The sequence below is a fragment of the Diabrotica undecimpunctata genome, chromosome 4 (genome assembly GCF_040954645.1).
Source record: "Diabrotica undecimpunctata isolate CICGRU chromosome 4, icDiaUnde3, whole genome shotgun sequence".
Taxonomy (NCBI): domain Eukaryota; kingdom Metazoa; phylum Arthropoda; class Insecta; order Coleoptera; family Chrysomelidae; genus Diabrotica; species Diabrotica undecimpunctata.
The window spans coordinates 102,066,980-102,190,303 of NC_092806.1; the positions used below are offsets into that span (position 1 = coordinate 102,066,980).

The 123,324-nt window shown below is 31.4% G+C and overlaps 1 protein-coding gene and 1 long non-coding RNA gene across 2 annotated transcripts; both read right to left on the minus strand.

Annotated features, from left to right (window-relative positions):
* Nucleotides 1-7,054: 7,054 nt before the first annotated feature.
* Nucleotides 7,055-75,122, minus strand: LOC140438334 (uncharacterized). Its single transcript, XM_072528014.1, has 6 exons — nucleotides 74,997-75,122; nucleotides 57,968-58,009; nucleotides 57,117-57,245; nucleotides 19,429-19,645; nucleotides 13,222-13,354; nucleotides 7,055-7,224 (listed from the first exon to the last, which is right to left on the minus strand). The coding sequence occupies exons 3-6, from the start codon at nucleotides 57,144-57,146 to the stop codon at nucleotides 7,101-7,103; spliced, it is 504 nt and encodes a 167-aa protein (XP_072384115.1). The 5' UTR covers nucleotides 57,147-57,245; nucleotides 57,968-58,009; nucleotides 74,997-75,122; the 3' UTR covers nucleotides 7,055-7,100.
* LOC140438335 (uncharacterized) lies at nucleotides 45,421-46,204 on the minus strand. The gene is made up of 3 exons (XR_011950503.1): nucleotides 45,905-46,204; nucleotides 45,788-45,826; nucleotides 45,421-45,734 (listed from the first exon to the last, which is right to left on the minus strand). It is a non-coding gene; the product is annotated as an uncharacterized lncRNA (long non-coding RNA).
* Nucleotides 75,123-123,324: the final 48,202 nt, after the last annotated feature.

Genomic DNA, 123,324 nt, shown 5'->3' on the forward strand with positions numbered 1-123,324 from the left:
AAACATGCAAAGAAGAATGGGAATGAAGTTACTGTCTTGTAAGGGGTTTTTTATTTGTTTTGTATGATGAGAGATCATGATGATGATTTGTATATATCTGGCTCAAGTTGTCGATGTCAGTTCTCTTATTTCAGGCATTCATTCAGGCTTATTTAGGGACGATGGACGTTGTAGAATTTGACACATTTCAAAAATGGCTTGCTTATGATAAATTTTTGTTTGCACAGTATTTTGGTGTTCGTGAAGTTGATACTGTGTTTGGTTGAAATGGCATGCTCTGCAAGGGCACAAGATGATTTAGAAATCCTATTGTCGCATTTGTGGGACGTTAGTCAACCTTGTAGAGAGCGGCTGGTCTGGCCAATGTAGCAGGAGTTGCAATGTACACAGGGTACATGATAGACGATATTAGTTTGTTCTAGAGGGGCCAATGGAGCTTTTGTCTTATAAAATAACTTTCCTAAGGTTCTGGTATTTTTAAGGCTATTTTGACAGGTAAGTTTTTAAAAAGTTTGTTAAGTTTGTTAGTGATTTGTGGGAAGTACGGGAGCGAAGCATATTTTGTCGTTTGTTCAGGAGTGAGAGGGGACTTATTCATCTGTATTTTGTTGGATATGGACGCTAATGTTAGCTGGTTGGGTGTTTCAGTATTGGACTGCCCATAGCTTTTGGAATAGAAATTTATTGTTGATGGATGCCGGATAGGAGTTATCTATAAAAATGGACTTCAGTAGATTGAGAGATTCTTCTTTGTAAAGCGGGTGTTTCAACATGTGTACTCTAAGGCTGAGGGCTTGTAACAGGTTAAGTTTATATCTGATTAGGTGTATTGAATGGTAATTTAAGAAATGGTTATTAGCCATTTCTTTTCTGTACCAGGTAGTGACTAATCTTTTATCCGGTGTGCGAATAATTTGCATATCGGGATACGGGATACTTTTATCAACCTCAAATTCACATGTAAATTGTAGGTGAGGATCAAAGCAGTTAAAATTTGATAAGGTGTCCACCACCTTATCCGACGGGGTTGCTAAAATCAGATCGTCGACATACCGTTTTACAAAGGGAACCTAGAAATCTAACTTCTTGATACTCTCATTAATAAGATCATCTAATACAAAGTTGACTAGAATAGGAGAATCTTCATCTAGAAAGGCAAATATAGTGACCTCCCTACTTCCATTTCTTTAAACAACGGGTAGTATTAAAAAGGGTGTTGCTTGTTGTGCATTTCTTTTCTCATATGCAGATAAGATCAAATATTTTTGATCAAAATCAGATCAAATCAGATCAGATTTTGATCAAAATCTGAAGATCAAATATTTTTGGAAGCAATGGATAACTTAATAACAGATGATAAGGTAATTGATATTAACATATTCAAATATATAATTAGACAAAAAGATACCCTAATTAAAGAGCTATACGGAAAAATTGACCTTATGAGTCAACATATTGATTTACTAAAACAATTAAATTCGCAAAAAAATGTTGTCGAACATCAAGAACAACTTATACATCAAAATAAGGTAATAAACAAAGACACACTTATGGATTCAGTCGAAACAAAATCAGTTCGTCAACCCATCAACGCGAACAAAGATCGCACTGTTGCCAGTTCTTCCCAGAAATGTGAAGTTACAAAGAAAGATGTTTCAGAAGCAATATTACAAGTAACTACAGAACAAAAGTTAAATGAGTACATATACGTAGGTGAAAGTAACCAGGAAAAATCTGAATGGACAGAAGTAGATAGAAGGAAAAAAAGAAAGCATTTAGTTGTGGGAAAAAACACTGAAATGATATTAAATGGAAAAGAAATCAAGGGAGTACATAAGTTGATAGACCTACATGTATACAGGGTCGATCCCGATATGACTGCGGAAAATATGAGGGAACTTATGAAGACTACATTTCCCGAAGTAGAGGTAGAATCCCTAAAATCAAAGCATCCTGATATTTACAGTTCATTTAAAGTTACAATTTTTAATAACAATTTTAAAGAAGCTATGTCTCCTAAAATATGGCCATGTGGAGCTCACGTACAACGTTTTTTTCACGTAACACCCAGAAAGCCGCAAGAGATGTAGATAAAAGTGTACGAATAGAATCAGCGGTAGTGCAAAAGAATATAGGAAACACCTGTTTTTGTGAAAGTGATATGATAAGTTCTGATAAACAAAAGTTGGTAGTAAATCCTGACCAAACCAGTTTGGTAAGCATTTTTCATATAAATACACAAAGTTTATTAAATAAAATTGATCAACTTAACATTTTTTTAAAAGATAAAACTTACAATATTTTGTGCTTTTCTGAACATTGGCTTAGAGAATCTGAATTAACAACAGTGATAATTGACAGATACTTTTTATCAACTTGTTACTGTAGAAAAAGTAGAGAACATGGGGGTGTTGCTATTTTCTGCGATGGCAAAATATCTACACGTCCAGTTTCTTTAAATGATATATCTTGTGAATATGAAGGTGAATTTTGTGCTTTGGAAATTATAGATATAAAAACTATTCTAGTATCAGTGTATAGAACAGGTAACGCAGATTTCCAAATTTTCTTAGGCCTATTTGAAAAATTATTAATATTCTGTTCTAATAATTATGTTCAAACAATTATAATTGGGGATTTCAATATTGATTTCAAAGGCACTTCAAATGAATTAAAATATTTTTCCGATCTAATTTCTTCTTTTGGTTTAACTATGAGGATTGATGAATTTACAAGAATCACTGCTACATCAGCAAGTTGTTTAGATAATATTTTAACAAATATAGATAATGAAATAGTTGGGTGTGGTGTTGTAGACCCATGCCTTGCTGATCATTGTGCTCAATTCCTGAATTTAAAAATAAAATCTGATCAAATTGACAATGATAGGATATTCAGAAGACACATAACATGTAAAGGCACCCAAATGTTAAAACAATCACTAAAATCTGTGGATTGGTCGTTAATAAACAATTCAATAACAGCAACGGAATTAGCTGAGTTCATAATTGACACATATGTAAAATTAACTGAAGTTTGCTTTCCAGTAAAAAAGTCAAGAATTCATTTTGAGGCACCTGTTTCTTGGTTTGACGATGAACTAAGGAAAATGCGAGTAAACCTTTCGAAGATAAAAATTACTGCTAACCTTACTAGTGATTACACTCTGTATAATCAATTCAAAAAACACTATCAATTAACAATATCAATAAAGAAAAAACTGGCATATGAGCAGTTTTTCTTAAAATCTGATAATATATCTCGAGATTCTTGGAAAGTCATCAATTATCATAGGAATAAAACTCAAAATAAAAAAGTAACTTCATGTAATATTTCATCAAATGAGTTTAATAATTACTTTACTTCGGTAGCGGGAAATATATTGAACTCGTTAGATGAGACAGATGAAAATGATGCCATGAATTTTTTGGAGGGAATATACTCCCCTTGCCACTCGTTGTTTTTAACACCTGTCAGTGATACTGAAGTTAGGAATACATTATACAGCTTGAAAAACTCAAAATGCACTGATTTTTACTTCTTAAACAAACAATTAGTGATAGAAACTCTGGATATTATTATTGATAAACTGGTCATACTTTATAATCTTTGCCTTATCGAAGGAATCTTTTCCGATGTATTAAAAGTAACAAAAGTGTTACCGCTACTCAAAAAAGGATCTCCAGAAGAAATTGAAAATTATCGCCCTATTTCTATTATTCCCATTCTTGGTAAAATTTTTGAAAGTATTTTGAATAACCGCTTAATAGAGTACATAGAAAAGTACAAAATACTTCATTGTAATCAGTATGGTTTCAGAAAAAAATGCAGCACTACTCAAGCAATTCAGGAAATTGTAAGGGAAGTAGTTGATGGCCTAGAGAGAGGTCACTTCGTGTCTTTAACATTGTGTGACTTATCTAAGGCTTTTGATTGTGTCTCACACACTTTACTTTTAGACAAAATGCACAAATATGGCATAAGGGGAAATGCTCTTAATTTATTTCAATCGTATTTAATAAACAGAAAACAGGCCGTTTTTTTAAATAATAACTACTCCAATTTTCACAATGTTGAACATGGAGTTCCCCAAGGGTCTATATTAGGACCTACATTTTTTCTTCTCTATCTCAACGATATATTTCATTATACCCACCCCTTAAGGTGTATATGTTTTGCAGATGATACAACCGTTATTAGTACCGACCAGAATCAATATAATTTAAATAACAAAATAGGAAACGATGTGCTTAAAATTAAAAACTGGTTTACACATAATAAACTAAAACTAAACGAGGATAAAAATCAAAATATAGCTTTCAGTTCAGATCGAAGACACATTTTTGGATATAGCATCAAATTGTTAGGGATTTTTATGGATGACAACTTAGATTGGAGCATCCATATAGACAACTTAAGTTCTAAACTCGCCAGTACAATATTTGTAATGCGTAACCTGGTTTATTTGGTACCTAAAAGTACCCTTAAAATGTGTTACTTTTCATTGTTTCATAGTCATATACAATATGGAATAGCTGTTTGGGGCAACTCTGGTCATGCCGACAGAATATTTAAATTACAAAAGAAAGTGGTGAGGATACTTGCTGGAGCGGATTTAAGGGATCATTGTAAACCATTATTTTTGAACATGGGTATTATGCCTCTACCTTCGCTTTATATGTATGCAACACTGTTGGAAATTCACGATAATAAAAATAAGTTTACTATAAACTCCCAATTACATGATCATCTAACAAGATCGAGGGATTTAATTAGGTCACAACGATTCAGACTATCAAAGAGCACAAAGAATTCAATTGATATTCACTTGTATAACTATCTGCCTAACGAAATAAAAATTCTGTCTCCACCACTGTTTAAAAATAGGATCAGAAAGCATTTTTTAACATATTGTTTTTACTCAAAGACAGAATACCTCAATACACCTTTATAACGTGTACCCAGTTTGGTCAGAATACTGTCGATTTACTATCTACATATCACATTGTATTATTGCTATTAAAATGTACTAAGTTTTATGTATTAGTTTATTTAGTCATCGATTCGGGAATATTCTTAATTATTTGCACATTTTTGTTACTGCCATATTTCAAAGATTTTTTATGTGATAGTTTAGGTTTGTTTTTTTTTTTTGTTTTGGTTAGAGATTTTTTTATCTTAAATTTTTAATTTTAATTCTTCTGCTAATACTTACATATGTATATTACTTTAGCCAATATGGTTAAGTTAATTTTAAGTTTACATTATTATATCTTTTATTGTATTTTTTATACGGACTTCAAACTTTATGTAAAGTGGTCAATAAACGTTCTATCTATCTATCTATCTATCTAAGCAGTATGAATGTACTGTTTGCATACCGCTTTTTTATTAAGCTTTGTACTTTTATTAAGTACTTGTTCTAAAAATTATTGAAGAAGAGGATGATGTTTCCTTTGGCATTCTTCTTGGTTGCATTTTACAAAATACTTACAGGGGAATCTGTGTTTCTTTAACCAAAGCCTACATAAATTTAAGGCTTTAACAACCATCCTTAAGGTAATGAATATCTGTGAAATTCTGGTTTCACTGGAGGGATTTGTTTCATGTATATTAGCACGCGCAATATTACTAAATTGCCTTTTTATTACTTTGGTCATTAAGGACTGATGTAGGTAGAGCAGAACAAACATTTGTTGCTTGATTATACAGCCAATCAGCAAGTTCACTTAGTTCCTAAAAATTTTAATAAGCACTGCGGTATATCGCTCAATTAACTTTAATTTGTAAAGTTAGTTTCACAATGCATTCATTTCATGCATAAGGGTGGGGTTATTAAGGTAGTCTTTTAAATTAGATGCTTCCAATAAAATACATAAATTTTTAATTGCGAAAGCAAATTATACCAGAATTTCAAGTTTTTCCGGTTTACGAGTTGGTAATCTACAAATAGAATTTATATGAGCTTAAATAATTCACTCAGGTCTTCCAAGAAGAATTTTTAATATAGCTATAATTTGGGGTACATATGAGATAAAATTAAAAAACTTGAAACACTAACTCTTGCTGGACCTTTTAAACACTTTTCCAAACGTAATAAATTCTCATAATTATCTACTTAACATAGCTCAGTAGATATTTCAAAACTACTAATAAAATCAGGCCAGTCATGAGGATTGCCTCTAAAAATAGTGAGGCCTCGAGGATACCTTCTTTTATATAATATATTTGAACTTTATCGTTATAAGTTGGCAGAGGCTTATCAAGTTTTGGAGTCAAATGGGTAACATGGTCGATAAACGGCTTATCTATATTTAAAAAAAGGAATTTATTGACCAAAGAATTAGTTTCAATTATTTAATCTTCATCAAAGTCCTGACTACCATTCAAGCACTCTTCTTCTTCTATAACTCTCCTAGACTCCTTAACGTAATAGATCTCGTTCTTCCTGTAGAAGTTGAAGCTTTTTGTTTTGCTGCTTGTTGATGAGGAACTTTTTAAAGAGGTTATGGAACAAGATTTCTTGGTTTTGGAACATTTTGTGTGAGACTTCTTAGTGGCTGCGTCTACACATTCAAAACAGCACCATTTTTTACATTCTGTACATTCCACTATCCGTTCTTCACGATATGGTTTGCCGCCCACAGAACATAGATCAATTTTGGTTCGTCGAGTAATTGATGGACCCATATTTGTAGACCTTGTAAGATTGTGTGCTTCTGCAATCGCGTGTGATAAACACAATTTGAGCTAGTCAAGAATTTGTCTTTATTGTACAGCCACCAATTGACGGATTTGTAGTAAACTGTTTGTATTTGCGAAATAAACAACTCAAAGCAACGGGAAATTTTGGGTAACGTGATAAAACTAAAAAAATATTTAAAATACAGGGTGTTTAAATAAGTATTCCATACAAATAATAAATATTCGTATCAATTGTATTTGTCATATTTGTTAGCTCATGTCCTTAAGTTAGGTTATAGCGGATATAAATATGTAAACGACGCATATGATCATTTAGAATTATAATAACAGGTAGTTTAAAACACAAATATAGATACTCAGTAATTTCTTTATTTAGTATAATAAAAAAATTGTTTTTAAGCCGCGCATGGACCAGCTATTGATTCGTCGTAAATTTTCAAGAATTTGCTTAAGTTGTCAGACGTCTCACATTGTTCAGAAAACATCTTTGGAAAACATTTACTAACTCTAGTGAGAACCCTGAAAAAGAAAGTGAAGCTATAAAACTGTTACCTGGAAATATTTTTTCTTACATTTTAACAGACGAGAATAAAAAAATAAAAGAAGCACATTTAAAAATTATTTTTGTTTGTATTGATATAACTGTACGTATTTCAGAAGATGCTTTAACTGGTTCCGTCAAGAAAAATATTATACTAGTTGTTTTTCCCCACGTTATGCGCCACTTGTTAGGGTAAGAAAAAATTAATTTTCACAAACAATTTCTAAATTGATGAACTTACCCATAACTATGTTGTATTTGCAACTATAAGGACAAAAAGGAATAAAAAATACACAAAGAATATCGTATGTACCTTTTATATATTTATTGCAAGTGGTTGTATATTGTTATTGGTATTTTTAATTACAAAACCAGTTGTTTTGTCTTATTTTCTTTTGCTATAAATATAATTATATATCATTTTTTATGTACATATATAATAACAACCTTCTAATTTGTAATTATCCAAAATAACTATTACTTTAGGATTTAGGAGCCAGGGGAATTAGAGTATGCCAGTTTTTTTTGATATTTCAAGATACGCAGATTCGCAGATTCGATATTTCGAGAGTACCAGGCTGAAAACCTGTCAGATAATTTGATATTAACAAATTGATTGTTTAAATGTTTCTATTTTTCTTTATAGCTCAGAACTATCAGACACACCTTTACCGAAATGAAAATTGTCCCTTTTGAAAAATGAACAAAATGGCGTTTAGTTAACTCTGATCCGATTATTAAAACCGTAGTTAGAATTATAGCAAATTATAGCTTTTATACGTGTGATTAACTATTAAAACCCCTTAATTTTAAAGATAATTGTTTAAGTCTAAAAAAAACTTGGCAAAATTACCTAACCTTTATTAACAAAAATGTTGTCAAGATTTAAACATTAAAAATTTCACTAAAAAATTGCGAATTAATTTGTTTATAAAAGATTAAAACAAAATTAAGGTACAACCTTTGAAAATCTGCCTACGTAATATTTTTTTCCCACTTTTCACTAATTTGTTGCCACCCTAATAATTCTTACCACCACCAAACGAACCTTAAGGGGAGCAATTCTGCTAGCTTAAGATTCAAGTAAGCAGAGTTGAGAGAAAAACCTTTTTGCCGGTGGCACATTTTTTTACACATTTTTTACTAATTTATTACCACTTTAATAATTTTTCACCACCTTACTACTGTTGAGGGGAGTAAATTTGCTGACTTACTGTTAAAACTAGTAAAATTCCAAAAAAAAATATTTGTGATATATCACAGTGCTCTGTTAGATTAAAATTTAAGGAAAAAATTCTTTTTTCCAAATTCACTCCTCTCTACTTATAACTAAAATAAAAAAGTGTTTTTTAAATGTTTACTAAACTTTAACTACCCTGATAATCTCGCACTCATAAACCAATATTATTTGGAAACTTTCCTGCTAGCTTAATATTTGAGCAAGCGAAATTGGAAAAAATATATTTTTGAAATACCACAGTGTTCTGTTAGGTTTTAACGAACGTATTACCACTCTTATAACTGAAATAAAAAAATGTGTTCTGTTAAGTTTAAACTAAACTTTGACCAAATTATAATTTGTCACCCCTAAACCTATCTTATTTCGAAACTTTCCTGATAGCTTAATATTCAAGAAAGCGGAATTAATAAATATTATTTTTGAAATACAGTGTTCTGCTAGGTTTTTACGAATTTGTTACTACCCTTGTAATTTTTCACCCTCAACTAACCCATGCAGAAAGTCAACAGTTCTTGGGTTAAAATTTAAGGTAATGAAAAATTAATTTTTACAATTTTACTTTGCTCTATCAATCAATAATTCTGTTTGGTTGAAATTTATGGCGAATTTTTTTTTATATTCCACAGTATTCTACTTATAATTGAAATAAAAAATTGTTTTGGAAAGTTTTTACTACACTTTCACGACCTTGACAATTTTCCACCAATAAAGGAATTTTATTTGGAAACGTTCCCGTTTGCTAAATATTCGAGCCAGCAGAATTAAAAAAAATATTTTTGAAATACCACAGTGTTTTGATAGGTTTTAACGAATTTATTACCACCCTTGTAATTATTCACCCCTCAACTGCATTAGGGATAGCCAAATTTATTACCACCCTATTAATTTTTCACTTTCTAACTACTCCTTGTGGGAAATCAATATTAAGCTGTTAAACGAAAGATCAAATATTAAACTAGCTAATTCAAATAATAATTTTGAAATACCACATGATTCTGTTTGATTTTCACTAATTTTTTGCCTCTCAACTTATCCGTGGTAGCTTAGGTTAAAATAAAAAAATTTATTTTTAAATACCACTGTGTGCTATAAAGCTTTTCCAATTCATTTACCACCTTCACAATTGTTTACACCTCTATGAGAAACCAATTATTCTGCTAGGTTGAATTTTACACTGACAAAACAAAATTATAAAAGGTATTTTTAATAATTTTTTCGTATTGTACTTTTACTTTAACCTTTTGCTATCTTCATGTTTTTCACCCACCAGACTGGGCATAAATTCCGCACTTTTTTGGGGCGTAAAGTCGAAATTTTCAAAACAAACTCAGAGACAGTACAGAGGCACTATATTCGCAATTTATTCCCAAAGTTAAATAATAGTGAAGAGGGCGGTATCAATCTAAAATCAGATTAAGACTGCTGCTCCCACTCCTTGATTGGCTGTACACTTCGCTAAGGTCTATGGATGTACCCAATAAATACAAATCTTTTAATCTTTTTACAATGGGTGCGCAAGGTGTCCTGACGCTCCTTTACAATTAGGTAATTAATTTAATAGACATAAGAAAATTATTTCAATTTGAATATTTCTTACCTGGTAAATAATCTGTGAAATTCTGTGAAACAATTCCATTGTATTTACTAAAACCTAACTTGATTTCAGTTATTTCATATTCATAAAAAGGACTCATGATTCGATTTCTCTTAGACATGTATTCACGACTATAATCAGAGTCAATTTTTTAAACCAGTTAAAATTTATAATTTTTGTAATAAAGTATCTTCAATATTTAAACATTTAAAAAATAAATATAAGTTTATTAGCACAGAGTAACATTTCAGAATGTTTTTAATTCGGGTAGTTGAGAAAACAATAACTATGCTGGCAAAAATATAATAAAAGTCTAGCAGAGCACTTTTGTGTTTCCAAAAACATTTCGCTTTAGCTAGCGTGAATGCCTAGCTTGTTGAATATTTCCCATCAACTGTGGCTTAGTGGGTCAAAAATTATGAGGGTGGATAAAATTCAGTAAAAACCCGGCAAGCAGTTTATACTTTTAGTTACTAGAAGGGTACAGTAAAATTGTAAAAATAGATTTTTTATCACCTTAAATATCCACCGGGTGAATGAGGGGTAAATAATTATTAGTATGGTAATAAATTCATAAAATCCTAGCAGAGCACTGTGGTTTATCATAAATATTATTTTTGTAATTCTACTAGTTTTAACCGTAAGCCATCAAAATTGCTCCTCTTAAGAGTGGTTTATTGGTGAAAAATTACTCAAGTCATAATAAATAAGTGAAAAATGAGTAAAAAATATTACGTGGGTTAAATTGGATTCCGCTCATTTATCCCCGCTAGCTTAAGGATCCTGACAATATCTCAATTATATTTATTAAAAATGATCCCATGCCAGCCTCGCAACATTGCTGAATCTTTATAACAAGATATAGTATACTCAGCAATTACCCAGACTGTGGCGTAAATCAATTATCATACCACTAAAAAAATCTGATCTACCCTCAAACCTAACAAAATCATACATACCTATCTCTTATAACCTGTTCATTGTGTAAACTGTTTAAGAAAATTATTAATTTAAGATTAACATGGCTTCTCTATATGCATTAATTGACGCAGCGCAATCCGATTTCAGACGTCACCGTTTAACCGTTGACACTTTAGTACTATTACTAACACAACCAGCTTCCGCTATTTCAAATAAACAAGATCTGATATCTACCATCTTTGATATAGAACGAGCTTTCGATACTATCTCGCGCCAAGCCATTCTTGAAAAGCTTCGTCAATACAAGATAACAGGAAATATTTATTTCTTTATAAAAAACTTTTTACAACAAAAAACGTTCAAAGTAAAAACAAACGGGGAAATTTCGGTCACATTCGGGCGGAATAATGGAGTCCCACAAGGTTTTGTACTCAGTACAACACTGTTCATTCTTGCAATAAATAATACTTGTTCCAGTATTTGTCCACCAGTCAAGCACTTAATATACGCAGATGACCTTATTATATATTTTTAGGGTAAAAGTACAATTGCCACATGCAACTTGCTCCAGACCGCTGTAAATCAACTTAGCGAAAGTTCAAATAAAACGGATTAGCTTTTTACAACCACTAATTCGAAATTAATACGGTTTAGCAGAAGAGCCTTTAGCTAAAATTCAGTTTGACAGTAGACTAACTTGGAAACAAACAGCACATTGGTGTAGTACAGGGCAAAGGACGAAACCATTTTACTTAATAGAGCTTTAATCCGCTCAAAACTAGACTACGGCAGCTTCATGTACATGTCTGCATCAAAATCTGACTTAAAGCTATTAAACTATGTGCATAACACTTCTATTCGTCTTCGCTATCATATCTAGTCCCATAGACAGCATTTACTGCTTGGCTAATGAACCACCTTCTGGTTTCGACGAGACTATCTTCTTCAAGCTTACTTTGCTTCCATATCCGCAAATCCACCAAATCCAGTCTACCACTTAATTACTTTAACATCGCCTCCGAAAACCCCGCAAAGGATCCAATCAATATTACACCTTCAGAAATTAACTTAAAGACGTTTTAAACTCACCCGATCAAGTCTTTAACCTAATTGGTTTCTTGAAAGACATTGAGTTATTCAACAGAATATGACCCCTAGTTTAAAAAAATTTTTTTCGTAAATTATTTTGTTAGTTTTTTGTCGAGATATTGAAAATTGATTCAACTAGGCGGTTTACGCGCGCTCGCAATCACCGTGAGCTGACCGTTCGCCTTGGAGCGCGTTATTAAAAGTTCCATATCTTGGTAAAAAATTACCAGACATTTATCAAAGCTTGAAATGTTCGTTGTGAGTTGTTTTATAACTTCTATTAGTCAGATCTTTAAAGTTTATGGCTTGATTTTGTTTATATCTCTTATAAACAGATTAATTCGCAATTTTTTATTAAAATTTTTAACGTTTAATTGCTATAACTTGTTTATTTATAAAGATATACTAATGATTCAAAGTGTTTTTAAAGTTAAGTTAAAAGAACAATGGTTTTAAAAGTTAATTGTTTGTATGGAAGCTAGGTGATACTAAGGAAAACCCCATCGAATGCCTATTTTGCAATAGTTTCAAACAATCAAATCACACATTATCAAACGTCAATATGTTAATTCTTTCCAAAGTAAAGTGACAACTTTAATTTTGGTATATTAATTATGTTTATTAGATTGGGAGATACAATCATTAAAACAATTAAATTGTTAATAACAGATTATCTGACGGGTTTTCAGCCTGGAGCCCTCGAAAAATCTAATCTACGCACTAAACACATTAAAAAACGTTAAGGTACCGAGGGGTCATAAAAGTGTATACTCAACCTCTCCCTGGCTCCTGAAATAAATGCGGCAATAACAAAATAATCATTTTGTGTCTTATGTATTCAATAAATGAATTGTGTGTGAACGTCAAGGTATTAAGGGCACATAAAAGTGTACACTCAACTCCTCCCTAGCCCCTAGACTATATGTGCCAATAACAAAATATTAATTTTGTGTCGCATGTATTGAATAAAAAAATTGTGTGTGGATTATCAAATGGATTCATTGTTTTTAAAAATAATCACTTAATATGTTAAAAATAATTGCAACAACCGGGGTAAATACTGATACGACCAATCGGAATTTTAGTTTTTATAAAAATTTTTAGTTTTAATAATGTTACATTCTAACTTACTCGCATGCTTCAGCTTTACTATGAGGAAGCTCGTCTTTGTCTACTCCTGCCGCAGCTTGTTCAATACACTGCCTATATGTATCTCCTACTCTGTTTGTCTCCACTTTTTTGTAACAGTCTCTTACCTCTTTAGCTATAAATAGAAAATTTTTATAAATTATGCAATAAATAGTGTTTTTCTAAATATACTTAAACAGACCTAAGAACTAAAAGTTTTCCAGTTATACTCGTTAATACAGTCATTTTTTATTTATGTAAGATAGCTGTACTTTTAAAAACTAAAGATGAAGACCGGTAAATTATATGGAAAAGTGACAAAATTTTAATGAAACATCGTAGAAAATCTTTTAAAGAGAGAGTTTGTTAGTTAGTAAGTTATGTAAGTTATTTTTGTTAATTTGTTGCTTAGTTACTGCAAAAATAGCTTCAAAAACAATTTTTTTGAAAAGTATTAATAAATTTTCTAAAGATTTAATAAAAAAATTGATTTTGTTTGAAAATAAGGACCATGTCACATATATTCAGCTTTAAAAATTTGAAGAAATTTAAAAGCTTTTAGTAACAACTTTATTATGTGGTCTACATAATTTCGGAAAACTTCAGATAAAAAAAGGTTACTTGAATTAAATTTAAAAAATTATTGCTAAATATTGTAAAATAGGTTTACAAAAGATTTTAAGCTTATAATCAATTAAAATAACTCAGACACAATAACATGTACGAAGTTATTTGCTTTTGTATTCGTTAGGTTGCAATTTTTACACCAATTCCAAAAAAAAAGTAATGTGCCATGACCCTTAAAACTTAAGTAATATTTTCTTTTTAATTCACTATGGCCTTGTTTATACACAGTAAGCACTTTAAAAATGAGCCGTCCATGATGCAACAAAGATAAAGGGTTTAAATGCGAATTGATTTTACTATTCCAAAAAATAAATTTAGAAACTCAAATTTCTAAAAGTCGCAATATATCTGGTTCTAATCAGTGAAAATTAAGGTTTTTTTTATTTGGGGTACCCCTTGCGTAAATCATAAAAATGCTTTTAGTTAATTTGTGAATTGTTTATTTGACCGAGTAACTTGTTTAAAAAATTTGAAATAAATATTTGTTTTACAAAATTTTACTGTTTTTTAATATTATTAATAGAAAAGGTTATGAGACAATAAGTAACTTAAATATTTATTTATTATAGTTATAAACATCATTTAATCCCAAATTTTACAAAAATCATTTTTTTATTTGAAAATCAAATTAATACTTGTTAATTTTTCTTGAATTATGCTTATTTTTACAATCACTCTTTCTCAAAAATATTACATACATATTTTACACAAATGAATTGTTATAAACTTGTATATCTATAAACTGAAATTATGGAATTATGTTGTATTATATAATTACCACTTCACGAAAAATAATTGTACAAATATTATACAATTAATTTGTTTAAAGAGTTCGGCCATGACAAAAGTTGTAAATAAGACGTTTGTTTCGGCTCTTGATATTTTTGTGTTAAACTGTGAATATTAAACGTTATAAATTACAGTTAAAGTTTACCAACATTATTTGTAACTGTAAGTTTAAATATTTCTTATTAGTTAAATTTAAAAACGCATTCTAAACTGAATTTATTAGTTTTTTTAGATGGTTTATCGATCGCAAATAATTATAATTTTATCAATAATAAACAACAACCAGTGTTGTTTTTTGCTGGGGCAGAGAGGTACTATATTTTAGCTACTGAGAAGAATAACAAATTGGTATATCGTCGGATGTAACTATACAGAACGTCTCTTTAAAGAGCAAATCTTATTCCTTGGCAGCATCACAGCAGAAATTTCCTACTAAAGATCAAGCACTTATTTTTAGTGCTTTAAATAACGCCCGTCTATAGGAATATTTAATCCCGCTAGGCACTTTATTTAATCCAAAGAATATCTTATTCTCTTCTCGGTTATCTATTAATAGAATATGTATGTATCTAAATAGTAAATCTAGCGTAGATGAATTTATGGAGAAATATTTTATTGTGCAAGTGTAAGTGCAAGGAGAAATCGTACGAGCTAGAAGACTTATAACGGCTGCTAAAAGTCTAGTATTATCTAACGTTAGTCCAACAATTCCCCATGATGTACTTATCCAAGAATTAAAAGAAATGGGCTTAAACCTTGTTTCCGCTATAACGTTTTTAAAATCGGTGCTTCACGAGTATAACCACATATTAAGCTTTAGAAGACAGGTATTTGTCAGTCCACATAATGTCACTATCCCAGATTGGATTGAAATAAATTATGAAAATACCTCTTATATAATTTCATATCTCAAGACAATCTGACTTATTATACTTGTAAGCAATTAGGCCAACTTTCAAACAATTGTCGAAACGTCAACAATATACCATCAACCACTCAGACCCAAAATTTAAATATACCGAATCCTACTTCTACGTCAAATTCGCAGTCTTCTATCGATATTGATAGCCAACTACATCAATTTGGGGTAGGTGATCCAAATATTACACCTACTCTGAAACCATCTTCAATTCCTTCTATTCTAGAAATTTTACAACCGCCTAGTGAAACTACAATTGCCGATGAGAACATTTTCACTAAAACTTTAACTGTAAAACCATCGAAAGAAAAAGACCGACAAGCTTTACTGAAAACCACAAAATCTAAATACATACCCAGTTATTTACTTCCCTACCCATATCTTACAAAATCAAAACCCAGAAACCAAAAAAATCCAAACGCACAGCATCAACATCTGATTCTCTTAAATTATTTATGAATGAAAACTCCACATCACTTTGATTAAAATATGATCAACTTATTGTACTAATTAAAAATATCCAAGGCAGTCAATCACCTATAGAAATTGTCAAGAAATATACATCCGATTTTCTTAATCTAATTAATCTGTTAACTATATCTTATCCATACATATCCGACAAAACTACGAAACATCGTTTCACCCGTCTTAAAAATAAATTGCAACACTACCTAGGTAACGATATTACAGACAGTGAATTATCCTTCCTCGATACATAATTTTCAACTCTATACTACAGTGGAATATCGATGGACTATTCCATCGCCTACCTATATTACAAATCATTCAATCAGAATACTACTCTTCAGAAATAATATGTCTACAAGAAACTAACCTTACTCTTTCCAGTATATACTCACCAAAACAATTAAACTGTTTTCGAAAAGATAGAACGAACACCAATCGCGCTAGTGAAGGAGTGGCAATCTTGGTAAAAAATTCAATAGACCATGAAACCTTTCCACTCATAACAGATTTCGAAGCAATTCGACAAAAATCCACGTGCAGTTTCTTTAAATTCATCATCTGATACCTATACTTTTCCTAATAATAAAAATCCTAACGTAGCACATAATAGTCGCATAACATTTCAAGAACTTAATTCAGCACTTTCAAGCCTTAAAGATTTTTGTCCTGGACCCGATGATATCCCAACCATTTTTATAAAACATCTTCCGAACTCAGGCAAATATCATTTACTTGACATATTTATTTCATATGGACGCAACGGCATTTTTCTTCAATATGGACTAATTTCTACGTCCTACTTCTTTTGTTCTTGAATATGTAATTAGACGGTTGAGGTTGAGCGGAAATAACATACTTACAAACAAGTCTACCCAATTAGCAGCATACGCAGATGATATAAACATAATGAGCAGAACAGTGGATGCAGCGGAAGAAACCTTCGTTGAGTTGAACCAGAGTGCAGAAGCAGTAGGGCTAGCGATAAATACAAATAAAACAAAACTACTCATACAAACCATATCAAATAGACCGGTGCAACAACACTTTATTGACGATATAGAACATGTAAATAGATTCATATACCTAGGAATGGATCTGGTCGCAAGCAATGAAGAAGAACTGGAAATAAATAGAAGGCTTGTGCTGGCAAATAAAGCCTATTTCGCGATGGCCCACATATTCAAATCGCGAGACGTACACCGGAAAACAAAACTTCGGGTCTATAAAACAATAATCTGGCCCATAGTAAGTTATGGTTGTGAAACATGGGGATTACACAGAAATCTGCCAATGCATTAGATGTGTTTGAAAGAAAAATAATATGGGATCCTTGGCCCAATAAGTGAAAACAACAACTGGCGAATTAGGTATAATAGAGAAATATACGAGCAATATAGCGAACCAACTCTAGCACAACATACTAAACTGCAGAGATTACGGTGGGCAGGGCACGTGGTCCGCATGCGTGAGAATAGAATCCCCAGAAAATTATTAAATGCAAGAATGCAGGGAAAAAGACCTGTTGGAAGACCTAAAATGAGACGGGAAGACGAAGTCGATGAGGATGCCAGGAACTGCCTGGGAATGCGTTCATGGAAAAGAACAGCGGTAAATCGAGATGATTGTAGAAGCCTGTTGAAGGAGGCCAAGGCCCGATTTGGGCTGTAGCGCCATTGGATGGATGGAATATGAAAAAAGGAAACGTATTTTTGTTTCATTTATCATGCTACGTACGACGTGTATACAGATAACGACATTGTTTTGTTCACCATAAGAATTATTATTTATTGCAATCCCATCTCTAGAGTATATTTATTATAATGCTCCAAAACTAATTTTTTGGTCATTTTTTACCCTTAATAGCAATACAAATAAATAAACAAGTAAATAAGTAATATACTTTATTTTCACTGAAAATTGTACAAATTTTATGGACAAAGCTTATAACAATAAGACACGAACGAAGAAAAAAAAATAGAATAAGAATCGTTTGTACTTTTGATTAAAAAAAAACAATAAAATTTTTCAAAAATGAAACACAAAAAATACTACCTAATTAAGAACCTACAAACTTATAATATCAAACAATTAAAATTAGGAAAACAGATTAGTGAATTAAGGGCTCAAATATTTCAACTTCTTGTGCTAAACAGTAAACAAATCTGTCATACAAATTTTTCCTCATATTTTGCAGTAGGGATAGTGTAATGCTTGCAGAGAAATGAAGTTATTTTGTCCTTAATTCGACTAGGTTTGTGGCCCTTTCAAACCGATGTCTATGTTTTCTTTGAGAAAACCCCAAAAAAAGAAATCGTTAGGCGCTAAGTCACAGGATCTAGCGGGCCATTTAATTGTACTACGTGTATTTATCAGTCGATCAGGAAACGTTTGATTGAGGAAGTCTAGAGTTGTGATCCAAACACCGATCCTGTTGGAAATAAACCTCCTGAAAATTAACGGGAAGGCGTCGAACTGCCGAAATGATCTCATTCTGTAAAAGTTGTAAATATTTAGATCCGTTTAGGTTTCCGTCGATAAAAAATAAACCGAAAATATGGTCGCCTAACATTCCAGTTCAATCATTTACCTTTTGCGGATGCTGCGTTCGTACTGAAAAACTGAGATGCTTATTTTTCCAAGAATAATACCTTACAGCGGATGGATTGTGTTTTTTATGTAATGAAAATAAAGATTCGTCAGAAAATAAAATTATTTTTTAAAAAGTGTACATTTTCATTCTGTTTATCTAACATAAATTCACAAAACTTCATCCACCTAAAGTTATCTTCCGGAAACAGTTCTTGTGTTGGATGTATCTTAAAACAGCGATACCCATTCCTTTGAGAACTCGCTAGACAGTTCGAGCATTTAGTTTAACTTCCCTAGCAATTTGTAGACTATTTCAGGGTTTAGCTTCCAAAAAAGTACAAATATCAATATTTCTGTTTTGACGCTCCTCATCGACAGATCTAACATCTAGTCCATTACGTTCATGATACTTTTTACAACTGTTTACACATCCCGAAGTTTGAAAGTGTTTGATGGTATTTTTAACTGTTATAACATTTGGTGGGGCTCTATTTTCGAAGGCAACAATAAATAAATCAATTACTTCGCGTATCGAATGACCCTGATAGTACCATGTTACAAGTTGCACTTTTTCTTGGACGGTATACAACGTAATATGCATTTTATTAATTATTTGTGTATTCTTCCTTTGAAATTTTTAATGTCAATGTGACAATTACAATTCGTACCTACTGTGAAATATATATAGAGGTGGAAACGTGTAACATGTCACAGCAATTGCCATTTTGTTGTATGGTCAATAAAACAATGTCGTGATCTGTTATTTAAAATACATAAAAATATTTAACAACAAACCTGTAAACAAAATATTGACTTACATGCTATAACATCTTTGTTAGCATAGATGAAGGATGTTACTGAATTTCGCATTGCTATAAGTAATTCTGGAAAATAGCTCTGACTCTCCTTTAAGCAGGCTTTACTAAGTCGAACCACTTCTTTGCTACAGTCATTAATGTTTTGTGTAAATTCAGCTTCTGATACGGAATATATACGTTTTTTACCTGCACATTCTTCGACGTCATCAAATGCTTTCTACAAAGAACCAATTAAATATTCTATATTATAAAAATAAATTTACTTAAATATAAATAATTTTAAATAAATATAATAAATTCTAAGTAAATAAGAAATGTTAATACCGAGAAATGCAAAAAAAAATCTTAATTCGGTTTGAGTGTCAAATAAAACTTAAATCGCATTTTAGTTTAATCACTTCCACACACGAATTTAAATTTTAACCCAACTTGTTGTTTATAATACGAGGTTTGTCTTTTTATTTTTTTGTGTAGCCATTTAGAGGTAGCCACCAATAAAACCTTTTAACAAAAATATTTTATTTACATCAAGAGTTTCATTGTTGTACAAGAGTTGTGTAGATACAGTAAATCTTTGAAATTAGCAAGTCGGTCGAAAAATGGATCTTAGCCGAGAACATTTTCGAGCAATAATATTTTACAATGTTCGGCGAGAATTATCTTAACAAAAATGTCTCGAAGAAATGGTTTCTGTGGAAATAAAGCATCAGATAAGTCAACTATTTCCCGCGATATTACGAATTTTAACGTGATCACTTCAGTCTTAGCGACGAGTCCATGCCAGGTTCACCCAAAAAAAGCAGGCAGACAGCAAAACATTAATGCAGTTCATCAACTTATTAAGAATGACTGCCGTGTAATATTTTGGGCTTATTTCCTTTTTTGAATCTCTAATTATATCGGAGATAAAAAGGCAAAACTCTACAAAAATATGGTTCAGTCAGAGACCTAAACTCTAACAAAAAGTAGCGAAAACATGTTACGATGTTTTGAAAGCAAAGTACTACGGCAAATCTCGCAAGAGATGAATGACAATAAAGTGTGAAAAAGACGATACAAGTTCAAGCATTATAGAATATACCAGAAACTAGAATCATAAAGTTAGCACATCTGAGATGTAAAATGCATGTAAGGAGGATGAAACAAAATTACACAGCTAGAAAAATGCTCCCTGATAGATCCATTGGTTAGAGACGAAGAAGAAGACCCAGAAGAAGGTTCCTTTATAACATCGATAAAAACATAAGGAATATGGGAATACGAGCTTGGCAAAGAAATGCGATGGATGGCTGGCGATAATTTCTTCAGTAGACCCTACTCGGGGTTGTAAATCCAGAATGCCGATTATGTTTACAATTTAAACACGAGGAATATAACGTATTACGACTAATAGTAAAAAAAATGAAAGATAAATTTGCAAAAGTCATTCCCAACCCCCATTAGAGATAGAACTATAAAGAAGTGTTTTGAAGAAATTGTTGCTGATTTATTTATCACACAAATTTAAAGAGAACAATATAATCTAGAACGTGTTAAAACACTTTTAATTACTTTTGTTAGTTAAAGGAGAAAATTAGTTGGCTTTTAAATTTAAACCTTATTTATTTGTGGCTATTCTTCGTACGTTTTGAAAGTTCCGAAACCTAAGAAAATCCTTTAAAATGAATCCATAGGAAAAACCACTCTTAGAAATCGAGTAATGTAATTAATTATTGTGGTGAAGTAATAACTAATTTAAACAATGGATTTATTTTCTAATACTTTCTTATACCTAATACCTAAGCAATGAAATTATGTAATGGATCTATAGTATTCTTTTTGATGTGCCTATCCATTACGAATATTGGCGGTCAACATGGCAATCTTTATCTTATCTGCAGCAGCGCGAAAAGCTGCACAGATGTTGTATTGAACCAGATTCTGAGGTTCTTTAACCGAGATGTTCTTCTCTTTCGTGGACCTCGTTTTCTAAATATTTTTTCCTTCAGGATGGCTTGAAGGAGAGCATATCTGGATTCATTTCGCATAATATGTCCAAAGAACTGTAACCTTCGAGATTTGATGGTGGTCAGTACTTCTCGGTTCTTATTCATTCATCTGAGGACCTCCTCATTTGTGACTCATCTGAGGACCTCCTCCCCGGTAAGTCCACGGGATCTTAAGCATTCTCCGATATAGCCACATCTCAAATGCTTCCAGTTTTCTGCACATATCTTCGTTCAAGGTCCACGATTCAACACCATAAAAAGGACAGAGAAGACGTAACCTCGCAGCATTCTTACTTTTGGATCAAGAGAGTGGTTGGCACTCTTGAAGAAGGCCCCCATCCGATTGACGATGGATCTAGCTTTTCCAATGCGTGCTCTAATCTCCTGGTTGTTGGTCCATTCTTCATTTATTAGGTGCCGAGGTAGTTATAATGCGTCACTATTTCTACAGGGGATTGGTTGACGTAGAGTTGACCTTCTGTTATCCTTTTCTTGCTAATTATCATAAGCTTTGTCTTCTTGACGTTTATATTGAATCCATATTGTTGACTGTGATAAGTGATTTTGCTCATAAGAACTTGTTGGTCTTCTAAGTCGTCCGCAAATACTATGGTATCATCTATAGTGTTATTTGGTAAAAAAAAACTAAACAAAAATATTACAGAATGAATGAGATAGTAGGTGTAATTAATGTTGAAAGGTTACACAATAAATTTTATGATTTTGTTGCCAAAAATGTATTCACCACAGCAGTATGTGATTTTGCTGCTTTGAAATAAATTTTGTACACTTATTTAAATCAACAGTCTAATTTCAATTAAACACTGAAATTTTGTTTGCACACTTTAAATTCATATTAAAATTAAAAAATTTAGATATATGTTCTTTGAGGTTTATTGCTCTAATATGTTTTTTTATTTTCTGTTGTTGGTTTGTGAATTTTTATGCACTTGATTTCAGAACCTTTAGTTGGTTTACATGAAGTCGACACTTACATAGATTTATGGGATTTTTTTATATATTTATTTATCTACTACTGCCATTATCAAATTTTTGACTATATACTAAAGTATGGAAGTAAATATGAAATATTTTTATATAATTTGTGGAATAATATTAACAATTGCCTTTTCCTTTTACGGTAAATGTGATAAGTGGTTTATTTTTAAAAATATTCCTATATATAGAAAAAATGGTCTAAATATTGGCCCTGCACATATTGTGCGCCCCTGTAATTCTCTAATACCATTGGTGCTATACAGCAGGGGTCACCAAATGGCGGACCGCGGTCAGCATCCGGACCGTAAGCTTGTTTTTGCGGACCGCCGTAAATTCAAAACATAGTAATAAAATTATAGTGTAAAATTATAATCAAATCTAAATATATAAATATCTTTACATTTTAAAAATGCACAGTACTAAGACTATATACTCTATAGAAACATATAGTAATCCAAACAATATGTTTCGACTAAAGGGTTTTTCAACATTTCAGGAAATAGCTACCTAAAAATAATCTTTTAGCAAACTATAAAGGGAAGCTGCCTGAATACTAAATTAATTTAATTTTGCATATTATTTATGATGTACCCAGTAACCAGTTTATAATAAAACTAAAATGTTTTTTCCAAATTTTCAGGTAATAGAACTATAATACAATGAATTTCTTTGTATTTCAAATTTTAAAATTGTTTTGTATTTTATACTAGCATTATTTTAATTTGCATATTTCTGACAGTATAGCCACCATTCTGTGGAATTTTATAATAATTCTATTGTATTTAATAAAACTAAAGATTACTGGGGTTGATGTTAGATATTTTAATTTAACATTGATCTTATCGAATACCTAAATATCGATGGCAAAACATCGACCTTTGAGCCAAGGGGTACGATGTTTATCAATCATCGATTAATATCGCGCATCCCTAGTCTCAGTCTCAGTTTTGCTTGTCGCATCGCAGTCTTCGATCAGTTGTTATACTGAATGTTGTTTACGTTTTTATTCTTTTTATCGTGTTTCTAGTTAATAGTTTCAAGTGTTGTTTTCTATATAATTCTAGCGTTGTTTATATTTTACATTGATATCAATATTGATAAGACTGTGGCAATAATTATAAGTTCGAATGTTAAACGGCATTAGAAAACAAAACATCAAATATTGGACGAAACATGCAGAATGGAAACTCTAATTCGTAGAAGTAAACTTAAGAGTTTACTTTCAAATTACGCTACAAATACGGAAATTATTAAGCGATCAATGACCGATCAAGAAAAATGTTCTGAGGCTTCTTTACGCATTTCCTGGGCGCTTGCCAAACATGAAGCTATTTATTGACGAGGCTATCGTTAAAGAGTGTTTTCTGGAGTCAGGAAATTCATTATTTGAAACTAAAAAGGATGTTGTCGATACTATTCAGCGTATTCTAATATCTACTAGTTCAAGCACAAGGAATACACAGGTATTGGCAGATAAAACATACAAAACGTTAAAACAAATCTTGGCTGTCACTAAATATTTTTGCTTTGGCATTGGATGAGTCGTGCGACATTATAGATACAGCACAGCTTGTAATTTTTTGGGCGTAGGTACCTGGACAGAACCAGTGAACAGTTTGTTAAAGAACTTTTGACTATTTTGCCAATATCAGGAACTACTACAGGAGAGAATTTAGACAAGGCTGACGGCATTGCAGCGATGGTTGGGTGTAGAAAAGGTTTAGTGCTTGAAAGATTCTTTGCACTACTTGACAACATAAAAGAATTTCTGTCCACTATTAATAATGACGCTGCAAATGACCATTTGGCCTACCGCTTGGACACTGAAAACTTTGCAACTATCGCATTTTTGGCGGATATCTTAAGACATCTGAACTTCTTGAATTTAAAACTACAATGCACGGGAAAACTTGTTTGTGAACTTTTGTCGAATATTAGAAGATTTTTTAAAAAGACTGAACTTTTTTCTGAGGATATTAAGGCAGAAATTTTGAACTTTTCTCTCAATCCGTTTGTGATAGTAATAAAGATATTGATGTTACTTAGTTCTTACGTTTTATTAATGAACTTGATTTGGAATGTAAAAAACGATATACTGATTTCCACAAAATTGAAAATGTTGTGCAACTGTTAAGCAACAGTTTTTTACTCAATCCTAATGGTGTACGGACCAGCGAAGCTTGGAAAGTAAAGTAAACAAACGCTATTTAAGGTAACCTGGTAAGCTGTAAATGTTCAAATTGGTTTAGATATGTTCCATAAAATTGTTGGAACACTATAGATGCAGAAATAAAACAACCAAAAACAGTATCATTAAACGATTAAATTAAGTTCAGTTCAATTAAGATACAAAAATATTTCAAATTACGTCGCAAAAATTTATTAAACAAAGACGGGAGAAAAAACATTATAATAGTTTTATAATCATCTTTTTCCTTAAGTTTAGTTATACCCCTCCCTAAACGAGGTGGCCTAGTTGCCTGGTTCTAACTACGTAACCAGGATGATCCTCTGAGTGGGGGGTTACAAGTACTGGAGGCTTTCTGGGTAATCCTCCCACTGGTTACGCCACTGCCTGGTGTAGTGCTGAGTGTCCGGACCGCGGAAGTGTAGTATTTTTTTGAAACGGACCCTCAGGGAATATAATTGATGACCCCTGCTATAATACAGTATCGCGACGAGTAACTATGGTTTATCTAAGTTATAAACCATTTTTTATAACGTGGTTAGTTCTCAGGTTATAGTTTGAAAGTAAATTTTGTGATTCTTTGTTTGCCAGTTTTTGAATATTTTTACGTAAATAGTTTAAATTATCTTGTATAAATATTGTCGTTATATTTTGTTGAAAGGATAGTAGAATTTGTATAACAAAGTGTTATTTACACATCGTTTCTAATAACGTATTTTTTTTTGCAGATACACTGTGGGCAATAACAGAAAATCCTTTAAAAATCGAATTAGGAAGGTATTGAAAAAAAGCGACATGGTGTTGGCTATACAAAGTATATTAAAAAAAGGTGGGATTAAAAACAGCCGTTTAACAATTTAACGTTACTATAAAAACTCTACAAAGATTTGTGTATCAATATCAAGAATCAAATGGTAAACCCACTGAAGTATTTCAGTCAAAATTGGAAAGAAAAGGAGTACTGGGAAAAATACCTAGATGCTGTGTTAGTGCAGTATGTCTTAGCAATGGAGGTGATATTTTATGGTGTGACCAAAAAGGACATGTATTATGGCATATTTATGAGCTGTGAGAAATAAAATAAGACATCTTTTTAAAAACGAAACAGCAGGACGCAGTATAATAGACTCGTTTTTGATGAGCCATTACGTCATTTTTCATTACGTAGGACATTTGTCATTACGTAGGCCAACTGGAATTTTGTTTGCGAGAGCTCTTGTGCCGCATAGAAACCGCATAGAATATTTAACGTAGACGTGACGAGTGTATTAGTGGTGTAAAGTAAAATTCCGAGAGTTGTGAGGCGTTACGGCAAAAGTCAGAGCATTGCATTAACATTGGCGTGGGTCACTGGTAACACTAATAGTTTATATGAGTGCTGGAGGTCAATATATTTCACTAATGTTAATTTTTCCTAGCAAAAATAGAAACGACCAAATGATACGTGGAGAACCAGCTGAATTAATTTATGAAGTTTACCCTAGCGGTTGGAGTCAACCAAACAGTTTTCTTCTATTGATGGGCATTACAGTCACACATGCAATTTGGATGTTATTAGGTTGGCTGTAGAACATCATGTAGTTATTTTATCATTGCCGTCTTACACGACTTATAGGCTCCAACCTTTAGATAAAACAGACACTATCATCAAAATCGACATGAAGGCGCAACCGGGATCCATCAAAAACTCTCCTTTGTTTAAGCGCGTCTACTAACTGCACACCCATCAATGCTCAATTTAATTTTAGAACGTTTTACCTTGGAAAATACCATAATTAGAGTATTATTTTCAAAACGTTGGAGAAGGTCTTTTCATTATTATGGCCTGAAAAGATTTTCGAACATCTGATGCCTAAATACCTTTTCTATCAGCATCGTATCCTGCATAATCTAGCCAACATACCATCAATGCATTCAAAGTGCAGTATTACCTCATATCTGCTTGACTTTTTCTGCATAGGCCAAAATCCCTATTGTTTGCTCTAGTCGTTCTACGCAGCTGACGGGTGGAGATATACATCACGTTTAAAGCGCTTAAATTGGCCAAATTTGTCATTACTCTCATAATTATATAATATAATTATTGCTAAAAAGTAGTAGGTAATATTAGTTGCGTCTAAAACTGCTGTAGTAAAAGTAAGAGTATTTGGAGTTTTTATCGGTTTTTGAGTTAAAATCATAAATAGCATCAATGTAAACTGTTTCATTTATCAATGTTTAATTTATATAAAAAGAACCTTTTATGTAATACTTACTATAAATTAAATTTCACATATTATTACAATCTGTTATATATTTTGGTACCCATGCTAGTGTCAGATATTCATTAGGTTGGTAATCTGTCAAGAAGGGCTGTTGTGACATGGCGTCCAGTAGACTTAGAAGTTTAGTTGTTACTGTTAGTTATACGGTTTCAATTTAAAATTATTAAATGGTGTTCTAGTCAACTACTTGTTTCATTATTACACAACATTCTGGCGACTAGGATAATATAGTTTGTGTGGGGTGAATTCGAAAGTTTATAGAAAATGGCGTTATTTGGCAATATAGAAGCATTTGGCGGGAAAGCTGAAGAATTCGAGATATACCTGGAACGAATAAAGCATCTTTTTGCGGTGAACAAAGTAACGAGAAAAATAAAAGTCTCAATATTTATCACGCTAGCTGGTTCTAATGTTTATCAGGCACTGAAAAATTTATCGGCACCTAAAAGCCCAGGTGAGCTGGGATATATGAAAGTTGTAAAGCTTGTATTAGCACATTACTCACCACCTATATCTGAAATTTATGAACGATTTTTTTTTAACAAATGCAATCAGAAGATGGATCAGTCTGTTTCAGAATATATAGTTGAAATTCATAGACTTGCAAGCACGTGTAACTTTAAGCAATTTTTTCATGAAGCATTACGAGAAAGGTTAGTGTGTGGGTTAAGATCGGAAAATATTCTACGAAAAATATTATCAGATGACAAATTGTCATTTCAAAGTGCCTGTAAAGCTGCTAAAGCAGCATAATTGGCTGAAAAACAAGTTAGAAATTCGTCTGAAGAAACTAGTGTAAATAGTGTCGGTTAATTTTAACCCTTAACTACCATGGCCAAAAATAGTAACATTTGTACCATGGCAGGGTCAAATTTGACCCCCCCATTGTTTTTTTGTATCAAAAAATATTCTTTTTTTAACTTGTTTTATTTTAAATTATTTTGTTTACAGCTACTTTTACATTTATATAAAAATAAACGAATTTGGTTAATTAGATTCAACTTTATTTAAAAAAAACTTTTGTATTCAGTCAAATTAACATAGGCACTTTCTCGAATTATAAGAAAAATAATATCAATGTGCAGTTTTTTTTATATCCAATGGTGAAATCTAGGTATCATAGCTCCTACCTAAAATAAAAAAAATCGATTTAGATTTCGTATCTCAAAAATGACAAGCATGATTTTACCTTAATTTTCAACACAGCTTATGCATAACGTCTATATGCGGGAATGATTTTTGCAAATAAAATCTCGACATTTATCGCACGATGAGCTTTCTTTCTTTTGGTTTTTGGAATATGGACATATTTTACACCTTTCCCTCTTTTTTCGTCGTTGTGGTTCTGGATTTGCGGCAGGCATTGATTCCTGAAGTCCGGAAACTTTAAAAACGGCACTACGAATTTCTCTCGGTAAACAAGTTTGCTGAGCTCTACGAGTTAAATGGGCCTTAATAAGTTCTTGACCTAAAGTGGTTAGAAACAATCTTCTTTCCATTATTTGATTTTGCTGAACTCCATTAAAAATTACGTTAGCATTTAATCCTTAAATGTCCATAATGCGAAACCATATTACTTGAGGCCATCTACGACTTCTTCTGCCAGTTTTATAGCATGCACATTTCTTATCCAATGAATCCACCTCACCTTTTGTCTCATTGTAAAAATTTATAATCTCTGGCTTTCCATTAACCATTGTATTGGAATGATGCATAGTTGACACTAACAATACTGCACGATTTTTCTTAGGAACAAAAGATACAAGGCTCTCGCTTCCTGTAAAACCAACTAAGGCAGAATTAGGTGGCCTGTTTTTTTGGGGTTAAAATTCAGCAGGAACCTCTCTTTTATTTCTTTTTAGAGTTCCAACATATGAAATTGTATGTCTTCTCAATTTTTTTATGAGCTCAATGGACGAAAACCAATTATCTGCTGTTATGTTTCTATTTGTACCAGAAATTGGTAGAATAAGTGTCAAAACATCTAGAGTGGGGATGGATAACTTTTTTGGATTTGCTCTGCGTGTATCTTTTCCAGTACATATAAAACCATTTAGCAAATAATGTGTCTTAGAGTCTACTAAACACTGCATTCTCAGACCGTATTTGTCTGGCTTATTTTTGAGATACATCCTGAATTGGCACCTTCCACTGAATGCAATAAGCATTTCATCTATTGTAAGATATTCACCACAGCTATAATTGGACTGGCATTATGGACTAATTAATTATAAACATATTAAAAATATTGGATATAGCTGCCAGTTTATCTCCGTGCGCAATACGTTCTTGTCTAGTAGCTGGGTCGTCAAAACAAAGGCTTCCAAGCAAGAAATAAAATCAGTTTATTGACATGGTTGCTCGAAATATATCACGGCCAGTACCATTCGTAGCAAATAAAGACCTTAAATCTTCATTCTTGGATTTAAATACCCTAGCTAAATATATTATGCCTAAGAAGGCCTTTAATTCAATTATGTCAAGATGATTGGTATATTGACACGATAAATTGTGAATATTATATTTAGGAGCCATATTAGTTATTCGTTCATTGGTTTTCTCAAAAATTTCTTGCAATATATCGTGGCTAATAATACATTCCCAAGCATCAACTGGTTTCTCTGGCATACTAGCTCGAGCTTTTCCAATAACACCAGGTAAATGACTAATTAAATTATGCTTACGTGTACGAGAAAAGGTGGGAGAAGTTTTAGACCACGTGTACCTATTTTTGCCATAAAACACATCCCTTGATTCAGATATATCACTTTCTTCACCCGAATATTCACTACCAGTTTCGGAATTATTAATTTGCCAATTTTTTTCGTCATCATCGTCCCATTCCTCTTCACTGTCTGTTTCGTGATCACTGTGTTCACTAGCCTGGTCTAAAAACTCACTGTCACTATCTAGTCCATTGTCCATAATTTTTTGTCCCTCCTCTTCAAGTTCTTTCTGTGTCAGAGGACGTTTATTGCTACTACACCCCGCCATTTCAAATTACTCGTTAATTGCACTAGAAACACTTATACTATAAGCGGGTCAAAATTGACCCTATGCGTGCCTAACTCTGCAGTAGTAACAGATAAACTAACGGAATTTTCGTAGATCGATAAATCACCTACCGGTCGAAGATTAGCAGAAAGCGCGCAATGCTCAATCTATGTTTCGGTAGCGAAACTTGGCATTAAAAACACGGGGGGTCAATTTTGACCCCGCCATGGTACTTAAGGGTTAAAAGTGGTGAAGGTAAAGGATGCAAAAAAGTTTGCATCAAATATAATCGTCTGCATGCCAAGGATAAGTGTCCAGGCAAAAAAAGGAGATGTTTTTCCTGTCAGAGATTTAGCCATACTGGAAATGTGTGTCCTATGTCCAAATTAGCCAACATTGGTGAACAGAATCAAGATAATATAGTTTATAGTGTATCTAATGCAAATCAGTTTGAAGCGGTAAATAATGATCTGTATGTTTAAACTAGATATGTAACAATGATAATTTAGCTCATCAAGTGAGGTTAATAGTTATTAAAGTATCAATACAGTTCGAAGTCGATACAGGTGCTTGTAAGACTGTAATGGCCCACACAATAATGTTTGTTGATTTATTAGATGTACCTCCGAATAAAGTTTCTTTAAAATAAATTCAGTTTCAGATGAAAATATAGTACCAATAGGAAACTTTAGGGTCTGTGTATGTAATAGAAAGGATAAATTTAATTTGAATTTAACAGTCATTGAATCTGACAAGGAATTTGTTCCTTTACTTGATAGGAATTGGTTAGATAAATTATTTCCAGCTTGACAAAATAGTTTTTTTTATTAAATATCTGAATTTGTCAGAAAAATCCAAGTAGGTTGGGCTGTTACAGGATAAATTTAAGAATGTTTTTGATAAAAATTTCTGTTCTTCCATAAAGAAATTTGAAATTAAGTTTAATATAAACCAAAAGTGGAGCGAAAACTTGAACAAATGCTGCAAGTGGGTAAAATAAAACCAGTTACTTTTAGTCAGTGGGCATCACTCATTGTTATAGTACCCAAGAAAACCGGAGATGTCAGGATTTGTTCAGATTTTCGAACTACCGTAAATAAAATATCGAATGTAGATCAGTACCCATTGCCAAAGCCCGAAGATATTTTTGCTAGTTTAGCAGGAGGCACTATGTTTACAGTATTGTATCTTTCTGGGGCATATCAACAATTAACAGTACATCCTAAATACCAAAAATATATGACAATAAATATACATGTGGGGATGTTTCAGTTCACTTGATTAGCATAAGAAATAGCTTGTGCTCCAGCACTATTTCAATCAGTTATTGATCAGATTTTATGTGGTATACCAAAGGTTCACTGTTATTTGGATGACATACTTATAAGTGGAGGGTCCAAAGAGGAAATGTTGAAAACTGTTGAGTTAGTTTTAAGTAGATTGAATGAATGTAATGTCAAAGTAAATATGGATAAATGCAAATTTTTTTAATCAGAAGTAGAGTAGGGCATAAAATTCATAGTTTTGGAGTACATCCAACTGAAGATAAATTACGGGCAATAAGAGAAGGACCAAAACCGAAAACTCGTAATCAGTTAAGAGCCTATTTAAGACTTATTATTTATTATAATAAATTCATTCTAATGTTGTCATCTCAGTTACACCCTTTGTATAAATTATTGGAAAAATATGTAGAATTTAAGTTTACTTATGAGGCACGGAAGGCTTTCATGCTTAGTAAGCAGTTGATTAATAGTAAACGAATTTTAACACATTATACTCCAAATAAACAAATAGTTATTTCTTGTTATGCAAGTTCCTATGGAGTAGGTGGTGTTGTCAGTCATAGGGAACATCGTGTAGAAAAACCAATACGCTATGCTTCTAGTTCGTTATTAAAAGCTGAACAGAATTATTAACAATTGGAAAGGGAAGCTTTAGCGATTATATTTAGTGTAAAAAATTTCATAAATATATATATGGTGGATCATTTACTCTGGTGTCTGGAACATCAACCATTAAAAATTATTAACAATTCCAAATAAAAATATTTCAGTTATGTCAGATTCCAGCATTATTCGGTGGAATATAATATTATCAGCTTATGATTATGAGATAGAACATAGAAAGGGCTCACAACTTTTTGAAGTAGATATGTTATCCAGATTACCCTTACATGATTCTACTGAAGTTGATAGTGGAATTCCTTTAACTTAACAGATGAATTACGAAATAATTATAAGGTCATTGCCAAGATGTCCAGTAAAGATTCAGTACTAAGACAAGTAATAGATTATGTTAAAACAAGTTGGCCAAATAAAGTTGGCAGTGTATTTAAAGCATAGTAAACGTAATGAACTTTCTATTGAAGAAAATTGTATAATGAAAGGTATAAAAATTGTTGTCCCAGAGGTTTTACGCAAAGGTACTTTGGAGCTTTTTCATGAAGATCACGTAGGTACAGTACGTACAAAAATTCTTGCTAGATCTTTTATCTGGTGGCCAAACTTGCAACCAGAAATTGAGGTTCTGGTGAGATCATGTCATATTTACCAGGTAAATAGAAAACAGCATGCAAAATATTTAATATTATGGTCTAAGCCTAAAAATGTGTTTTCTCGTGTTCGCATTGATTTTTGTAAAAAAAAATAAAGTCATGTTTTTTCTCATAGTGGATAGTAAATCAAGATGGCCTAAAACTCACATAATGTCTAAAGGCACGAATTTGACTCAAACTGTTGAAAAGTTAAAAGTAACATTTTTAGTTCTAGGTTTACCTGATGTAATTGTGTGTGAGGGGTCCACCTGTTAACTCATTAGAGTTTGATAAATTTTATCACATAAATGGTATTACTCTCTTAAAGGTACCAGCTTGTCACCAACAATATAATGAATGTGCGGAAAGACATCCGTTGAAATTGTCAAAGAGGCAATGGATAAGTATGTTTATAGCCATTTCTCAGTAGAATAACAACTTCTAAATTTTTCATTTAGTTATAGGAATACGCCAAGAAGCTCAGGTATAAGCCCAAATAAAATTATTTTTAAAGTCAAGCCGAAAACAAGGTTAGATTTAGTAAAACCAAAGAAAAACACTGAAACAAAGTTGTCAAATGTGCAGGTAACCTTGTTCTCGGCTGGTGATAAAATGTTAGTGAGGGGTTTAGGCCCATTGTGTAATGAAAAGTGGAAAGTTGGAGAAATTTTGGAACACATAAGCGCTGTGACATATTTAGTTAAGGTGAAAGACAAATAGTTATATAAACATGTTAATAGTTTAAGAACATCTGTTGAAAACAATGAAAATGTTATTGATACAAAATCCTATTCACATAAAACTGAAGATGCTACTAATATTAAAACTGTATTACCTGAGAAGATTGATGGGTCCACACCGTACAATATATCATTAAATAATAATGTAGCACAAACGGTAGTTACAGACATAGGTAACCAAAATGCAAATTACAGTTCTACTCTGCAAAACTAACCAGAGGTGCTTGTACGCCGTAGCAGTCGTATAAGGCAAATATCTCAAAGGTTGGATTTGTAAACATAGGTTTAGATTTTTAAAAGGACAGATTCGAATGTAGTTATGAGGATCTAATCCTTTGTAATGCCCCTTTGTCCGCTTCTTCTCGATCGACGGTGGTAAATACAATAAAACGTTGAAGTTGTGGAGTAAAAATGTTTTTATTGACAGCTACTAATAATTACACTAAAGATGATGGTAAGGTAACTTTACCATAATCTCACCAATAATATATACCTCAGTACAGAGGTTATTGCTTCTATCAAATTAACAAACTTTAAACTATGAGCTTACAATACAATTTAATCTGGGCCGTAATTGCAACACTTAGGAAGTTCAATTGAAAAATATATTTTTTGGCAATTTATTACGTTGTAGATAAATGAACTAATTATTAAAATATTACACGATATGTTCACAATGTTTCAATGATACACGGTAAAATTATAAAATATTAAGGAGTTTAGAATAATGTGAGATTACAAATTAAGGGATTACTTACGATTGAACATTAAGCGAATATAAATTATTTTATGAAAGGAGAAAATGTTATGTATTTTGGTACACATGTTAGTGTCAGATATTCCTTAGGTTGGTTATATATCAAGAAAGGCTGTTGTGACATGGCGGCCAGTACAGTTTATTGTTACTGTTAGCTGTACGGTTTCAATTTAAAATTGGTTAAATGGTGTTCTCGTCAACTACTTGTTTTATTAATACATAACACATTGTATTAACTAGTTCTATAAAACGTTTCCGTAAAATGATAATACTATTACAATGATATAAAAATATAATTTATATTTGCAATAGTAAAAATGCATTTACAATTGCAAAAGTGAGGTTAAAATTAGGAACACATTTTTAGTATAAATAAATTAACTGTAATTATATATGTTGTACAATAAATGTGAAATATGTAAATTGGTATTATAATATTGTTAAAACATATACATAATAAGCTAGTAAACTTTTTACAATATATAAATATAACTTAGGTATGTGCATCTGAAATATCCAAGTTTAGAACAACAACTGTCAAAAAAATTTAGTTGCAATACCGAAATACTACGATAACGTTACTTACTAACGTTCCGCTATATAGTGATGAGTGTCTTACCACCCGGCAAAATAGCGGAAAGGATAGAAGACAGATTAAGTTGTGAGATAGTATAAGATAAAGCTAGTTCTTGACGTGGCTATTTCACTTCAGTCATAATTATACGGATGACCTCGAAAATATTTTATTTTATTAATTTCTGATGTTAGAATAAATAATTGAATAAATTAAGATATATTATAGTGAAAAACATTAATTATTAGCGATTTTAAATTATAAATCTTTAAGTTTATTTAATAATAAAAATAACTTAACTGAAATATTTGATTAAACTAAAGGTAGGTATGTTTGATCCGAAAACAATTATTGTATGTGGAATTGGCGTAATATTTAGAGACGTGGTCTGGTGACAAGAAGATTGAGGTTCAATTCACACCAAGGATAAAATTTTTGTTGTACTCAATCAAAAAATAATAGAAAATATGATACATATTACGTAAAAAGTTTTCGAAAAACTTATTATTTACAATTTATTCTTATTCCAATGTTAAAAAATAGAAATACAAAATAATTCAAATTCAATTTCAGTTTTACAGTCTTCAGTTGTGATTGCAAAATAATCCTGTTAAGACTGGTTAATGCCAAATCCATCAATAAATTCTCAGTGTTAATATCAATTTCTCTGTACAGGTAATGATTTTCAAAACAATTAACAACATTGTAATGGATGCCCGCGAACAGCTGCCTGCTTTACAGCTAACCAAATCATCAAGCCGTCAAAAATAATAACATACCGAGAAGTGTTTTTGCACGGTATACAGAAACTTTTTATTGAAAAAACAATTCGTGAAAATGGTTTTAACGGTCGAGGAAAAAGTGCAAATTGTTGTCTGGCGTGTGAATGGATTATGGAGGCTTATTCGAACATTTATTGTAAATGCATTTCAGTAGAATATTTTTTTTTTATTTTTATAGAATTTCTACCTATTTAAAGGTAGAAATTCTATAGAATTCTACCGTAGAATCTTCTTCTGTAGAATTTCTACCTATATTTTGGAAGTACATTTATTTAGAACGTTCTTTTATGTTTGAAGAATTATTACTTTATTTTCGAAAGTACGACATTGTTTTTTCAATAAGATTTTCATGTTTTACTATAAACACTTCTAATAAAAACTGAAATAAATGTCTAGTGATTTAAAGTAAAACGATATAATATCTGCATAATTTCAAATTTTTAAAAAAGTAAAACTTTCATGTGGGATTTAAACCCTGAGGGCCTGCATGAGATCATCGTGACTTGAACTCTGATCCATCAAACATTTCTTTAGTGACAGTTTGGGTTATTGTTCTGCTTCTAATGAAGGCTTATTTAAACATATTGTAAATACGTTTATTTACAATATTTTTTTTTTGTAGAATTTTTACTTATTTAAACATTCTTTAAACGTTCTTTTAATTTTGAAGAATTTTTACTTTATTTTCGAAAGTACGACGATACATTTTTTTTTCAATAAGATATTTGTGTTGAACTTTAAACACTTCTAATACTAGTAACGACTGACATAAATGTTTAGCGATTCAAAGCAAAACGATCTCTGCATAATTTCAAATTATTAAAAAAAAAGAAAACCACATTGTGGGTTTTGAACTCTAATCGTCTGCGACGTCTGTGTCGAGTTCTTACCACTAATCCACGAAGGATAGTGATTAGTCCGTGACAAGAGTGTATGAAACTCCTCACATCATAGTAGAAATTATTCTTGGTTAATAATTTAAAACTTTAGATTAAATAATTACTATTAATTAAATTATTTTATTTACATTTTTGCTTTATTGTGGTCAATCAGTTTTTACTTTATGTAAAATTAAAAAATGTAAATACGTCACACATACGTTACACATAATAATTATGACCGAGGTGATTTACTCGAAGCTAACGTCTAAAGGTGTGAGACTATCGATAATGGTAATTTAAATTATAGGTTTCTACCGATTATTTCCCACCTCTACGAGTTTCATCTCTTTTTATTTCACAAGGTAACTGTGTTTTCTATCTCTTACGTTAAAAAGTCGGGTGGTAAGACACTCATCACTGTATAAGTAATTAATATACGGACGATATTTACGATTAATTACAAATTTTTGATTTTATTTTTACAGGTTTATAAATGTTTTCAATGGTGTTAACCTTGTGGTGATGAAATAATAACTTATGGAGGGCGATACTTGTTCAGTTGCACGTGACGAATAAACTAATGAATTGCTACCAGTATCCCTCAACCATGAAGCATGTACTTTATTCGGGATACTTTTATTATTATTAATACATTACTGGCAAATAACTATCCCATTAATGATTTAAAAGTAACCAATAAAACTTTTTTAAATATTTAATTTTTTTTTAAATTGCGTTTAAAAGATATTAGATATACATAAGAGGTGAGGTTAAGAAATATTTTTATCTACATTTATTATAAATTTATAGTATTGCATATATATGTAATATATATTATGTAGTATAGTAATATATCTTATTTTTTTATTAGTTTTTTTAGATCTTGTTACCCGCTAATTGTTAAAATTCACACCTTGTACAACATTAAATCTTTAAATATTTTACCATCGATTACTAGTAGAAAGGTAGACACTTAAGCCCACTTTTTGTCCCCAGGTTTTTTGTTCCATTCTTATGGAGAATAGGGCAAATTTCCCCAGCCCCGTATCTCAAATTTCCCCAGATTTCGACCACAACCTCGGCAGTTTTTAATCAAAGTATTATTTATTAAATAAAAAATTCTACCATGTGTAGGACTTGAACCCGCGACCCATACATTCATGACTAGACGTCCAGACGGCCAATCGGTCATATGAATTAGGTAGGCGTCAATAGGTATAAAAAAAGTATTTATCAAAGATGGTCATGACGAAGCAATCCGTGTACAAACCGCAGAGAATAATGCAAAAGCGAATAGTTTGGCGATATGAATATTTCAATTATATTTTTAAACTTGTGTGTTAAATATAAAAAGCCGTAAATATAAAGTAAGATAAAGAGAAACTATTTTTAACAAGGTGGTTTTTAGTTGTAAAGAATTATGTTTTGAATCGAGTATCTAAAATATGAAAAAATTACGAATGTATTTAGCAGAAAAACACGTGAAATTGATAAAGTTGAAAGCAGGCTGCGATATCGACAAAACCGCAAACTGTTATATATCGCTCGGTGTAGAACAACAGCAAAGACTTCATCGGTTCAATTTGAATATTATTTTTTCAAAGAAATGTGTGTTATGGATTATAGTGTAAAAATCAGAAAAATGTGGCAAAATGCAAAAATTTTGTGAAAAAATATGCAAATATACATTTTTATGCGTGTAAGGACCTACCAAGAACAACGCTTAACAGAAGAAAACACAGGTAAGTAATATGCTGTACTATTATTATTCAATGTCTGACGTCTAAAATGATTCAAAAACGTAAGGAAGGTAAAAACGCCAGCATGTTGTTTTATTTTGTAAAAAATGTAGATTTAATACACATTAAGTACAAAATGGCGGCTGTACCGGTAAAATATGTCAAAAGGTGGTAGAATAATTAAGAGTTTAAAACAGTTTTACTTTTGCTTACAGAGTATACCAAAGGGTTAAAAATCCCAAAAAGTTCTAAATTGTCAAAATCTAAGGCGTAAAGACCGACAGGAATAGACGAAGTTTACAGATACTAAGGTAAGATATTGTTATTTTGCGTTAAGTTTGCCTAGTTTTTTAACAAATACCATAAATGTGCCTGGTTTTTTAACAAGCATGTAAATAAAAAGTCTACGCAGGTTTTTTTTTGCAAAATGCCCAATATGCAGATGTCCCAAATGCCTAATGAGCATGCGCAACAATGCCACTTTATTTGCTTAATAAAAAAACATTTTTAAATTTTGTGTTATTAAAAATTCTTAAATGTAAAATAAAGAATACATGAGTACCTAGAAAAAATGTTACACAGTACAAGCATTGTACAAATTATATAAACTTATAATTTTAGATGAGAAGCCGAGCATGAAGCATCAGTGCCCTCTGTAATTAATATTTGAAAATCAACAACAACAATTGACAACGTTAGACGCTGAATAAGTAAGGGTAAGCAAATGTTTGTAAATTTTCTGTTTTAAAGAAAAGAATATAAAAAATGTGTAAAATTTTATTGTTTTTATTTATAAGCAATTCCGGTTTAAGTATTAGAAGTCATAAGTTTGTACAATATGCGAAAAAAATAATAAATTTATCGTTTTCACCGGTTAGATAACATTTTCCTGTTGTTTGTTTGAGAATTGTCGATCTTCTAATAGTGTCAATTTATTTTACATAATAATTAAATGAAATATCACAAATGTTTAGTGATTGTTTTTACATTAAGAGTAAAGAGAGATGATAAATAATAGACAAAAACATATTGATTTTTAATAGATGTGTTTGTTATTTATTCAGAGAAAAATACAATATTTCATTAATTAAAAGCATGTCTTATGAGCTATTATTTAAAAATTTTCACCTCTTTCCATGGCCCTACCCAAAGGGGACGATACTTCAGCATTATATGACATATTCGTGGATATATCAGAGAATATTGAAGTATTGGAGGTGTTTTAAGCCTCGTTAAGATTCTCCGCCATATGTCTTAATATACAGAGCATAGAAAGACATAAGACAGGCCTACGGTATTTGGGCCCGTCCATGCTTTGCTTATGTAGAAATCACAGAAGTAGTGTAAGGCTCAGTAAATATCTTTTAGTGATCTGTGCAGAGTATCTTTTGGGTATCAGGCAGCTAACGAACACATAGCTCCGGAGTTAACCAGACCGGTTCATTAAGTAGCTAGTGACTCATAACATATACCTTTTGGTGATTTAACTGAGCATCTTTTAAGATTTTTATTATACGGAGGTTTGGTCAGACCTTAGTTCAATGGCTACTACTTTGGGGTAGTCTACCACTGACTAAATAGTACTGACTCTTGTTTTGGGAAGGTTATCAGGAATTAAAGCTAAAAGGATTTTTAGACTTAAATAGGTGTGATGGTGTCAAAATATAACCTATGCAAAAGTACAGTAGCTCTTAAATATTTTTTTAAAAACGGTAGATAGCATTTTTTAACATTGAAAATAAGATAACATTCTGAAATTTTGAATATTGCCGATGTTTTTAAATTGAATGATAATTTTCAAAGCAATTCATTTTACATAAAAAGTAATTAGCGAGGCATTTTTAGGATTTGAATGTCGAATTTCGTATCTTTAAGCTGTATGTAAACATTGGAACTGGTTACATTTTAAATTTCTTCTAGTAACTTGGTCATATTGACATCTACACTAGTTGTTGTCGAAATAGGATGACTGAAATTGTCATTTAAAGCCACAATACGGATTCTGTCACCCTTTTGTAGCCAATTTGCTTTTTTATATCGTTAAGAGCAGAATCTAATTTATTTTCATAAAATCAGACATAATCAGACCACATCTTGATACGTGTGTACTCTATGAGTATTCAACTGTGAAGGAAGAGTTCGACATGTGGCACACTATTAACATCAATCTAAGAGGCCTTGTAGCCTAGAGGTAGGGTATCCATACACTCATCATTATGTACAATCTTTCGCTTCTTGTAATCCATCTTAAATGTCTTCGACACCCTCTTTCTCATTACAATGTCTTTAGTGTGGACATCGTGGCATATTTGGTCATATGTGAGCTTGATTTGTTTGGTGGGGTCGTGTATGATAGCAGTCATAGCGGAGGCATTGAGTTTTAGGCTGTTTTCATAGTTTAGAGTAAAGCCTTTGATTTTAGTCACCTCTTTGCCCTTGACTGTTTTGTAGTAATAACTTTTTGGACCAGTTTTTGGACCTTTTTTCAGTTTTATGGCGTTTGTTCGTCCTCCAAATAATGCTTCACGAGGCTTTAAGGGTTCAACAATTTGAGGGCTCGGTGCATTTTTACATTCTTTTGATTTTACCCATTCACATTCCCACATTTCTACCAGTTTGTAACCAGCTTCTTTTATTTGTGCGGCTCTCCTCAGTGTTCTTTCGTACAAGTCGCTTATTGTCTCATTGTTGACATGATTAATTGTGTTGGGTGCAAAACACTCTGGATGGTCATGCCAGAAACAACCGTGGTACTGGTACACAGTATTTGCAGAGTCATCATAACCATCCACTTTTGCCCCGCAGATCGTAATTTCGCCGCCGTTAAGAGCATGTTATACCCCTGGAAACTGACTCAGCCATTTTAACGATGCCAGGCTATACGTCTCCTTTATGTCCTGTTTTACAACCCCAATAGTGTTTAGCCATACAAACACTAGCAATGGTCAGATATTGGAAAGGGTCTATGTTGGCTATTCCCAAAAATGTCTTGCGAAATTCTAAACACCCACGCCTCAGAATATCTACATCAGAGTCACAGTAAGCATGAAGTTCTTTTTGAAAATCAAATACATATGCTTCTTGCACGTGCTCAGCATGCCATTTTAAAAAGGTTTCTCTTTGTGAGGGTTTCATTATATTTGGACTGTAATAAGATGTGTCAGGGAGTGGTCCAATGCATGAATGGTTTTCTAGTTTGTTAAAATAATGAGGAAAATAACCTTTTTCCAACTCAGTCAATCCAAATGTTGTCGGAAAACTGGCTAAGGGTTCGGCAACAAAATTCGAACTATCAATTATTTTTAATTTAATAGCAGGTACTTCCGAAAGCATCAGTTTTGACCCGTTGTAGATGGTGTACGGTTTTATCGTGTTTTCTACACAGTATTTCAAAATAAAATACGAGTCGTAACCCTTAGCGTTGTGAGCGATTGCTGTATACCCTCTATGCTCTTCGGATATTAGCCATTTACAGAACTCTTCGTTATCTTTAAAAACATATTTGTCACCCGCATAATCATGGACTATTATAAGATTCGGCACATGAATTCCGGTATCCTGCATTGCCAATGCTTCGATCATAATCGAAAAATAAATATTTTTCTGTATATTTGCATCGATTTATGGGAGTTTTAGAGAGGTCGTTGCATTTACATGGTTCTTTACAAATAGTTTTTGCTTTAGTATTGTATTGACACCCATTATTTACTTTGTTACTACGACTATTACATATACAAGGTACGCCACAAATTCCTCCTTTGGCGGGTTTTTTCATCATATAGCACTGATGTGTAGCTATCTCTAGGAATGTGTTATAATTCCTGCACATCGAGTAGCCACACACATGCTCATTGGCTCTTTTAAATACTTTATTGCACTTTTCACATTTAAATACTTCTTTGCAAACTTCTATATCGTTTGCCAGACATTCATCATTGTAGCAATAACGATTACAGTTCTTGCACAGAATTTTGTTTTGGACTGCGTGCTTAGGTTGTCTGCAAACTGTGCAAAGTGGTGCTTATTTGCGCCTTGATAAGGTATATCGCACTTTGTACAGTAAAAACGTGTGCCATACAACCCTTTTAACCTGTTGATTACATCGAAGTGGTTACCGTTTTTATATAGATAAATTTTGTTTGTTTTTTCGGGACCCTCGTATATGATTGTGTTGAAATTTTCGGCGCAAATTATCTTTATTTGTACATCCAGTAGTTCTTCGGCCTGTTTAAAATCAGTCAGCGTGAAACCTTCGATATAACAACCACCCAACAGATTGCAAAGCTTTTCTGCCAAAACAGTCTGCAATTTTCGACCCTCACGTACGCTATGGAGATCACGTTTGATCAATTTGTGACCCAAAATCTCGTTTGTGACGTATGTTAAGCCCACTATGACTGCTCGAGCCCCGAATAAGGTGTCATTGTTTTTAATCTGTGTGATGCTTTTTTTGGTGCGACTATCCTCTTACAAATTTATCATTCTACGACGACCGCTACCCCTAGGCATCTTAAAGATTTGAATATCCAATTTTGTGTCACCCAAAAGAACAGTATCGTTAGATGTTAATATGTTCTCAACTTGTTGCAACAAATTGTCCATATTGTTTTCTGTGGTTACTTTTGTCGATATCGGATGATTAAAATTGTCATTATGGGCAATTATGCGAATTTCATCACCTTTTTTGTAGCCACCCTGTTTCTTTGCATCATTCAGTGCATTTTTCAACAAATTTTTCAAATTCTCTTCGCCGTGACTAAAAGAACCCCCTGTATGCTGCTCGCATGAGAGTTGGAAACTATGTAGGTACGCACAAAATATAGTTATGAACCTACGCGCTAAAACCTTCAATGACCAATTTTGAACCATTTTGAAAATTATCAAAAATTAGAAACTTAAAAAAATCAAAAAAACTTTACAATTTTTCAAAAAACTAAAAATTCAAAATGTAACATCTATTTTTCAAAAATTTGCACACTTACTGTAAATGATGATAAGAGCTGATATGAGAACGCACGTCTTATCAGTACGACTGTCTGATAAGAAGTGAGAGTAAATCTCGTTTTGCGCCTTTTATACGTTTTCACCCTGAGTCACGTGACACTCGTTGAGGGTGTAAGAAAATGCTGTTTGAGAAAAATCAGGGGTGTTTATTTTTAATTTTACATAAAAACAGCTGTATAAAGTACTTAAAACATATCAGTTAGTCATTTTACGAAATCCCAGTTGTAAATTATCTGTATTTTCGAGTTGCGGCTAGCTATTATTATAATGTGATAAAACAATGTAAAGAGAGTTTATTCAAAATAATAAAAGTATGTATATTTATAATTAATTATTAAAGAAAACAAAATCTATTTTCCCAAAAACGACGATCATTTTTCCATAAAATGATATTAAAATTTAGGGCGTTGTCCCGCTTCGGAAGAACTCGTAGGGCTAGACAATCTTTGCAAAATTAACAAGATCTTGCCTGTCGACGAGGATTACGTCATCGCTACTTTTAGACACAGATAGTGCCGTGTGCAAAACATACTTGTTGTGTTTTCTCAAGATATGTCAAACGGTTAAGATAGGTGATGTCATCGATCTTTTTAGGTAAAGATAATGACGCGGGGCGGCGATTTGTTTATGTAGATAATAAAAAGGTATGTTAAATCCCATATTATTTTATTTGTTAAATTAATACATATTACATGATATTCTTGAAGGAAGGCGTCGGTTAGTGAGATGATGATTTCTAAAGTATTTCGTTTCCTTAGTAACCGCTAGGTGGAGAAAATTAATGAATAAGCTCTAGATTTCGCAATTCATTTATTATTTCTTCTGCTTCTTTTCCATTTAGAGTATCGTTTTTCGAAAGAATTTGGAGGCCTTCTACAAGTATATTTGAATCGTTACTTTCATTATAGAGGGTCCATATTTCTTCCACTTCGTCAAGTAACTGTTTGTCTACAGCACTCAGACCCTCAGTACGAATTTTCCTTGCCTGCTGTATGTCTGGTATATCATGAACATTGTTGTGTCTTTTAGACTTTTGATGTATGTCTGACGCATCGTGGTCATGTATTTCGACCTTTCTTGTAATACCATTTACGGTCTGCGGTCTTCCTTTACACAGTTGTTGCGATGCATCTTGGTCGCGTGATTCGGCATTTCTTACGTTAGAATGTAAAGTCTGTGGTTTTTTTCTTTAACCTAGGTACATGGGCTTAATAATTTTTTCGTATTTAACGGCGTGAGATTGGTGACGAAGCCTGCCTCGTCCATCCTTGTGGGCACCTGATATATCTAGCAGAGATTTGTAGATTTTTTGATCGGCTAGTGTGTATTGTAGAGGGTTTTTGGAAAAAAACAATTCGTATAAATCAGGTGTAGCTTTAAAAATGTGTGAATCCATTTGAATGTTATCTTTATCAAAATCAATGGGTTGAGTTCCAAACTTCCAGTCACCGGTAGAGCAATTAAATCTCGGGCCATATACCAGATCGATGTTCCTCACATCTTGGATATATTTTTTAAGATAAGGGTTAGCATCGTCACCCTTCACTGTTAGAGTACGGCGAACTTCCGCGGGGTGATTTGCTTGAATAGTTTGTGCTTCGTCTTCTTCGAGATCTGCTGTTTTATTAGTGTTGGTTTCATTCGCGCAGTTAAGTATTTTATTAAGAGGTGTAGTTACTGGTTTTAACGTCGATTCTAGTAGCTCTTTTTGGTCAGCTTGCATTCTTTTTAGATCGTTATACTTTGCTCTCACAATTGTGGCGAGCCTTTTTACTTTAACTGCTCTGTTTGACGACATCTTAACAAATGATGTCATAGGTTTCATCTCCTGTATTAATACCCTCTGTGTACCTCTGCTACCCTCTGTTATGCTCTAGTATGTTCTCTGCTATCCTCTGTGTATCTCTGTTATGCTCTGCTACCCTCTGTTACTCTCTGGTATATGGTCTCTGTTACCCTCTGTGTGTCTTTCTTACGCTCTGCTACCCTCTGTTACGCTCTGGTATATGGTCTCTGTTACCCTCTGTATGTCTCTGTTACGCTCTGCTACCCTCTGTGTGTCTCTGTTACCCTCTGTGTATCTCCGTGTAAGTCTGCACCCATCTGTTAGTATATAGACATTGTCCTATTAACACTTTATTTGATTCTCTTTTACGATTTTTCTTTTAAACAATACCTTTCTTATTTATTATCCTGTACAAAATGACTCTGTGGTTTCTTGTTTGTTTCTACACACAGATATAAATTTCGAATCTCGACCTGAAAATGTAACAGTCTTTGATATTCTTTTATACCTATTACCTTGCTTGTTTGATAAATATGTCTGAGTGCGAGTTCCTTGTTCAAATTAACATTTTATCAGAAAACTTTCAATTCATCAATTTAAATTTGGTTCAATTCACACAAGATCATGACTTTGTGTTAATTACTTTTACAATAAATAATTTCGTCCACAGAGGTGAGATATGGCTAGGCAATAATTATGGTGAGGGTGACTTGCTTCAATTACAGTTTTCTATAGATAAACAGATATTTTACATCGAGAACTTGTATGTGAACGAGGGTGAAACGATGGAAGTGTTCGTAGAAGATGGCTATTTTACCTTTGGTACTGTCTACATTGTTTTCACGCCTACTGTCAACAATGCTATAATGATTCTCTAATCATTTAATGGTTCTATTGTATGTATTTTTTTACTGTAAAAGTGTAAAATAATAAAAACATGAAATTTTTAAAATTTTTATTTCGTATTTTTTTTTGGTGGTGGTGGTGTCGTTGTTGGTGTTAGTCTCCTCTTCATACTCCAGCTCCTCCTCCGCCTCATGCACCTCCTTCTTTTCCTCAATATCGGTTTCTAACCTGAAACAAAAGACACATTATAATATACATATTTCAGAACCTTTAATACTTACTCATACAGACCTGGCTCGCCCACGAGTTCCAGGATATCTCTAAAACAATAACAATAATTATAAACGTAATAAAATAACGTTATATACATAGCACATTAACTGTATCTTTATACTTACAAGTCGTCTATATCGCTCGCCAGGCTGAAAATGTAAAATTATTTTATGCAAAAAAATAACAATAGTAAATCTAATTACTCATACAAACTAACGTTTCCCATAGATATGTAACTGTAAAATTTAGAAAATACTTTAGGAATGTATAAACACCAATGTACTTGCTGTATCTCTGGGCACTGTTTAGGGGTAGCCTCCTCGCTCTGTGTACCCTTGGACTCCATGGAGGCCCTCTCTGTTTGGGTGGTCGTAGACTGTTGCTTACAAGTACAAGGATCCATCCTATGTTTGGCGTATTATCTAAAAAATGTTCTTACACAAATAATACATACTCAAAAGAATATATATATATATATATATATATATATATATATATATATATATATATATATATATATATATATATATATATATATATATATATATATATATATATTTTGATGATGTATTATTTGTGAATGATGTTTTAATGAGCAATGAGTGTTTTTTAATTATATATATATATATATATATATATATATATATATATATATATATATATATATATATAATATATAGGGTTTTTATCGCGGTTCTCAAAGAATTAGTTTGTTAAGCACTTTTTAAAATTATCTTTATTATATCTATTATGAAACACACATATATATATTTAACATAGCCAATGTAAATTTAAAATAAACTATCTTTAAATTGAAATTCTTATGAAACTAATTAAATTATATAGACAATCTAAAATTTAAACAAACTATCTTCAAAATTGAAATTGTTATGACACTAACTAAATTATATTAACAAAATTTTGTACATTTCTCTCACTGAATGCCTAAATGAAACTGTTCTCCACTATATAGATTTTAATCACCACTCAATGTCTTCTATAATAAATTGGAGTGGCTAGCTGTAATAATTTAGTATTGAGGCTGTAAATATATCTAATAAACCCGTCTAATAAATTGTCACCACTCTAATAAAGGCTGTCACCATTGTAGAAGACGTCTGTCTCAATATCCTTATCAATGCATCTACAATTCTTAAGGGATACTTATCCCTGCGAGCGGGGCAAGGCTTACTGGTTCCGCTAGTCTGGACTGACTGGTTCCACCCTCGCGGATTTACAAGAGGGTAGGGAGATTTTTTTTGGAAGGAAGGGGATTAAGGACTTCTCGGTCTCAGGTCCTGCAAAGAGTAAGAGGCTATGGGCTTACGTTAGAAGCCGGAGCACTGCATAAGCGAAATGTGTATCTCTTCTAGTCACTACCTGTAACGGCCAGGAATAACAAAAAAAAATTTCGAGTTTACAATGTATTAAATAGACTGTACACTACAAAATATCAGTTATGACCAATAATGTTCGATCAGGCGCGAAGGGAGACGAGAAGAGACAAAGCAAGGAATTAAGGTCGGACAATTCCGTATCATTAGATATAACTTGGGTTAGTATATAGATCTTAGTTACCTTAGCGTATTTAGGCTCTAGCTAATGAATACGCCTCCAGTACTCCAGGGGTTCGAGATCGCGAACTTTCGAATCTCCAGTTGCCGGCACTTATACGTCACACTATCCCGTCGAGTTAAATAGCGCGCTTACTGGCTGCGTATCGTCCGATCTCCGCACTTCTTGCGTGGAGCGCTCTAGAGTGCCAACTTGCCACTAGTCCCCCCTGGCGTGGGACCACTCTCGGGCGCGGCGCTCTTACTGGACGCTGGCCCGCTTCGTTCCGTTTTTATCTATCGCCAACTCGTATCTTAGATTCTTTTTGTCATGTCCGAAGTGGAAATTTGTTTCTACGTTTTCGCTGATTATGCCATCTATTCCATGTGTTAAACTGGATCAGGCCATGTAAAACTTCTTAGTCAGCTCAATTCTTATCACTTGTTTAACAATTCGTACCTTGTATTAATTTCCAACAAGGTCTAAGTGTCGTAATTTTTTAAACATTCAGGCTTGTGTTAAACTGGGTCAATTGTTTTGTTTTTAATTTGAAATGTATACGTTAAACTGTGTCGAATTTCTTCTTTATTAATTTGGAATATATAATAATTACTTAAATAATTATTACTCTTTACTAAGCTAATTGTCCCTTAATTTTTCCTTCTTTATTTCCTTGCTATGTTTACATTACACTTCGTTCTCAGCTTCGGTTATCCTTGTTTTTGTGAAATTACTTTTTCCAATTATCAGCTTCCACCAATTTAAAATATTTTTCTTCTTAATAGCATTTATATTTATTCTTCTTTTTATTACACCAATATCCAATCACCATATAACTATTATAATTTGATTTCTACTAATCTCCGATCATAATATAATTTTTAATTTCTTCCAATCTCCAACCAATATTTATCTAATATACTTTCCAATACTATCAAATTTTAATACTAAATCACTGATTATTGCATACTTTATACTTTCTTCCTAATTCTGACTGAATAATCTTGAATTTACTGAATAACTGACTTCACTAACTGTAACTAACTGTGTCTGTCTTCTTACTAACTAACTGTCTGACCATTTTGAATCCAAATTACCAAGTATTTATATCTTTTCATTGTTCCAGAATCATCTGGCAAGAAAGCATATTCGAATTGTTCTATTTCCTAAATATATGAATGTTCTCGAAAAAGTATATGTTCGATTATGTCAATTTCACAGACATAACCATATTCGCGAAGGTTCTACCGTAAACAAATGTTAAATTCTGTCTTCTAGAGAATTCTTTACTTTTCTATCGAGAATTTTATTGACATTTAGGCTTTTCAGATCAGAATATAAACTTCTGTAAACATATAAAATATGTAAATTAAACAACCTAAATTATTAAACTACACTACTTCAAATCCGTAACTATATTTAAACTAAACATTTTAAATTAACAAATAAACCCACTTTATATTCGTAACTATTATTTAACTGTCTGTCACTTATTCAGAGTATATTTGGTTGATTATGCACATGGCTCACTTAAATATATCATAATTATTAAAAAAAACTTTCTACACTTATTATATGTTAATTTCTTAAGAATGCCCTTACATAAATATATTTTATAAATTTCTCTAGTATATAACTTATAAATTATTTTCTTTAAACACCATCTTTCTTTCTCCTATATTAATATCATCTCAATATATATATATATATATATATATATATATATATATATATATATATATATATATATATATATATATATATATATATATATATATATATATATATATATATATATATATTTATGTAACTTACTCGACAGTCTCGGGGCAATAGCAAAATAACGAATTACACGTAAAACAGATCATGTTGTATGGTTGTGAAACAGCTTGGTAGGCCTTATATATATTAGCTTAAACCACGAATATTTTGTTATGCTGCATTTTATGAAAAACAATCGTAATTTTTTGTTATGATGCATTTATGAAAAAACAATATCGGTTTGCATCTGTCTAACCATATTTTTGTTTGTTACATTTTCCCCTATTATCTGGAGGTAAATCAATACTTTTAATAAATAATTGGTAGTACAAAAATCATTTCAACAAAACAATTTTTCAAAAGTGTGGTAACGTTTCGGTTATCGCCATTGCCCTTGCATTTGTGTGTTGCACTTTTACCTATTATCTGCGGGTGTATCATTGCTTTGATAAATAATTAAGTCAGTATAAAACTGCTTCTGTTATCATTATTCTTTTTTCCGTTTTGGTAGGTTTAATCAATGCAGAAGCTTGCATAACACGATCAACAACAGATTCTGTGGCTAGATATACGTTTTTGCAAAAACAAGTCTTAAGACCAAATCTTGATACTACCCCACCATATACATACTATAAAAAGCCTGCTCGAGAGCATTGAGTACTATTTAGTGTCTACAACCAGAAGCACCAACACGATACCTCCAGGTATGTATATTCTTATTTTCTTATAATATTTCTTTTTTTTTTATTTTGTAAATGACTTTTTATACATGGCTATGTCTACTTATAAATATTACGTAACCGCTTTACTGTTTACTGCTGGTTTAAAGGAATCGGTTGTTTTATTTGTATACCTTTCATAGTTATTGCTAGACCCTTGCTGTACATTTTCACAAGCAAGCGGCTGTTCAGTGAAATACGCTAGATAGGAAACTGTGTTTGATATCATTTGGCTATGCGGCTTTGTTTGTTAGTCTACTTACCCTGTGTTCTGCTTTCAACACCCTCTTAGCACATGAATTATACTTATATCTACTTATTTTATCAGGAAATTATGTACTAAAGTTGTTTTCTTTAACAAACATATCACAGTACCTTATTAAACTAAGGGTTATTGTAAGGGATAACTTTTGAATCGTCTGAGGTTTCAAAATATCGATGGAAAATCTTGCTTTGTGTTATAGTATAAACACGGTGCTTGTCAGATCGAATGAGGTTCTGTCAGACAGTTACCTTTTTTTGTAGTTATCCAGGCAATCTATATAGTCCTTGAAGTAACTTAAGTAGACGTCATGGATTCCATAGATATAAACATTGAGATCTGTGTGGAAAAACCTAACGGAGAATTTCGTATCCAATGGTCTTACCAAACACAGCATTATTCATGGGCTTAAAAAGGTTCTTTTCAAACTCATTTTTTCGCTGTCTTCCGGAGATTTGTATTCATATCGATGTAACTCTTTAACCATGGAGCCTGTTTGAATTTAAGTACCCTATGTATCTGCTTCAGAACTAAACCATGCGCAATTTTCTTTTTATATGTCCTTTTTTTTAGTACGGTTATGATTTTTATGCAGAAGATGGTTATTTTTACCGAACACTGCATTGTTCATCAATTTGAATAAATTTTTCTGAAAGCTATTTGCGGCTGCTGCTCGTAAGTTGGTATTCAACTCAACAAGGGTTTAATGATTGAATTATATGTGTGTTTTTATAAAGATTTTTACTACGTTGGCTACGACATATTTAAAGTATATGAAGTTTTCTACTAAAAACTGTAAATGCATCATCCAAAAACATTCCTACATCCTTATGACATAAAATATTTACTATTACCCCGTTTTTAATTATATATATATATATATATATATATATATATATATATATATATATATATATATATATATATATATATATATATATATATATTGTTGTACTTTTGAATGTCCATAAGCAATAAAAAACCGATATACAAATTTTATTACTTAAATAAAAATTAAAATTATTAATATTTCATAAAGACACGGGCATATAAATTTTCAAACATCCTGTATAAGACAAACTATGTATTTTAAGTTGTTCGAAGAATTGTTCATTAGGCCTCAGAGACAAGACTTTCAAATATTATCGATAAGAAATTTAAATAAGTCGGTTATTAAGGAATGGATTTACCCGGAATAAAAGTGTATATAGAAAGTGTTGAACAATAGACCGGGATTTGCGGTGGTTTTCTCCCCGAAAGATTATATCGGTAAAAGTTTATTAACAAAAGACATTGAATTGAGAAACAGGTATCGTTTGTAGCTATTAGTAAGAAATATTTGTAAAGCAGATAGATTTAGTTAGAATAATTAAAGAAGGTTGTTTTCTGGAATTACCCGAATGACGTTTTATAGAGAGAGTTGGTTGGTAACGATATACGTCACAAGAGGTGGATGATTTTTATTGGTCAATTTTTGAATGCAAGGAGGTTGGTTTTGGCTATGAGATAGGAGAGAGAAAAAAAGGTTAGTTAGTCAGTTTTCGTCGTCCAAGAAGGAAGGAGCTTTGTGATTTGTGTTTTTTTTTTTTGTAGTCCCGAAGACGTAATTTACCGGGTGTGTTTATTTGATGTGTAAAAGCTGACCAGTGTGAGGAACGGGGTACAGAGAGATAGAAAACCAAAGGGTATAAAAATATTAATAGCAGACGAAGCCGGAAACATTTGGAGTTATAAACAGGCGCGGAGATTGGCTCAAAAGGAGGCTGGATAGACTAACACGAGTTGTTGGGTTGCAGATACAAGGACAGATAGGAGAAAGGTGTACGTCATCTGGACCACAATAGGAGCAGAAGCAGAGAAAGGATTTTTTTGTTGTGGCGTGGCCATAGAATTGCAACGGCAGAGAAGGAAAGGTCAGTCAATTTTCATTAGAGTCGGAGTGTGATTTTCATTTATTAATTAAATAAATTGAATAAATAATAGAGACAGTTAATTTTGCGATCACTTAAAAAAAAAAGAATTATAAAAAGAGCTTAGTTATAACACATATTAAAAATCAATGTAAAATAACATTTGGGTCCATGATAGAAAACAACTTCTCATATATTTAAAGTTAGTATATTGCAAATATTACAGGATTGATTGTTATATAAAATTTCATTAAAATAAAGGACATCTCACATATAGTTCAGTTGAAATTCTATGTATTTTATTCAGGTCATATTACCTATTCCGATTAGGAAGCCAATTGTAAAATATTTTGAATCCACGATCAAAGGTACAATTTAAATAGCCTGAGATTGTAATTAATTAATGCTGATTTATTGTGATTAATTGGAGATTAGATCATTTAATAAATATAGACAGGATTTTTCCTAAATAAGCAATATAATACAATTTAAATAGCATAACAATATATATATATATATATATATATATATATATATATATATATATATATATATATATATATATATATATATATATATATATATATATATATATATATATATATATACAAAACTCAAATATTTGGGTGTGTAGCGGAAGATAGGACAAAGAAGTACTCTTTTTAGTTAACCAAGCTTTCGCAAATCTTTATTTGCATCATCAGGGTGCTACAATAAACAAAATTAGTACAAAATACAGAAAATAATTATTTTGCATCTTACACTAATTGAGGTTAGTTGTCGTGATGTTTATTAAATGAAATGTGCAACTCATTTGATCCCTACAAATGATGGCGAAAACTATCCAAAATTGTTTTTAAAAAAACGTTCTTTAACAAATACATATTTAAAACACTTTAAAACACATATACAAGAACACTCAAATAAAATATGTTAAAATAATTACAGAACATGTCATAATATAAATGTTCTGTAAAATCATAATGTTCTGTAATTATTTTAACATAATTTTATTTGAGGGTTCTTGTATATGTGTTTTAAAGTGTTTTAAATATGTATTTGTTAAAGAACGTTTTTTTAAAAACAATTTTGGATAGTTTTCGCCATCATTTGTAGGGATCAAATGAGTTGCACATTTCATTTAATAAACATCACGACAACTAACCTCAATTAGTGTAAGATGCAAAATAATTCTTTTCTGTATTTTGTACTAATTTTGTTTATTGTAGCACCCTGATGATGCAAATAAAGATTTGCGAAAGCTTGGTTAACTAAAAAGAGTACTTCTTTGTCCTATCTTCCGCTGCACACCCAAATATTTGAGTTTTGTATTCTATTTGATCAGCGTTGATGACAAGCGTTTATCGCTTTTTCAGTATATATATATATATATATAATAGTTTTCTACAAACTATATGCTTTATAGAACAATATTTTTTTGGTCAAACTGATTAACGAGAAACGAGATGAGACCACTCGTTTCATCCTTTATGACAGCACGCAACAGGTCTCCTCAATATGAACCGTTAAAAACTCATTGTAGTGACCTGTACACTGCAGATAAGAACGACTTCCTGTCATGTATAAATTTTTTCAGTAATCTTTGACGGTTAGGGTTTATTATGTGTTTTTGTTCTATATGACTAACGTATACAGCGTATAATAAGGAAATTATATAGTAAATCTATCGTCTCTTTTCCTATGGTTCTTAGAATTGTCTATATTGAAAATATATATAATATATGATATATTGAATATATTGAACAATATAACTGTACAATGAACTATATAATATATTGAACAATATTTATGTTTCGTAAATATTTCTTTGTTACTTTACTATTTTCTGTTCGTTTACTTCGTGCAGCATGAAGTGTGAAGTGAAGAGTGCTATCACCATTTGTTTTATCTACTTCGTGTAGAATGACATTACTTTCTATAGGTAGTGTTATGCTATTCTCTTTCTTGTATGTAACCCTATTTTCATGTTTTTAACTATTTTTTTGGTGGCGGATATTCTTTAAATATCTTTGTACGAAAGATTTGACCTTTAGCGACGCCTTTTTTTTTCGGGTCTATACAGAACTTGTGCACGTATTTTGCTGGACATTTGTTACTCTATTTTTACCGAGATACTGTTATGAGATGTTGTACTGTCGGCTATTGTCTGGCAGGGGTGGTTGGTGGGAATACCTATTAATCTGTTTCCTTTACCATTGCTCCTTTCTCCTTACCTTCCTGTCGTGTTATTTTTTTGGTGTTATTTATAAGGTCTTATGGCTGTAGTATATCTATTAGTTTTTGCGGTTGAATATTCATCACCATTACAAGTGATGCTTTCAAGGTTTTGTTAGATTTGAATTTAAGAGAAGGACCCGCTGTTTGGCTCGGTATTCTAGATTTCCATATTCTGTTGGAAAAAACCCATCTATACTTACATTTTTCCGCTTTGGTCAGCTTTTTTTCTACCTTTAAAGACGGTTTTCTAGCTTGGTGTTGTCAGGTAGCTTTTCAGCTTCTGTCAGTAGCAAAAATATCGACATCTGAGTCGCAATAGGCATGTAAATCCCTTTGAAAATAAAATATGTAGTTTTCAGCCACTCTATCAACGTGCCGTTTTAAAAATTCATCCCTTTGTTTGCTTTTCAATGTATTGGGGCCATAATATGTAGGGTAGGGTAAAATCCCAACATAGTGCTGGTTCTCAGGCACATTGAAAAAATGTGGGAAGTAACCCTTTTTAGCCTCTATCAAACCAAAAGTTTTAGGGAAAACGAACAAAGACATCGGAAAATAATTTAAAATATCGACAAACAGAACATTACCAACAGATGGTGTGATTAATCTTATTGCGAAAATTTTTAAATTTTAACATTTTGTTACTTTCCTAATTAATTCTTACACAGTCTTTGATGTGAGCTTCAAGCTGTTTTAGCGATAAAAATGATTGTAAGCACCTATCGCAGATATGATCTACTCGTCCTTTGCAACAGCTTTTATGAACATTTAATTTTTCATGAGTTCTAAAAAATGATGAAGACAGTGATCCCAGAAATATTTTGTTTCTTTTTCAGTACTTAACTGTTTTTATAATAGACGAGATAGGGTTTTTATCTACACATAGTGGTATCTAATCGGACCTTCTGCATCGTTGTATTTATCTTGAATAAGAAGAAGATTCACATGTTTATCCTTCTTGTTCTTTGTTAGGAAGGTTTTCAGGGCCGTAAAATCTCTGTTTTCTTTTTTTTAGAACATAAACATTTATGGGTATATCATTCTGTTTTTCAACATTGGGAATCTACTTAATTGTCATAAGCCACTGAATAGCATGTAATTTCAATACATTAGAATAATGCGGATACTTGGATACTCTTTGTGGATCCTTAGTAACAGGACACAAAGCGCTAACTATTGACCAATAAAAGCATTTTTGATCGAAATTATGTACAATAATGCATGCTTCTTTCGCTCTTAATCTGAGGAGGAAGTTTGACGTATGAGGTATTTTTTTTAGGTTGGTGTTTTCAAGTTCGTCTTTAGCTTAAGGGAATGTCTGTATGATTTTTGTACCATCACCCCACGTTCAGTTTTGCAAATATTTTCTTAGTGCTTCTCTTTATGGAGTTTGGTCTATATTTTTCTCAAAAGTTTTGTACTGATACACTAATTTTGTTTTCTTTAAATAGCCCTATAAAGCAGAGAGAGAAACATATTTGGTATTTATGAGAGGATTTTCAATGGTTTTTTACTTTTAGCTGTACCGTGACTAAGCATTATCGTCGAACTTTAAATATGATACTTATACCGGTTTTTTTTGTTAATTGTTTTTAATCCTATATTTAACCTATTTTGAACCAGCTGTTGTAGTGTCAGTTTAACTGGCATGGGTGGTTGGTGGGAATACCTATTTATCTGTTCCTTTACCATTGCTCCTTTCTCCTTACCTTCCTGTCATGTATATATTTTTTCAGCAATCTTTGAAGGTGTGGGTCTATTATATGTTTTTTTCCTCTATGACTAAAGTATACAGCTTATATTAATAAAGAAATTATATAGTAAATCTATCGTCTTTTTTCCTGTGGTTCTTAGCGTTGTCTAAAACGTTCTGTGTCAAAATCTTTTGTCTCTTTTTTTTTGAGAAATATTATTTTGCTTAGAATATACATACTGAGTCTTGCTCACAAGCCACTTCAGTTTTAGGCATGGAAAGGTGTGAATTACCTGCCACTAATGGATTATTTGTGCTGTGTTTGAAAATTTTAACAGAGCATGACCTGCTACTGGAACCTTTGACGCTATGGCTGAATTTTTTAAACACCCGCACAGATGTAAAGATCGTAAGTTTTTACCATTAAGTATATTTACTTTAGTTATTACGATTTATTTTGAACTCTTTATTAAATAACACGTTACCTATAATTTTCTACTTTTCATAAATAAATAAATTTTTGCATTCCGAATATGTACAATGGGTTATTATGAACTATTTGTTATCATCACCTACACTTACAATACCACAGAACTTTTGCGGTTTTCTGCAACACTGATACTTAAACTGTAATCTTTACTAATTTGTAAATACTCGATTTAGATACATGATTCAAAACATAATTCTTTACAACTAAAAACTACCTTGTTAAAAATAGTTTCTCTTTATCGTACTTTATATTTGCGGCTTTTTATATTTAACACACAAGTTTAAAAATATAATTGCAATATTCATATCGCCAAACTATTCGCTTTTGCATTATCCTCTGCGGTTTGTACACGGATTGCTTCGTCATGACCATCTTTGATAAATACTTTTGTTATACCTATTGACGCCTACCTAATTCAAATGACCGATTGGCCTAGTAGTAGTCTGGGCGTCTAGTTATGAACGTATGGGTCGCGGGTTCGAGTCCTACACATGGTAGAATTTTTTATTTAATAAATAATACTTTGATTAAAAACTGCCGAGGTTGTGGTCGGAATCTGGGGAAATTTGAGATACGGGGCTGGGGAAATTTGCCCAATTCTCCATAAGACCGAAACAGTTTTTTCCCTAGATCTGGGGGACAAAAAGTGGGCCTAAGTTCTACCTTTCTACTATTACTTCTACTAATTTATAAAATCCTTTTATTCTTACCTCAAGCTTAGTTTGGGTTTCTGCTGTCATTCCATTTCGTCTGCAATTTTCTATTATATCTGAGCGGGAATTTTCAAGAAATCGATTTCGGTTTTGCACTAGTTATATCTCTTATAAGTCTGTAATGGGCTGAAGAACAAAAAATAAAATAAATTTGATACTTCTCTAGAAATAAACAATTTTTTTTTCACTGCGTTTATTTCTCATAAGATAGACAAGGCGAAAAGCTCGGGTTCGTTCGAAAAAATATTCCGTCAAGATTTGATTGATAATTACTTATATTATGAGATACCCCAAATAATGTTAAAGAGGTCGCCCGGGCAAAAAATTTTACACATTTCTTTTAAACAGATTATAACAATCAAGTTGTTCGGCCCAGACAATTCTTTTTTAATTTTTTGGATCATTTTTAACACAATAAGTTACTTGTAGTTTTTCTGCAAACTTGATCGTTTTTCAAGCTAAATTTAAAACTAATGTTCTTTAAGCCTTGAAAATCGTAATTTTGCAATTTTTTCTGTTTTAAATAATTTTAAACTAGAAAACGATCAAGTTTACAAAAACTACAACAGACTTATTTGTTCAGAATAATCCGAAAAATTAAAAATTTTTTTTTTAATTTCCGGTCCGACAAAATTGATTGTTTGCAATTTCTTTGAAACAGAATTGTTTAAAAAAATTTGAACACTTCCTCGCCTAGGCGACCTCTTGAACATATTATGAGGTATCTTATGAGAATGATTATGCAAAAAAAAAGCTCATAGGAATATTTTTCCGAACAAACCCGAGCTTTTCGCCTTGTCTAATAGTACCTATATAAATGTTTTCGTTAGTTAATAAAAATCACTTACCACTTCTTTTCTCCAATGCATATTCTGCATTAGCTGAAAGTGCTAAAACAGAAAAAAAACAAAAAAAATTAATGGGAAAATCCCAGTAGTTGGTTATATACCATCGTTAAAAAAATATACAGAAGTTAAAACACTTCCACCATTGTATTTAGGTATATAAAAATATATAGTTAAAACTTTTACAAGTATCGTCAAAATTTATATAGTAGCATAACGTTTTCGATCTAATCAGATCATCTTCAGTGCCTTATGTAGTTGAAGCTAACAATGAATTTGTGGCTATGACATCCATATATGGGTTTACATCTTTCCAAAATTAAATTATATGGTGACTCTAGTTCGATGACATTGGATAAAATGTATTACTTGAGGAGCTACATGTCTCCCTGCTTGGTTTTTAACACGTGGTTCTTGTCAGTTAAAACGACACAGAGCCAGTTGGTCTCAAAGCAATATTAGTTGTCCATCCATTGCAGCAATATAAGTCAAAAAATAATTAATCTCTAGTAATTATACACGTATTTTATAAAAGAAGAAGATTTAGTCTATTAATATCTTAAAAAAAATAAAACAATTTTGACAATATTGCAAAATCATTTTGCAAAAACATGTCGATTTTTTGCTTAAAACAATAAGAATAACTTTTTAATGATTGCCTGCAGAGAAATTAATTTTTCATATTTAATTAGCTTGTATTTTTTAAAAATTTAAAAAGAAAAAAAGTTAAAATTTGGAACGAAGTTATTCCGTTTTTTTAATAATTTACAGCACCTTTGTTTAAAACAATTAAGCGATTTAATTAACCTTATTTCAAAGAATATTCTTTAAAGTTTGAATTTGCCAAATTCTAAAACGATTGCCTTTTATCGGAATCGTCCACAAAGCTTCAAAATGTGGTCCTTAAAATCGGGCGGCTTTGAAATTCGAACTAGCGATGAAGGGGATCTGTATCTCTAGTTCTTGTTTACAGATTTCAAAGTTTGTTTTTTTAATTTGTATGGACCTTTTGAGTACATTACGAATATGCACAACTAAAATAAATGAATTGTTAAAATATCCATCTAATTTCTTTATACTATTTTCTGTTTTCAATGTTTTATTCTTTTTTTATTAACATTTGAGGTAATTTTTATTGAAAAACATAAATTTTATTTAGTAATAGATAATTCTTTAATAAACAAAATAATTTGTTTGCAATAGATAATATATAATATAATAAGTTGAATTTTGCTGAGGATATTATTCTTGGGACCCCAAAAAAGATGCAAAAAATTTAATACTTTTACTCCCGGGGTTTCCTTTAAAACTTCCCTCGTAAAGGGGTAAAAACGCAAAAAAATCGAAAATATTTCAAATAAAAAATGTAGCCATAATAATTTTCAAGAAAAATATTTATTATCACTTTTATTATCACTTATTTATTATCACTCACGAGAATTTTAAAAAAATGCAGAAATCGCTCACTTTAAGTGTTAAAAACTTTTTAACACTAACTTTTTAACACTTTAAACTGAGTTTAATAACGGCAAAATACAAAAACTACATACGAAATCTGCACTTTTTACCTTTAAAACTCATCCTAATTTTTGTCGATAGGACACTTCGATCAAAAGATATCGAATTCTTACCGTGGAGCGGATACAAATTTTATTAAACATTGATTTCGCGCGTGTAAGTAACATTCAAAATCGACAGTTGCTTCAAGCGTTGTTTCTAAGAGAACAGTTCATTCTACACAGAAAGGGATAATTAACATTTTTGTTTATTTGTTTAAAATTATCTCAGCTTCATTTTTAATTTGAAACATTTTTTTCTGCGATGTACAGTTTCTTGGTAAATCGATAATATAATTTTTGAAACATAATTTTCGAGAATAATATAGTTTTCCAGTCAATCCACTTGGAATCTGTAGTACGGCCTGTAGATCGAAAGTAATTGAAACAAAATCCCGTTGTTCATTAGATCTTTTCTTATCATTTTGTTTTTTAAGATTACATACTTCTTTTCTTCTCTGATGTTCTCTGTAACTGTCTTCTAAATCCGATTTGTCAGTTGGATTAGCCCTATCATATGTATTACAAACTAAACATTGATTTTTTTAGCAACAAAAAAGCTTAAATTATAGTCGTTAGAAACTATTCTTTGATATGTAATTTCGCTAACACCTTCCAGTTTCTTCTGCTCACAGTCATTTATAAAAAGTTGGTACATTTTTCTTATACTTAAATTTTTGTCCAAATATCTACGCTTTGAACTTTGGCGAATATAATGTGGGCCCATGGTTGGAAAAGACTCAATATGAGCCTTCACGATTTTTCGGGTTTTACTGCTTGTTTTATTTGGCGGTGTATGCTTGCCTCTTTTATCCGTATCTGCATAACAGCCTAGAATATCAGTTTTTCTTACAACATCCTGTATTAACGACGCTGATATACAAAGTGTCTTACAAAAAAAATTCTCACATACCTGTATGTCTTGACAATTCAAAGAAAAGTAACACTTTTTTGGAAAATGCACGTGGTTTTTTAAACTTCAACGAACTGCAACGACTCTCTTTGGTGGCTCCGTTTTAATACGTGCAATACGAAAATGTTTCAGGCCTACATATTCTAACTTTCAATAATCACGACATAGTCTTTGTCTGTAATCTTCGCTGAAATAACTGGCACATTTGTAAAAGCACTTGAACAATTAACTGGTTTTGGCAATTTTGCTGGTCTATGGTCTTTTTTTTATCTCATAAGACAAAACTTCAGTACGCCTCCTTTTTGCGACCTTTATTACCCAATCTTTGGGGTTAACTTTTCTCCAACGTTTTAGTGGACGTACGTCTTTCCATACTTTGTCAAGAAGTAGATTTAATATCCAACTAGCTATTTCAGTTGACACTAAATTGTTCGTGGGTGCACCTATTTCAGTATCTTTTTTCTCATCATTTAGGCTATCAAAGACAGCTGTGTGTAAATCATATAGACTTCCTAGAGAGAGCGATCCCTCTTCACTTGGCTGATATGTGGGGTCTACATCTGAAAAGTCGCTATCAAAAATGGATTCCATCATTGAAACTATATTGTTCTCAGAATCATCAAGAATCGAACTGCTGTCTTCAGTTATTCTATCTGTGTATGTGTTATAAAGATCATTTATGGGTTTAGCTTAGTAACCATTTCTAAGTTTTAACTCAACCCGTTTTCAGGTAGAATAAAGTAAGTGTACTTAAAGGTTTTTACTAGTCGATATGAAAGAGAAATTTTAATAAACCATACACGTAAAATGTATTAATGACACTTATCACCTTTTTACTGAATATGGTTTGCAGTAGTAGAAATATATTGTTGTCCGGCATAATAATATATGTGGGTTTACTTTGTTTTACATGCAACAGAACTTTAATTTTATGGAAGTAAATAGCGATATATTGTTATATTTGAAAATGAAAAGTTGATTAGGTGTAACTTATTTGTTTATCACACAAATTATCTGCTGAATGGTAAGTCGTATCATTTATTGGGTTTTACCTGTATGTAGAGCGGAAAAAGCTGAGAATTTTGGTATACTTAACTCAATATTTTAAAATTTGTCATTTATCTGGTTTTCGCAGTATACCGACGATATGTTCCCGACTTAAAAATACTGGTATTTTCCTTTAATTAACTTTTTTTTAATATGGGTAACCAGATCTTACTACATTCTGCCGAGGAATTTGCCACACAATTGGTTTCATTTAGCATAATTTTTCCCTTTTTACCATCCGTTGCTTTTAGGACTATATTTTAATCATTCTATTGCACCCTATGTTCCTTATCCTATGCGTGTTTACATATTTGAGATCCAGTAAATTCTCTATTTTTAATATAAGATTGATGTTCATGTTTTCTAATTTAATGGCCTTGATGTTTTTCCTAATTAAAACTGATCGCATTTATAAGGTATCTTATAAATGCAATTCTTTGTCCTTTCTTTTTCATTGTTAGGTTTGGTTTTAGACAAAATAGATCTCAATGTGGTTGTTGTTTTGAATTTTGTTGAAATGTTGAATTTATTTTCTATCCTTTTAAGGTTTTCTGATAATCCTTTTATGTATGGTATTGTTATTTTCATCGTGCTAATCCTTGTGTTTGCTGTAGGATCTTGTTCTAAGTTCTTCTGTTCTATTCGGTCGATTGTTAAAAATTCCTTATTTACAAACGATAAAGGATAATAATTTTTTAATAAAACAGATGTTAATAAAACAGTTAACAAATGTTTTTCCTCCAAGAACGAATTTTCGTTGGTACCAGTCAATTTGGCTCTATCATATAAGGATTTAATGATTCCCTTTTTAATATTATTAATGTGATTTGATTTAAAATTTAAATATCTGTTGGTGTGTGTTGGTTTTCTATACACTTGTGTCTCATATCCAGTATCGTTCTTAGAGATACCGATATCGTTCTTAGAGAGCAAACTTCCAGCAAATGTAGAGTGTGTTATTATATTCCTTTTCCATAATAAATGTTATTGTCTCTTTTTTATCGTTTATATTATTTAGAAATGCGTCCAACAGCTCTGATGCATGAGGCCATATAGAGGAAACATACCCACATATCTACATATCTACATACCTCCACCATACTGTGGGTTTTAAATTTTGTTTAGAAATAATATTTATTTCAAAATTTTCTATAAATATATCGGCTAATAATGGAGATAAACTAGAGCCCATTGATAGACTTATTCCTATTTAAATGGTAATTACGCAAACATGCCACAAGAAAATAGCTTCAAAATAATATCTTTTATGATGTCTTAAAATTAATATTTTTGGCAAAATTCAGCTTGTTCGTATGATTTTTAGATCTCTTTGACTTGACGACTGCACTATTAAATTAATTTATTAGTTTTGGTTTATGTACTGCTTTCAAAATAAAAAAATCGGAAATAAACTAGATTTTATTTCTTCATAAACATGTTATTAGGTGAATTTAAAGCTGACGTTACAAAATCTTTTGCAGAAAAATTTTCAATATATTGTTTGTTTTTATTCTATTTAAAAATAATAATAGGTCCTCAAAATCAGCCGACTGTGAAACTCGCGGGAGCGATGAAGGAGGAAGTTCCAAATCATTTCAATCGTACTAAAATCAGCAAACAAGGTTTAAACGCAATTAATTGAGATGGTAAATTCAGCAAAGTCAGTTAGTACCGATCCATAAATAGACCTTCTTGTACTAGAGTTTTTATTACAACAAATTACCTGCTCTTTCAAAACTGGCTGCAAGAACTGTGGTGCGATATAAATCTTCTTCACTATGCACAAAGGAGACAGCTGTGCAAAAATTAGTCTTAGTTTAGTTTAGCCGATAGTTTACAAGACCTGGAAAGATTTATAAGTAAAATAATAATGTGTAGTAGGGAGTAAAGACTCTCGCTCAATATCAAAAAGACGAAGTTTATGAAAATTTGTAAAAACAACCATAATACTATCGAAATCTTGACAGTAGAAGGCCAGCAGATCAAAATAGTACACTTACCTAGGAACACTTATAACAGAAAATAATGACTACACTGCAGAAATCAAAGTCAGAATCGAAAAAGCACGTTCTAATTTTATGAAAATGAAAAAGGTCCTATGTGGCAAAGATTTAACATTAGCTCTTAAAGTACGCCTAACAAAATGTTACGTATACAGTGTACTATACTATGGAGTGGAATCATGGACGTTAAATCTAGACACAATGAGACGACTTAACGCCTTTGAAATGTGGACCTATAGAAGAATTATGAGGGTTTCCTGGGTAGATAGAGTTACGAACAATGAAGTACTGAAAAGAATGGGTAAAGAGAAGGAAATTGAACTAACAATTAAAGAAAGAAAGCTACAGTATCTTGGACATGTGATGTGGGGCGAGAAGTATGGCATCCTGCGACTCATAATGCAAGGAAAGATAGATGGCAGAAGAATCATCGGAAGAAGACGAATTTCAAGGCTCAAGAACCTGAGAGAATGGTTTAGATGTAGCTCAAAACAACTTTTTAGAGCTACTGCCTCAAAAATTAAAATAGCTATGATGATTGCCAACCTTCGTAGCGGAGATGGTACCTGAAGAAGAAGAATGTAGTTTATAAATGTAGTAGACAGTTTAGAAACAAGTTCAGATGAACCGACTCAAAACTAGTGCTTGGGAAACGAGGATAATTTTAATGAAATTGTAGATGATGTACTGTCTTAAAAAAATTTAACTTCTTAATGTTTCAACTGTTACAATAAATGTTAAACTTCTACATTATTACTGTTTGTGTAAATTATAAATGAATATATACAGGGTGAGTCATGAGGAAATGTACATATTCACACATCTTATAAAGGCCCCTAAGGGAAATAACAAATGACATTTTGATGAAAATTTTGATACGTCATAACTTTTGAACGGTAAATTTGATGTGTGTCATATTTTGATGAACGTTACATTCCTACCGGTTTATTTAAACTAGAAAAAAATCATCTCCGGCTTAAAAAAATGAGTCTGTTTTGTTCATAACCAAAATTTCACCCTTTGTGCGGCTTTCGAAAACTCTTATAAAATTTTTATAAATTTAATTTTCTTCTTAGAGTGCCATATCCCTACGGAACGTCGGCGACTACCATGCTTATAATATTTTTATACTGATCTCGGTCTTGCGCTACGTGTAGCAATTGGTCCGCTGTCAAACCTGTCCACTGCCGCAAATTCTTCAACCAAGAGAGTTTCTTCTGTCCTATCCATTTCTTTCCTTCGATTTTACCGTTGAGAATTAGCCGAAGGAACTCATATCTTGGTCCTCTGATTATATGTCCAAGATATTCTAGTTTACGCCTCTTAATAATATTTAATAGAGTTCGTTGATGTCCCATTCTTCGAAGAACTTTTTTGTTTTCAGCTAGAATCACAGTATCGTCGGCGTACCGTATATTGTTAATTATTTCTCCTCCTATGATAATTCCTTTTTGATCTTTTATAAGCTTCCCTAAATAGATTCTCAGAATACACGTTAAAGAGGGTGGGAGATAGTATACAGCCTTGTCTTACGCCTCGTTCAATACTGATTGGCTTTGATTCTCTGTTGTTGGTATTAATAATGGCTGTTTGGTTCCAGTAAAGTTTGGCAATAAGTTTGATGTCTTTCTCATCTAGTTGGATGCTCTGCAAGGCGGTAATTAGTCTCGTATGCTGAACGCGATCAAATTAATAATAAATTAAATAAACAGACGTATATATTTAATGACATAATTTGTAATTAAAAAAATTAAACTTGACTATAAATGATATATTTATCCAAGTGAACCATCGATATAAAAAAATGTAACTTTTCATGAAAAAATTAATGTTTTTAAACAATCATTTAATTTAAGATTTAACCAGCAAACCGGACCTGATTCAAACTAGAAAAAAAAAGGATCAGGTTTAAAAAAATTAGTTCGTTTGGAGCAAAAATGTGGGGAAAATAAATATAGCATTTAATTGCCTGTTAATAAAATTCTTATTACAGTTTTTAGTAACCGTATAAAGGGTAACATTTTTGCTATAGTAAAAACTGATTTTTTTTAAACCAGACCTGATATTTTTCTCGTTTGAATAAACATGGTGCGTAGGTGGTCGTAGTGTAACGTAGATGACTTCTCCTATATCAATTGAATAAAATTTAATAATAATTTTATGATATAAAAAAAATAATTCAATTTAATTTCAAATAATAAAAAAACAATTTATTGAAACACTTTTTGCAAATAATTCTATAAATTCAGTTATTTATTCATTTAATGGCATGTTTATCAAGAAATAAAACCTAGTTTATTTAACATGTTATATTTCCAAGGTAATACATAAACCAATACTATTTTTAGAAAAAATAATTGAATAGTATAATTTGTTTTTTCAGAAAATTTAATATAAATAATTTATTTGCAAAGTGTATTGAAGAAGTATTTATTATTTTTTTATTGGCATAGACTAGGTGTCAATCAGTCAGTTACAACATAAAAATTTTATGACCGTAAAGTTCATAAAATATCAATAACGAAGAGCAGAGTAATAATATGCTTTAAGAGCTTTCAGCATCATCAGTGTGTTCAAAAAACAGTACACATAATATAATTCAATACACTTTTTTTTTGTATTATCTCCTTTTTATCTATTTTTACATACAAACAAATTGATGAGGTTCTTAGAGTTCCACAGCAAACTCTTGAGCAGCTATCTACTCAATCCGATAGCTGCTCTGCTATGGACTGTCCAACTTGCTCACCAAAATTTTGCATATACATATAATTTTTTGATAGTTGACACTACAAGACTATTTTGGTACTTGACAGAAATTTTACTAATGCATTATAAATTCTCTCATTTTCATTATATACGAGACTAAGGATATTCAACGGGGCCTGTACAATAAGATCATGTAATTGTTAAAAAAAATTGATCTGTTTCATCCTTATATTTTTGGCATTTGAAAAAATATGATCTAAGTCACCTTTTTTGTCATAGTTTTGACAAAGATCACTTTCGAAAACATGAATTTTATGTAGATGTGTGGGATAATAGGCGTGGCCAAATCTGCGACGTGTGATAGTTGTGATATATTTTCTCGAATAATTATATGGCTGGAACTACGCTTTATTCGGTATTTGATTTTGTATACTGCAGTATTTAGAAGGTTTGGTATAAGTATGTTGTGACCAACATTCGTTCCAAATATTGAGATGTTTAATCATAAACATTTGAATTTTACCATAAAGATTACCTCAAATATGAAATATAATATAAACCTCAAATACAAAACAATTAAAAAATAAAAAAAAATCGTTTAACCCTCTGTTAGGCACAATGTAAACTGAGTCACGGTTGTTCACGCGGTCTACGATTGTAGACCATTTTATTTATATTATTAAACATAAAAGTTTCATAGTTTCAACAATAATACTGCATTAGGTATATTTGTTGAATTATTGTTAATGATACTGACCAGTTTTTATAACAAAAGGGTTACTTGTTTCTTTACTAGACAATAAAAGGACTACTCCATATATTTTAAAATGTTTATTAACCATTAAAATTATTTTGCTTTAATAAGAAATTTAGTGTAAATTTGACAAAAAAAGAATTATTTTACCTAACAAGACTTAGAACAAAATCACCCAAAACACATAAATAAAAGTATTGTTAAAAGATTGTATGACCTAGAGACTACAGAAAATCATTGCAGATTTCTTTCATGTGATTTTTGCACTTCACACAAGACTTTCTAGAAGATTTGTTTAAATTTAGAGGACAAACATGGCAACGCCCGATATAATTCTGTGGTCGCACATGTGGGTGAGGGGGATTATTTTCTATGTTTAGCAGAGATTGAGCTCGCTTCCCCATTTCTCTTGACAACCGAGGAATTGTTGATCTAACTTTAATTTGTAGTCGGATTAATTCCCAAGCACATTTTTCAAAAAAGTTACTGCGTTTTATTTTTTGTTTGGGATGATTAGCCTTATACACGCAGAGAGCATTTATGCTAGAACTATTCAATAAATTGTAAAACACAACCATTGGCCAACATCGTATACTTCTTGCTACGCTATAATTCTGACACAATTTATCTACCATATCCACGCCGATTTTGGTGTTGTTATAATCAGTAATCATTACAGGCATAAGTTTGATGAGATTCTGAGAACGGATACGAACTTGTACATTAGATCTATGCTTTTTCCATTTAGTCACCCTGTATTTTCCTATGTAAAAATTTGAAGAACCTGCTTTACCAGAGTCGTCTGACGTTCTTTTATCTTGGGCCAATTTCTCTTGTTGCGATGTTTCTAATTCAGAGGCTGTTTCGTGATCACTCCTTTCTCATCATCACAGTCTTCTTCTTCCTCACTTGATATCGCCTAAAACCATCGATACCAAACTTCCAGGTCGTACCTTCGTTCCACCCGTCTTCTTTTATTATCAGACATATTATTATCTAAAATATATCACAGTAACTACAAGTGTACCAAATGGTAGTAAATAAAAGTGTCCTTGAATTTTAAAAACAATAGAATAGAATCAAATATCTGCAATATAGCCAGATGTTGTAACGTCGGTGGACATATGGTCTACAATCGTAGACCAGTACTGTTCTATGCTTGACAATATACTCAACTGAAGTGCCGAACGCAAATAAAACCATAATCTAGAATAAGACGCCCGTTAGCAACAGCTGAGATGCACGCACATGTAAGAGAAAATTACAGAGACAAACAAGTGTTCGAAAAGAGGTGGTCTACGATTGTATTACGATTGTAGTACGATTAAGAATTCCCACTATACCGCAGATCTGGCAACCCCTATTTCAACTTCGGCAATTTTCCTTGCAACCGTCGCCGAAAGAACAGTTCTCAGTTTATTGATAACATTTACAGCAACGTGTTCTATGTCGAAGGCTGTTGTGTAACAGTGAAATTTGTAGTGAATCAAGTAAGCGAGGAACATTTAATATCATCCTTTTAACGTAATATGTAAGAAGTACACTTGAAACAATTGTTAATCTTAAGAAACATTATAATAAACTATTAGAGGAGCTCGTATTATTATATAAAATTAGGCGCGAAATTATTTATTTATGGGGCCAATAACTAATCCGTAATAAGAACACAAAATGCAGTAATAGGCCACCCGGTCAACAACTGCATTTTTACTTTTCAGTTTAACAGTACGTGCGGATAATAATTAAGCATTAAATGCACATTTTAAAAAGTTTTTTTTGCAACATTTTTGTTCAGAAATTTATGTAAACAGTCGTTGGCCGGGGCCAATAACGATAATAAAACAGGGGCCAATCACTATATATGCTCTGTTTTTTATTAGCTACCTATTCACATTTACAAAATAAAAGTTTTGAACAAATATATTTTTGCAATCAACGCTTTAAGTTCGTGTATACAGACGTTTACTGAATGTTTTATTGTCGTTGCAGAATGCCTAAAACGTCTGAAAACGAGAATTATGTTAAAATATATACAGAACAAAGTTTACAAAAAGCGATTGAAGCTGTAAGAAAAGGATTGCCAAAGGAAAAATTTGTAAAAAAATCACACGGTCCTCTTCCTGTCTTATTGTTTAAACAAGAAAAACGATTAGTGGAGTGGATACTCGATTGCCACCGCAATGGAATTCCAAGAAGATCCGAAGATATCCAAGTATCAGTAAAACAGTTCCTAGATGAATCATCTCGTGAAAATCCTGTTGTAGACAACTACCCTGGAACTGGTTGTTGATAACAACATAGATATCATGAATATTTCTATTATATTTAATACTGATGAACTAGAAACCTCTAATACAGTACCTGAACCGGATGGTACAATTGCTAATTATTTACAATATTTTAATACGACAGAAAGGAAAGGTGTGAAACAGACCGATAGATCATCTTTTATACTTTCTTCAACAATGTGAAGAGAAACCCAGGACAACAAAGAAAAAGAAAAACAAAGAAAAATCGAGAAACAAAAAACAAAAGACGAGAAATAGAAAATAAGAAAAAGAAGAGAGAAGCTGTAAAACTTGATAAAGAAAATCAAAATTTTAAAAAACAGAAACAAAACAAAATACAAGAAAATAAATAAAGATGAAAAATGATTTAAATGAAAGTAGTAAAGTTCACATTTTATAAGATATTAAAATTAACAAAGGCCTGTGCTCTGAACTAAGTAAAATTGAAAAAGTAAAAAGAAACTTGTCTTTTGATTCTGTGGAATCTAGCATATCCAAAATTGCGACTCCAAATGTAAATTCATTATCTTATCAGTCTTTTGACAACGAGCCTTTAAATAGTGGTTTGTGTTTTTCATGTGTACTTAATATAAATTTCACATTACTTGGTATCAAATGTAATTCTTGTACTAGGTCTTATCACCTTAAATGTATCGAGAAACATGCGTTGCACAAATCAAACGTTAATATTTTTACATGCAAAACTTGTTTAAATAATGCGAAACATATAAAAAATTTACCTTTTTAATTTAAGTCATTAAAAGGATAAATTGAAGCGATATGAGATGTAGAAACTCTATAAACATGTCTAGAATTTGATCTAATATTTTTGTTGCTAAACAATAATATTATACTTTTTATAGCTTCTTTAAGAGAAATAATGGCTTAAGAGGCCAATAACTATATCGCTTACCCTACCAGATTTTGAGACATTTTAAAGATTTTTGAATAACTGTTATTTTTGTTTATTCATAATTTCAGACTTATTTTGTTACTTTCTAAGCAACGAATAAGGATAAAAACATTTTTAAAAACGCTGTTTTAAATGATTTCTATATGACTTGTGAGTTAACTACTCTTAAATTGTTTCAAATACATCATTTTTAGCTAATAGACGAAAAAGCAAAAAATTTACGTTTTTTTTTCAACCTAATTTGTTAATAACTAATACAAAAAGTACAAAAATGTAAGAAACATGCAGTTTATTGTTCAGGTTGAGGTCCATGTTACTTAAAATAACTGACGTTTGCCTGGGGGGTCAGTGTCACGGGAAAAATCCTTATTCCATTTCAAATAACTGTTTTATAAGAACAGCTGAATCTTTATCCTGAGAAATTTAAAGAATATTCTAAGATGAATCAGCAAACTTTAGATACTGTGAAAATTGTTGGTCTGAATGTAGAGAAACAAGACACTGTATCAAAAGGCATTTTTTTAAGAAGAACGTTTATTGATAGCCTTGATGTAAGTATGCTGTACAATATATAATGAAAATCAGTTTGGATTCTACAACACTATTCATTAGTATTAATATTTTGATAATCCGCTGCAACTGCCAAATCTTATCTGCAAAAGTAGATATTCAGACAAATTTGGACTTGAAAAATAGGAATTTAACGTACATCTATTTTCAATAATTGCTTTGCGTACATTTTCCTTAGTACGGGTTTTGACGTTAGATTCTGAGAAAAAGTATGTCGGTATTTTGATGTCTGCATCTTTAAGCATGTAATTTTATAAAAATTAATGAGAAAATCCCAGTAGTTGGCTGTATACCATCGTTTAAAAAAACATACAGAAGTTAAAACACTTCACCATTGTATTTAGGTATATAAAACATATAGTTAAAACTTTTACAAGTGTCGTCAAAATTTATACAGTAGCAGCATAACGTTTTCGATCTAATCAGATCATCTTCAGTGCTTTATGCACTTGAAGCTAACAATGAATTTTTGGCTATGATATCCATATATGGATTTAAATCTTTCCAAAATATGTTGACTCTAGATCGATGACAATGGATAAATTTAATACTTGAGGAGCTACATGTTTCTCTGCTCGGTTTTTAACACGTGGTTCTTGTCAGTTAAGATGACACAGACCTGTGTTAAGATGACACAGACACTGGCTGAGGTGACAGGAATATAATTTAAGAAGACAGCTAAACATGACAAAGTATTGGTGTGTTCCGCGACTAATGTCATTTTTAAAAATTATAAAATTTTATTTTGTTGTAATAATACCTAATATCGTACTAACGAACCTTTAATTAAAATTTATTCTGTTTAAATGATAGAAATTTTTTCCTTTAAATCTGCAAATCTCTATTATTGAAAAAACAACAAGTGAGTTATTAAATTAGTGGAATTATAGTTTGAGGTTGAATCTATGACATCATAAGTGGTATGAAAATTGATTGATATTGAAAATGAAAGAAATTATTGATGTGGTACTATCCAATGAAATTGAAGTTAAAAAATTTTTTTGTTTAAATTTGGGTAATGGTGGTTGCCTAACAACAGTAAGAGACCTGGTGTGTAAATCTCTGAGAGTTTGAAAATTTTTTTATTATTAATTATTAAAATGAATTAGTAAATTAGCTATTAAAATTTTTATGAGATAATATGATAACAGAATATGATATTCTAACTATAATTATATTGTAGTTTTGATGGTGTTAATATAATATTGCCATATTGTGAAGTATGTTAAAATGAATATAAATGCAGTTGAGAAAGAATGAATGAGAGTATTAATATAGGAAAGAGGAAATGTAAAATGTTGGCTGAGTAATGTACAGCAGCAAGAATAAATTGGATACTATGTTGTTGTGAACTACATGGACAAAGTTAGATAATTAAGTATGTAAATGGAAAACCAGACAAAATAATATGTGTGAATATGTATTAGAGAAAGAATGAAATAATAGAGACTATATGTTCAGTTAACTGTGAGGGGATTAGATTGACTTGTGAATTTTATTTACCTTTTTTTGTTTGAGCTATACAATGGAATCATTACCAGCCAGGAAAGGACTCGGACCAAGCATCCGAATCTGTCATTTAAATATAGAAGGTAATGAGTAGCAGTAAATGTGAGTACCTTTAAAAGGTACTCATTGAAAATAATATCGACGTGGTCACAATTCAGGAAACACATAAAGAAAACGAAGAACAAATTCTTGCTAGAGAAAGAATAACATGGATATGATTTATTAAGTGCAACTTACCATCCAGCTTATGAAGTAGTAACCTATGTTCGAAAGAAAATAGAAAATGCACAAATATGTTCTACGTCAGACATAAATAACATTCATACGGTTACTATACAAATTGGTGAAATTACTGTCAGCAATATTTAGGAACCACCGGCAGTCCTATGTTCAGACCTATGTTTTGTTTCCACAAATAAAAACAATAAACCACTGGCAGCTTCACGTACATGACTTCTAGATTTTCCACATAGCCAACATAGATCAGCTGTAATAGAAATTGGCATCAAAATACCAATATTATCATCCTTTCCTTGACCTAGGTGGAACTTTCAACACGTGCAAACTACATAATATTTGTTGGCGCGGTTATCTTTACAGTAAAGAAAACTATACCTAGAGGATATCGTAAAGAGTATGTCCCAGTACGGGATGAAAAATGTGAGAAATTGTATCAAGAATACAACAAAAGCCAAGACAGAGAAATTGCACGAACTACTGCAGCTAGACGGCAATAATGGATTTAAACTGTGAAAAAATTAGACTTTGGTAAATCAAGCAGAAAGGCATTGTTTTTTTTTACTTAGAAACCTTGGTAGTAGCAGACTTCTAACTAAAGATAAAGTACCAATAGCTCCCAACAGAGTAGGCTCCTAGTCTGCCTTTAACTCTACATGCCCGCCTACATCTGAATAATCTGACGAGTTTACTCCAGAAGAAATTATTTCAGCACTATTAGGGCTGAAACAGCTGTACTGAGAATAATTTAAAATAAATTTTGTGGAACTGTTAGAAACAAAAGTTTTCAGTATTTTATTGTTGGATAAAATGAATTTTCATCAAGTAACGGTCGAAATCCATCACTTACATTTACTTACCACAAAGTGTGCCAGTTATTTTCCAGGAGCCTATTTTGTGGAATTAAATGTATGTGTTATCGCTATTTTTGGTTATAGAATTCTTTAGAGGTAGGCCACTTTATGCATGGATATAAAGGCAATAAGAATTATAACAGTTGGGTCGCCCATTTCGGTTTAAGATAATTAAAGTTTTTTGTTTTTTCGTTTTAATTTATAAAAATTTTTCATTTAGATATTACATTTAATAATGTATTTTTTACTTTTGTAGAAATGTAGGAATAAAGAAACAAAAGCTTATATGGTAGTTTTTCATCTTTTTGATATATCATAGATTTCTTCAAGAGATTCTGAAGTAAGCGCTTAATAAAAGAAGAGTCGTCCTTAGTAACTATGTGAAGGTTGTGAAGGAGTTATAACTAGTGTTAAGATAGGTGTAGAAGATAATGATAAATCTTGTGTAAAAGTATGTGTATCTGGGTTAACTCTTAAGTCATGATTTATTTTTAACAGAGTTGGAGTAAAGAAAGAAATTTCATGGTGATTTTACCAGGTACTTAATGTATGGTAGTGATGTAGTATTAAAAGGAAATATTAAAAATAATTTACAACAAAAACTGAAATAGTAGAGAAAATCTCCCGACGAAAAATAATTAAAGCATAGTAGGACAAAAACATTATTAGAATTATTTAAGTTATTTAAAGAAATATGAACCAAAAAACAAATTCCACACAATGGAATTAAGGGATAATGATTAAATTGACAAAAACGAGAGATATTCGGAAATGCAATAATTAAAGGCCAACAAGACTATTACAGTACCATATTATAACATTATTATCCATAATATTACAGCATTATTATAGTCAATAACATTGTTACTACTAGAGTCTTAAAATTTTTTACAAAATTATTATTGAAAAAAATTTTAACCAAAAATTTGTTAAGAAATTAAAAGATATCCAAGCCAGATTCACGGGAAATTTTGGACCATATAAGATGTATCCTGAAAAGTTTCTTGGAAAAGACTACCGAATACGAAAAGAAAACATATATCAGCTTTGTGGACTTTGACAATGTGTTCGATAGAGTAGACCCGAAAAGTATTTAAAAAATAATAAATATCTAGATATCTATATAACAAAAAAGGTATCAGCCTAATTAAAACATTCCACAAAAATAGAACATAATGGAAGGTTTACAGAAAACAAAAAAATAGAAACAGTCAAACAGAAAAGCCTATGGTCTCCGATGTTAATTGCCGTGACGATAGATTAGACGGCGAGAAAAATGGAAGATCAAAAAACGTGAGTAACATGGAATATGATAGGGAAACTGAAAAATTTCACGACAAAATGATATTTAGAAAATTCGAAAAGTTACAAGATCTTGGACGGGGTAGGCGAACAAGACTAAAAAATATCTGTTTAAAGACGTTTGGGCAGTACCTGTCAGTAAATAGGATAGCTATTAATTTATATGTCCCAACATAGAAAAATATAGAAATAATAGAATAGATATAAACTTATAACTAGTGCAGCCGACACAGACAAAAATAATGACGATGATGATGGTTTACCTTTCGTAAATAACGTATAGATAAAATAGATTATTATATCTGTGGTTATATTAATTCTTCGATGTAGAAAATAAACTAAAAATAAAAAAAAAATAAATATAAATTTAAACTTACCGATGCACAATAGAATTGAAGTAATACAAAATTTCATTATATTGCGGTAATTGTAAAACTTAATTATACCGAAAATATGTATGAATTTGAATTTATATTACTCTTGTTGTGCTATTTTGTTTTAATCTACACAAATGGTAACCTTTGATAACTTTGATGATATTTATATAATATTTATATTTATTATGTTATATAAATAATATTATTATTTAAAATAAATGTTTTCTTATTTACAAAAGATACTTCGTCAACTATGACCAAGGGTACAGGAACACTAATATTAGATAATATAATATATGCTAAATAAATAATAATAATATTAATTAATATTTAAATGCAAATAAGCCACAATTAAAGGTTAAAGTAGGTTTATTGACGTTTTAATTTCCACTTCGGAAATCGTTCTCAAAATACAAACATTAGTAAATTAAACAAATTTTGTTTTTCTGCTACTTGCTGAAAAAAATTCTTCTAATAATTTAATTTTATCTGACTCATATATATTGACAATTCAGACATACATTATACATTTTCAATTAGACGACTTTAAAATGATATTGCCAATATTGTTGAGTTGCGTTCCTGGGACGACTTTACTTGTAAGATAGTTCATTCGATTACATGAAATCAACTTTAACTTTAGAATATCTGTCAGAAAAAATCATAGCATGTAATTTGTCTTTAAAAAGACAAACACATCCCGTGATGACAGTAAAAATCTCCTGTTAGTTATTCCGTAGTAAATTATGAAGGAAAAACCAGGAAAAAAAACCTCATAATACTATCCCGACATGGTAAGTATTTGGTGGTGCATTTAGTTTATTTTCAATAAACACCAAATTCTGATTTTATATGTTTGTTATTTAAAAAACATAAATGATGTATCCTCTCTATGTTGCCGACTTACTAATACTGGTATTTTCCTTTTAATAACTTCCTCTTTTAATATGGGTAACCAGATCCTACTACATTCTGCCGAGGAATTTGCGACATAATTGGTCTCATTTAGTACAACTAGAGCCGCTTTTTTTATTTTTCTCTTTTTACCATCCATTTCTTTTAAGACTATATTTGAATCATTCCATTGAACCCTCTGTTCATTATCCCATGCGTGTTTACATATTTGAGATCTATCAAATTCTCTGTTTTTGATATAAGATTGATGTTCACTTATTCTAACATTTAATGGCCTTGATGTTTCACCTAAATAAAACTGATCGCATTCACAAGGTATTTTATAAATGCAAATTATTTGTCCGTTCTTTTTCATTGTTAGGTTTGGTTTTAGACAAAATAGATCTCAATGTGTTCGTTGTTTTGAATGTTGTTGAAATGTTGAATTTATTTCCTATCCTTTTACGTTTTTCTGATAATCCTTTTATGTATGGTACTGTGTACTACAGCATACAGCATACTTGTGTATGCTGTAGGATCTTATTCTAAGTTGTTCTGTTTTATTCGATCGATTGTTGAAAATTCCTTATTTATGAACGATAAAGTATAATTATTTTTTAATAAAACAGATGTTAAATTTTTTTACTCCAAGAACGAATTTTCGTTAGAACAGCTGACTTTGGCTCTATCGTATAAGGATTTAATGATTAACTTTTTAACATAAATATTGTGATTTGATTTGAAATTTAAATATCTGTTGGTATGTGTTGGTTTTCTATACACCTGAGTCTCATACCCAGTATCGTTCTTGGAGATTAAAACATCTAGGAAATGTAGTGTGTTATTATATTCCTTTTTCATGGTAAATGTTATTGTCTCTTCTTTATTGTTTATATCATTTAGGAATGTGTCCAACAACTGTGATCCATGAGGCCATATTGAAAATACATCGTCTACATATTTCCACTATACTGTGGGTTTTAAATTTTGTTTGGAAACAATATTAATTTCAAAATCTTCCATAAATATATCGGCTAATAATGAAGATAAACTAGAGCCCACTGCTAGGATAGGAAAAGGATTAAAATTAAAACTTGAACAGGAAATAAATTAACATTAGAACAACATTCAAAACAACAAACACATTGAGATCTATTTTGTCTAAAACCAAACCTAACAATGAACAAGAAAGGACAAAGAATTACATTTATAAAATACCTTGTGAATGCAATCAGTTTTATTTAGGTGAAACTTAAGGCCATTAAATGTTAAAATAAGTGAACATCAAACATTTTATATCAAAAATAGAGAATTTGACATATCTCAAATATGTAAACACGCATGGGATAATAAACATAGGGTTCAATGGAATGATTCAAATATAGTCCTAAAACAAACGGATGGTAAAAAGAGAAAAATCAAAAAAGCGGCTCTAATTATGCTAAATGAGACCAATTGTGTCGTAAATTCCTCGGCAGAATGAAGTAGGATCTGGTTACCCATATTAAAAGAGTTAGTTATTTAGTTAGAAAAGTTATTAAAAAGAAAATACCAGTATATAGAGGATACATCATTTATGTTTTTTAAATAATAAACATCTAAAATCAGAATTTGGTGTTTATTAAAAGTAAACTAAATGCACGACCAAATACTTACCATGTCGGGATAGTATTATTAGGTTTTTTTTTTTCCGGTTTTTCCCTCATAATTTACTCTGGAATCACTAACAGCAGATTTTTACTGTCATCACGGCATGTGTTTGTCTTTTTAAATACGAATTAAATGCTATGATTTTTCTGACGGATATTCTCAAGTTAAAGTTGATTTCATGTAATCGAATGATCCTACAAGTAAACTCGTCCCAGGAACGCAACTCAACAATATTGGCAATATCGTTTTAAAGTCGTCTACTTTAAAATGTATAATCTATGTTTGAGTTGTCAATATAAATGAGTCAGATAAAATTAAATTATAAGAAGAATTTTTTTCACCAAGTAACAAAAAAACACAATTTGTTTTATTTAGTAATGTTTGTATTTTGAGAACGATTTCCGAAGTGGAAATTGAAACGTCAATAAATGTAATTTAACATTTAATTGTGGCCCATTCCCATTTAAATAGTAATTACTTTTAACATGCCACAAGAAAATAGCTTCAGAACAATATTACTAATTATATTACTTTGTAGTATGACACATAGGGTAGCAGGTACAGTGATTGCCGCTTAAGTAATTGCCAATTTAGTTAAAATTGTAAATTGGTAACTTTTAAATTGAAATATTTTGTAAGGGTTTTTTAATAGCAATGAAACATCAAGTTTTATAAAATCTAATGTTATTTTAATTAGAAATAATAATGTATATCAAAAATAACCACAACAACTCTTACAGAACTGCACAGTTATTGGCCATACAAACATAGTTATTGGCATATAGAATTACAGTCATCGTCCATTCATAAAATGCCTAATTTTCTGTTTTTGTTTGTGCAGATAAGGCACACAAAACTATTTAAGTTTTCCATTTTTTGTTGTTTCTTTGCACAAGTACCAATATGATAGCCTCTAACGCAAAATAGATATTTTATTTCAACTTTTGATTTATTTTATTATAATGACAAGAATAACACAATCCTGTATACAAAAGTTTATTTACAGGTGGGTTGGTGTTTTTTGATTGTTTCACCGTTATATCTGAGTGAATTTGTATTTTTTATGTTATGGATATACCTCAGATTCAAAAAATAACTTTTTTAAGCCGACTCATCAGTACATTTTTCTTTGCTGTTTTCCAAATTTGTACATTTGCTTTGGGATATATTCTTCAAATTTTATGAATTCATATTATTGCCAGCATCAAAAAATATGTTATCAATTGTGAGTAGATTAACGTTTTCCCTACAGAATCAGGAAATTGGTTACGTGACCATTCTTGTTTTTTTTTTGAGATCTAAATCACTTCTGGTATATAACTTCACTTTTCAAAGTACGGCTTTTAGTTATGTGATCAATATGTTTATCTGTTTTTAAAATATTTGTATCTGCAATATTACCTATATTTACTATAACATTTTTTTTTTATTCTTCACAACAGCTTGACTTTTTTTGCTCCCGGGATTAACTCCTATAGCCATTTTTTATATTACTTTTATTTAGTTCTTTTTAGTACTTTTAGTTTCCCTTTTTTTGACTTTTATGGTTTGCTTTGCGTTAATTCTCTTTTGTTTTTGTTCTAGTTTAATTTTTTCTCGTTATGCTTCTTCTTCAATTTTACACTTGTCTGCATTTTGACGATCTGAAGAAGTGAGCACGAAAGGCAACCTCTCTGTTTGCTTTTTGCACTTTCTTTCTGGGGTTTTTTACCAAAAAAATAATAATTTTCGATTGAGATATCAATTTCTTTAGATAATGAGTTGTCTCGATTAACTAAAGGCAGATTATTAGATGTCAATTGAATATCTAAAGTCATTGTATCTTCTGTAACATCTTTTAAATTATATGTAATATCACCATATTCTGGAAGGTGAACTCAAAAATCTAAAAGTAGGTTTTCTTCTGCAATAACAGAAATATCTTGTACGTTGCATGTGATTTAATTGCCACCTACAAAGTTAAGTGTAACATGTGAAGATATATGGGTTACTGAGATGATAGAGATATATTGTACATCATCTGTGATTCCACCTGTCTCTGTAGACTTAATCGTGAGTAGATCTATGATATTTTGAAATAAATTAAATATTTTAAAGAGCAATTTTAAATCTTCATTTAGTTTTTCGCAATAACCAAAACCTAGAAGTTCTAATATTTTTCGGCTCCATCTGTGTGTGTTGTTACATATGTTATTGATTTTGTCATAGAAATAGTGTGATTAAAACCTTTATTCGGGTCTTTGATTTTTCCTAAATATTTGAAATAGTTTAGTGCTTCAGGGTTCCATGGATACAATATAGGTGCTTTAAAGCCATTAATTATGGAATTTAATTTTAGTTGACTAATGGCGCTATTTAGTACCAATGCAAAATTCTCTTTGGTAACTACTGAGTTTGGGTTTTCGCGTCTAAACTTTATTACTGCCCGGTTAAAATTTGCCTTTAATGGTTTAAATGCAGCAATATCTACATGTTGTATAATTTTGGTTGAATTGAGATATAATGCCACTAGAATAATTTATACCTTTGAACATAATTCATTAGTTTGAATGATTAGGTGAGTTTTATCTCCATCAATGGACAAAATGACTGGAAATTTAGTGTTTTTCGCAATTTCCTATGTATTGATAGAAGTATTCATTCTTTATCCATCCCGTAGCGCTATATCCTATGCCCCATACTCGCGGAACGAAATTTAGAAGATTGCTTAGAATTCATTTATAAGGTTAAATAATCATTGGTTCTGTTATTTCTCCAGATGCTGCAAAGGTAAACGTTACCGTCAAATAAACTTTTAAAGTCTATATCCATTTTTTGCTTCCCTTTACATCCAACACTGACCTGTTTATTTTTGAGATACAAGAGGAAGCAGGTTTTATCGTTATTTAAAACATGTGAAGGGTCTTGAAAAATATCAATGTAAGCTGTACAATGCAAGTAGTCTTAAACACCGATGAACCATCTGTTTATATCTTTTTCGGACACAACTGAACTGGCCCCCTTCTGGGCTGATTGTCAGTGAAAGGATTGGCACGTAGATTTGCGTCAAGAAAACCTTTAACCAAGTCTTGTATATCTTCCACTCTTACTGGAAAACCTTTGTTTTGGCATTTTATGATACAATGCTTTAAACGATTCTCTTTTTCCAAACAAAGAATAGGATTGGGACCAAGGGTAGTTTTTTTATTAAATTTATCGCTTGCTCTAAATTGCAATATTGCTCTTGGTACATTAAATTATTTAGCGGCTTTTTGTTGGCTCATGCCATTTTTTATAGCCTAAAAAGCAGAACTGAAGATTTTAAATCTGTATATTATTTGTGATACGTTTTGTCTTTCCGAAAATTTGGCATTTTTGGTTCTAAAAATAAAAATTATTTAATCATAATAATATTAGCTATACTTAATACGGTCGTTTTAAATTTGATTTAATTAGCACTAATTTTATAGCATCTAAAATAATTGTTATGTTATTAATACGAATCCGAACAAAAAATAATTCTTATTAGGTACACATTACAGTTATTGGCCACCCTGTGGTTTAGTGATTGGCAGTCGGCCAACCACTGGTAATTATCTTAAAAAATAAGAAAACATGCATGAAATATCTTACCTTAGACGAAACTAGGTTAAAAAAGCCTAAATTATAATAAATATTTTAATTTAAAGTAGATATCGCAATTGACCGGTAGGCCAGTCATTAGACCACGGGCACATTTATGATACAGTGTTAGCCACTTAAATTTACCGCCAAGAATTTATAACCTTACTATTAAAATAACCAATAATGTAAAATGTCCCCCACTAAATCACCATAAAACATTAATATACCCAGATACATAATACTATTAGCCAAGATATAGCCTTCCTTAACAAGTTCTTTAAAAACTCTTAAAACTGGATGCACCCGTTAAGCTTCGCAACATACGCTGTACAGCTAAATAATATTAACTGAGAGAGATGATAGCTAGACCAAATATATAGCAATATTGTTAAATTTCAATGCAAACAAATATATTTCCTTATCATCATCATTCATCATCAACTCTTCGTGAGTCTTTGCCGCGTTTACTATTGCCTTCCATGTTTGTCGCTCCTGTGTCAGTAATTTCCATTGTCGCACTCCCATTTTCTCTAGATCTTCTTTGACTGCATCTTTCCACCTTTTTCTGGGCCGCCCTACAGACCTTCTTTCCTCTGGCCTTTCCCAGAACACCTTGTTTATAAGGCGATTGTCGTTACTGCGTATGACATTTATTGCGTATTTCTCTATGCGTATTTCCTTATAGAGTCTGGAAATCCTATTATTTCGGATTTTTGTGAAAGTGGCCAATCACTAGCCAACAACTGTACCCGTTATCCTACATGTCCGTACCAAGTAAGCTGTTTTTGCTTTATTTTTTCTATAATGGTTATATAATGATTCTCTTCATGAGTTATCTTATTCTTTCGTTTGTTACGTGCCGCGTTACGTTTTCAATATAATTGCTGATCTGTGCAAAAAATACATTTCCAGAACAATAAGTTTTTGTTCCGTTCCCTAAGTGAGTGAAGGAACAATTATTGAGAAGTACAAAGAAGTCACTTGTGTTTTCATCAGACTGAATGTTATTGATTTGTAGGAGGAATAAGAGGAAAGAAAGAAAATCTATTGAGAAGGAATAGAAGAGTCTCTTGTGTTTCCATCGTCGTGAGCAGCGTTCAGTAAATTATTTTACATATAAATGGAGCTTTAGCTAAAATTTAATTAAGAGGCGTATTGTACGAAATTTTAAAGAACTTTACTTGATCTAACTATGGATTAGAGAGAAATCTTTTATTACGGAGGGTACGTTACTGGTAAATTTACTGGCTTTCTTTACAGGGTTATCGGTGTCAAAGTAGTTTTTGTGGATTGGAGTAAGTTGGGTTAGCCTTAATGAGTGATGTCCTAAAATTGTTTTTAAAAGTAATTCACAATAGAATACATAAGAAATTAGATGAAGGCATAAGTAATACACAAATGGGATTTAGGAAAGGACTGGGAACACGAGATGCACTGTTTGCAATAAGTGCTCTTTCGCAGAGATGCTTAGATAGAAATTAGAAAGTATATGCTTCTTTCATTGATTTTAAGAAGGCATTTGACAGAGTGCAGCATAATCGGCTTAAAGAAAATTAATAAATAAAAACATAGACAGTAGAGACATTAGGTGTATTTTATTACCTTTGTTAATTCAATTTATACATTGATGCCATCTCAGAATTACCGCTTGCCGAGGTCAGCGAGGGCCTTATAATAAACGGTGAGCCACTTAATAATATAAGATATGTTGACGACACCGTCCTTCTGATAGGAACACTAAAAAAACTGCCTTGCTGAACAACTAAATATATATTGCGACGATTATGGACTAAAAATAAATTTGAAGAAAACCAAGTCATGGTATTTACAAAAGCACAAAACATCAAAGTTAAGCTAGTACTAGATAATACAGAAATTGAACAAATATCTTCGTACAAATACCTTGGAGCATGGATCACAGAAAATATTGATCAGACAAAAGAAATAAGATGCCGCATTGAAATTGCACGGTCAACTTTTAATCGAATTAGGAAACTTTTTTGTAATCGCGATATCAATATATTGCTTCAAATAAGAATGATTCGATGTTATATTTTCTCTACCCTTTTGTATGGGGTTGAAGCTTAATACTTAAAATACTTTAAAAATCCAACAATAAAACCTAGCAGTATTCGAAATGTGATATTACTGACGTATCTTGAAAATGTCATGGATGGATCGCAAAACAAACGAACAAGTTCTCGAACAACTAGGAAAACAATGCGAAGTTTTAAATTTCATAAAAATCAGGAAATTGGAATACTTGGAGCACATCATGTGAAAAATACGAACTAGTAAGGAAAATATTGCAGGGTAAAATCAAAGGCAGAAGATGCGTAGGAAGACGTAAAATCTCGTGGCTACGCAATCTCTGTGAATGGTTTGGATACAGTTTAATTGAACTATTCAGGCGCATAACTAACAAAATTATAATTGCCAGAATGATTTCCAATCTCCGATAGGAGCGAAACTTAGGACGAAATAGGAGAAGAAAAAGGGTTACATTGATCTAAAACGACTCTAGGACAACCTTGTAGAGTTTATTATTAATGGAGAATAATTCTTGATTACTATTGTGATATTCATTTAATCAATTGCTTTGCATTTTCTTGATTTATTTTTGGCAGGTTTTTTGATAGCTGATAAAAACTCACGTGGGGGCATTTGGTTAAAAATTGAAGAAGTAGTACTAAGTGATAGGGGCTAAGGTGAGTCGGGGGTAATGTCATTATATATTATATTCATGTCCTTAAAATCCAGCTTTTATAAAATAGACAGAAAAACCGAGTTTTAAACTAAGGTCGTTCAAACCATACACTACGAGGTCGTGAGGAATTCAGCGACAGACATTTAAGAATATGATACCTTTAGCTAAAGTAAATAATCTTCCAATAGGTAGCTGTAGAGCCTTTACTTTAATAATGGTATTTTTGATAATAAGCTGGTCAACAAGTTAGCTTTGCTCAAGTATATGCAGAATCGGTTGTTGAAGATTCGAGAAGCATTATATTTTTATGGTAACCAATATTAATAGTGGATTTAACATAGTCAAATAGTTTTAAGTTTAAGAGTAATAAATAATTGCTTGTTCCTTTTTGGGAAAGGAAGGCTTGGGTCTAGTTTTCATTGCAGGAACGTAAGATGTGGGTGTTGAAGATTTCTACCTAATGCTTAACTCAATTCATTGTTCATAGTTCCACCTAAAAAGACAACGGCAAAAATTTGTGCTGGTTATAGAATCATCAGTTTTGTTAAGCCGTTCAATAAACATTTTTCTAAAGGTAGACCATGGCCGTATCTAAAATAAATGCGAGGAGTACCTAGGTGACACACAGTTAAGTTTCCTTAACGAGTTTGTTAGAGATGGGCATTGCTTAAGATGAACATACTTGCTTATAGATGTCGTGATTTGTCTGTAGATTACTCTGTACTGTTGTTTTATTACCTTACAAAGGGCATTTGATCGTTTTAGACACTCTTTAATAATCTAAGTTTTAAGAGACATTGGCTTGTAAACTATATCAGTTTCAGTAGATGGTTTGGAAGCATAGGCTCTTAGTATTAAAAACAAAACAGTTTCTGAAAAGCAACAAGGAATAACTGGAACGGTAAAGTCATAATAATTTGCGATATGTGTTTGACACAGTACTCCTAGCATTTACTGAAAGAGATCTGCAAACTTACAGCAGAACTATTTGCCATCAATAAGGCCCTAACCTATATTCTAGAAAAAAAAATTCCCAAATCCCTTATAATATCTGATTCACTTAGTTGTCTGACATCAATTTCTCAGATTTATCCCTCTCATCCAACATTGCAGCAGAATAAATTAATTTTATACCGTATATACCAAAACAATTTGACAGTAGAGTTCCTCTGGGTACCGTCACATGTTGGAATAGATGGTAACGAAAAGGCAGATAGTCTAGCTAGGTCCGCAGTAACCAATACAGCCGCATCAGTGGAAAATCTAACGGTGCATTTGGATTTAAAACCTTACTTAAAATCAAAATTGCACGATGTTTGGCAAAACCAATGGAATAGAAGCACCACTAAATTGATAGAAATAAAATCGTCCGTCCTTCCATGGAACTTTTGGCCTTCAAAACGACAACATCAAGTCCTAATAACACGTCTCAGATTAGGACACACTTCTACAACACATGAATACTTGTTGAAGAAAGAAGAGGAACCAGTGTGTTTTGTTTGTGAATGTAAAGTGAGAGTGAAGCACATTTTGATTGAGTGTCTAATATACTCAGTGGAAAGACTATATCATCACTTTCCAAAAACATTAAAAGAACTTTTAGGAGAACCTAAATACGTAGCTGACTTGATAGAATTCTTGAAAACTATAAACCTTTTCAATAAAATTTAATACAATACTTCAATAATTAAAATATATATTGTATACATTATTATGTAATTGATATTTTGTACATGCCTATGTATGTCTTTATCATTTTTGTATTTTTCTTATGCTAATAACCCTAAGTGGTTGAAGTAAAATAAATAAAAAAAAAAGATCTGCAAACATTACTTAACAGTGTTGTTGAGTGCTGTAAGGAAGCAGGCCTGGATTTGAACGTACGGAAAACCAAAATGCTCGTATAAAATAAACAACAGAATACTATCATCATCAACCTGTATGCATCCACTGCCGAACATAGGTCTCTTTCAGCTCTTTCCATCTCTCTGTGTCTTGTGCGGCTTGCATCCAGTTATTGCTAACACGCTTGAGGTCGTCAGTCCATCTAGTTGGTGGGCGTCCTCTGCTCCGTATTGCTTCTTTTCTTGGTCCCCACTCGACAATATGTTTTGTCCATCGGTTGTTTGATAATCTGGCAATGTGTCCTGTTTTCATTTTAGCGACTCGATTTATTTGATGACGTCTGTTGATTTCGTTCTACTACGTATTTTTTCTTTTCGGGTTCGGCCTCGCAGAGAGACACCCAATCTGACGCTCCATAAACTTTTAGGTCCCGCGAATCTTAGTTACTACCATTTTGTGGGTGTTATTGATTCCGCTCTACAAGTGAGTACAAGTACCATATATTGGTCAAAAATTTTTAATTTGAGGCATATGGGTAAATCTGAAAATTAACGGTACTGACAAATTCAAATATTTAGGATTCATACTCTCAAAAAATGGAACCACCGAGCAAGAGATGACCAGCAGATTAGCACAGACAAGAACATGTATTAAACAAATGAAAGGGGTACTGTGGGATAGACAGATTACCAGAAATACAAAGAAGAGAATTTATAACACCTTGGTACGCAGTATAATGACCTATGGAGCAGAGAATTGGGTAATAAATAAACGAAACAGATCCAAAATCACAGCAACTGAAATAGAGTTTATGAGAAGAAGCCGCAGAGTGACAAAAATGGATCGCATCAGAAATGAGGAGATAAAACGAAGAATGGCAGTAGAACAAGACATACTCATCTACATCAAAGAAAAACGTTTAATTTGGTGTGGACATGTGAGAAGAACAGATTATACAAGGTGGATAGCAAATATTTCGGATTGGAGCCCAATAGGAAGGAGGAAAAGAGGTAGGAACCCCGAAAATCATGGAGGGATGAAGTGGACGAGGCCATGGAAAGACGAGACCTTAGCGATAAAGAATGGCAGAACAGAAAGGACTGGAGACATTGGCTGGAAGAAGGAAGGCGGCGACAGCTATAAAAATCCATATATAGATAGATAGGCTAAATACTATTTAAATAAATCGTTTAGTTTACCAACCGCTGCCTAAGTTAATCATATGCGACGTAGGAGCTCACATGCTTTTTTAATTCTGCCCAACCGAATGTTACTACATTTAATAACGACATATTATGTACTCTGATTCGTCTCCAATAATTTCATCACTTGGAAAACTTATATTATTGTCAGTTTTATTATTTGTCTCTTCAGTTTTTATTTTAGGCATATTGAAGGAAACAGCTGTTAGAATATTTTTTAAATGCAAAATACGGCGATATATAAATACCAATAAATTATAAATGTTTGTTCAATAATAAATCATAAATCAAAATAAATAATTTTGACTGGTTTTTATTTCGAGTTTTCATCAGAATTCTCACTTCTCTTTTCTGAAACACATTTTGGATCATTATATTATGAGACATCCACCCAAAAGAGTAATACAAACATTATCAAGTTCTTCATCATAAATTTCTTTAAAATGTCCTCTTATTTTCTATTAATAACTCACGTAACACAATATTGAACGTCAAACATTTAAAGAATACTGACGACTTACGGTTTTATTGTAAATATGTATAAATTCTTATTATAAATAACCCAGTTATTCATAAAATTTCTTTAAAATTGATTAGTTGGTAGTCAGTAGTTGACACTATACTAAACTGTAATAAATATTGACTTGACGGTAAATAACTCTCCCATCGTATTGTAAGTCTTTAACTTTAGCCAACATATTATCACGTCTGGATTATATCAGATTTACATCTTAGGCGCGAAAATGAAGATAAAGCGCTGTGCAACTTTTTGCGTTCGATATGGGACGTGTCAGATTTGTAAACAAAATTAATGGTGGTAAAATGAACATTGCATTTTGTGTATAAAGAAGATGCTTTTCCAACTTACATAAAAAATGAAAAAATTGTAACTTAGAAAATATAAACAGGAATGCGTTCAGTTTTGTTACTTGGGGATTTTAGAGGTTGTTGAATACGAATATTATAAAAAAGATGATCTTTAAGCTACCTGGTGCCCAGGATGAACTTCGTCTCCTGGATTATTTTAATTTTATTCTAAATCAGTCGACAGTCATAACTCGGAAATTTTAGAGGCCAAACTAGTTTAGGCTTTGTGACTTTACAGATCTAACGGTATTTGCGCTCCACATTAATTCATCCAGCTCATAGTTCATTTTTATTCTTCACGAACCATCGCTATAATCGGTTGGTCCAAATATCTTTCACAATATTTTGCGTTTAAATATTGTATGCATAAGAGTTTACTTAAAGGAAAAACCTATTTAAGGGTGTGTCACTTCTTCTCCTTTGTGCACCATGTCCTTTGAGAATGTTGATCATAATCACAGCTATCTTAATTTTATTTTCTGCCACCCTAAATAGCATTCTTGTATCAATACTATACCAATCTTACAAGTTCTTTAAATATAAAGTGTTTTTTCATTGCGGACTACGTTTGCCCACTATTTTACCTTTTTTATTTTGTAGCAATTTATATTTGGGATCTCTCATTACATGTCCGAAGTACTCCAGCTTTCTCCTCTTAATGCTTCTTATAATCTTATTAGTTATCATATCAATCTCATAAGACGTTCTAGTATTGTAAGGTTTTAAATATTCTCCACCCAAAAACCATTCTTCTATAGCAACCATATTTCAAAAGCCTCAAGGCGATTTAGAGGACTTTGATGCGCAGTCCTTGACTCGATACCATAAAGTAAGTAACATCCAGCATCAACGAAGTACATTAATCCGCAATGCCAATTTTAGGTCTCTGTTACATAATACCTTAAAAACCACCTAAAAGCGGCTATGGTCTGCTTCATTCTGGATATAGTTTTACTGTGGCTCTCTGCGTTACAATTTAACTGATATCTTAAACAGTTTAATCAACTGGCTCAAGTTTGGTACTACTATACATATATATTATAATGTATATACATATATATATATATATATATATATATATATATATATATATATATATATAATATATATATAAATAATGTTAACAAAAAAAAACTGAAAACTGACGAATGGTAAAACTATCCCTCTGATGATGAGTTGTCCAAATCCTTGTTACTTGTAGCCTACACTATCTATTCTTAGCAGTCCCCTGGGTAATCAGCAATCTTACAACAAATTATTACAAGCCTATCGTCTTTAATGATCTCCTTCAAATGCAGGTATCGTTCAAATAATGCTAGCCTCTTCTCCTCTTGATAAACTGAATGTCTCGTTCTGGCCTGAACAGTGACTCTTGGAATATAAGTAGAAAAATATAACTTACAATATTTTACTGGATCAGCTTCCGTCAGATACACTTACTCCTCGAAAACTCACAAACATTCACTTCTACTGCTTACTACCTCTGGAGAACCACCAGAGAACAACGACTGTTCGCCTTGAACCCTTGGGAAAACAACTGATTATCTTTTCTCCCTCAAAAATCTAGCTATACTCTCATTCCTACATACCTATCCCACTTTTTCCAATCTCCTCCAATCAGAGTTCGTCACACTTATCCCCAACTACCATTTAAATAACAAACAACATTTTAACCTATAATTATAAATTTCCTAAAAACTATTAGCATGCTAATCGGATTCTACAAATTCTTAAGAACTAAAGGGGAATTATATTTTTTAAATATTTCTATTCTATTGACTTATTCACTGTATATCGACGTACAAGTTTATTTGAAAAACCCGCTCGCATTGTTCATGATTTCACTAAGCGTACTCACGTCACTCGAATATATTTTACAAAGAAAATAATTTATGCATATCTTTAAATTTTGTAATCCAGGATAATGGACTTTCATTTCTTCGAAATATCTTTTATTTTGTACTTTGAAATATATTACAAGCAAACCAATATTATTTTCAATTTTACATATTATCTTGACAATATACATATATAGTATTTATATATATATATATATATATATATATATATATATATATATATATATATATATATATATATATATATATATATTATATATATATATACGTATATATATATATAAATATATATATATATATATATATAAATATATATATATATATATATATATATATATATATATATATATATATATATATATATATATATATAAAATGTGCACTCGTAAGTGAAAGGGATATTTTCGGTCAATTTGGAGATTAAAAAAGAAAAGAGTTGTGCTACTTTATCTTTTTATTGAATACGTTTCGCCCACTGTTCAATGTTTATTAAATTAAACGGTCATATTCCTTAAAAATATATATATATATATATATATATATATATATATATATATAACTTCAGTCACATTGTGAAAGATCCAAGGTAATCGTGGTCCTGGTAGAAGAAGAACATCATGGCTGAAAAATCTAAGGCAATGGTATGGAAAACCAACGTCATGATATCCAACGATCGATAACGGTTATGGAACTAGAAGAAGAAACGATAAATTGAAACTAGATATAGTTTACAATTTGATTCAAGCATAGGACAGCAAAAGACCATGTGGTTATTGTACATGTAATTTAAAAAAATATGTAAAAAACTTATGTAAAAAATAAGTATTTGCCGAGAACTAACAAGATCATAAGATCATACTTCCAAAAGTTTAATATTAAATTAATTTAATTTTTTATTTTAGGTAACATTATTGAAGAGATTAAGAGTTTAACTAGTAATATTAAAAAAGGTGTAATGAAGTTATCACAAAAGCTTTCAAAGCTAACAGGAGATACCCGGCAAATGGGAGCACAATTTAAGTCCAAGTAGCTATTACGTAAAAAGACAGTGTACTTGAAGGCAAAACATGACACAAAACAAGGCGAGTTACCAATCGCTGTACGAAATTATGATTATGTATGAAATAATCAGAGCATACCTGATTTGACCCAAGATGAGCTACTCTTCTAATATTTTGCAACACATCCTAATTTCATTCATGTTCAAAAGGGAAAATATACATGGAAAATCTCGAGTCATGACTTTATAATGAAAATAACATAAAACTCTAGGAGATGAGGTGGACTTTGGGCACTAGGTAGCTCAAAGACCATCGTCGTTATTATATTCGTGTTCAGCAACCTCGAAAACGCCCGAGCAATAAAATTAAACTCATTTCTGACCATATTTTCTTAGTTGCAAATGTTTCATCTTCTATGTACTTTAGAAATACATTTTTCTTATGCACAAAATGCAATTTTCATTTTACCATCATGAATTTGAATTTAGATAACAAACTGGTTCGACACCTCCCGAATCAAATGCAAAAATTTCACATTGATTTCACATTGAATATATATACATATATTTATAATATATATTATATATATATATATATATATATATATATATATATATATATATATATATATATATATATATATATATAATACCACATGCAACGTAAAGAGCTCTACTTTAAAAATAAAACTGCCAAAGAATGTGTAAACCTACAAAATAATTGTAAATATTTAGTTAGAATGCTGTTTCTTACTGATATCCGAACACTTTATTTTACTTATGAAAAAACACTTGTATTTTAGTCGGTATTATTATTATACTTAACGGTCTACTTTTGAAAGCATAAGATTGTCATCGAATGCGATAGTCTGTGGACTAGTACGCATTTCGATGCGCATCGCCCCGCCTCAAATTTTCCCATTGGCTCTTGACCTGGAAATCCCTATTTATCGCTCGAACAGCGCATATAAATATTGGCGATTTTCAGGTCAGCCAAGTCAGTCCCTCACGGCTCTCCGAGAACTTAGTGCTCTCGGGGCTCTGCTTCCTGCATTTATTTTCCATACTCTGTGGCTGAGAATTGTTTCTCCTTATTTCGGAGAAGAAATTGTCATGTAAGAAATATCTTGCCTTTTTCAAGGCAAGACACCGAAGATAAATATTTACAAGTCCATACCCAGTAAATGGACTTGGGTAGAGGAGCTCTCGACTGCGATATTCGAAGCCCTCTACAGAGCACCCGGGGATATCAGAAGGTGGTTAGACCCTTATTTGTTCCCCCGAGGTGACAAGATATTAAAATGATTTTTTTAGATATACTCAGTGCTTCAGTTTATTAGAATATTAAGTCCTAAATTTAATTGAAAGGAAAAAGATTTATTGTTTAATGAAACAACTAATCAATAACCCATAATCCACAATATAAATTATCTACTAATATGACGCAGCCGTGATTAATTTTAGGTTTAAATTTGGCAATAAATTAAACAAAGATTAAATCTGTCTGATACATGCATAAACGCTTGACTGATATTATATTATTTTAACTCGTAAAAGTAAATAACTAAAATTTAGTAAAAAGCACATACATGCAAATATTCATATAATATTGAATTTATCAACTACATTGAAAATATGCATCAATTGATGCTCTTGGCAAAAACCTTATTTTTGCCGTTAATTACAACATTGAAGAAAAAACATTTTACAATATAAATAACATTAATTTTTCCTTTGTTTCCTTTACGCAGTTCATTTTTTCATTCGACATATGGGGATTTTGCAGGAAATTTTCATTAACTTAAAGGAAAAAGAATATTTATAGTATGAAACTAAAATGAGAAATGAACGAAAACTTTTTTTTGAAATGTATATAAAATATTTAGTCTTCATAACTCAACCACTACTGTTATCGGCTTCGTCTAAATTGGTGATCTCTTTAGACCGAAACACAGATTCTGTGAGCAGTTTACCTCTTCTATTTTTCACCTGTACTAGTTGATTTTTAAATTTACTAGACATGATTATCACATTTCTTTTATCTCGTCATTTGTCTATCATAATAATTTTGAGGTACTTACTTTTAGTCTCAACTGCTTTGCACCTGCTGCTTTGAAATTACACTTTTGAGATTCGTACAAAGGGTAGCTGTACAAAAAGTATTTCTGTCCAGCAATATTTTAGAAAAGGCGTAACTGTTTTAATAATTATCCATATAAGGGGAATGCCCGTTGTCAAGATAACTTCTTAATTTTCTCACCTGCTTTTAACTTTGCATTTACAAATTAATATAAAGGTGCACCTTTCCGGTTCTTACGAAGAGTACCAGTACAAAAAGTATTTCTGTCCAGCAACATTTTAGCGAAGTGGTAACTGTTATAACCATTATCCATATAAGGGGAATACCCGTTATCTAGATGATTTCGCCATTAAATGTTTCACTACTTCTTGGGCATAATCTTTATTACCAATAACATCGCTCTGACCAGTACACACTAATGTACCTAAAATTGTTTCTTCCAGCTCTGTTAGGATAAAAATCTTTATACCATATTTTTTATGTTTATTTGGAAGGTTCTGCCTAAAAACAATTCGACCGTTTTAAAGTACCATTAATTCATCTAAAGAAAATATTTTTCCAGTATAATAAACAGTTTTTATTTTTATGCAAAAATGATTTAGTAATAATCTGATTTTGTATAAGCGATTTTTCGGGAGTTGTTCATGCTCTTGTACATTTTTCGAAAAATAAAAGCATCTCAGGACAAGTAGATACCGGTCTGTGCTCATGTATTTTGGGAAACAGGTTGAAAAAAGTCTATGGTCTTTCCAGTAGTCATGTATTTTGGATAACCAAATTTGTCCGGTATGTGTTGTTAGCCCTAAAAAAATCTTTTTTATAACATAAATTGTAAGACAATCTGATGGTACATAGTAACGACGTAAATTATCATTGATAAGACGGAATATATCTGTAATGCCTGCAGTTTTATTATTTTGCAAATGTTCTCCTGCTGTAATAAGACTAGCTAAGTATATGTATATCAAATTCTTATGTGGTGAGTAGCTTCCAATATGTCACATATTATGTTACTGAAAAGACATTTAAATATATCTTTAACAGAAAAAGTTTCAGTAGAACGAACTAAGTCCGCGTTTTCACGCAAAATGTTATATTTCAGTATTCGACTTGCAATAAGGTTTTCATTGGCAAATAGTTTTATCTTTTATATCCAGAACATCACTTTATGGGAAGACTTTCTTAAAACTTGTTAAAATCATTATCACTATGTAACGTTATAAACGTCATATCTCTATTAATTTATATTTAAATAATTATTTCATTTTATTTTCTTTATTAATTACTTTAAATTCATTTCTCTTTTTACTATTTTTATTTAAAAAGTAGTTGGCGCCCTGTGTTTTCTTTCTCCGTCTGTTTTTCTTTTATTTCTCTTTCTGTTCAGTAGAATAAATATTTGCCCCCTCTAATTCTGTCCGGTAGACTAGATATTTTGTTCCATGTGGACAAAAGCTATTTCTATCATAGGCTTACATCCTATGTCATCTGTGCTAACTTCATTTCAATCTCCCACTTAGTTTCTGTCAGTCAACTTGTCTAACTTAGTGGAAATATAATTTTTTGCCTCTTTTTGAAATTTATAAAAGAGGGCAAACATTATTATAAGCCTCATTTTATGGTCTACAAAATTCTCTTGGGCTAAATACTTTCATTGTAATCTTTATTCTATAATTCTGACAACGTTTCCGATATTCATAACCTTACTTCTTTCGAAACCACGCTTCTTAAATTGATTATGATTTTTTCTTAATTTAGTGCAGTAAAAATCTTAACAGAATTTAACTAAGTGTAATAATAATTCTATTTGATTTGATCCTTGCCATCTGCTATGTGTTTCATTGTAATTTTGTAAAATGGCAAGGAAGTTAATCCCCTTTTGATGTGTCTAATGCAAATTGTTGTATTTTTAGTTTATTGGGTTTGTTGGGATTAACAACATTCCAATTTTATTGACCAGTTTGAAAATTTATTGACCACGTTCGAGTTCATTGGATGGATTAATCAAATCATGAATATTTCTTAATCATTGAAGGACCTAACCTAAATTCTTGACAAAATATGGAAATTCATTGACCATTGGAGGACCTAACATCTACAACACACAAGCAGCCCATTGAAGTCATTAGAATCAATAATTGTTGTTAAGCTTTGGCAGAGTGGATTATTGTTTGTTTTTTATTCTTTTTAATAAATATGTTTAGTTAAAATTTGTCTTATTTGCTATCAGCTAAGAGTTCAGGTTCAATCCCTAGTTTCAGACAAGACGAACTCACACTTGAGATACTGAGCTAGGCAAGGCATAGACGGTAAACTCCCATGGTTGATTGAGGTATTATTTTTATAATAGTACTTTAATTCTCTTTGGTAGTCATATCGTTATAACTATTAGCATTGTTGTCGCTATGGATTTCAATCTTATTATTGATATCAGTTAAAAAACTACGTCAAACATCTCCATCTGGTTTGCTTTGCGGAACATAGTCCATATCTGATACCTAGTTTTTGATATTTTTGACTATCTCTAGAAAAGGAAAAAGCTGTTATCTGAAGATTAAGAATAGGATATACCTGACTTACACATGAATACTTAATGAAGTCCGAGGCGAAGCCCAATTGCCAAATCTGCTAAGTATATTAACTGTGAAACACATCCTGATCGAGTGTCCCCGGTACACAAAACACAGAATGTAACATAAACTTAAGTCAAATATTAAAGACGTTCTAAACTCACCCGATCAAGTCTTTAACCTAATTGGTTTCTTGAAAGACACTCAGTTGTTCAACAGAATATGACCCCTTGTTTTCTATGTACTTTACCTTTAACTTATAACTTAGTTGTAAAACTGATGTATTATTAGTCATAGGTTTTAAGCTTATAAATTAACTGTAACAATTAGTAACATGTGCTTTTTGTAATTATTGTACACAATATTATTTATGTCAATGGTTTTTGCAGCCGAGACACATTAATTTAAATAAAAAAAAATGTTAAAATATACTTCGGAGTAAACTACAACATTTTGTCAATTTAAATAGGGGTGGTTACATTGACCACATTATGTCTGTTAGAGTGTATCGCTTTTTGAAATATCTGCGATTACGAGGGAAAGTTAGGGTTTTGATAAATATATTTAACTTTTTATTTTCAAATAAAAGTACTTGTACTAAAAATTAAAATAATTGTGGGAAACATTTTAATTTATCAATTTGCGATTTCCAATCATTTTTAAACATTTTATCAAACATAATTAAATTACAATAGGCATTCCTAATAATCATTAGGGTAATTTGTTTAATGTATTTAGGATCTTTGTAAACGGTTATATTTTATTGTACCTCTCAAGCACAACAGTTAGGAAGTTTATATCATATGGATCTAAACTCAGAATATTGTGATTCAAACGTGTAGTTTCAAGTGACCATCATGTCTAGACGTAAGTTGGATATTTATTAATTAATTGCAAAAATATGCATAACTACTTTATCATGAAAAGAGACAATGATGGACCTATAAAGTTATTATTATGTATAAATCAACGCGTTTGTGATGCACTTGGGATAAGTGAAAGTAAACTAAAAACTGTAATGAAGACTCTCAGAGATTCTCAAGAATATCTTACTGTGCCTGAGTATCACGAAGACAAGAAAACAATTCGTAAACATTCTAGGAGCATTGATTTACCTGATGTAGAAAAATTTAAAATTTACAATATTTTTTATCGAATGCGTAAAAACAATCAGCATGTCAGTTTAGATATTTTACTGGTCAAAATAAGAAAAATAAAAGTTTCTGAACTTAAGAGGACTAGCCTTTTGAGGGTGTTAAGATGTTTAGGATTTATATTTAAAAAATAAAATAATAATAAAAATATTACTTTTATGCGAAAGGAGTAGTGTCGTTCACAAAAGAATTAAATTTTTAAAAGAATATACTTACTATACTTAAATCTGAAAATGCAACATTCGTATACATAGATGAGACATGGATATTTGCAAAAGGTGGACTTAAAAGAATTTAATTCATAAAATCAATAAAACACACAGATAGCGAAGGCAAAACACACATCGTTCTTCATGCAAGAGATAAAGAGGGCTTTATAGAAAACGCAGATTTGATTTTTTCTTCAAAATAAAAATCTGATGATTACCATAAAAACATTATTGCAGATATTAGTGTTAAATGGCTTGAGAAGAAACTATTACCTACTCTGAGTGAACCATCAGTTATAGTTTTAGATAACGCACCTTACCATTCGGAGATTTCAGAGAAACAACCAAAACAGTCGTAAAACGTACGAAGCATAAAAAATTGGTTAGTTAAAAATAGTATCAATTTTCCGGAATACGCATTCAAATCAAAGTTACTGGAAATTTCGAAACGTAATGAAAAACCAACAGTTTATATATTTAACCAAATGGTATCAAGTTATGGACATAAAGTACTACGGTTACCGCCGTATCACTTTCACTTTAATCCCATCGAACACGTCTGATGCAGTGGATTCAGTGACGATACAGTCAGGGAAATGTGACAAGAAGTTCTTAAAACTGCAACTCCAGAAATATGGGCCAAAACTATGTGAAAAATTAATAGAGGAGTGATGGTTCCGGGGAAAATAAAATTAGTCAAGTGATTATAGATTTACCTAATGATAGCCGTAGTGAATTTAGCGGCGATGATGATAATTTATAAATTTAAATAATCAGTAAGTACACTATACACATAATTGTACAGCAGGTTAACCATTATATTTGTACATTTATTGTTAGCCAAATAAACAATAATATTTAAAATTCCATTTGAATTTTTTCTCCTCATTTTATACAAATTAACTTTAACTGATAATACAGGCAAAATATTCTTAACAAAGTAATTGAAAATATTATGGAGAATTCCAGTGCAGTTTACCGTGCCTTTTACTACAACGAAAGGTTTTCTGCGAATTCCATTAATCGTTTGGATTTGTAAGTTGGTTGAATGTACTGTAGTGCTTAGGTATAGACATAACGGTTAAGTGCACTTAGTCATGTGATTTTCAACTATTTTTTAAATTTTATTGCAGACGTTACGCCGGGTGGTTAAATTTGCGTTTAGTAAAGATTTAACGACATTATTGCTTTTGCGTTGCTCTTGTCTTTTATTTTACACAGAATACAGTATTACAGTTACTTAAATATTATTATATATGCAATAATAACAAACTTGCAATATCAACACACTAACATGACATTAATTGCCTACTTCATACTGTCTCTTATTTCTTCTTTTTTGTGGCCCAACACCACTACGCCTTTCATCCAACAAATTGTTCTAATAGGTAACGGCAATCTCTGACAGCTCTCATATTTAAAGTAGCTTATTGAATTATGTTAATATTCATTGGTAAAAGAATGACAGTTAACTATACTCCGCTATAATATAGAATTTGTCTAGTTTCTTGTTTATTTATAAATTGTATAGTTTTTTGAATATCTTTTCTAGCAAAAAAAAAACAATTTTTATACAGTCAAGTACACGTTTTTAATCATGGAGTGGATTTTAAACAATAATTATCTTATTTTAAACAATAAGTTTTTCTTTCATTGACAAAGTTTATTATGTAGTCATTTTATGAATATGAAATAAATTTATCTGCTAAAATTGCATCGAATCACAATTCGAAATAAAATTTCAATCATGTTTCCCATTATTTTTTAGTCATATTAATGGCTGTAACTTAATAGATTCTGTAAATCATTTAAATAGAAAATTTACAATCCGTTATATTCAATTTCGTCTGTTTCTAAAGAGCTGGTGTAACGAATGAAAAATGTACGGGAAATTCTAGGGACATTGAAAAATTGTAAAATGGCAATTTATACAGACGTTCCTTGATATTTTCCATTTGCATCACGAAGGAGCAATATTTGAATGTTGTAAAATCTTGAACTAATTTCAACTGTGGAATATAGACCCATTAATCATCAGAATCGTTTCGCTTTAACGCGATGCACGTTTCATTCTCGCGTTTTTATACCTTGCCACGTACAAGGGCGGTATTACTTTTTTGACTAAACGCTGACTTTTAGTATATACTTAACTTAAATAATGTTAACATTTCAAAACATCCGTTTTTTATTATTTGGAATGGTGTTATTAGGCTATAAACGAAATGAAAACTTATCTTTTTATCTATAAAAATATCTCTTTTATCTATACATATGGTTATACGATAATTTTTTAAATCTATAATACTATTCCCTTTAGTGACTAAAAAAACATAAATTGCTACAATTATAGTCCATTCGTCACTTGACCGTAACTTGACCACCAAAAATCATGCGAATAAGCTGAATTTTACTGAAAATGTCAATTTTAAGACACCAAAAATTATTCAAAAGAGTTTGCCGCTCCTACTTCCTTAACTCCCCCACCTCGTAGGGGTGGGAAACGGAAAACATCGATTTTACAATAATATGTGCGTCGTGGAAAAAATGTTTTAAACAAAAATGTAGCTAAGGTAATTTTAAAGCAGTTTTTCTGTAGAATAAACTGTTCTTTCAGAAACAACGCTTGGAGTGACCGGCGATTTTAAATAATATAAGTTATTATTTAATTACTTATATTTATAGCTAAGTTAATATTTATATTATTTTTTATGTAAAATTTGTATCAACTGAAACCTAAATAAAATTTAGGGGGGGGGTATATGGAGAAGAAGATGATAAATTAGAGAAGAACTAGCAAAGAAGTTATAATAAAAAGAATGGCTTAGCTCAAAAGAACACAGAGACACAAAACCTCAAGCAAGAATTCGGGCTAGCCTCACTACACTAGAATTTGGCATTGAGATAAGGGGAAAAGAGATCTTTTAACCAAAAGAATACAATATAATAATGCAACGGAAAATCTGTAACTATAAAAGGGGTAAGATAAGAGAATATACGGAGAGGCCTAGGAAAATACTGAAATGGGCGCCAGCTAATTTCTGAAGGAAAGTAACGAAAAAATAAATGAAGTTATGAACAACAAGGAATAAAGTACTATTCATATAATACCCTGTAATAATGTTTAAAAACCGAAAAAGACACTATTGACCTTGTTCTGCTATATTATAACTGTAAGCAGGAACTGAAATAAAAGCTAACTTGTAACAAATATATTTATAATATTAACAACTAACAAAACTCACCTATATATATGTATAATATATATATATATATATATATATATATATATATATATATATATATATATATATATATATATATATATATATAGAAAATATAATTACAGTAGTGGGGCTACGGGCTACTATGAAATATCCCCACTACTGGGCCAAACGAAAAAATGTATTAGTAAATATATAATCTAAGTCCATGGGAGAAGCGAAATCTTAACACTAAGGTTAGTTACTTAAGTTAAATCCTAGATAGGTAAGGTAGGGAATATAAATACTAAAAAAAAACCGTGACAGTTATACAAAAGAAACTACCTTACCTAACAAATATACGACTAATATGTGTCGAAGCAGCTAAACACCAGATCTATGTGTAAGTGTTATGCTTACACATAAATGCTGGGAGATATCTAAAGTGATCAAGTGTGATGAGTATGGCCAACAAACTCGGAAAGATATATATATATATATATATATATAATTTACTATCAGAGAGGTCTCTGGACTTCTTGTTTACTTCATATATATATATATATATATATATATATATATATATATATATATATATATATATAATTTTAAAAACCCTGATACATAAATTTCTTCCCTTCCCTTTTAAAAAACCGCTATACAAATATCATGAACCCCTTTCCTATCAATGAATCTAATTTAATTAAGTAATAACCATTTACCTAACTTCTTATAGATGATACAAAAACTGTAATAAGTACTAACCTTGGTATATGCATATACAAAGTTGTAAGTTAGAAGAAAAAATCTTAACCTATGAAACTTAATGTTAATGTCTGTCACAACACTACAGCTGTCCTGGTTAAGTCCCCTTAAAACTCTGACGGTCCTTGGGGCCCCGAAAAAGCGAATGAAGGAGAACGCTGTGGTTCTGGAGACAATCGGTTTCTGGTTACCAATGGGTTGAAGTAGGTGTTTGGTTAAATTAATCCTAATATTAATCGTTATCCTAATCGGGTGAAATCTACAAAAAATATCATTGAGAGAAACATCAAGGCACCCAAAGATGACTGTCAACACATACTCTTACATCGAATTACCACAATAAACAAACATTTTATTTCATCAGCTGACTGTCATCCTGTCTATTTATTTCGTCTGCGCATTTAAAGAATATCTAGTAAATTAGGCATGAGAGTTTTTATATCGAGTAGGTATACAAAAAACCAGAAAAAACCTAATTAGGTGTCCGATAAATTTACGATCTAAGCTCAAGGCCACATGATACATATGAGAAAACTCGGATTTTACACTGTTAATATTTCAAAAGACAATGAAAATATCAATAAAATGATAGGCCTATAAAACTAAATGATTTAATTGCTCACCTGGGTTTTAATTTCGGCAGATTTGGAAGCCGGGTTTTAAATAATCATTTCGGCAGATTTGGAAGCCGGGTTTTTCAATCAAGATTCTTTATCATATTATGTTGTTCCAATTCCTACCTTGATGTTCGGGGAAAATATTAAATCCAATCCCAGATTTTCTACCCGATTTTAAGACAAAAAAAATGCCGGTAAAGGCTTGGAGAAATACACCTCTCTGTGTGAGTTGTTGGCCAAAACTGACTTTAGCTGAGCGCCTCTTGACCTTTAGTTGTTACACTTGCGCATCGTATCGTCTATTGCCCATAAACGTTTCATAAACGGGATTCTGAGGGGTTTTAGGATTTTAATAATAAATTATATTAATTAATTATATGTTAGCAGTTGTGACTGATACACAACTCGATCGTAATATCGATATCTTTTATCAGAATGATCTATCGACAAAAATTTAAAAGAAAAATAGTGCAGCTTTTGTACTCAATTTTTCCATTTTGCTGCAAATGAACTCAGTTTCTATACGACGTTGCGCGATTTTTGCTATTTTTGACGATTCTCATGAGATCAGTAAAATCGATCACTTCCATTAACAATCACAATAGAGTTTCTATTGCTAGAGCATAATCTAAACCTATACCATGAAATTTCGATTTTTTTATTCAGCAATATATATGGGGCATTTGAAATATGCCTAGGAAACGCTGAATAAAATAAAGTTTTACATTACAAACCATCTCAGGTCGTTTTGTCAGTATAAAAAGAAGAAGTTTTGCCAGTTCTGTTTTCATGTGAAAGTTTAATTTCAGCGTTTTCAGGCGTATTTCAAATGCGTCATATTTGTTGCCAAAACTCAAAATCGAAATTTCGTGTTATAGATTTGAAGACTTTGAAGCTCTACCAGTGGAAAACCAGAAAAAAACCTATAAGACCCAAAAAAAATTTGTTCAAAAGTTTTTAGATACTTTTGTTTATAACTTTCTTATTTTTCATTTATAACTAAAAGTTCTACAAAGAAAATTGTAGACAATTTAATTTGCTAAAAATAATGTTTCATAAAATTTTCTGTAGTATTTGATAGTGTAATGAACATGTTTAATAAAATATCCTTTATAAATGATGCTATGAAATTCTTGCAACACAATTTTAACGTGTGATTTTGGCAGTACCACTTGTTAAACTTTATGTACTCCATCGACTTTCCTTCTTCCGATATAATACAAAAAGGAAAAAATATAATAAAAAAAAACACTGAAAAGATACAGAGATTCTTATTGAGCTTAGTACGCCTTTATAGTTTTACTGAATTTGGTTATTTCCAGCCAAATAGGTCTTACTCCATTTTTAGGCAATTCTATTATTACTTGTAAGTCATTATCTTGTTTTGAAGTTATACTTCTATGCGCTCGCTCCAAGTTGGAAATTTGTATGGGAGTCAATCTGTGAAATCTGTGAAATATGTAAGATAATGAGTAAGAGATAGACAGAAGATATATTTTCTCTCTCTTCCTCTCTCGAATATAAAAATGTTCCTTTTGTATATATATTTTAATATTATATATATTACATAAAGATATATATATATATATATATATATATATATATATATATATACATATAATATTATATATATATATATATATATATATATATATATATATATATTTCTAAAGTATTCAACTAGTGAATTCAGAGGTTTATTCGGTCATTCAGGTTGGCAAATAAAAAAAGAAGTCAACTACTTCATAAGTTTATCGAAGACGTTTCGCTTTATATTTCTAAAGCTTCATCAGTTCTCTAAAATATAACAAATGACATAGAGTTTATAAGAAATACAGATGTTTATAGTTCATAACTTACAACTCAATATGTAGTATATTATCGATGTTATCATATATCTACTGTACACTTTACTCATTATTTAAAACTAACTTAACCAAAAAAGAAAAAACAAAAAACAAAAAACAACACACAACCTTTGCCGAAAATAATGTTCATATTCGTAGATATGAATATTTAAAAAATTTTAAACGAACATTTGGCTTCATGTAGATGGTTCTCCGCTGAAGACCAACAAAGTTCTGATTTATTGCAATCTAGCAAACAACTTGACGCGATACCGAAAATTTTTTTATTTAAGGGCCATGTGTCACCAAATTCCAAGGTTTGAGACAATTATGAACTTCTACAGGGGACATTGCATAATTAGTTGGACGGGTGGAATTTGTATGGCGGAAATATTTTGATATATTATTTTTAATTTATGTTTTAATGAAACTTGGAAATAGGGGATGATTTTCTTATTATTTTGAATGGAAAATACGCCAACTTTTAACTAAAGAATAATTATTGGTATCATTTATTTCGTAAGATGAGAGAGTGGTAAACCTGGCTCAAATTGTCGATGTCGGTTCTTTTGTTTATTGCCGATGAGTTCTTGAGGATCTCACACATTTCAATAAAGGAGCGTTTCTGATGGTTGTTTTGTTTCGCCAGTATTTTGGTATTTGTGAAATCAATGTGATGTTTAGTGGAAATGGCGTGTTGTGCAAGGGCACAAGAGGGTTTGGAAAGTCTGATGTCACTTTTGTGTGAAGTTTTACGCCCTAGAAGAGATCGACTAGTCTGGCCAATGTAGCAGGAGTTACATTCTGAACAGGGTATCTGATAGACAACATTAGTGTGCTCTAACGAGCTTAGTGGAGTTTTAGACATGGAGAATAACTTTCCAATGGTTTAAGTATTCCCCGTCAAAATATCCCTAAAAAATACTAAAACCATTGGAAAGTTATTCTCCAAGTCTAAAACTCCACTAAGCTCGTTAGAGCACACTAACGTTGTCTATCAGATACCCTGTTCAGAATGTAACTCCTGCTACATTGGCCAGATTAGTCGATCTCTTCTAGGGCGTATAACTTCACACAAAAGTGACATCAGACTTTCCAAACCCTCTTGTGCCCTTGCACAACACGCCATTTCCACTAAACATCACATTGATTTCACAAATACCAAAATACTGGCGAAACAAAACAACCATCAGAAACGCTCCTTTATTGAAATGTGTGAGATCCTCAAGAACTCATCGGCAATAAACAAAAGAACCGACATCGACAATTTGAGCCAGGTTTACCACTCTCTCATCTTACGAAATAAATGATACCAATTATTCTTCAGTTAAAAGTTGGCGTATTTTCCATTCAAAATAATAACAAAATCATCCCCTATTTCCAAGTTTCATTAAAACATAAATTAAAAATATATATATATAATTTCGGTTTACAACGTTCTTCGACGTCTTCCGATTTCCAATCTCCATCTCATTCTATCGTTCCATAGATCGTCTTCCAGTTCTCTTTCTCTGATTTCTTTATCAACTCCTTCTCTCCAACTTCTTCTAGGCCTTCCTGGTCTTCGCCTACCTCTTGGTTGCCATTCAAGAATTTGTGTTGGTATTCTATTCTCCGGCATTCTCCTTACGTGTCCGTACTATCTGAGTTGTGTCGTTTTGATGTCATCAACAATATTATGTGTAACCCTCATGATTTCTCGGACTCTCTCGTTTGTTATTCTGTCGCGTCTGGAGATTCCCGCCGAGCGGCGCCAGAAATTAAAAATAATATATCAAAATATTTCCGCCATACAAATTCCACCCGTCCAACTAATTATGCAATGTCCCCTGTAGAAGTTCATAATTGTCTCAAACCTTGGAATTTGGTGACACATGGCCCTTAAATAAAAAAATTTTCGGTATCGCGTCAAGTTGTTTGCTAGATTGCAATAAATCAAAGCCAAATGTTCGTTTAAAATTTTTTAAATATTCATATCTACGAATATGAACATTATTTTCGGCAAAGTTTGTGTGTTGTTTTTTGTTTTTTGTTTTTTCTTTTTTGGTTAAGTTAGTTTTAAATAATGAGTAAAGTGTACAGTAGATATAATAATATGATAACATCGATAATATACTACATATTGAGTTGTAAGTTATGCACTATAAACATCTGTATTTCTTATAAACTCTATGTCATTTGTTATATTTTAGAGAACTGATGAAGCTTTAGAAATATAAAGCGAAACGTCTTCGATAAACTTATGAAGTAGTTGACTTCTTTTTTTATTTGCCAACCTGAATGACCGAATAAACCTCTGAATTCACTAGTTGAATACTTTAGAAATATAAACTGACGGTCGTAGTTTTTACAATATATATATATATATATATATATATATATATATATATATATATATATATATATATATATATATATATATATATATATATTTATATATATATATATATATATATATATATTAAAATATTTATTAATATTATTATTTATGTGATATGTTTCGTATTATTTATTAAATGTTCATAATTATATTAGTCTTTTGTATTTCAAAATAATAATCTTAATAAATCACAGTATGATCCAGAACTGTCAATTTTGAAATACATTTGTGTCATGTCCTCGGTAGTATAGTAGTCAGTATCCCCGCCTGTCACGCGGGAGACCGGGGTTCGATTCCCAGTCGGGAAGGACTTTTTTTATTAATATTATTACATGGTAAATTAAAAAAAGTTATGTATATTATTGTCATTTTTAAATACTTATAAATGCTGCGTTTTAATTTGTATTGTATTATTATATTGAATTATGTTGCACTGTATTATAGTGTATTTTTTTATGTATATTACTGACATTTTTAAATACTAATAAATATTGCATTTTAATTTGTATTGTATTATTATATTAATAACAAAATAAACAATGAATTTTACTGCAGAGTGTGTGTAAAAAAATTGTTGCATTCAACTCCTTTCATACATATATGAAAATAAAGTATACATTTTCATCAAAATATTGATTCATTCCTTCATTTACTATGCTCCTGTTACAGATCAAAAGTTGTTTATTAATTGTTAGTAAGTTGTTATAAATTCTGTTTCTCTTTCTGCTATGTCTTACCTATAGCATTACATATGTAATAATTGTGCAGATTGACTCCCAAATAAATTTGTAACGGCGAATGCCTGTATAGAAGTGTAACTTCCACCGGCAGTCCCACTGGACTGCCACACCCGTTTTTTTTTACTGTTTTTAGGTTTTCCATCGTTATCTTCTTCCCTTTTAATTTGTCCTTTTGCTTACTCCTTTGGTTACATTCTCTTTTTCTTACACTAATTCTGAAAAATTTACTCCTTTAAATATGAAAGTATCTCTATCACTTCTTTGGTGACTTGTGGAAATTCGATTCCTTGGTGAAATAGTTCTAGCATGTGTAGCAGCACCATGTTCTAGGCTTCTAAATGTAGATTTGGGAGACATTCTTACCTTATCATTTGGTTCTTTTGTCCTGCTTGGGATCAGCTTCTGCAATTATGTTACATATGCCCCATTATTTCGCAATTAATTCTGTTTTGATTTCGAGAGTTTTGTTGAAGATTCTGCAGTATGCTTTATATATGGGGTAAAATTGATTGTTGGTTATCTGCGGTTTTGACTTCTTCATTTTCTCGAAATGTTATTTGTTTTAATTTTGCGCTAGATCTGGAAATGCTTTTCGCCGCTTTATACACCTGCGCTGAGAGTGTTTTATTTAGCACTTGGTGATCCTATAATTAAAGGATTGTTGCATTTCAACATCCTCTAGTCCATGTATGAATTCCTGTACACCAATTTGTTCCAGACAATCTTTAGGTGCTTAAGGGTACGCCAAATGCAATAACTTTTTAAAATTCGGCTTCATATTGTTGCAGACTTCCATTATGTTTTTCATACTGAATTTTTAAAAGAAATTGCAAGATGGTTGCTGCCTGTTTTAAAAACAAACTATTAAGGAAGCTACATGTTCTTTGTCAGTGCAGCCATTTACCCTGGCTGTAGCTTTAAAATAAAACAATAAGTTTCCCATGCTCTTTGGCCATGGAATGTGGGCGGTTTTAAAATTGTGATAGTTTTAGTTATACCTTGTTCAAGTATGGAAGATGATAAAGCTGTTTGTTCAGATTCGATGTTAGTTACTGAAGAAATATTAGATAAAGAAGCTTACATATTTAGGACAAACTACTTATCATTTTTCTACGCCTCTCTTCTTCTTTTTGTCTACGCTTCTCTTCGTATCTACGCTTGTGTTTTAGTTCTTTTTTATCTAGGCTTCTTCTTTAATTCTTCATGTTTGTGTTCAAGCTTTTTGTTTTCTTATTTCTCTTTTGCCTACGTTTCTCTTTATCTTCTTTCAGTTTTATAAATCATGCGTGTATGCTTGATTATAAAAAAACTTAGTGGATCTTGTATTTACCATTAACAACTAATAAATATTTATTAAATCTCAGTGCCGTCACCAATGTCCCACTTCATTAATACAACTTTATTGGAAACACCAACAATATTACAATACTTTTACTTATTATGTTTACAATAACGACAACTTTAAACTTCAAACATCAAAATACTATTGTTACAATCTGTCAACAACATAAATGTTTATATCTATTTCCTAACCTTTTACACTTATGTAGTTATTTAAAAAATGTTTGATGACATCTCAAAAATTCTAGATTTGTTTATTACTTCTTCTTTTTTTTTCATTAAGGGACTTTTTCTATCTAAAATAAATCTCTAGAAACTGTCGTAACAGTACTTACTTTGTTTACAAAAAAATTCTTAAAGTTGCCTCGATATCATGTGATAATAAAACTAAATTATATGTAACCGTATAAGCAAAATACAAGAAAATATCCAACTTCTATACTGGATATTATATTAAGCAGTTGATGCACGAAATAAAGATAACATACCTAGCATAAAGTTAAACACTATAGAAAGTATAAAAGAGTATGCTGAAAAAAGACCAGAAGCGAAGAAGATACGTAGAATGACAAAACTATCATTAACTGAGAAGAAATTAAGATTTATTAATTTTTTCCTTAAAAATTGATGCCTGTCCCATACGGGTTAAATCCACGAACGCGAGTATACTTGTTATGAGCAGGTGACTAGTTGACACTCCGGCGATTATACTCGTCTGGAACAGCGCACCGTACAGGACAATTACACCAGAACAGTTTTATTTTCAATTTATAGTTCAGATTTTTCGGATGTCGGATTATGAAATAAGAGTTAACAAAGTAACATACAGTTTTTATTGATAGTACAGAAGAAAATTCGAAAAGAAATAAGAAACCACTTCATTCTTACAGAGCTATAAAGATAATGTCAATTTTTGTAAAGCATTTGAATCAAAAGTCCTTTTTGTGTGGTAAATACCAAAACAAGGCATAACACAAAGATAACACAAAGTGCTACATTACAGACGGAGCACATATATCTTGATTCTGCGCGTTTTTTATTTTTGTCACATACAACGCACCTCTTAGTCGGATTTTTGTTATAGGTTGTCGGTGGAACTACATTAGGAAAATGTCTTTCTGTGAGCGTCAAGTCACATTTAGCTCCACATCTTCTGCCTCCTCCTATGCGAGAAAGTAGAACATGATATTTAGCCATAATTTCTTCTACGAATCTGAGTTGGAATTTGGCTACTGGAATATTTTCGCCAGTTTTAGCTTTATAAAGCTGATAAGAGTTAGACCAACAAATGGAAAAACACTTATTTAATGATTTTCCTGACACTTTCTATCGATGAAAGTAGCATGTCGACTGATCCCATATTATTATTATATTCAATGATACAATGTGGTTTTTCGATAAGGTCTCCTGTAAGATAATCTACACGTTCCGTATTTTTAGTTGCGCAGTTCAACCGCTAGTGAGCATGCAAACTTCATATTTATCTTGCCATTTTAGCACGAGAAGCTTATCTGTAGATCTGGGCACAACTTTATCACGTTTAAATTTTCTGTCAATTTTTGCACAAATTTCCTGTTTGACTTTACTTTTCCACATGTATTTGTTTTTAGATCGTGAAGGTGTGAGAATAACATAGGACTTAACAATATCACCAGATTTTCCCAGTTTTTCAATTTCATTTTCTTCAATATGAAATGTGGCTCCCGTGTATATGTTGAAATCGAGAACATATCTGGTTTCACAATCACAAAGGAGAAAAATTTCAACTCCAAACCGATGTCTTTTTGAAGGAATGTACTGTTTGAAAAAAAGTCTGCCTTTAGGTATATCAGACTTTCATCTATGCAAAGATTTTGAAATGGACTTAAATTTTCTCTAAATTTGTATTTCAAATGATCGACTATAATCCTTATTTTACGTAAACTATCTCCTTTGACAGGCAGTTCATCATTATCAACAAAATGTATCATCTTCAAAATTAGTAGCAAGCGATCTCTTGTCATGAGGCGCCCAAAAATTGGAATATTCATAAAAGGTTTACTAGTCCAATATTCATTGACACTCGATTTTTTCGTCTAGGGCATCATCAGATTGACTGCTAAAAAGCAGTACATTTCATTTATATTAACTGATTTCCATCGTTGTAGACGTGAATTCGCATCAACCTGTTGTCTACTTTTCTGTTCATAGTATTCGTTTGTCTCATCTGCAATTTTCTTCATTATTTGGGGCGTGAAAAAGCTTTCAAAAATATCTACAACATGTGAAGTATCTGATAAACTATCAATTTTACATCCAGAATTAGTATTATCCAAAAGGTGTATGACCGGTAAAAACGTTTCATCTTTCCAAACAAATGCCGCAGCTTCCATAGTTGTTGTTAACTGTTCGGCTGGTGTGTTGTTCAATTCATCTCCAGTTTCATTTTCTGCATCATCTTTAGCCTCGTTTTCAGCAATACTTTGTGATTTTTCCACTAGCTAGATGAGGCTAGAATGAAAGAAATGCTTATATAAAATCAACACAAACACAAAAATATATACAACACATGTTTTGAGATCAATGTGCAGTACAAAAAGCTTAATGAATATATATTTAGTTTACCTTCTGCTTCTTCTTCATCGCTTTTTGGCCATCCATCCATCCTCACTCTCATAATCGTTCATAAAATCATCTTCAAAATCACTTTCTTTTAGCATACGCGTCAGATATTTCCGACTCATTTTCGCGACGAGTAAAACAATACTGATTCTATGCAACCAAGCAAATATTTTGTATATGTATATGCGACTTAACTCGTCTAGAAAAGTCTGAGCGTATGTACTGTCAGTGTGCGCGGACAGAGACGGAACGCAAGATTCGACTTGTCTATGAGCAGGTGACATCATATATATCGAATAACAAAGCTCTAGTGCATATTAATACAGTTCTTATGATTTACGCGAGTTTATTCGTCAAGAGCAGTCAGCTTATAAGCTAGTATACTTGTCAAGAGCAGTGAAACGGTTAAAGAGGATTTTTAAAATATATAAATCAGGAACTTCCACCGAAAAGCAGAATGGGAGCAAACTCAACAAACAACAAACAGCGCAAGGGTAATATAAAGATGGTTAAATACATGTTATGGTTAAACACGAAACTATACTTCGCAATATACTCCTAGGGTGTGGATATATAAAAGTGCCCTGTACATTTGACACTAGGGTCTTTAAATACATTGTTAAATGACAATTTTTATTGCAAAATTTTACTTAATATTACTTTTGGTCATTATTAGCACAAAACCAACAATACTACATGTTATATATGTAGGAATCTAAAGAAATAACACCCACTTAGAATCTCCTTCAATATTGGAATTAAGGAGTAAACTGGATCCTTGCAGAGCTCATTAAACATAGAATAGCATTATACATCAAATTTACAGTACAACATTTAAAGTTTGGAAAGAAGAACAAATAACAGAGAATGATTGCACTGTAATTATATGTCCTCTGTACAAAAAGTGATATTTTTTTAAATGTAAAAATTTAGAAGCATAAATCTTCTGAACACAATATACAAAATATTCCCCAACATTTGTTACAGCCGTTTAAGTACGTACGTGAAAGATCTCCTTGATGAATATCTAAGCGGTTTTAGGCTACAACGTGGCAAATTAACAATTGACCAGTTTTTTTTGTGCTACATCAAATCTTCTTCTTCTTCACATGCCATACACCAAAGTGCGTAGGCGACTATCTCATTACTAGAATTCTGTTCTTGGCGACGTGACACAGCTCGCCTGTATTGTGTATTCCTGTCCATTTTTTAATATTTCTTAACCAGGATAATGTTTGCGGCCGGCTCCTCTCCTACCTTCGATCTTAAAAAACATCAAATACTTTAGTATTGATACGTTTTAACTGTTTCAAGTCAGCATATGATACCGATCTAAGATGTAAATTACGTCTTTTAAACATACGGGTGGTTATGATGGGAGACTCGTTGACGTATTGTAATCTTTAATGTAGCATTAGAAAAGGTTATAAGCAATGCCAATTTACACTTTACAAGAATAATCTTTAATAAGAACGAAGATTGTGGCCTATGTTGATAATTTTGGTTTGGTCATGCCCCACACGAGGACTTAGATGGTTTTCACATTTTTAAAGGCCGCACCAAAATGTCCCTTTAACTAAACAAGGAAAATATATGGATTCCGAAATATTGACATTGATTCCAAGTAACAGATATAAAGCTATCACTTTTCCTACGTTTACACCGCTCAATAAAAACGAACTAACTCTTGCTATAATATATTTATACGGTTTTTTACAGGTTATTGATTTAAATTAAATTTAAACATTTTAGTGGCTTTAGCGTATAGCTAAGCAGTAAAATTGTTTTTATAGTCCATAGTATTCTTTATTTGTAAGGTTTATTCGTCTTTTAATTTATTCGCTTGTTTTGTTGGTAGTAGTACCTATACCAAATACCTTTATATAAAAGTTTGGTATACTTAGTTCTGGTATACCAAACTCACACATTAATTGGTATTTTACTGTTTTCTTGATACTTTCGTATGCGGCCTTTAAGTCGGGTGATAGGTTTTAATATGTTAAATTATAATGTTTTCTCGAGGATCTGTCTTATTGTATGTATCTGGTCAACTGTTGATTTTTATTGTATTTTTGTAGGCAGTTTTTAACAGGGTTATACTCTGTAGTTGTCACACTGGAAATAATCGCGTTTTTTATGTAACGGGCATATCACGCTTTAAGACCATTCATAGAGCATGTCTCTTTTTTCAGACAAGAAGTAAAAGTTTAACTAGTGCTTGTAGCAGGTCGTTTCCACTATCCTTGTAGAGCTCACTACAATATTATTTAGGTCCTGGTGGTTTACCTCTTCATTGTTAGGTGGTCTTTAGTTTGGGTTAAATAGATTTTATTAAGTTCCATTAGATAGATAGATAGTTTATTTGACTGTACGTTACAACAAGGTTTACAGCAAGTCAAAACTAAAATTATAAATAATTAGAAAGTATAATATAAATCACTATAAAGTCATTACAAAAAAAATGAAAACAATACACTAAAAATATTTAAAACATTAAAATACATATAAAACGTACAATATGGACATCATAATATAATTAAAATAATAATAAATTTGGTTATGTTGCAGCTTGGGCATTCACAGATACAGTCTGGTAATATTCACATAATGTATAAGTACACATGATCACTAGGTACTCTTTGACTTGGTTTTTAAAAGCTGTAGTTGAATGAATGTTTTTAAATTTTTAAGGAAGTTGATTATACAGTAGTAAACCAGAGACAGTAGATGACTTCCTACTTATTTCTAAATGTCGATAGGGTACTACAAACTGTCTCTTATTTCTTGTGTTGTGTGAGTAAATATCACTGTTACATAAAAAAAGTTCTTTTATTTTTATGAATTAGTATCAATAATTCCAAAATGTAAATTCCATACACTGTTAATATATTTAAATCTCTAAATAGGTTTTTACAAGACCAACCATACGGAACACCTGCAATACATCTGACAATACGCTTTTGGACCTTAAAAACGTCCTTTATACTAGAAGAGCCACCCCAGACAGTTATACCGTAACTCATTGTCGATTGTACCTCAGCAAAATAAAAAAGACGAAGGTGTTGCAGACTAAGTATTCTACCCAAATTTCTCAATTGATAACATTTAGAATTGAGTTTTTTACATACATTCCAACAATGAGTCTTAAAAGATAAATGAGAGTCGAAAATCACTCCTAAAAACTTCACATCACTACAACTCAAAATACCCTCACCATTGATGGAAATACTTAAATTAGGTTTAGTAGAATTTGAACGAGATGTAAATGATAAAAATTTAGTTTTGTGAACATTAAACAGGAGCGACTGATTACTGGACCAATCAGAGAAGGTCTTCAGTAAGTTTGTTATTTTATCTTGTAAAAAATGTATGTCTTTATCGCGATATAGCATTGTTGAGTCATCAGCATAAACTGATACAAATACATCAGACATTACATTTGGTAGTTCATTAATATACAAAATAAATAATATCGGGCCCAATATGGAGCCTTGTGGTACCCCATTTTTATTAACAATCGGATCAGACATTGAAATCTTGAAGTTATTTTTCACTCTAACTATTTGGTGCCGGTCTTTCAGATAGGAACCAAACCAACTATGGGCAACTCCCCTAACACCATATCTGTACAATCTATCGAGGAGTACATCGTATTGCACACAATCAAAAGCACGACTGAGGTCACAAAAAATGGCAGTTGGATTTTTACTGTTTTCAATAGAGATTAAGACTTCCTCATAAAAACTGTTAATGGCTGTGGAAGTAGAAATTTATTTCGAAATCCATGTTGATGTTTTGTGATAATTTGGTAGATATCTAAAAATAATAAAAGTTGTTTTAGCATTGCATATCACAGATGGAACAGACAATGGTCGAAAATTTGACATTAATTCAGGATCACCTTGTTTTAATACCGGTGAAATGATAGAAGTTTTCAGAAAACTAGGAAATACACCAGCATTAAAAGAAGCATTTATAATGTGAGCAAGTGGTGTCAAAATATGAGACGCAATTTTCCTAATTACTATACCTGATATTTCATCAAAACCACACGATGGTTTGTTTTTAATTTTATATTTTATTATGTCTAATATCTTCCTCTGTTACATAAGATAGGAACAAACTCCTTTGAATAAAATCGTTGGAATGCTGATAATTTAAATCTGATTTAATTATTTTACTAATTATATCTATTGGTGCATCTATAAAGTAATCATTAAATTTGTTAGATATTATATCTGAATCTGTAATACTAGTATCATCTATTTTTAGACAGATATTTTTGTGATTTTTTTGTTTTCCATTAAGTTCATTTATAACAGCCCATGTGGTTTTGTTTTTGTTAGAGGATTCAGAGATTTTGTTAAAATAAAACTGACCCTTTGTGGCCTCAACAAGAACTTTGTGCTGATATTTTTTTTGTTTGTATAGAGTTTTTAGGTCAGGGTATGCCTTACTTAAAATATACAAATCCTTCAGACTTTCTGAAGAAGATTTTACTTCTTGTGTGACCCATGTTTTTTTATTTGGTTTTGGTAATGTTTGGTTTTTCTAATAGGACAACTAATATTGAAATAGAACTGTAATTTATTATGAAAGGCATTATATTTACTCTCAACATCAGTTGCATGATAAACATCTTGCCATGTTTCTTTACTCAAGAGATTGTTGAATGCATTTATAGCGCCTTCATGTGTTACTCTGAAAGTATTTCGAACTGATGTCATAGGGAATATATCGTGATCCGATTCAGTATTTACATTTACAGTACGTATACAATCATCACAATTTGTATATACCTGATCCAAAATATTTCCGCATGTGGAAGTCGACCTTGTAGGTGTAAAGTTTCTGGGTGACAAACCATAAGATGCTAGAAGATCAGAAAATCTGTGTGAATTATTTGGTGTCATGGAATTTACATTAAAATCGCCTGTTAAAAATATGAATTGATTTGGTTTAAAATTTGAATTTAAAATAAGATTAGGTTTTTCATAAAATACATCAAATTTACCTTTAGGAGATCTGTAGCAAACTAAAATTGTGTGTTGATTTGAATTATAATGCCACTTCAGCCCACATACCTCAATGTCTTTTTCAACACAGTACTGATCGAGTAAAATGGAACTAACGTTCATATCATTCCTTGCCCAAATTGCAACGCCACCACATTTATATTGGGATCTACTAAAAGAATTTACAACATTAAAATTTGGAAAACTATAATAAATCACCTCGTCATCAGCTGACCACGTCTCAGTCATACAAAGTAATTTCAAGTCAGACTCCTTATAATCAGCAAATAAACAATCCATTTTAAATTTATTTAGTCCCTGAATATTTGAAAGTAGGAGATCGTACTCATCCGTTTCTTTTTCCTGTTTAAAAGTCAGTTCTTTATACTTCACTTTATTTGCGTATGTGTTGGGCGCTTCATAAAAAACCTACTTACATAGGAGCCTACTGGCCATAGTTTTGGGTCCATCGCTTTACCGAAATTTTGTTCAAAAATTGAAACTTTAAAAGATGAATATATGTTGGGATGCTTAGCCATTAACGACGTACATATTACTTCTGGAAAGTGTTTTTCTAACATCTTCTTAAGATTTTCTGCCGTTGTATGTTGGTCTACTCTAGCTAGTAACATGGAGATGGCTTAATTTTGGGACACCACTGATTTCTGAGTTCTCATTATTACCTATAACAAAACGTCCATTCCTTTTTTTGTGTCTAACCATTTTCCATTCTTGTTCACTATTATTTGTAACCGAATTTGTATTCTCAATATTTATCAAATTATCATCGTTTGTTAAATTAATAATATCTGAACATTTTGCTTCCGTTTGTATTCTTAAAATATCAGCTGATAATTGTTTATTATTTTCGATTAAGGAAACAACTTGTTTATTTTTATTGGTAACATTTTTAAACACAGTTTTTGTTGGGGAACTCCTTTCTTTATCAACAGCTAGACCTTCATTAATAGCAATATTTTTTGCGGGTGTAGTTTTTTTGTTTTTTGGGTATTCTTTACTCCTAGACTGTATCGGTTGTTCAAAATTGAGGTTTCTGTTAGAGTGGTTTATTAAATTCAAATTTTGTTGAGTAGATGGCGACTGGTCGGTTAATTGCATATATTTAAATAAATCTATTTGTTCTTTCAGTAAATGTATCGTTATTTGTTGATTTGATATTATAATATCATTTTGATTAATAATTTTCTTTAAGCACCTGATTTCAGTTATCCTCGGGTCCTCATCGTCAGCCCCTTTATCCAAGATTTCGTTTAATGTATCACTTAACCTAACACTTTCTTCATAGCATGTAACTGTTTCATCGTCGATATATTTTATACATTTTAATTGCTTCAGGCATCCACTATGTGATAAGGTTCCACACTTTGCACATAACAAACCACTTTGTGCAACTTTTAGGCACTTTTTGCAGCACTTATCTACCGAATCGTAAACACGACCGTTTCTCTGAGGAGCCATCTTTTATCTTTTCAACCACAATCGGAATCTATTCAACTTGAAGTGCTATTCAGTGCAACGGTGTTATCTGCTTTTTCAATATAACGGCCGTTAAATTTTGCTTCGAAAAATTCAACTCATAGGTTTAAGATTGATGCCGTATTACTTAGGATATTTACTTCTCCATCCTTACATCTTCTCCATTCTTGGCTAAGTACTTAAATCATTTTGTTTACATTTCTGTAGAACTTTAGAGTTTCGTTTTAATTTCTTAGCCATCCTATGTCGCTCTATTTCCTCATCCATTTGATAAATTTAATTTCAATCTGAAATATCATTCGTTTATAAGAAACTGGTAGAGGGGCTTCTTAATTATGCGATTTTATAATCTGAAATGATTACGTATGCACCGATATTTTGATTTAATCAAATTACTGCATCATTTGAGACAAAAAAATTTAAATAATTTTTAAATAATTCGTTACTGGCTTATGAGATGACGTTAGAGATTAGCAGCTGTGCTAATCTCTAACATCTAACTCTATAGCAGATTATATAAAACTATATAATCAATAATTATCAAACGAAATAGTGTTATACAAGAAATTATACGGCATAAATAAATAAAATACTGGATTGTCTGAAGATATAAAAAAAATTCGTAGGTATGTACTGAATAAAATATGAGATAAAAATGGAACGAATGGTTTTGGAATAAAGCCGCAAGATATGCGGATCGAAAATATAATGTTAATTACACAGCGTCATCGTTCCCTCGGCGAGGTTAACGAGTCTTTTGTTGTCTGCAATGTTATTCTCTAAGGTGCACAAACCACATGATAACTCGTGTGTCTGAATACATTGTTTCATTTCAACATTTAAATAAAATTACAATTTACGTTTCTGTTTGAAAATGTTCAAACAGAACTAGGAATACATTTAGCTTTGGGGATTATTAGATTGTTAAAGCTTCAGGGGATTTTTAAAAATTCACAGTTTTAATTTAAAGTTCAAGATATTAAGGTTAATAGTAATAATTGCCGCATGTGCTGAAAACACTAAAATATAAAACGAGAAACTTGTATTCTGAACTTAATACTAATTGGTTTCTGTTTATTTTTTATTTCATGTGACTACAATTAACATTTTAAAAACATTTTTAAATAATATTAATAAAACCACTAATTTTTTTTCGGATCTGCATAAAAAAATTCTGATCGTGTATGTGGTTCTTAAACTATTATTAAACATTACTACTATATATATATATATATATATATATATATATATATATATATATATATATATATATATATATATATATATATATATATATATATGTATATATAAATATATATATATATATATATATATATATATATATATATATATAAATATATTAAATAAAATTCACTATGATAGTGAAGGGTTCTCGGTCAACAGTTGGAGAATAAAAGAAAGAATATCATCTACTGCCTCTTTTAATTGAAAACTTTTTGTGTATTAATTCATACAGCTCATCCATTTACAAAATTATATACCAAATTAAATAAGCAAAAACACATAGATACAACAAAATTGCACATGGCTTTTCTTACAAAAAAAATATGCAGCATAAGGTGGAAGTGCAGAACATAGCTTAATTTATGAACTTTACAGATAAAAAGTACAAAACGTCCAGTTTAACTCTCCAGCGGTCGCGCCAGCTCTAAATACACCGCACAGTTTGTTTCAAATTGTATAACACAGGTAGCGCTCAATGTTGAACTCTTCATGGTACAATGAGTTATGATTTCGTCACCTCAATACTACAACTAGATAACTCGAAAATTTTCATTTTTGAGATAAGTTTACCAATAGATGTAAATATATCATCTTCATGTTATGCTATAACTAGACAATTCAAAACGAACCATATGAGTCAATATAACTAACTTTCAAAAGTAGATAACTTTATAAATCATCCTTTGTTTAATATTACAACTCGATATCTTAAGTTATCTACTTGTTGCACATGTAATGACTAAGCTGTTAGTCACACAACTATACAACTACACTTACCTAGTTGTAGCACGTAGACTTTATTGTGAATTGTGTGATTCAAGATATGAAGAAAAAGTTATTTTGGCCATGTATAGAAAAACTTTTAATGAAAATTTCAATCTAAGTTTCCATCATCCTAAAAAAGATCAGTGTCGTGTTTGTTCTCATTATATTAGTGCAACCACTGATGAGAAATCTTTGCTCACAATAGATTATGAAGCTATCTCTTTCTTAAGGATCAAGCTAGAACCGAAAAACTTAAAGATTGAATTGATGCTGAATTTTCTGATGGATCACACATATGTGCCAATTTTGATTTCCAGCAAGTTTTATTAGTACCCTCTGATCCAACAAATAATGCACTCTTCTATAAACGTAGGCTTGACAACTACAACTTCACTATTTACAATGTTGTCAGTAAGCAAGGAGATTGTTTCATTTAGAATGAGACTCAAGGATCCCGAGGAAGTTGTGAAATAGCCAGTGCAATTTATCTTTATCTTAGATCACTTTCAGAAGCAACAACCTGTGTCACCTTCTTTAGTGACAGATGTGGAGGCCAAAACTTGAATCAGTTTACTGCAGCAATGTTAATGAAGGCAGTAAATGATTTAAATAACCTGGAAGTCATTAATATGAAGTCCTTGGTTTCTGGGCACAGTGAGATGGAATGTGATTCCATTCACTCTGCAATAAACACAGAATTCAAACGTGTGTGGGGAAAGCTTTGTGGCTTGAAGATTGGAATCAAATTGCTCGGGGAGCCAGAAGAAAGGGAGACAATCTTTATCTTGTTCATGATTTGGATCAATCGGACATTAAAGATTTCAAAAAATTTGTAAGGGATAACTTGACTATTCGGAAAAAGGATGAAAATGGAAACGCTGTTCTTTGGCAAAAGATGTGCTGGCTAAGATTTAGGAAGTCACAGCCATTTATTATGGTGTTCAAAGAATCATTTTCTGATGAAGGATTTAGACACTTAAGTTTAATCAAACGGACCCGCACTTCAATTCAATCGCCTTTACAACCTTTGTACCAACAACTGATTCCAATATCTATGCAAAAATATAAAGATCTGATATCACTATTTTCTGTGAAACCACCTGCTTTGGGAGATTCCTACAGGTCATTTTACACCAGTGTGCCATACGAGAATAAAGACGATTCAAGTGAAATAGATGACGGTCGAGACTACGAAGGTGACTCTTAAAGAACTTATCTATTTGTGCCTCTTCAGAAATTACAAATTGTTTCATATCAATATTCATATAGTAGTTTTTTGTAAATATTTTTTTAAATGTTAGTAGGTACCTACCTAATTTTTATTTTTTATGAGTAACAGTGTATAATTTTAACTTAAGAAATAAAAAAATAACTTCTAGTAGTTCTTTTTTTAACAAAAGCAAGGGCCAATACAAGAAAATATATATTGCAACAAGTACATAACTGGGACTTTTCCAACTTTTCTCCTGATATTCCTAATCTTGGAAAATATATACATTATTAAACCTCATAGATGGTCAGTAAAGAAGGTAAGAATGTTAAAAACGGAATATGGCTTTAATATTTTGTCAATTTTAGGCTAGAAAGAAATTCACACTTTGCAAAAATCTTTAAATGCGTTTTTCTTAGAAGTGTTATATTTGAGTTACCTAGTTGTAGTATTGAGGCCACGATTTATGATAGATGTTCCAAAATCGGTTCGCTTCGCGCATGACGTAGTCAAGAACGCTTATTCACGCAAAATTTGAATGTAGTTGTATAGAAAAGACTTAATTTTAATTTTTTTTTATATAATTTGGCTAATTTAATTTTAGTAATTATAAAGAGATGATAGAACTGTGTTATTAAAATATTTAATCATAAATAATATTTTGAAATTTAATTTTATTGATTTTTGGTACAGTTGTTTTGTTAAAATCGGTATCCTTTATAAAACAAGTTTTAATTATTTTTTATTACACATAAGCACACCTTGACAAACTTCTACTCCAGAGTTCGATATTTCAGTTGTTTAAAAAGATACAAAAAAGTGGTGTCTACATAAAAATGTGTCGACTACAGCTAAAAATTTTAAAATTATTTTCAAATAGACAAGGTATTCCCACTTACTAATTTGTTAATGAACACTTTGTAATGTAGGTACACAAAATTTGTACTGAGCTAGCTGGCCATTGAATATAAGGGTATTAAGGTCACACAATATTGCACAATGTTTTAAATGACATCTTCTGTAATTTTCAAACATAAAATTATCTTGGTATTGGTTAATAATGATAATAATAATATGTAAGCACTACGAGCCTAGTAGACCCAGGGGTTGATGTACTATTCTTTGTCATTCCCTTTTCTTTTCCAGTTCGTTACGTTAGGTCTTCTCTCATTTCTTTTTTAACTTCGTTGCTCCATCTTGACCTCGGTCTTCCTCCTCGCCTTTTGCCTGCTCCTGCACTAGGTAGTAACATTCTGGGAATTCTAGATAAAATCATTCTCTGCACATGGCCCAACCTCTAAGTCTTTGAACCTTAATTGCCACTAATATGCAGGGCTCTTGATAGAGCTCAGTCAGTTCGATATTTGTTCTTATCCATTGTCCATTTAAGTTTATCGTACCAGATTTTGCGCTCCCAAAGTAATGAAAACTCCTGGTGTTTTTTTGTTGTAACCCATTTTTCGAAATCATACATCACTATTGGCCTCATTACGGTCTTGTATGTCTTTAGTGTTGCCCTTAGAGATATATTTATGCTTCTTAACAACCCATTGGGAGCATATACAGCGCGGTTGTCGGACATAATTCTTTTCTGTATTTCTTCCTCACGGTTAGGTTCTCTTGTGAAGACATTTCCTAATGTACTTAAATCTTTTAATTTCTTTGAAGTTATATTGTATTAGCTTTGCTAATATCAATGTTATGTACTGCCCCGAACGAATTTCGTCTTTGTGCATTCCATATACTTCATTTTTTACTTCATTTATACACATTAGTATACATTTGTCTCTCGACCTGTAAACATCGATACGAATTAAACGAAAGTTTATAGTGATGATTAAAAACGGACTGCGGCCTCGTTTTTACCGGGTTTTACCGTCATTATCGTGTATCAAATGGATATACTATTTATAAACTATTTGAAAATTAAAATATACAGTTTTAACAATTAAAATGAGTGCTCCACCAGATTTATCGTTGAGTGTTCCTTTTTATACTGCTACTATTAATGATCAACCTATAAATATTCAATACCAGTAAAAGCAAATTCAACCAAAATGTCCAAATGTCGTCTTTCCACAAAATTTATAACTAAATTAAGCACAAATTTTAAACAACCCACCAACAACAATATATTATGTTTCTAACCAAGTACTATCACAATCTTCCTCAAACTGCCAATACAATACTAAAATAAATCCCACAATATCAACACATCAAAATAAAACTTCTGATTTTATTGAGATGACACATACATTACAAAGTGAAGAATCTTCGGGGGAAATCAGCGACATTGAGTCATCGGACATCCAAGAATGGCAAACTATACAACATAGTAACAAAAAACGTAAAATTAATCATCTGACACCAACATAAAATGAAGACACGGTAGTAACCAGCAAGAAATTTCAGATACTACAAAATAAAAACAAAAACGACAATAATAACAGTACAGAAAATACCACCGAAACTCCAGCAACCTCTAAATTCCCACCAATTTTTATATAGTGTTACTGAATATATTAAAATGGTTAACCTATTGGAAGTAACAAAAACAGAGACACACTATTTTGCAGCATTAAAAAACAACACAATAAAATAAATTCCCAGGACTCTGAAACATACCGAAAACTGTTTAATCGAAAAGACAAATTTAAACAGCAAAAAAATTGTTCATCATACGTACCAAATGAAAGAGAATAGAGCAATTCGTAATCTACATCATACAGTGCCCATTAATATAACAAAAAGACAATTAGAAAAACATAGGCATTTAGTACGCAATATTGTAAATATAAACCACAGTATGATGTTCTATGTTAATATAGAACCTAATCAAAATAATAAAAATATACATGAAATTCAATTTATAAACAACGTGAAAATAGTTATTAAGCCACCGTATAAAAAGAATAATATTTTCTAGTGTACCAGATGTCAATTGTATTGACACTCTAAGACATACTGTAATAGACCTTATCACTGTGTCAAATAGGGAGGCAACCATATGTCAGCCGATTGTAAAAAACCTAGGGACACACCTGCTATATGCGGTTTCTGCAATGGAGCACACACCGCAAATTACAAAGGATGCAGTAGAAACAGAGCAAGAGGAGTATCATCGCACACAAGCGAACAATCAACTGCAACAGAAATACAGTATAGAATAATCCGAACTCAAGCAATCAAAATCACACGACTTACACACAAGCAAGAAGTGGAACAAATGTAAATAATGTCCATAATAATACGAACTTATACAACCAAAATCATGCAACTTACGCTCGAATAATAAGTGGAACACATGAAAGTAATACAAACAGTGACAATAGAGAGATGATAAAGAGTTTCCTTAACGAATTCAAAGCTATGTTTTCACAACTAATAAATCAAAATAACGTGATCTTAAAAATGCTTTCCACAGTAATAAATAAATTCAGTAATATAACTTAAGTCACCACGAAT

What these genes read in the sequence shown, in the direction of transcription:
- LOC140438334 (XM_072528014.1), bottom strand. Translation starts at nt 57,146, where the DNA reads ATGACAGCAGAAACCCAAACTAAGCTTGAG. An exon ending in AAACCCAAACTAAGCTTGAG is followed by an intron (nt 19,646 to 57,116) that starts GTAAGAATAAAA and finishes GGTTCTTTGTAG; the next exon opens with AAAGCATTTGATGACGTCGA. An exon ending in TAACAAAGATGTTATAGCAT is followed by an intron (nt 13,355 to 19,428) that starts GTAAGTCAATAT and finishes TTCTATTTATAG; the next exon opens with CTAAAGAGGTAAGAGACTGT.